Source organism: Artemia sp. Qi Xiang Cuo, chromosome 12 (genome assembly GCF_049724085.1).
Source record: "Artemia sp. Qi Xiang Cuo chromosome 12, ASM4972408v1, whole genome shotgun sequence".
In the NCBI taxonomy this organism is placed as follows: Eukaryota; Metazoa; Arthropoda; class Branchiopoda; order Anostraca; family Artemiidae; genus Artemia; species Artemia sp. Qi Xiang Cuo.
In genome coordinates, this window is record NC_142805.1 from 8,167,803 (window position 1) to 8,295,302 (window position 127,500).

Here is a 127,500-nt window from a genome sequence, read left to right on the forward strand (position 1 = left end):
GAAATCCAGCTCAGAAAAGTCAAAAGTAGCAATCCACCCATCCCAAATCATAGGTTTCATAGAACATACGCCTATGAAAGACTAAGAAATCCAGCTCAGAAAAGTAAAAAATAGCAAACTACATATCCCAAATCATCGGTTTCAGTCAACACACACCAACGAAAGACTAAGAAACCAAGCTCAGAAAAGTCAAAAATAGCAAACTATTCATCCCAAACTATTGGTTTCAGACAACATTCACCTACGAAATACTAGAAAACCTTAGCTCAGAAAAGCCTGAAATAGCAAACTATACATCCCAAATCATAATTTTCTGACAACGCATACCTATGAAAGGCTAAGAAATCCATCTCAGAAAAGTCGAAAATAGCAAACTACACATACCAAATCATAGGTTTCAGACACCACACACCTATGAAAGACTAAGAAATCCAACTCAGAAAAGTCAAAAACAACAAACTACATATCCCAAATCATAAGTTTCACTCAACACACACCAACGAAAGGCTAAGAAACCTAGCTCATAAAAGCCTGAAATAGCAAACTACTCATCCCAAACTATTGGTTTCAGACAACATTCACCTAGGAAATACTAGGAAACCTTAGCTCAGAAAAGCCTGAAGTAGCAAACTACACATCCCAAATCATAGGTTTCAGACAGCACACATCAACGAAAGACGGGTGCTGGGGGAGAGCCTTTGAGGGGCTGTGGGTCCCTTGTGGGTGGGGGGTCCTTTGGGAGCTCGGGGGGACCTTTGGGGACCGGGGGATGGGCTTTGGGGTCCGGGGATGGCATTTGGGGGTCTGGGTGGGTCTTTGGGGCGCCGGGAGGGCCTTTGGGTGCCTGGGGGACATTTGGGGACCGGTGGAGGGCCTTTGGGACCCCGTTGGTCCTTTGGGAGCTCGATGTGCCTTTGGGGGGCCCGGGGATGGCATTTGGGGGTCTGGGTGGGCCTTTGGGGCGCCGGTGGCCCTTTGGGAGCTTGGGGGCCTTTGAGTGTCCGGGGGACAGTTGGGAGCCTGGGGGACATTTGGGGCCTGGGGATGGCCTTTGGTGGTATGGGTGGGCCTTTGGGGGACCGGTGGCCCTTTGGGAGTTTGGGGGGCTTTGAGGACCGGGGGCTTCCTTCGGGGTTGGGGTAGGAGGATTGGAACCCTTTGGGGTTGGGTTAGAGGACCTCACAACACTGTTCAAATGAAACTTGTGTATTATAACGACCACACTCAAATTCTCTTCTAAAATCTCTTCAAAAATCTTCTTTTAAAATGTCTCTATCTGTTTCGCCGAAATAGTTCCATAACCTGTCTAAAACGGTTTCGCCCAAATAATCCCTAAACGTAAATTCAGCGTGTTCCTTTGTTATTGGCATCTCTGCGCTAACGCATTTCAAATTAATATGAAACCTTTTCGCGCACTAAAACAATTCATCGCTAAGATGTTTCTTGCCTAATTGTTTCCATGGCCTTTGGTTATTAACATCCTTTGGAGTTCGACCAGTAGAACTGTTCCCGAGGCAAAGACATTAATGATTTGGATCTATTCCTGGAGAAATGATTCTAGGCGAAAATTTTAAAGTCTGACAGATGATGTCATTGATTGATTGATCTGTCAAGAAAGGGGAAATTAATTTGTTGTTTCTAAGGGGAATTATTGATTCACGATAGGTGAATTGAGGTCGACAGCACAGGTGTTCTGACTCGTGACAGCACCACGTGGTTTATGGTTTTCTCAGTGAGAAATTTCCTGTTTTTTCAAATTCTCACTGACAAAAACCATAAAAACATACAAAAATGTGAGAAAGTTCCTGTTTTTCAAATTCTCACTGACAAAAACCATAAAAACAGACATAAATGTGACAAAATTCCTGTTTTTTCAAATTCTCACTGACAAAAACAATAAATCATCCATAACCAACCATGAAAACATACATAAATGTGACAAAATTCCTGTTTTTCAAATTCTCACTGACAAAAACCATAAATCACGTGGTTCTCGTGCCAATATATGGTGTTAAAAAAAGTTATAGGTGGCAGCAGGGGTGAGGGGTGGTCAACTTGGTACTCTAAGCCGTTCCTAAGATAATGCTGATACACTCTTTTGATAACTTGTATGCCCATAGTGTGTTTTAGTTCATTTAAACTTCCCCGTCAGCATTCTGAACATTTTCACATTAATACAAATTCACAATAAAGTTTTAGATATAGTTGTAGCATTAGTAGTAGTAGTAGTAGTAGTAGTAGTAGTAGCAGTAGTAGCATGGACATATGGCCTTTTTGTTCAATTGATCATAGCCATTGTCATTCCCTGAAAGTTCCATCTTAATACCAAAAGCCATTCCTGAGATACGCCCTTTTGGCAACCTGTTTGCAAAGAGTGTGATTTGGTTTAATTCAGCTGTTCCCTCAATGTTTTCTAAAATTTTCATGATTTCATTATTCTTAGCAGTTGTAGGAGTATCATGTCAAACAGACGTCACCTAGTATAATATCATTAGGCTTAATAAGGAAGTGTAGGCACCACAAAATTAGTTTCTTGTGAAAAAATGGCATTCTACTATTAAAATGTAAAAAAAAGAATCCATATAATTATATAAATAAAAGAATTGGCTTCAAAATAAAGCCTGAACCCCCTTTTTGCGATATAAAAATTTCCTGCTAGCCCTGGTCGCAAATAAAAATATAAATGAGACCTACCATTGTATTTTAGTGCTAACCAAGCTAAAATGGAATTCTCTTAAATTTTGAAGTCAAGTTTAAGTTGCAAGAGAATTTATTTCAAAAATTAATGATTTAATTGTCGGTTAAATATAAGCAAGGCTCTATCTTTACTATGTGTGCGATGCCGCACATAATATGATATTTATGTGTATAATAGCCAAACTTAATTTATTTTGTGCCAAACTTAATTTATTTTGTGCTAAACTTAATTTATTTTGTCCCAAACTTAATTTATTTTGTGCCAAACTTAATTTATTTTGTGCCAAACTTTATTTATTTTGTCCCAAACTTAATTTATTTTGTGCCAAACTTAATTTATTTTGTGCCAAATTTAATTTATTTTGTGCCCAGCTTAATTTATTTTTTTGCCAAACTTAATTTATTTTGTGCCAAACTTAATTTATTTTGTGCCAAACTTAATTTTTTTTTGTGCCAAACATAATTTATTTTGTGCCAAACTTAATTTATTTTGTGCCAAATTTAATTTATTTTGTGTCAAACTTAATTTATTTTTGGCCAAACTTAATTTATTTTGTGCCAAGCTTAATTTATTTTGTGCCAAACTTAATTTATTTTGTGCTAAACTTAATTTATTTTGTGCCCAGCTTAATTTATTTTTTGCCAAACATAATTTATTTTTGACTCTGATTTGGTAATCAGAGTGGCTGCTGTGTAGCACGGAGCCATTGCTCAGGCATTTCAATATCCCAAAAGTAGCAAAGAGCTTATAAATTGTTGTTATGAAAGCTACATTGTGGCTAACCGAAAAATCACCAGGGACTCACTGGCTGTTACCCACCCCGTTTTTTGTGGATATGATAATAGGCTTAACTAGTAGCTACATTTTGATTTCCCTTTTCTAGCCAAAACCCTTAGTTGATTTTCAGGTGGTCTTCGTTGACACCTTGGGTCAAATCAGTGGTGGGACTTTCCTAGAATTTAGTGGAATTACTTTTTTGACATTATTATCTAGTTATGCTTACCGTATCAAACTGCATGAGTTTGCCTTTGCTGCCATCGAAAGGGATTTTGATTAGTTTTCTAAATATTATTTTGCGTTTAGATTAACTGGAGGATCTTGCGTATGACCCTGGTCCACGTAAAATTAGGCCAGGTAATTACGAACTATCTGGGTAAAGAACTCTTTTGGGTAAAGGTTTCTTCTGAGTAAGAAAACTCTTCTCCTGGGTAAGAAATCAGCTTTGCCAATAGTAACCAAACTTTTGTGAAAAGGCTTTAATAACATACAGAATAACATCAAAAGAACTTTCTTTTTTAATTGGAATGAATTATATAAAATTAATTTAATTGAAGATTACCCGTAAGTTATAAGTTTGTTAAAATGTCTGTAATTTCAGAAAAAAGCAATAAACATGGTGCAAAACCTTGTACAAATATGATGCAAAAACTAAAAGGGGTGCAGCCTTGATCAAAGTCTTATCGATATATTTAGTCAAACGTCAAATTTTTTATTTGTTCTGGAGATAAGGTAACTAATTTGTGTTTATGTGTGCTTTCCCCAAGGGTGACCACATCGATATGGTGGTCCTAGTATATTAAATGAGGGCTCATTCAAATGAATTTGAAAGTTCTAGTGTCCTTTTTGGGTAGCTAAAGGAATTGTGCCTCATGAAAGTGCTGTGTTCTGTAACCTTGTGAAGCAATTTCGTCCGAAACAGGGTCAAAATACTATCGATTGAAAATTCCAACCTAGCCAATTGGTTAAAAAATATTGACATGTTGTAAACATAGCCTGGAAGTCTCAGATCTTGTTATTACAAAGTTCTACTTCCCCCTAATTCTTTTGCTCAAAATATTATCGAGTAAAAATTCTAAGATTTCAATCGGGTCAGAAGCATTGAAAAGCTGTATTTGCATCCTGCCAATTTGGAAGTCACTTCTGGCAGCCACTCCAATACCACTCTGGACAGTCTATCCTTCACAGTACCGATGACTTGTTCCAAGTAGCACCGTCTTCGGGGGTGTATGACACCTGTTGCTGGGGGCTGACGTAAAACAGAGCAAACTGTTTAGTTGGTAAAGTGTTTTCTCCAAGGACTATTTAATATCCTGTGAAAACAGCTAGTCTTTGAAGCTGCTGTTTTTCTACTGATGGTTTAGTTTTGAGCATTTAGAGCTGTTTACAGGGGATGGAGAGGGTATCACTGCTGAACAATCTCATTTTTAGTTTCAAAGATTATTTTTTTTCAAAATCCAAGCTGGCTTGAGTTGGTTAAAAACTTTGAGTTAGTCACGGCTGGCTCCATCATATTAACAATAAAATAATCTGTGGCCTGTTCCCATGAAGGACTATTGCAAGGCAACTCTTAAACAATATGATAGCTATAAAAAAATTAGTTTGAACAGTTTTACGTTATCTTAGGAGAGATTATATTAACAGGAAAATAGCTGAAAGTAGCAAAAACGTGAGGAAAATATGGAAGGTTGTTAACTCCCTACTGCGTCCTCGCAGCTCGCCACCTAAGCTTCCTTCGAGATTAGCTGAAGATGGGAAGCCTGTAACAGGAGCAGAGGAGGTTGTAATCGCACTGGAAGCTTTTTTGCAGAGGTTGGGAGCATATTATGCACGAAATTAAACTATAAGTTTTAAAGATTACCTTGGTCTTGCTTACTCTATGTCAAAGGCATTCCATTTGAAATTCTGTTTCATCTGAAAACCTGTTTCTTCATCTTAAATTCTACTGGTCGAGGTAATTTGGATTCTGATTACAACTGAACACACACTAAAGTGTTAAAAGCAGCTGCCCCGTCGATCATCAAGCCGCTTACTTTCTTGGTAAATGTGTCCTTCCAAAAGGGCACGTTCCAACTACAGCTAAGGAAAGCTAGAATAACTTAACTGCACTAAGGAGATTCCAGAGTTGATCCAGTCACTTACTGACTTATCTTTATCCTTTCAGTTTACCAAACTCTTATTAAAAAACTTTGCATCAGCAGCTAGTCCTGTTTCTGAAGAATAAAAAGTATTTTAATAGTCGCCAATTTAGGCTCAGACCAGGGCCCTCCTTCCAAGATGCACTAACAGCGTTGAGCTTATTGAAAAAGTAGGCTCTGGATCCAGGCCTACTACCTCCAGCCGTTCTACTTGGTATCATAAGAGTATTAGATAGTTTGCATCATTTAACTCTTCTTAAAATAATCGGAACATATATTGATAAGAGGCGAGCTCTAGAATAGTTCAGGTCATTTATGATGGGCCGCGATAGTTATTTGGAAGACAATTTCTGACCCCGTGTTAATGATCTGTATCGAGTACTGAATACGCCACCCACAAACCTTTATTTTTGAAACCTATGCAATGATAAGGACTCTTTTCAGCACGAATATTACGATAATGAACATATACCTGTAACCGATGGTAGTACACCTGGCTGCTGTTAAAAGGATAAGACAACGCTCTTGTCTAAATTAAAGAATGTCCAGGAGGAGGCATATCTTTGGGTAGATGCTAGGCGACTTGTTATTAATGCTGAAAAGTTTTACATTTTACAGTTTTCCCAGCTCAGAGTTATTCATCCAAATATATGTGATATAGCCTCCAGAGGTCTTATTAGTAAATCAGAGAAGCATTTCGTAAAGTACCTGGGAGTTCTCCTTAAGGGAAACCTGTAATACCTGCATCACATTTAAGCAATAGAACTGAAGGCATCCCAGAATCTTGGAAGAATAAAAAACTGTAAGACAACTCACAGCAGGAGAATCTGGTCCTCCTATTCAACGATCTTATAAAGTCGTATTCACAGTATTTTGCATTGATCTCGTAATAGACCTTTGATTCTCACCTGTGGAAACTGAATTCGATTCCCAAAAGATGTCTGATATTAACTGAGAAAAATGAAGAGTATTTGCCACTGGAGTCGCTCCATCATCTGTCTTGCCCGACTTTTGTCTTTAAGTTTTGACTGAATAGCTGCCATCCAGTGGCGTAATTTCGTCAAAGTCCTGGGAGGGGGCAAAGTTGGAGCCAATTTTCTCAATTCAATTAAAAATTACAGTAAAAATTGAAAAATGAGGCATTTGGTACCATAAAGTTACTATTTAGTAGGCGACTATGAAAGTAAATAAATACTAAAAAACTGATCTTTTTTCTCTTGATACTTGAATTATAAAAGTTTATCTTAGTCTTAAAATTAAATTTCTGCTGTTGGGGGGACAAACTAGGGTCTGGGGGTGGTGCAAACCGAGGTCTGGGAGCGGCAGTTGCCCCCCTGCCCCGTGGCAAGTTATGCGCCTCCTGACAGCCTCTGTAACACAATATTTCCACTAATCTCGGATCACAATAATTCGCATACTTGATCATCAGAAAACTTATACATACCCATTACATCAGCTGAACAGTCAGATTTTCATTCAAATACAAAATTTGCGATTATATGGAACCCGATCCTAAAAGAGCTGATGTGTAGGAGCTCCCTTGTGCCATCTATGAAAAGAGTAAAAAAAGTTTTTTAGAATTCAGAAAGAATTGGTAAATTAAGGTATAGTAAATGAAGGACTTAAGAGTAAACCAAGAATAGTTGAATTAAGTTATAAATACAAGACTTGTAAAAATGTGAAATTGGATTGAATTAGTTTATACTTTTTTCTCTTGAAACGATTGTTTCCCCTGGGGCTAGGAACAGCAAAGTCATTTATTTTCAAACAGTTCGTGGTAACGAACTGTAAGTAAGGAGCAACCCGGCTCAATAGTAACCGAAACTCTAAAAACCGGAATTTTAATACCAATAGATACATCAATAAAATAAGATTTTAATGCTGATTTCAAATATATAAATCTCATTGAGTTTAGTTTTACCCATCAAAAGTTACGCGCCTGAGAAAATTTGTCTCATTTTCGAAAAAAGGGGGAAACAACCCTTAAAAGTCATAGAACTTTAATGAAAATCACACTATCAGATTCAGCGTAACAGAGTACCCTACCAAAGAAATTTCAAGCTCCTATCTTCAAAAATGTGAAATTTTGTATTTTTTGCCAGAAGAAAGATCATGGATGCGTGTTTATTTGTTTGTTTTTTTGTTTTGTTTTTCCCAGGGGTGATCGTATCGATCCAGTAGTCCTAGAATATCGTGAGAGGGCTCATTCGAACGGAAATTAAAAGTTCCAGTGCCCTTTTTGAATGACCAAAATTTGAAGGGGAACTTGGCCCCCTCCCACACTCACTTTTTTCTCAAAGTCACCCAATCAAAATTTTGAGAAAGCAATTTTGTTCAGCATAGTCGAAAATTTAATAAATATGTCTTTGAGGATGACTTAATCCCCCACAGTTCCCGGGGGAACTGTGTTTCCCCATCGTTTAGATATTATTGGTTAATGGGAAGTATATAGACCTTTCAAGAGGGATTTTTTTCTGGCGGGGGGTCGGAGGAGGGGTTATGGGGGAGAATCTTTCCATGGAGGATGTTTCCTTGGGGGAAGGAACATTTCTATGAAAGGGGTGCTGGATTTCCCAGCATTATTTAAAAAACGATCAGAAATTAAATAAGAAAAAACAAATTTTTTCAACTGATAGTAAGGTGCGACATTAAAACTTAAAACAAACAGATGTTACTCCGTATATAAAAGGGGCTTTCCCTTCCTCAACGCCTCGCTCTTTACGCTAAAGTTTTTATTGTTTTAAAAAATAAAATTGTGAGACAGAGTCAAACTTTAGCGTAAAGAGCGAAACGTTGAGGAGGCGACAGCCCCTTTTATATACGGAATAATTTTTGTTCGTTTTAAGTTTTAATGTCGCTCCTTACTTTCAGTTGAAAAAACTTGTTTTTTTAATTTATTGGAAGTAAGAGCAGTGACCACTCTCTGCATAATGTTTAAAACGTATATATTGTGTTTTTCGACCTTCAGAAATGGACTAAGTATTTTCACAATGTAAAATGTTTTTTTTTTTTTAATTTTTTTTATTTCTCTGCAGCCCGTCCCCCCCCCCCCTGGTAGGAAGTTAATCTTGAAGAAAATCCTGCCTGTAGAATTTGCCTCGTGAAAAATTCCCACATGGAGAATTTCTCCTGAAAGACCCCCCTCAAAAGAAAAATCCTCTAGACAATTCAAACCTGCGAAAAATTTACCCCTGACAGTTCCTCAAAACATCTTCGCGTGTAAAATTCATTCGGAAGAGAGAAAATAAAACAAGTTAGGGTATTTCCTATGGGAATTTTGGCAAATTCTCCCAGTGTAAAATTTTCCCTGGAAAGTCAATCTTCGGAAAACATCCCTCCCTACAGAATATTCTCAGTTTGGGAATTCTCTCCAGCAGAAAACTCACGCCTGCCCTCCTTCTGATAAATGTCTGCTTGCACCTCAATAACAAATACTACACGTAAACAATGGTCAGATTTCATTAATTACTTACCCTTTTCAAGGGTCTGTGGGCAAGGCCGTACCCAGTTTTTTTTTGTTTTTTTGGGGGGAAGGGGGGGTACACAAAAACCTCAAAAACGCATAAAAAAATTTTTATATCCATTTTCGTTACGTTTTCACGAGTCAGACAAACATTTCGGTGCGGGAGGGGGGTCCAAACCCCCTAACCCCCTCCCCTGGGTGTGCCCTTGGCTGTGGGTTTTGTTTTCCAAAACGACATGGTTATTTAACCTTTTTGAGAACTAGAATAAACTTGGTAAGGAACATCACCTATTTAGGATAAGGCTATTTGTCATTCTCTTATACTGGTAAACAATGGCTAGAGGCTTTAAATTAAAGCCTAATAATTTTGAATAGTTTGTAGAAAAGGAATGTAAGTAAAGGAGTCACTCAGACGAATAGTAACTAAAGCTCTAAAAAAGGGGTTTTGACAACATTTGTTACATCAAATAAACAGGATTTTTATGCTGATTCTTAATATATAAAATTCATTTAGTGTAACATAATCCATCAAAAGAAATGACCCCTAAAAAATTTTCTGGTTTCCGAATAAGAGGGGAAATACCTCCAAAAGAACGTAATATTAAAGAAAATCGTACCATTAGATTCAGTATATTAGAAAACCCTAATGTAACAGCTGCAAGCTCGTATCAACAAAAAAGTTGCTAACAATTTAAATTGAGAAATTGAAAATTGATTTAAAAGTATAAGTGCTATTCATTGAGCTTACCAGTTGCAGAGAAAATAATGCCACGCCGTGGCTCCTCTGTTTCTGAAAAGTCAGCTAGCTTATAGATGTTTAATATTGACCTTTATCCTGATGCTAAATTTAACTAGATTTTTTTGTGAAATTATTTTGGAAAACAATTTTCCTACAAAAGAAGCTTTTCAATACAAAAAGAGAGGAACCAACTACAGCCGACTCCCCTTTCCTCCAATTGGAAGGAAAGAAGACATTCAACTATTACACAAAGAAGGAAATAAAAATATTTCCCCTTTAATTCTCGATAAACACAAAGTGCCCTGTGTTTTCGAATACCCCCTCCCTAAGGGGGTATTCTACCTATTTTCAACAACTGTTTTCTTTTTCGATCTATCACTTTCAGATGTATTAAAAATACATCTGAAATGGTGAATGTGCTAATTTGGATGGAAGCATCTTAATCCACATGGGAATTTCTCGCTTCGATGTTTATATTTTTGATATAGGCACTTCAGGCGGTTAAAATCTATTTCCAAGTCTGATCATGGTGAAATATAACTTTAAAAACATTTTATAAAAAATCAGAAATATTCAAAAAAAAGGTTTTTAATTGATTAAATCTAACTGAAATTATGATCAGCAATATATTATTTGATTTAAATAATTTAAAACCTAGTTTTATAAATATTGTTATGCATTTTTAAATTTTCAAACCCAATTTTGTACAATAAATTAATATTATTGAAAAACTCCTAAACAGAGATCGGTTAAAGCATGTGTTGGCAGGTTGAGCTATTTCCCGCCAATTGGGCTATAGAATTTTCACATTCATGGGACAAGTGACTAAAAACCCTCGAGGCGGGTTTCTGGGCTATAACTATAATGTTTCAAATATCGCTACTTTGGGGCTAGAAATTTAATTCGCTGGCCCCCCCCCCCCCAAAAAAAAAAAAATTATGTTTGTAATATCTGTTTGGTCATTAAGCTTCTCTAGAGTCTTGGACCGCAATATAATTATAATGTGTCTTGGACTGTGGTTACCTCCTTCTAACTTTTGGGTTACCCGCCCCTGAAAATTTGTTGAGAGCCTTAATTTCAGAAAAAATATTAATCTTAGTGACGTCATATTTATGAATTCATTTGAAGAGCATACTTGCGTCATATTGGCATCAGCAGTGATTTTATCGTTCTTAGTGTCTATGATACAAGCAAAATTACACAAGAAACAAATAATTGACAAGAAAAATCATATGATTAGCATCGTATTTATGATTACATTTCAAAATCTTAAATTTCATCATTCTTCCCCCCCCTCCAAGAGTGAACGTATCGATTTTATATCTATGACGCATGCGATATTACAAAAGGGATATAGCTAAGTATAAAATATCAAGTTTAATTAGCCTATTTAGAATAGGAATTTAAAGTAGTTGCATCGTGCCTAGAGGATAATTGAACAACCTAGACCCTCAAACGTTACAAGACCAATCCGAGCAGCTAATGTAAAAGGTATTTAAAAATGTCTAAAGTAATGAAACGAAAATGAAGAACAAGTATATACAGTTAGAATAATTCCAGCAGCAAAATTTACACTGAGTCAAAAATAAAAGTAAAGAACATAGAAACGTACGTTTCGAAGATCAGCGGCAGCAAGAATAAAAACTACTCAAAAACATACGTGAAGATCAAAGAAATATGCTGCTAAAAGATATGCCACAGCGAGAGCAAGCGACAATGAGAGGTACCGGCAATTGTGAGAAAGCGAGCATCATAACGTGTAAAAATTGAAGGGGAAAACAAAGAATTATGCTGTTAGATCACAAAACCCTTCAAATTTTTATGTTTCCCTTGGGAGTGCTCCATTTCCCTAGTACCTGAACAAAGCTGACTCAATTTGAGGTTGCTACTTACAAAGAAAATCAATAAAGTCATGCCTACCATACCACTTGCCGAGTACCAGGGACTGGCTTCGAAATCAACTTCATAGTTCTTTTTTCTCAACCGGCATATTGACATTTCTGGCCACTAAAACGATCTAAAAAGGTTAAGGTTTCAAACTCCCTTCTGAAAAAATTTGGATTGTATTTAATGCTAGAAGAAAGATCGCAAGTGCGCGTTTATTTGTTTATATTTTACCAAGAGTAATGGTATCGAACCAATGGTTCTAGCAGATCGGAGAAGGGCTCATGCGAACACGAATTGAAATTTCTATTGTTCTTTTTAAGTAATAAAAAAGAATGGAGGGCAACCACCCTTTTTTTCCCAATATTTTACAATAAAAATTTTGAAATGGCTATTTTGTTTGGCATAGTCGAATGGTCCAGTAACCATACCTTTGGGGATGTCATGACCCCCCACACTCCCCTGTGGGGAAAAGACAGTAAGTTATGGAATTTGCCACATGATCCCGCGGGGAAAAGACAGTAAGTTATGAAATTTGCCCATTGTTTACATTTAATATTTTTTATTGGGAAGTATAGAGATATTTTTCAGGTGGAATTGACTAGCAATTTCCTGAAAGCAAAAAAATGAAGTAAAGGTTGTTCTCTCACTGCTAGAAAAAATACAGCCACTTAGTGGGCAGTACCTATTATCAATTATCGCCCCTGAGCATATTTATCCGGTAAATTTGCCACTGATATGCTAAAAGCTTGGAACAAAACAGTGCAGAGGTGATTTTTCTGTTTGTTACTTATTCCTTTAAGCTTACATAGCACTGTTTTTCAATAAGAATAAACCGAGTGCCTAAGGAACAAATATCCTTTTTACTTTTATATAATATTTGGTCTCAGTGAAGCAATAGTCAATTTTACAACGGCATACGTGGAGAGGGTTGTTATTTTTGTTCGTTCAAAGAGCTCTATTTTGTTTTTAACCTATACTTATGTGTAGGTAATCTGATATGCCGATTGTATTTCCCACTCGCTTTACCCATAACAGCGCTATAATAGAGTATAATAGGTTTATAATAGCTTTCGCTGTTTTTATGCTATTTTTGGGCTAGTGACTACAACAGTTTGGGCTATATGTTCTGCCGAAAACCTGGCAACTGTTGTTAACGCCGGTTTCTAATATTGGAGCTCCAATTTTTGTAAAGGTTCAACATAAGGAAACGATACACTTGTATTGTCGGCAACCTTAACAACTTTATCGCAACTGTAAAGAGTCCGACATTCTCTAGGATATGTTTAGATTTTTTTCTCCAGGTAACATATTGGTTGTATTAGCGTTGTATTAGGGTTGCATTAGGGTTGTATTTAGGTTGTATTTAAGGGGAGGATATTTGGGGATTTAAATAAATCCTTGAACTGATTTATTATTCGTTTACAATTATTATTGACATCAACACATTTACTATTCATGTACATTTAAAAAATTGACGTAAAAACCTAAATACAATTGACAAAACCTTGCGCGCGTCGCGGTGAAAGGTGCAATATGTGTAATTTTTTTTACTGTACCACTCTAGGAAATGTCTGTGGTGGCAACCTTGATTTCTACCCTATTTCTGAACAAGAGTCCTGGCTAGAACCTTGGTAACATATGCTCGTTTTCCACTATTGACTTTTTAAGCCAACTCCAGTAGTCAAATAGTTGTTGACAGTGGATACTCACAAAAAATGAATGCAAGGAATGATTTGAATCTCCCTCTCCCTCTAAATTGTTGTCCAACTCGTCAAAACTTAACAAAACTGTTATAGACACATTTATGATGTTTCTTTTTAATTGTAACCCCACCCCACCCCACCCCTCGAACACAACTTGTAAGTTATACACGTTTGCATATTGCTTGACTTCGTAAGCCATCCGGTAATCAGATAGTCGCAGACAGCAGGTTGTCATAAAAAATGGATTCGGAAAATCAAGAAAAAAATTAGTCCTCAAATTCATCAGCTGTAGCTCATGCTTTGGTTTCTTTATTCTTTTTCTTGAGGATGACCTTTGTCAAAAAACAAGCTTCCAGTCCCACAAAACACAAAACATTTGACAAGCAAGAAAAACGAAAAGTACCAGTTGCTGTTTCCGTGTCAGCTACTAGGAACCAGCACTTAACTATCTAAATTTTTGGAAAATCATTTCAAGCATTGTTCGCCAATCATCAGCAAAATTTCTTGAGTCCCATCCTGGTAGTTTTTGCACTTTCTAGAACCTTAGTAGTAAAAAAATAGATGAGGAAACGAAAAAGAAAAATCATTACCGGTCTACTTTATTAAAGAACTAAACCGGTCTACTGGTCTTTATTAAGATTACCGGTCGTTGTTAAGATTTTAAACCGGTCCACATTTAAACCGGTCTTTATTAAGATTAAATAAAAAAAAACAAGTTTTTTTAACTGAGAGTAAGGAGCAACATTAAAACTTAAAACGAACAGAAATTATTCCGTATATGAAAGGGGCTGTCCCCTCCTCAATGCCTCGCTCTTTACGCTAAAGTTCTTCATTGTTTGAAAAAAATAGAGTTGTGAGAAAGTCAAACTTTAGCGTAAAGAGCAAGGCGTTGAGAAAGGGACAGCCCCTTTCATATACGGAATAATTTCTGTTCGTTTTAAGTTTTAATGTCGCTCCTTACTTTCAGTTAAAAAACTTGTTTTTTTTTATTTATTTTTTGAACGTTTTTGAATAAATGCAGGTTTTGATCTTGGCTCACAGTACCTGAATAATTAAAACAAAATTTTGATACTAATTTACTTTTATTTGGTTAAATGGCTTTCTCGAAACTTGTTTCATTTTATTTACGAACGTTTTTATTAGTAATAAATATACGTAACTTACGAATTAACTTACGTAACGAACTTCTATATTCATATATTTTTAATACGTATATTAGGGGGTTCGCCCTCTAGTCAATACCTTGCTCTTTAAGCGAAAGTTCGAATTTTGTTCCAGTTATTTAAAAATGACTGCTTAATCACAAAGGCCGTTAATTAGAATAAATAGCTCTTAAGAAAGTACTAAAAAATGTCTGGCTTAAAGAGTGAGGTATTGACTAGGGGGTGAACCCAATCAGATATGTAATATTTTCTGTTCGTTTAAAGTTTTGATGTTGCTGCTGTTGCAGTTGAGAAACTTGTTTTTTTATATTTAATTTCTGATCTTTTTTTAAATAATGCTGGGAAATCCGGCGTCCCCTTCATAGCAATGTCCCTTCCCCCATGAAAACTTCCTTCATGGACAGATCCTCCTACCTAACCCCAGGCCCCCCCCCCCCCCACTACCAGGAAAAATCTCCCCTGAAAACGTCTGTACTGTATACTTCCCAATAACCAATACTATATGTTAACATTGGGTAAAGTTCATAACTTTGAGCCCTCCTCCCGAGAACTTCGGGGGATTAAGTCTTCCTAAAAGACATACTTATAATATTTTTGAACATGCTGAAAAAATAGCGACTTTGGGAAAAAGATGAGCGTGGGAGGAGGCCTAGTTGCCCTCCATTTTTTTGGTCACTTAAAAAGGGCACTAGAACTTTTAATTTCCATTCCAATGAGCCCTCCCACGATATTGTAGGACCACTGGGTCGATACGATCACCCCTGGGGGAAAAAAACAAATACACACACACCCGTGATTTTTCTTCTGGCAAAAAAATGCAGAATTCCACATTTTTGTAGATAGGAGCTTAAAACCTCTACATTAGGGTTCTCTGATATGCGCACTATCATGGTGTGAATTTCATTCAGTTTCTATAGCTGTTAGAGGTTCTTTCCACCTTTTTTGGAAAATCAGCCAAATTTTCTCAGGTAGGGTCACTTTTGATAGGTAGCATCAAATTTGATGAAACTTACATATTTTAAATCAGCATTAAAATTCAATTCTTTTGGTGTATCTATTTGTTTCAAAATACCGGTTTCTAGAGTTTCGGTTACCATTGAGCCGGGTCCCAATAACCAATACTGTTCGTGGTGTTCTGCCACCACATATTATGGGGGAGTACCGCTGGCATCACTTACTGGAGTCTAAGTGTACCGCTGGCACCACTTATTGGAGGTTTAATATGCGGGGGTCAACACTTTTAAAGGCAAAAATGGCGCAAAGAGTTTCTATGCCACTTACTGGAGGGGGAGATCTCTCGTCGGCCCCAAATTAGTGGGATTTCCGCGGTTACTCCATCGGTTCCGTATACTAACGTGATCGGATGTTCTATGGCCACATTTAAAGCCAAAGTTTACCGATAAGGTTTTCTAACTATCTCTTTAGTTTCGACCTAAGCTGAAAAGTTAAAAGAGTACATAAAAAACCTTACTGTATTCACAACACGTTGCATAAAAGAACTGAACTAGAAAGGCCTCTTTCTCCCAGCCCGCGAGCCGCCGGCTTTGACAGGAGTGATGAGGGTGGTAAATGAATCTTTCCAGCCAATCCTAGGACTTACTAATTTTCTGGTCAACCTCCTTAACTGTGCAATTCCTTACCTCGGGGTCTTTTGAACACGTACACAATTAAGAAGCCCTAAAATGGCGTCACAAAAATAAAAGGAAAATTAATATTTATTACTCGGGGAAGGAAAATAATTAAGGGGCCAAAAGAAATGAATCTGGGAGGGACATTTATCGGAACAAACTGGGACCAAGGGTTCCAACACCTCCCTCCTAAGATAAATGGCCCGCATCTCCGGTGGATTGGCTGAAAACTCAGACATAAAATACATAACAGTAAACTCAAAATCACTAAACTTGTATCTTCTCTCTATTCACCGCTTGGCTCTGGATCGGTCGTCCTCGACACGTCTCCATTGTAGAAACCACCATGGTCTAGATCGTCTAACATCCGCATTTGGTCTCGAAAATCGAAGTCCCCAAGATTCGTAGGAATTCATTGTGCACAGCACAATCAAAAACAAAAATTTTCTTGCTCTCACGAATTTACATTTTAGAGGAGCAGAGAATCAGTTTCTGGCACATATGATGATGCCAGCCATCGTGAAAAATTTGGCTGCGCTAGCCTCTTAATTTCCATCTGTGGAAACAACCCCACATCTCATTCAAAAAGTAAATTGCCCCTTGACATAATTTCAAATAGTCTAAGGCCGAAAATACAAAGGCTTGTGAAAACGATAAGGGTTCAGGAAAAGGAAGTAAAAATCTGAACGAACCATGAATCACTTTTTTCTGGTTCCCATCCCCTAAAATAATCGAATGAATAATACTCGGCGATGAGGGATGAAAATAATATTGAGGACTGGAAAGACAAGGCTTCAGTAAAGGGATCACAACTGGTCCGCCAGTTGTGCATTTAGGAAAAGAGCTATCTTTCGCGTCTTCCCGCAGGGGATCTTCCCCAAGGGAATCGTCCCCCTCATAAAGGAACAAACCCTCTTTTGAGCTGATCAGACCAATATCAGATTCCTTTCCAAGTTTTTTCAATCCGAATCGACATTCAATATTTCCCAACTTTCCCCCAACCCGTTGTAGGTCATTCATCTCTCTTTTTTAACCATCTTCTTTTATTCCCCATGGGTCTTTGACCTCTTTTTCCCCCTTATTATCTATGTTTTCAAGGCACAGCCCATCCAACATCTTATTTTTGTTTCTTCTTTGTATTTTGTAAATTTTGTCTCTTCTTTGCATTCCTCTTTTCGTCTCTACTTTTCTCAATTCTGTCATTCGCGCAAATTAATAAATCACCGTTATATCTAATTTGGACTTCAGTATCCACTATCTTTGACTGAATAATTTCATTGTAGCTCCGTTTAATATCTCTTTTCTATCTCTTAGTTCTTTTTATTCTTACCGTAGAAAAATATATTTCATCATCAAATGGGAATTGAACTCTGACATTTGGTTTTTCATATTCTACTAGAATTTCTCAAATTTTCCGAGGAAAAGCACGTACAATAAATTTCGTCTCATTTTTCTTTGGTACAATCAGTGTTTCATTTTGGCCTGTACTTGTTAGCGTCCCATATTCATTAAAAGTGTTTTCAAGTTTTCCGTTTTCTGGAAATTCTCCCGAAAAATCATTCTCGCCCGTCTTGTTTTCAATATTTTGTGGTCTTTTTACTTCCGCATCCCATTTTTGTGGATTATAAATATTTTGAACACGCGTATCAAGTATTTCATTTTTCCGACAGGGGGTTACAACCTTCCAATTTGTTTTATGGGCCGGTCCACCTCCCCGCCTTGTCAACGAAGTATTATGTTTTCCCGTAAAAGTCTTTAATGTCTGGTAATTTTTTTTTTCTTGCGATTGATTCTTAGACAAATTATTATGGCTATCTGACAGCCTAGAAGTTAGTTGTAATAAAACCTTACTTTCTAGAATTCTCCAGCGGGCTTCGATTAGGCCTATCATGGTTCTTTTAAACACTTCCTTTTTTTCTCTAGTTATTCTTCCTTCCTCCATGAAATTTAATATTCGTTGTGCCATATCTATTCGAGTGCTTTTTCACGAGCCCCTGCTGAACCTCTATTTAACACTGCTTCTTCTACTCAGACTACTTTGATTCCGTCTGTCATTATTTCTTCTTAATTCATTTTCTGAATCTGTTCGTTCTTTATCCGTATTGTCTCTTTCTTTATAGGCTACTCTAGCTCTTTCGTCCTGTTTTCTATTCTGTCTAATTTCATCTTTCTCAGCTTGCATTTTTCCCTTATATTCTTGGTGCTCTCTTTCAAAGGCCTCTATATTTGCCTTTCTTTCTATTTTCCTACTTTTTCTATGGGCTTCGCTCGCCCTTCTCGGTCTTGAGTTCATCTTATCTCTGTCCGACATTATTTCAAAATTCCATGTGTCATTATTTCTTTTTAATTCCTTTTTTGAATTCATCTGTTCTATATCTGTCCTATCTTTATCCCGCAACTCCCCTTCATTTGGCACAGCCTCTGAGGGATGAGTTCGTCTTGTTTTTTCACATATTATTTCTTCCTTGTTTATTTTGTACCAACTCATTTTACCGCGTATACTTCTCTCTGATTATATTATCTCTTATTCAATTAGTCAATCTTGGTAAGTTCAAAAACTGTCACGCAAAAATTATGGTACGCAATAACTATTGTCAATTATCAGCTCCGTGTAATAATATTCAACAAATTTTCAAATAACCGAAATATCTTGACTTCATTAGTGATTAACGACTTCTTTCACAACAAGCAGTTGTACGCGAGTGAAATATACCTTCGAAAAACGAATTAACAGGGGTTGGACGAGAAAACAATTAGAAAAACCACGCGAATATTCCACTAGTGAAATAGCTGGACTAAACTCAAACAGGGAACTACCCTCTAAGACAAATCACGTATCCCTCCTGGATACTCGTATTCCAAATATAATCTCCTCCTGGGCAGATTACTCAATAGGACAGGTGCCTCCCACCTTCCTTGTCCAATATGCGCACAAACTGACAAATTCTTCCAATTTGCCGTCCTCAATACTCTTATAACATTCGTCACTGAAGATTATATCCAAGTCCGCCAATTCATTCAAATCATAACCCAACTTTCAACGTCTTCTGATCTGTCCTTAAACCCTGTAATACTTTTAAATACGGAGACTCCCCCACTGTCAACTCAACTCACTAATTTCACGATATTCTTTTTTATTTTTGTCTAACAAGGCACACAGCAATTTTAGCCTTATATTTTTGAATACTAATTAGTTGTGCAGTATATTGATTCTTAAATTTTCCAATTATGATCTCACAACGCCTAGCCCATAATAGATCTTCATAATTGCATTAATTGATTGCGTATATTTGTCTTTTTATATTTTACCACAATAGGCTACTTTCTAGGCGAAATTAACCCATCTCTTCGAAAAAGCAAAATTCTTTTGCTATCAGTGCTGTTGATAGGTCCTTTTGTAGCTGCCACCACTTATTGGGGGGAGTGGAATCGCTGGCACCACTTACTGGAGTCTAAGTGTACCGCTGGCACCACTTTTTAGAGGTTTAATATGTGGGGGTCACCACTTTTAATGGCATAAATGGCGCAAAAAGTTGCTATGCCATTTACTGGAGGGGGATATCCTTCGTAGGTCCCAAATGAGAGGGATTTCCGCGGTTACTCCGACGGTTCCGTATACTAATGTGATCGGATGGTCTATGGCCACATTTAAAGCCAAAGTTTACCGATAAGGTTTTCTAACTATCTCTTCAGTTTCGACCTAAGCTGAAAAGTTAAAAGAGTACATAAAAAAAACCTTACTGTATTCACAACACGTTGTATCAAAGAACTGATCTAAAAATGACTCTTTCTCCCAGCCCGCTAGCCACGTGCTGCGACAGGGGTTACGAGGGTGGTAAATGAACCTTTCCAGCCAATCCTAGGACTTACTAATTTACTGGTCAATCTTCCTAACTGCGCAATTTCTTACCTTGTGGTCTATTAAGCACGTACGCAATTAAGAAGACCCAAAATGGCGTCACAAAAATAAAAGGAAAATTAATATTTAATACTCGGGGAAGGAAAATAATCAAAGGAACAAAAGAAATGAATCTGGGAGGGACATTTATCTGAACAAACTGGGACCAAGGGTTCCAACAAATACTATATGTTAACATTGGGTAAAGTTCATAACTTTCAGCCCTCCTCCTGGGGCTTCGAGGGATTAAGTCATCCTAAAAGACATAGTTACAATATTTTCGACCATGCTGAACAAAATGGCTATCTCAAAATTTTGATCGGGTGACTTTGGGAAAAAAATGAGCGTTTGAGGGGGCCTAGTATCCCTCCATATTTTTTGGTCACTTAAAAAGGGCACTAGAACTTTTAATTTCCGTTCCAGTGAGCCCTCCCACGATATTCTAGGACCACTGGGTTAATATGATCACCCCTGGGGAAAAGAAACAAAAAAACAAAAAAACAAACAAACACGCATCCATAATCTTTCTTCTGGCAAAAAATGAAAAATTCCACATTTTGTAGATAGGAGCTTGAAACCTCTACAGTAGGGTTTTCTGATACGCTGTAAATGATTGTATGATTTTTATTAAGGTTCTATAACTTTTAGGGGGTCTTTCCCCCTAAAAGTTTAGGGTTGTCTCATACGCTGAATATGATGGTGTGATTTTCTTTAAGGTTCTATAACTTTTAGGGGGTCTTTCCCCCTTTTTTCGAAAATCAGCCAAATTTTCTCAGGCGAATAACTTTTGATAAGTAAGATTAAACTCGATGAAACTCATATATTTCAAATCAGCATTAAAATATGATTCTTTTTATGTATTTATTGGTATCAAAATTCCGTTTTTTAGAGTTTCGGTTACCATTGAGCCGGGCCGCTCCTTACTTACAGTTCGTTACCACGAACTGTTTGATTATTCCGTATATTAAAGGGGCTGTCCCTTCCTCAACGCCTTGCTCTTTACGCTAAAGTTTTTTATTGTTTGAAAAAAATAGAGTTGTGAGAAAGTCAAACTTTAGCGTAAAGAGCAAGGCGTTGAGGAGGGGACAGCCCCTTTAATATACAGAATAATTTCTGTTCGTTTTAAGCTTTAATGTCACTCCTTACTTTCAGTTAAAAAAACTTGTTTTTTTTATTTAATTTTTGAACGTTTTTGAATAAATGCAGGTTTTGATCTTGGCTCACAGTGCATGAATAATTAAAATAAAATTTTCATATTAATTTACTTTTATTTGGTTAAATGGCTTTCTCGAAACTTGTTTCATTTTATTTACGAACGTTTTTATTAGTAATAAATATACGTAAATTACGAATTAACTTACGTAACGAACTTTTATATTCATATATTTTTAATACGTATATTAGGGGTTTCGCCCCCTAGTCAATACCTTGCTCTTTAAGCGAACGTTCGAATTTTGTTCCAATTTTTTTAAAACTGACCGCTTAATCACAAAGGCCGTTAATTAGAATAAATAACTCTTATGAAAGTACTAAAAAATCTCTGGCTTAAAGAGTGAGATATTGACTAGGAGGTGAACCCAATCATATATGTAATATTTTCTGTTCGTTTTAAGTTTCGATGTTGCAGTTTTTTTTATATTTAATTTCTGATCTTTTTTTAAATAATGCTGGGAAGTCCGGCGTCCCCTTCATAGCAATGTCCCTTCCCCCATGAAAACTTCCTTCGTGGAAAGATCCTCCAACATAACCCCCGACCCCTCCCCCACAACCAGGAAAAATATCCCCTGAAAACGTCTGTACTGTGTACTTCCCAATAACCAATACTATATGTTAACATTGGGTAAAGTTCAAAACTTCCAGCCCTCCTCCCGGGAATTTCGGGGGATTAAGTCATCCTAAAAGACATACTTATAATATTTTCGAACATGCTGAACAAAATGGCTATCTCAAAATTTTGATCAAGTCACTTTGGGAAAAAAATGAGCGTGGGAGGGGGCCTAGTTGCCCTCCGTGTTTTTTGGTCATTGGTCACTTAAAAAGGGCACTATAACTTTTAATTTCCATTCTAATGAGCCCTCCCATTATATTATAGGACCACTGGGTCGATACGATCACCCCTGGGAAAAAAAAATAAATAAATAAACACGCACCCGCGATCTTTCTTCTGGCAAAAAATGCAAAATTCCACATTTTTGTAGATAGGAGATTCAAATCTCTACAGTAGGGTTCTCCCATAATCAGAATCTGGTGGTGTTATTTTTGATAAGGGTGCTATAATTCTTAGGGAGCCTTACCCCCCTTTATCGAAAATCATCCAAGTTTTCCCAGGCACGTAACGTATTATGGGTAGAAAGAAACTTGATGAAACTTATATATTTGAAATCAGTGTTACAATCCGATTCTTTTGATGTATCTATTTGTATCAAAATTTTGTTTTCTAGAATTTCGGTTACCATTGAGTCGGGTCCCAATAACCAATACTATATGTTGATTTTGAATCCGTTGATTTTGAATTGAAGTTATCAAGTATTTTTCAATAGGTTGCATAGGTTGCATCAAGACTGGGCTGGGTAATTGTAGACAGAGAAAAGCCAAGACAGATAGTTCAAGTAATTGAGAGGCAAATGTTTAAAGGGCTGGGGCACGGATAAATGGCAGGAGTATGAATGACTCTCTTATTGGACACATACTTGTCAGGTTTAATTTTTGGGTTTAACATTGGGTAAAGTTCATAACTTTCAGCCCTCCCCTTTGGGGGCTTTGAGGGATTAAGTCATCCTAAAAGACATAGTTAATATATTTTCGACCATGCTGAACGAAATGATTATCTCAAAATTTTGATCGGCTGAGTTTGGGAAAAAAATTAGCGTGGGAGGGGGCCTAGTTGCCCTCCATTTTTTGGTCACTTAAAAAGAGCACTAGAACTTTTGATTTCTGTTCCAATGAGCCCTCCCACGATATTCTATGACAACTGGGTCAATACGATCACCCCTGGGTAAAAAAAAAAAAAAAAAAAACAAAAAAAAAACAAATACACATCCGTGATCTTTCTTCTGGCAAAAAATGGAAAATTCCACATTTTTGTAGATAGGAGCTTGAAACCTATACAGTAGGGTTCTCTGATGCGCTGAATATGATGGTGTTATTTTCATAAATGTTTTATAGCTGTTAGGTGGTGTTTCCCCCTTTTTTCAAAAATCAGGCAAATTTTCTCTGGCGCGTAAATTTTGATAGGTAGGACTAAACTTGATGAAACTTGTATATTTGAGATCAGCATTAAAATCTGATTCTTTTGATGTATCTATTGGTATCAAAATTCCGTCTTTTAGAGTTTCGGTTACCATTGAGCCGGGTCGCTCCTTACTTACAGTTCGTTACCACGAACTGTTTGATTACCCGTCTTTCTTAAGATTTTAAACTAGTATATATTTAAACCGGTCTTTATTAAGATTACGCGTCTTTATTAAGATTTTAAACCGGTCTATATTTAAACCGGTTTTTATTAACATTACCGGTCTAGTAAACTTAAGGAAAATATTTTACGGTTGGCCTCTTCTAAAGGTAACGCTTAACAAACAATGGTAAAAATCTCATTTTTAGTTTTAATGAAAATTGTTTCAAACACCAAACTGATCTTAGTCGGTTAAAAGTTCAAAGCCACTGACTAGCCCTTTTCATGCTAGTCATGGTCTGCTCCATTATATTAAGAAGAAGAAAAAACTGTGGCTTAGTCACATAGGCGGCCATTGAAAGGTGACCCCTGAGCAATATGAGAGTTATGAAAAATATATTCAAAACGTTTTACGTAAATTTAAGAGAGATTATATTAACAGAGAAAAAGCTGAAGATAGGAAAAACTCTAGAAAAATATGGAAGGTATCTAAGTTCTTACCGCGTCGTTGCAGCTCCATACCTGAGTTACGTCAAAATTCTGCTGAAAAAGAGTACAGAAATATTTACTAAAATTACGAAAGAATTGATAAATTAAGCTGTGGTAAATGAGAGATTTAAGAACCCACAAACCCTTGAATTAATTTATAAATACAAGAATTATAAGAAATTTGGAATTGGATTGAATTAGTTTATATTTTTCACTCTTTATAGGTTTGGTTTTCCCCTGAGGCTCTAAGTGGGGAAATCTTTTTGTCAGTCTTTCATTATTGAAAGGTAAGATTTCTTTTTGAAGGTAGGAGTATTGACCACTCTATACTTTATGTTTAAAAAGTAAATATTGGGGTTTTGGCCACCAGAAATATACTGAGTATTTTTAATATTGAAAAATATGTTTTATTTGGTAATAAATACATTGAACTTAAGAAACACTTGAGCTAGTTTATTGGATTTTATTTTAAAGAATACCGCAAAAACTGAAAATTTTCCATTGAAATTTCTGGTATATTGAGTCGATGGCTTTCAAGAAAATTTGCATAAAATGTATATCTTTCACTTCCAATGTTTTTACTCCTTGATAAAAGTACATAGGGAATGCAAAATTCGGAGAAGATGTAGAATGTAGGAAAGCCTTGTTTTCCGTGTTGCCGGTAATCACAAGGGCTGTCTGGACTTGCCGGTTGATTATTTGTGGGAATAATTTTCTGGAGATGAAAAAGACTGATTCGCTTGCTGCAACAATTCGATGCATCTCTTTTTTTTTAAACTGCGTGAGTGTGCTTTTTCTCCATTCTTTTGGATTTTTGTCTTATTTCTAAATACACACAAAAAAATGTAATCCTCACAGCTATTCAGGTTTCAAAAGATTTTTGAATCATTTCTGCTCAGGCATACCCTCTCTTCAGACTTTTTTGAATATAGGCCCCAGCTTCATATACTTTCCAGGGACCTGTGACAGTCTCTTTATTTCTGTCCTTGACTTGGCTGTCTACTTTGCAACATTTCTCGATTTTAAAGTTGGTTTTCTTATAGGTGGCTCTTAAGTCACCTTTCTCGGCTGCTTACGCCATAGCTGTCTTCATTTCTAGAAAGTTTCTCCTATTATTTGCTTCGCTGTTTTTCACTAGCTTGTCTTGACATCGATACAGCTGCTTTCTTAAAACTGTTTCACACTTACCTCCATCATTCACAATACATTTTATTAGTTTAAGTCAATTCTTGGTATGAGCCTGCATATGATCGGATTTAATCGTCTTGGGATCTTTGATATACACACATTTCACATAAACATACACAAAGTCTATAGAAAATGACTTTGCCACTTTTATAGAAAGAACATGCAGTACAGAGAAGACTTTGACTTTGCCACTTTTATAGTGGCAAATGACTTTGCCACTTTTATAGAAAGAACATGCAGTACAGAGAAGATTTTGACTTTGCCACTTTTATAGTGGGAAATGATTTTGCCACTTTTAAAGAAAGAACATGCAGTACAGAGAAGAATTTGACTTTGCCACTTTTATAGTGGCAAATGACTTTGCCACTTTTATAGAAAGAACATGCAGTACAGAGAAGATTTTGACTTTGCCACTTTTATAGTGGCAAATGACTTTGCCACTTTTATAGAAAGAACATGCAGTACAGAGAAGACTTTGACTTTGCCACTTTTATAGTGGCAAATGACTTTGCCACTTTTATAGAAAGAACATGCAGTACAGAGAAGAATTTGACTTTGCCACTTTTATAGTGGCAAATGACTTTGCCACTTTTATAGAAAGAACATGCAGTACAGAGAAGACTTTGACTTTGCCACTTTTATAGTGGCAAATGACTTTGCCACTTTTATAGAAAGAACATGCAGTACAGAGAAGACTTTGCCTTTGCCACTTTTATAGTGGCAAATGACTTTGCCACTTTTTTAGAAAGAACATGCAGTACAGAGAAGACTTTGCCTTTGCCACTTTTATAGTAGCAAATGACTTTGCCACTTTTATAAAAAGAACATGCAGTAAAGAGAAGATTATACAATTATTGTTCATCAGCTATTAAAGAAGGAAAAAAGAGGAATTGCTTTCCTTGCTAGGTCGGATCAAGGATTTTCTTAGGGGGGGGGGGTGCATAAATAGGTTAATCTGATAAACTTGCGTTAGGAGCAAGCTTAATTAACAAAAACTTGCGTTAATTAAGTAAATTACGCTATTTTAGAATACGCTAGGGTGGGTGGGGGGTGCGTCCCTTTGCCCCCTAGATCCGGCACTGTTTCCTTGTATGACGAGAGAGTGTCTAAGTCCTCAAGAAGCTCACTTTAAGGGCAGAATCTTGCAACTTTTTGTAAGAGGTACTTGTAGTTAATGTAGAGAAGATATTTGACACTTTAGTAACACCAAAATTGGAAGATTTTATTTAGACAAGTTGCATGGAATAAGTTTGGAACAGAGATCCCTCTGGGTTAGCATAAACAGGTTAAAAACTGCAGGGTTTGTAGGCAAGCACATATGCTGGATTTATTTTTCCTTTTTGGGTCGGAGTGTCAATGCAAAAAAAAATCATAATTTGAAGAGAAAGCACCCAGAAAGAAGGGAAAATTTAGGGCTTAGGATATAATATTCAACTTTAAAGAGTATTATACACCTAATTTCAGGCAAATCTGTACATTTAACTTAGTTTGATATTTTATGTACGCTCTAAGACTGAACAAGCGAGACATATTATATGGGAAACAAAAACTGTTAAGGAAAAAACGTTAAGTTTTTATAATAAACGTTTTTAAATAAAAGTCTTTAATAAAAGTTTTTATAAAACGTTAAAATAAAGGAAAATACAGAATAGCAAAGCCTAAAATCTAGATAATGTAGCTCAAAACCCAATAAAACAAAATCTCAAAAGGCCAAATGTAACAACGTTTTGTTTATTAATTTTTTTTTAATTAAATGACCATTTTAACAGCTATGTTTAAAAAATACTTCATTTAATATCATTCAAAAAGTGATGAAACAGACAATTCTTCATTTCGAGAGCCATGTCAGTTTTTTAGGATATAACATTCAGAACCGTCAGTGAAATAATAAACACCCTTCTCACAATCATTTCACTAAAAAAATATATATATGGCAAGGAAGCTGCTTGGTTATCCCTGAAACTCACTAACCATATAAAATCCATTAGGGGATTTATGTTTTTTTTTAATTGGCTTGAAGTTTAAAAATTATATTTTAAAGCTTTACTATAATTGCTGAAGGTGATAAACGGGAACAACCCATTTAACCTAACCGATTAGGTTTACATTTTCTTTTCTTTGTCAATTTTATCCTAATTTAAGCAGATATAGATGGCACAGCGGTAGATAACTTAGAAATCATTGTCTTAGGCTTGATCAAAAACAAAAATTGGACGAAGGAAAGAAAATACAAGTTAATACAAAATACAAGAAAATACAAGTTAGGTACTTACGTGGATAAATAAGAAGTACTTTTTCCGGTAAGAATATTCTAATTTTTTATTTACTGGTTTGTGATGACGAGGAATAAGCGTAAACGTAAAACAGAGGACCAATTTGGATCGGTTTCGCAAGACGAATCTGGGCATTCATCTTCAACGCAAAAGTCAATAAATCGTGCTTCGATCCAGTCATTAGCGGACGATTTCTCGAAAATTCTTGAAATCGTAACGGAGTCTCAAAGTACATTAAAATCGATTGACACGAGATTGGCTAATCTAGAAAATCGAGTAATTTCTGTGGAAAATGCTCAAGCTATCTTACAATCCAATGTTGCTAAAGTTGGTAAAAATTGCGATGCAGTAAATGAAGAAGTAATTTCACTAAAAACGCAAATGGATATTGTATCCACTGAAGCAAAATATTACCGTGAAATGAGGTCTTCGTTGTCGGCAAGATTAATGTCAGTGGAATATTTATCTACAGAAAATAAAATTATTGTGTGGAATACGGTTTGTGATGATATAGCTACTGCTAAAATTTTATTTCAAGAAATATTTACCAATGGTTTAGAATTAACAAAGGTTCCAGAATTTACAATTGTTACGAATAGAAAAGAGCAAAAGTTTTTCAAAGTGAATGTTAAATCACGCGAGGCGAAGCTTATGATCTTACGTAATGGGAAAAAACTTAAGAATAAGACTTTTGGTTCAAATACAGCTATGAAAAGTGTTTACGTCAGCGATGATGCTCCATTGTGTGTTCGTGAAGCGCGGAAGAGACTTTACGAGACTAAATCTAAATTGAGTAGAAAGAGTATTCCAGCTTGGGTATCTAATACTGTTCCTCCCTTCATTCAGATTGAGAGAGAAGGTGTTGGAAAAGTGAAATATATGTATAATGAGCCAATACCAGAGCTAATTGATTGTTGATTCTAGCATTTCATTTGTTTTGTTTTGAAGTTAAGAGTCACTTTTTTGCTATTACTAGATGAATTTTGTATTCATGGTTAGTGGCACTAGCACAAGTATGTGCCTGATGAAGAAAACCAATTATATTTTTCCTCGATTGCATTATCCTGTATTTTTTAATTTGAGTGAGATTTTTCCCTTTTTATTTTCTATGATTTTTTTTTTTATGTTGTATGGGCAGTGGGTGGAGCGGCGGGGAGGTTTTTTTGTACGAGACGGTGGAACGTGTTCTACTGTCTTGTATGGAGGGTTCCATGTTGTTATACTTATTGTTTATGATGAAATGGCTGGGTGGTCTTCGTCGCTATTTATGTTATGTTGTATCTTTTTATTTTGTAATTTATTTATGATAAATTTTATTTTTAATTTATTTTCTCTTTTTTTCAGTTTTTTTTTCTTTTGTTATTGATTGCTGCCCTCCTGGATACTGGAGATCACTTGTGGTTGTTGTAAGTAGAGTTAATTTTTCTGAGTTTCCTCCTTTACCTCCTAAGCATCTGTCTTGAAAAAAAGAGTTGGATTGTGACAATAATAGATTGAAAAAACTTAAGAGAAATTTGTTGAGTTGGGATGTTCTGGGGAATGGGGTTTTAAATCCGGATTATGATGAAGGAACGATGGAGGATTTTCCATTGGTTAAATATAAATTTCCAGTTGATATTGGAAATAAATCTACTATGGGTCAGCAAAGTTTGAGCATTTTCCATTTGAATTATCATGGTCTTTCTAGTTCATTTAAGTTTTTAACCGAATTATGTAAGTTTTCTGAGTTGGATGGGCTTGCATTGAATGAAACGTGGCTTTGTAATCATACAATTAGTCTACTTGAAATTGATAGTTATGACTGTGTGACGCAGAATAGGGAATCACGATTACATGGTGGATTGGCTTTATATTGCAGGAAGAATATTACAATGAAAATACGGAATGCTCTACGTGTGAATAAAGAGATGGTTTTTGAAGCAATGGTGGTTGAATTTATGGAAATTGCAAGAGTAGTTCCGCTTTTTAAGGGCGGAGAAAAAAATTTGCCGAATGATTACAGGCCTATTTCATTGCTGCCAGTTTTACCGTGAGTTTTTGAAAAAATGATTAGTGGCAGGATGGTTGATTTTCTTGAGAATAAAATGTATTTTAGTAAAACTCAGTTTGGATTCCGTAAAACAATGTCGACAGATCAAGCTCTTCTTTTTCTCACGACTTTGTGAACGATGCTCTGGACCAAGGGCGGAAAGTTGCATCTGTTTTTTCGGACATTGTGAAAGCCTTTGATGCAGTGGACCATGGAATTCTTCTGGTGAAGCTGAGGAATTGTGGTTTTCGAGGTGTGTTTTATCGTCTATTGGAATCTTTTCTCCAGGATAGAAAGCAGTTTGTCAGTGCTGGTGAAATTAAATCGCAAGTTAAAAGTGTTGAATTCGGTGTCCCTCAAGGGTCTGTTTTGGGGTCCCTACCTTTTCTTATATACATTGATGACCTGCGAAATGCTATCAATGGACTGTCTTTTGATTTAAAATGTAGTGATACTGGAGCATCAAAATCTATTTTGCCTTATTTTGCTGATGACACGCATCTAACTGTTGCTGCAAAAACCGGGGAAATGCTTATACACAATCTTCAGACTGGCATGTTAAACATTGAAAAATGGATGAGGGTTAACAGACTTCAGCTAAACCATACAAAATCCAATTTTGTAATGTATGGGAAATGTAGCAATTACTACCCTTGGATTGACAAAATACAGTTCGGTGAAATTATTCTGCCTCGGGAAGTTTCGACAAAGTGTCTAGGGGTGATTGTTGATGAGTGCCTTAACTTCAAAGAGCACGTTTCATGTGTTAGTGGCAAGGTTTCAAGAAATGTTGGGATGATGGGGAAACTGAAGCACTTTTTTCCAAAAGACATTATGAGATTGCTTTATTTTTCTTTTGTTCACCCATACCTTCTATATGGTTGTCTTGTGTGGTCAAGCACGTTTTTAATGCACCTTCGTCCCCTTAGAAGTTTACAAAATAATGCCCTACGTGTTTTAACTGGAGATAATCATAATATGTCTGTTAGACATAGATATAATCAAGTAAATATATTACCAATGGCTGGATTATTCCGTTTTTATAATGCTCTTTTTGTGTTTAAATATACACACGCGTTATTACCTGAGTGTTTTAGGGAAATGTTTACAAGTGGGGTTAATTTTCATAATTACTCGACTAGAACATCAAAACTAGTTCGGCGACCTCAGGTTATTACAAAGTGATCCGTTTTTTCCATAAGACATGTTGGCCCTCGGGTGTGGGAACCATTAACGCATTCAATTTCAACAATTGATGAGCTAAATGAATTTCGTAGTAAATTAAAAGGACAGTGTTTGTCTACATATGAGTTTTAATCCTTGCTGGGCTAATTTTCTCTCAAGTGATTGTGACACTTTTTTGGTGGGGGAGGGCGACGAGGAGGTAGAATAGAATGAATGATTCTTAGTTTTGTGTCTTCGGTATCCAATTAGGTCGTGAAATTTTTAGAAATTAATTTATTTCGTTTATTTTTATTTATTTATTTTCTTATTACTATTTTTTTCCCTTTTTTTGGGTGGGGGGGTCTAAGGCTGGCTGGTAGTAATTGTGTATGTAGGGTTTTGTAAAGGGTGATGTATGCCCATACAAGTTTAATATACTTCGGGTTTTGTTGTTAATGTGCTATATTTTTTTTTAATAAAGCCTTTTTCTCTCAAAATGCGATGTTTTATTTATTACCTTATGAAGCAAAGAAATAACTAAACAACCGTCTTCCTATAAACGTCCGTATAATATTATCCTAATAGTAAAGCAAAATTAATGTATGAAAGGTCTACTTTAATACAGTGACATGCGTTTTTCTTTTAAAGTATTTCCACCTCAGGTGTGTTTCAACTTTTGCAATGAAAATATTACCTAGCGTCAGATTTTCTAAGAAAATCCAAAAAATAATTAGTTGATCAGAGACATTTTTAGTAAAATATCTGGGAAGCCTCTTGAAACAAAACCAGTCATTCATGGATGAGGTCTAAGCAGTAGAGCTGAAGCTATCCCTGAATCTTGGAATAATAAAAAACTGTAAGACACCTCACAGCAGAAGACTATGGCCCTCCTGTTTAACGATCTTATAAATCTTTAATTACAGTTTTGTATACTGATCTGATAATTGACCTTCAATTCTCACCTGCAGAAACTGAACTCGGTTCACAAAATATATCTGATATTAATCGCAGAAAGTTTTGATTATTTGTTACTGGAGTCACCCCATCAACTGTCTCCCCAATTCATCTAAATATATGTGATATAGCATCGAGATGTCTCATTAGTAGACTAGAGATGCGTTTCACATAATACCTAGGAGTCCTCTTTAAAAAAAAAAAACTTCATTATGGATCACACTTAGGCAGTAGAACTGAAGCCATCCCAGAATATTGAAATAATAGAAAACTGTTGGAAAACTCGCAGAAGAAGACTCTGGTCCTCCTGCAGTGGCGGATCCAGAGAAAGGTGAGGGGGCACCCCCCTAACATAGTGTAAAGTATAGTAATTTACTTAATTAACGCATATTTGCGTTAATTAGACTTGCTCCTAATGCAATTTTATCGGATTAACCTATTTTAAACGCCCCCCCCTAACATAGTGTAAAGTGGTGTAATTTACTTAATTAACGCATATTTGCATTAATTGAACTTGCTCCTAACGCAAGTTGATCGGATCAACCTATTTTGCCCCCCCCCTCCCTAACATGGTGTAAAGTAGTGTAATTTACTTAATTAACGCACATTTGTGTTAATGAAACTTGCTCTTAACGCAAGTTTATCGAATCAACCTATTTTGTGCCCCCCCCCCCTAACGTAGTGTAAAGTAGTCTAATTTACCTAATTAATGCACATTTGTGTTAATTAAACTTGCTCCTAACGCAAGTTTATCGAATAAACTTTTTTTGCCTCCCCCCCCCCCCCTAAAAAATCCTGTATCCAAACTTGTCCTCCTGCTCAACAATTTTATAAGGCCGCATTTACAGTATTGTGCATTGATCTGGAAATCGACCATTAATTCTCACCCGTGGAAACTGAACTAGATTCACAAAAGATATTTAACTAAAAAAAAATAAAGAGTATTCAGCTTTGGAATTGCTCTTTCAACTGACTGCCTTACATTTGTCTAAATTTTTAAATGAATAGCTGCCAGCCTCTGTCACACATTATTTCCACCTCTCTTGTACCAGCATAATTTACACACCTGATCATGAACAGGCTTGCGCATACCCATTACATCAACTGAACAATCAACTGAATTTTGCTGCAAATAGAACAACTGAATATCAACTGAACATCAACGGTAGCTGTTCAGCTGAACATCAACTGAATTTTGCTGTAAATAGAACAATTGCCAATACATGGAAACCGATTCTAAGAGACCTGAAAGGTAGGAGCTCCCTTGTGTCATTTAATAAAAGAGTAAATAAAAAAAATTATTAGAATTATGGAACAATTGATAAATTAAGTTGCGGTAAATGAATGATTTAAGAATGACTCAGAAATAATTGAATTAAGTTATAAATACAAGAGTTATAAGATATTGGAATGAACTAGTTCATACTTTTCTCTCTTAATGGGGTGGTTCCCCCTGGGGCTAGGAGCGGGACTGTCTTTTGTTAATTTTTCAAAACTGAAAGATTAGGTTTGTTTTTGAAAGTAGAAACAGTGACAACTCTGCGCATTATGTTTAAAATGTAAATATTGCGGTTTTCGGCGTCCAGAAATGGACTGAGTATTTTTACTATATGAAATTTGTGTTTTTTTTTTCTGTCAATAAACACATTGAGCTTGAAAAATTCTCAATCCCTATTGGACTCTACTTTCGACAATTGCGTAAAAACTATTTTTTTACAGGATATTTTTAGCGATTGAGACAAAGGCTTTCGAGAAATTTCCTAAGACAATACGTATCTTTTACTTCCATTCTTTGCATTCCTTGATGAAAGTACAAAGGGCATAAGAAATTAAGAGAAGATGTAAAATTTAGGAAAGCCATGTTTTTCGTGTCCCAGGTACCGACCAGGGTCGTCTGGATTCATCGGATTACTATCTCTGAGAATATTTTTCTGGAGATAGAAAAGAGACCGACTCGCTTATAGTCAGACTTCGTTGCATGTTTAAAAAAAAAATTGGTAAGTTTGCTTTTTCTCCAATCTTCGGAATTTTTTTCTGAAATCCAGATACACAAAAGAAATGCAATCTACCCAGCTAATCAGGGTTCCAGCGATGTTTGGATGGTTTCCGCAGGGAAATATCCTCTCTTCAGAATTTACCGAGGATAAACCCTAACCTAAGATAATTCCCCAAGATCTGCAACAGCCTCTTCGTCTCTGTCATTGACTCGGCTGTCTACCTTGCAACCTTTCTCGATTATGTCGTTTGTTGTTTTATAGATGACTCTTGAATCACGTTACTCGGCTTCGCTGTTTATCTGATTCGCTGTTTTTCACTAGCTTGTCTTGGAATCAATACAGCAGCTGTCTCAAGACTGTTTTGCTCTTATCTCCATCATTCACAACACATTTTATAAGTTTGTGTCACTCCTTGGTAAGGGCCTTTATATGATCACATAGAAATCTTCGTTTTGATCTTTTAAATATACACATTTCATATAAACATGCACAATGTTTATAAAAAATGAACACCTATTGTACAACTATTGATTAGGTATATGCCTCTAATTTTACTCTTGCTCTGAATTTTGCTCTTACTTTGCATCCATTGGGAAATTAATTTCAGAAGATATTTTGGTTAGTGCTTCTTCTAGCAGTGACTTTAGAAAGTACCTCAGTCCTTCATGTCAAAAATCGATGGCTTTGAATCCGGTTTCCGACTTTGAAGTCAAGAAAATCATCTCTTTGCTTATAGGATCTTCCTCATGTGGACCTGACCAAATTCCTGCTAAGGCTTTAAAGTTTATTCTACTCTCTATTCTATCTCCTCTCACCATTCTTGTTAACTTATAATTTTCGAATGAAACTTTTCCTAGTGCCCTAAAATCTGAGATTAGTTGTTCTCCATAAGCGTGGTCCTAGAGATGATCCTTCTAATTGTTGACCAATATCTCTTTTATCAATCTTTAGTAAAATTTTTGAAAAATGTATATACTCTAGACTTCTGTCGTTTCTTGATAAAAAAAAAATCAAACAATTTTTCCATTACAATCAGTTTGGTTTTCACCCTAACCACTCAACAGAACATGCTTGCATAGCCATGCTGAAGTTCATTCACGAGGCAATTGATGAGGGTAGAATTCAATCTGCAATTTTCCTTGATGTCAGAAAAGTGTTTGACAGCATATCACATACTATCCTACTCTCCAAAATGGAGCACATAGGGATACGGGGAATCAGTTATCATTGGTTTGAAACTTATTTATCTGGAAGGTCTATCAGTATTGACCCTAGGCTTCAAGATCAATTCCGTGTTGATTTTGGTTTCCCTCAAGGGTCTATCCTAGGATCTGTTTTATGCCTTATATTCATCAAAGATTTTTTTATTGCTGTATCCAAACAAACTAGACAAAGTTGTTGCAGTATTTGTGATCACAATTTGGTTCGACCTGGTAACGTATCTCAAGATCTTGTTCTATTTGTATTACCAGATAATACTACCCTTGGGTGTTCAGAAATTAAAGATTCTTCCCTTATCAGAAAAGTGTATTCTGTTCTAGAAAGAACCTTTGCTTGGTTTGATACAAATTTCCTTGCCCTGAATCTAGCTAAATCTAGTCTACTTATTTTTCTGAATCAGGTACTTCTTGTCCTTTGGTTCAAACCATTTCTACCACTCATGGTGATATAACTCGTCCCTCTGATAGACATGTTCGATTCCTGGGTATTTTATTGGACGAAATTCCTTCTTTCAAACATCACTGTGCTCTGGTTCAATAATAAAGATCCTCTTCCACTCTCTCATTCAACTTTATATGTACTACTCTTCAACAGTATGGCTATCAACATTCTCTTCTTTTACGTTTCCTGTTTTCTAAATATATAACAAAGCAATTAAATTGGTGTCTGAGGTGGCAGACCAGCTCAGTATAAATTTATTGGATGGCCAATCCACATACATCTTTCTTTCCTCTTGTTTCATTTTTAAGTATTTTCATGGACTCCTCCCTAATTTCTTCAGGCAGTTATATCTTTTAAATTCTGAATTACACATTGAATCTTGTGTTTCTTTTTCTCTCAGAAATTATATGGATATTTTCATTCATAAAACCAAAACCATAAGATCAGATTTCAATCCAGTTTTATGTGGTGTTTATCTGGAATTCCCTACCAGTTAAAATTCGGCTATGTCATTCTTATGGACAATTTAAAAAACGGCTAACCAACCGTCTTTTATGCCTAGACAGTTAGTTTTTCCCTCCCTTTTTTCCCTCTATCTTTGATTTTCAATTTGTTTATTTCATTTATTTTGATTGGCATGGTTGTTTTTGGTGTTGTTTATGATTTTTTTTTCTTCATAGATGTTTCATGGGGATATAATTAACCGACAGGTCCCCTCCCCCGTCTGCTCCTCCTCCTTTCTCAACGCGGGCTTGGAACCGGCTATGGCGGAGTTAATGGCTTGGTCATGTCCTTAGAAGACCCAATGACCGCATCACAAAGCAAGTGCTTCTAGCTGTTCCATTGCCAGACTGGCGCAGGCGACCTGGCGGTCACTTTAAGAATTGGTGGACAGTTGCCAAAAACGACCTCGACCCCCGGGGTAGATATCGAAAGTTTGGCACAAGGTGGGTGAAATGCTGTCTTCGGTTTGCTGAAGAGCTGGCCCAAGGTCATGAGACATAGGAGTCAATCTTACGTAGTCAACTAGATGCTAGATGAGGCGTCCGCGTCTGGTCCCGCGGCAAGTACAAGTAAAAGTAAGTGTTTAGGATTTTTTTTCTTTTTTCTTCTTGTCATTCCGCTCTATGTTAGTGCTATCATGTTTTGTAACGTTCAGTCTTCCAGTGTCACGAGACATAGAGCCCTTGTGGGGGTCGAATGTTTCAAAATTTCTTCTGTACTCACTTTGAACAAATTTATTGATTTATTGATTGATTGATTAATCAAAACACACCGACCGGTCAAAGCTTTTCTGTTTAACAGCTCAGAAGAGGTTTTTTTTCCAGCCTACCAAGCAGAATACTTGTGATCGTCTTTGTAAAAACCGTCTCCTAACATTTATGCCTACGTAAAAATCCCTTCTTGTAACCATCAGAAAACCCCTCTAAAATACAGCAGCTAGAAATTTGTTCTTTACTCATTTCTCAAAAAGTTCATTTTTAGGGCAGGATTTTGCAAATTTTTTTAAGAGGTGCTTCTAATTAATATTAAGAAGGAATTTTACCTCTAGTATCGCCTTAATTAAAAGAATGGATTTAGATAAGTTTCATGGTATAAGTGTGGCAGAGAGATCCGTCTGGGTAAGTACGAACATTTTGGAAATTCTAGGGCTTTTAGGCAAGCACATACACTGTACTTGTTTTTTTCTTTTTCGGTTAAAAAAAATTGATAATTCGAAAAGAACGCACCCAGATATACAGGAAAATGTAGGGTTTAGGTTTATATGGATGTAATATACGTTCTAAGCACTTTAAAAAGTATTTTACACCTTTCTTCCACTGCCTTAGCCTAAATTGAGAAGAAGTAAAACATTATGATAATTCAAGCATAAATCAACAGGACTTGCTATGAATGAACATATAAAACCTTAAACTTTTTTGTCTTCAAATGTATATAAACTACGTTTTATATATCTTTAAAGGTATACTAACCTTTGGTACCTTATATAATTTTTTTCTGCGGGATTAACCACAGAAAATTAAGTTTTTGGGGGTCTTAATGCTGGAATGCTGACCTTTAAGTTTAGAGTCAGACAAGTCAATAGATCTAAGTTAAGCCGATCTCTTATGTATGCTCTAAGACAGAACAAGCAACAGATAACAGATGAAAGACAAAAACTATTAAAGACTAAACCAAAAAAATAAATGTTTTACAAGTGAAATGAAGGAAAATACGGAAAGGTGGATAAAACAAACCCTAAAAACCAGATAATCGAGCACAAAAATAAATTAAAATAAAACTAAAATCTCAATAGGCTAAATAAAATGCCAAAGAGCCACCCCAACAACAACAAAATCAAAAGGGTAACTGAAAACGAAGAAAAAAAGAAATTCCAAGACGGTTTACGTTTTGCGACGTTTGGCCATACGACGTTTAGCAAATCATCTTTTGAAATTAAAACACCATTTAACAGTTATGTGTTAAAAAATGTTTATATAAGATTATTCACAAAGTGCAGCAAAAGTCGATTTTTCATTTCGAAAGCCAATTAATCTTTTTAGGATATAAACATTGAGAACCGTCAGTGAAATAATAGGCACCACTCTCACAAGTATTTCACTTTAAAAAAAATATATGCCACGGAATCTGCTTGGTTACCCCTTAAACTCGCTAACCATATAAAATCCATTAGGTGATTCATGCTTTTTTTTAATTGCCTTGAAGTTTAATATCATATTTCAAAGCAGGAGCGTAATTTTTTATGGAGCAGGAGGGGCAACTGCCCATTTCAGAAATCAGTTTGCTCCCCCCTCTCCCCCCCCCGAACTGAAATTCCATTTCTTCCAAAATCTTGTCAAAACTAAGATAAACCTGCATACTTCAAGCATCAAGTGAAACAGATCATATATTTTTTTATTTACCTTTATAGTACTATAAATTACCATAATATAGTGCACTAAAGTACATTTATAGTACTTTTAAGCACTAAATAGTACCTTTATGGTACTAAACGGCTTATTTTTTTAATTATTGCTCTCATTTTCACTGTATTTGGGAAATTTGACTCTAGCTTTACGCCCTCCCCCCTCAGAATTTTGAAGAAATTACGCCCTGTTTCAAGGCTTTACAATTATTGCTAAAGATGATAAAGCGGGTGAGAAAGCGGATGGTAAGCGGATATTAGCGTTACCTTTCTTCTTTGTCAATTCTGTCACAAATCAGCCGGAGATAGATGGCGCGGCAGTACAAAATTTAAATATCACTGTTTTAGGCTTAATCAAAGACGATAATTTGACGAAGGAAACAAGTTCACGCAACGCTTTATTTATCATCTTATGAAGCAAAGAAATAATCGAACGTCTATTTTCCTAAAAATGTCCGTATAACATTATTCAAATAATAAAGCAAAATGTATGAGTGATAAAGTCTACTTTGCTTAAAATCAAATGTGCTTTTCTTTTAAAGTATTTCCACCTCGACCTTGATACAAATTTTGAAATGAAAATACTTCTCAAAATCAGATTTTCCAATTATATCCATAAAATATTGTCCAAGCAGTGAAGCAATATAAAATTAAGATATAATAAAATTTTGCAACAACACAAAATCTGTTTCTTCTCGATGATTTCCACTACGAATTAGTGTCACCCGATGTTTCAGATGATGTGAGGCGGTTAGTGCAACGGAACCGCTTTTGAAAGATATTTCTCACTTCGGGGCTACACAGTATGTACAAATAGAAATTAGACGCGAAATTGCAAACTTCCAGAACATTTGTAACATTTTTGAAAACTAAAAACGAAAAATATTTTTCAAGATCCTCAGAATAAATTATTGCCATAATGGCAGATGGTAAAGTAGTTACCAAAAAGATGGCAACAACACCACTAAGCATAAGAAAATATCTTCTTTCTCTCTGATAGTCAGATGAAGCCATTGCGCTGGTTGAGCCTTTCAAGCCGATTCTTCGTTTCGAGAGCTTTGTAAATTTTCTCAAAATACATACATTGAGAACCGTCAGTAAAATTATAGGTATCACTCTCACAAGTATTTCACTTGAAAATACAAATATATGCCAAGGCAGCTGGTTGGTTACAGCTCTTCGCTCACTGATTATATAGAAACCATCTGGTGATTCATGGAATTTCTTCAACAGACAGAGTGGTGCACTCAGTAGCGCTGATAGAGTTGTAGCAATTATGACAGATCGAAGAGCATTTTTTCTGGTGTGTACAATCTTAAAATAATGCGGACGGCAGGCTGATATATACCTATAAAATATATATATACCTATAAATATATACCTATATATACCTGTAATACCTATACCTATATAACTATAATATATATACCTATAAAAAAGACAGAAAAATAGTTTGCTTTTGGTATTTTTATCTGAATAAGGAGAATGGGGTACAAGGGGCTGAATAGGGGCCAAAAAGCTTTACTCTAAAATAGAAATCACTCTTGATTCATTTTTCAGTATTAAATTTACATTTTATTTTTTGGGAATACATCCTTGTAGCAAGACTTTTATAAACATTTTTCACCTGGTTACTAGTCTTGTCACCAAGCCTCACTATAGCTAAAAAAATCAAAGCAATAAAGGACAATTTTATTATTTTTGCAATTCAGAAATATAAAGTTATAAAAAGAATAGAAGATCGAGTCAGAAAGTAGCTGGCGCGCTATCTCATTGGCTCTCTTTTAAGTGTGGTCGTCAAATACCAAAAGTTATAATAATAATTTTTTTATGAATCTCAGATGAATATACTCACGAGGATAGGCTGAATATTAAAGATTGGAGTTATTTTGGTGCTGTGAGATGTTTTGGGTTCTCCGCTCCGTCCTAATCTCCTTTCTCCGCTCCAATTCCTGACAGAGATATCCTGCTTGTGCTGTCTCATAGGGGTATCAGGGTGGACCTTTCACTAGTTTTTCTAACCAAAATTGTGACTTCTAACAGTGCTGCAGGGTGAACTTAAGGAGTGGGACCCTCCGAGTAAATTATAGCCTAGTAAACAAAACAGCATTTGCACTGGATGTTGACTAGTGGATAATTCTTCAGGGTTTGGTCACTTTTGGCAGGTTTTCTTTTGTGGGGAGGGGGCTGAAAAACACTTTCCTAACTAAATTATCTTTTATGGGTTGCCTCTTTGTAGAAGTAGGTATGAATATATAATGAGCCGGAGGTCGTGATTGCCTGTGCAGAATTTTGTCTCTAACTGATAGAAGAGTAGCTTCAAATGCTAAAAAATACTTGGCGACTAAGATGGGCTCATAATTGAAATATGAATGAAGGAAGTGTGAACTTAAGACAATGAATAAAATTGTTGAAGACCCGGAAGATGCCACTAGAAAACATAGTAGCAAAATATTGTACTGGTATGTTAATAAATTTAAAGGGAATAGTCAACCTGGACTTATCCCCGTTAAAGGTAGGAACGGGGCCACATATAGTAACAAGTAAAGAGGTAATGAAAAATGGGAATACCACTTTGAAAATTTGGAAAACCGTCATAGAGAATATATAATAAAACCGCGATAGAAAATATGTAGAAAAGAACGAAAAAACTTGTGACACTTTGGATGTGAAGGATGATTTATTCTGTAACGAAGAAGTAGTGAGAGTATTAAAAAAAATAAAAAATAATAAGGCCCCAGATACCGATAGTATGGTAAATACGTTTTTTTTATATATGATGTTTAGGAAGTTAAATATAGAATACTGAAGATTGTGAATACGATTTTTGAAAAGAGGGAAGTACCTATCGATTGTAGAAATACTCTAATAAAATCCCTGTATAAGAAAGGTGATAAGAGTGAATTTGGTATGCTAATAACAGAGGCATTAGTTTGGATTCTATAGGAAACGAATTACTTAGTAAGATGATACTTTTTAGACTTAGATATGCTTTATATAGAGTTTTAAGGAAAGAGTAGTGTGGTGTTAGGAAGGGACGAGGATGCGTCGACCAAAATTTCACTCTTAGATGCAGAATATGAGAAGCACCTGAGTCATCAAGCCCCTTTAGTCCTCGATTTTATCGATTTTTAGCAAGCGTTCTATTCATCTAATAGAAGAGCCTTAGTGAAGGCACTATCCTTGAATGATATACCAGATAAATTCATTAAAGTGTTTACTGCAATTTACGAGCATAACATTGCTGCAGTTAGAGGATAAATAAAATTAGTAGCTGGTTTAATATTGAAAAGCTAGTTCAGCGGGTTTACGTATTACCCTCATTTGTTTGGATCATTTTGATTGACTTTGTTCTAAGGAGATGGGAGAACACGGAATTAATGAGATGGGAGGTAAAATTCTCCTATACTTTGGTTATGTTTATGATTTAGTTATGCTAGTAGAGTATGTTAGCAAAACAAACGAATTTTTAGAGGCTTTGATAGTTCACAGAGCTTTGATACTAAGTCACCAATACTAAAGAAATGAAGGGGAAGAGGTAGTGTTAAGCAACAAGAAGATCAATCAAGTGGACAGCTTCACTTACCTAGGAAGCAGTATTAGCAAAGACTGTGGATGCAGTGTAGATGTTAAAAGTACAATGACCAAGGTCTAGAATGTTTTTTCAAAGTTGAAAGAAGTTTGAAAAATACGAAGATAAGTCTGCGAACCAAGATTAGAGTATTGGAAACTACAGTGATGACAGCGGTCAAAAATGGCTCGGAAGTATGGGTGCTCTACAAGACGAAGGATGATTTGCTAGATATTTCCCAGAAAAAGTACGTGTTGATTATTTGGGGTACCCAGATGACTAACCGTATTTGAAACAGTAAGCTGCACGAAAAAAAGGAAAAGTTTTGATCCCGCTTTATAGGGCTTTCAAGGCGAGAAAGGTTTAGCTGGCTAGGATAAGTTTTACAGATGAAGGATGACAAATTATGAAAGAGAGTCCTTGTCGGGAGACTGTCTAGTAAAAACAAGTCGTCCCCGAACGGGATGTCGTAAGGAAATATTTTAGGGAGATAGGAATTTCCTGGGAGGGTGTACAGAAGAGGTTTTAAACAGATACGGATGAAGGTGGAGCGTTGAGGTGGAGCTAAGTTGGTCTCAGGTGGTTTGGTGCTGCAGTGTGTTGTTAGTTGTAGTAGTACTAGTGGTATGATCAATGACGAGGTCATGAACAAAGCAAAATCGACAAATCGAGGAGCATTTGCTCTCATTTGTAACTATGGCTTTGACAAGTCTATGAGGAAAAAAAAAAAATCAAAAATGGTATTTTTTTCACTCTTCAAGCAAGGAAGTGTTGCTTGAGTTTTTTATACATCTACAAACGAATGAAAATTTTTAGCTTAATTTTCTATAATTTTTAACAAGCAAAAATATTTTAACATGAGGACATTTTTCTTTAGAATTTGAATAAAAAAAAATGCTTGTAATTTACCTGTGTGGCCTAATTTCAGCGGTCTGAAGCGAGGTTGAAAAGCTTTCCAACCTTAAATAGAAGATGACAGCACTCTTCAATAAAACAGGAAATGTAATTGTACTACTTATGATAGTTACTCGTTAAAATTTCAGTCATTATTAGATACACCCCTGAGATTTTGTATGGCTGAATTGCCTCAGCGGGGTGATAAGGGGATAAGTGACACCGAATAGTAAATTAGGATGCATGGACTGTTCAGGTAAGATTCTAACGACGGAAGAAAGTCTGTATTTCTTCGGTTTCCATAGGGGGATAATTTCGAACTATGTTTTTGAAACCATAATTCATCTCTATTTTCAGAATGGAACATACCCTTACCAACTTGGGAGCTGTGCCAAAAACGTTCAAGACGCCCTAAAACTACAATCAATTACAGTAAAATCTCCAGTTCCCCATGGGGGGCTAAGAGATTGTCAAATAAAGGTGAAAGAGATTTTAGAGCCTGGGAGGATCAGAAGAGTTAAGATGAAGGACTAGCAAAAAAACTTATAACACAAAAATTATAGGTAATGGATAAGCAAAATAAAACGGACATTCAAAAGAAAATTAAGGTAAATGAGGACAAGGAAATGAAATAAATACCTATCAATGGTCAATGCAACGACAATAAATATGCTTGTCCCCATAGCTGAATTTAGAAGGGGGATCTCAAGGTGTGCATAATAAATTGCCAAAAAGATACTTCCTGTAACGTTGTCAAAGACGCCAATCATTCTAATAAACAGGGGTATCCAGAGCAGTATTACAATAAGGTCTGCTGTTGCCAATTTTGAAAAGTAGTAGCCAAGCAAACTTCGAAACTGAAAATAGAAAAAAAGAGAAAAAGCAAAATTGGAACAAGTTTTCCCTGTGTTAATTTAGCTTTAAAAGGAACTCAAAATCTAAGGAACTAAAACAAGCTTGGTAGGCAACAGCACCTTCTTATCAGGATAAGGCTATGACTTATTCTAGGCTGTTGGTAAGACAATGGCTAGGGGTTTTACGTCAAAGCATAATGGGTTTCAAACAGTTTGTGGTAACAAAGTGTAAGCAAGGAATGACTTGGACCAATAATAACCGAAACTAAAAAAAAAAATATATTTTTGACAGCAGCTAATATATCAAAAGCATAGGCTTCATATGATGAATCCAAAAGTATGAAATTCATCCAGTATAATATTACACACCAAAAGCCGCGAGCCCGAAATAGTTTGCCAATTTTTAAAAAAAGTGAGAAACACCCTTAAAAAGGCAATACCCTCAAAAAGACTAGTAACCTGACGAAAATAATACCATTATATTCAGCATTCAGTGCTGAGCAGTGTTGATGACAGTAAGCTCTTATCAACAAAAATGTCGAATTTTGCATTTTTTTTTTCTTTTTACCACAAAAGAAAGATTGCGCATGCATTTTTACTTGTTTGTTTGCCCGTTCTTTTTCCTCAGGGGTTTGTCATACCGAGCCAATGGTCCTAGAAAATCTGGAGAATGCTCATTCAAAATGAAATTGACAGTTCTAGTGCTTTTTCAACTGATCAAAACGATTGTTCCACGTAAAAGTGGCCATTTTGTTGCCACTTTTGCCATTTTTGCCATTTTGTGGTGCCAACCCACGATGCTGCCCCACGGAGGACCAAAATTACTATGGATTTAAAGCATAAAAATAGCCAATTGATTTAAAAATGTCAAAGACTATGAATTGAGCTTTCAGTTTGCAGAGGACATATTACCAGACGGTAACGCATTCGTTTCAGAAAAGTCTCGTAGTCCGTACAAATCCGTAGTCCGGATCTTTAATATCGACACTTATCTTAATGCTTGATTTAACTAAATTGATCCATTTGATTTTTTGTGAAATTAATTTTTAAAATATTTTCCTCAAAAGAATTTATTCAAGGAAAACTGCAGAGTTATATTAAACCAAACATGAGCATAAATAAGTTCAAATAGTTTTTCAAGCGTAAAACTTCTATAAAACCACCATCAATAAATAAATAAGGCTCAAAACGAACAGAAATTACAATCAATAATCAAGTAAAACTCAAAATGAGCAGCAATTACCACATAATATAGTAGGGCTCCCCCCCCTGTGCCTTCTGAAGACCAGAACACAATTTTTACTTTACTGAACACGATCTTTATTTCGAGTTATGTGTTTTACTTCTCACAACACCAATAAAAAAGAGAGAAAATCACCATCATAACGAAGATTACAAAAAAGCAAAAAAAACCGAAGATTACAAAAAAAAAATGAATGTGGATTGATAGTTTAGTATATATGATTTTATTCTTTCTGGAAAGTCAAAAGAATTTTGATTTATTAAAGTTAATCTATGAAAACATTTAAAATGTTCTTAGGTTCTGTATATAGCTTCAGTGAGTTCTTAACTTTAATATTAGTAAGACAAGTAGCTGTATGCACATTATACATTTTGCTTAGATCAACACCCCCCTTTAGAATGCCCTGAAATATTCAATTTTATACCCTAAGTAGTTCCAGGAATATTGTTGATACGTTTATTTGAAAACCCGTGTTCATCTGTACCCTTACCCTCTACTGGTCTTATTACTAGTGTGAGTACGCAGTACACGTAGTGGTAGTCTTAGTAGAAGTAGCAACAGTAGAAATAGTACCCGTGTGCAAAAACTGCCTTTTCGTTAGTTCAACATTCCTATCAATATGCCCTGGCAGTTTCAGGTTAATGCTCTAAGCCGTTCGTGAAAAACTGCTGGTACACTCTCTCGGTAACCTCCAGGCACATAGTATGTTTTGATTTCGTTCAGCATCCCCCTAAGGATTCCTTTAAAGTTCCAATTTAATACCCCTAGACCTAGTGGTAGTCGCAGCAGAAGTAGTAGTTGCGGTTGCAATAGTAATAGCAGTTATAGTAGAAGTAGTGGTGTTTATAAAGTGCCTCTCTGTCAATTGATCATCCCCTTCATCAATCTCTGAAAGTTTCAACTTAATTACCTAAGCGATTCCTGAGATACGTACTTTTGAAAACCTGCATGCGCATAGTGTCTTTTGCTTTATTTCAGAATCCCCCAAACATTCCCTGGAGGCTTAACCTGAATACCCTTAGCCTCAGTAATAGTAGTAGTAGTCGTAACGGGAGTAGTAGTTGCAATAGTTTTGGCTTGCATATAGTGCCTTTTGGCTAGTTAAACATTGCACTCAACATTCCCTGAAAGTCTCAATTTAATACTCTAAGCCGTTCCTAAGACTTTGCTTATATGCCCATTTGACAAACTACATGTATGTAGTGTGTCTTGATTTAGTTCAAACTCTCTCTAATGATTCGTGAAAGTTTTACCGTAATACCTATAGCCTCAGTAGTGATAATAGTCGTAGTAGTAGTAGCAGGCACTAGTAGTAGCTACCTTGTCTAATTCATTTGTAAATTTCTCTCAACAAAAGCAATTATTTAAGGATTGACATATATTACCAATAAAATTTCGCCAAGCTGATTACCATTTGCCATAAAAATAACAGTCAGACATAACAGTGCTAAATTACGTATTTTTTCAAATAGTTTCTAAACACGTCATCTCTTGGCGTGGTTTTAGTAGAAAAATTGAGAGAAATAATCTACAAACTAAATTTTATCGCTTTACTCATAAAAAAAATATTTCCAATGATTTTCCAAAAAGGACGTCACTAGTTATCTAGTCTGGTGGAAAAATATTGTCAAATTTAAGTCTTTCATTTAGTCTCTGTAAATTAAATACTACATTAAGTTTATATATTCAAATGAAATAATCGAATTTGATAAATACGAAATTAAATTCAATAAATAAATCTAATAGAAATCCATATTAAGTATTTCAATTTAACTTTGTACCCTATATCATTTGATGATATAGAAGCAGTTGTCTGGCCCTTAGAGGATTTGAACATTTTTTTTCGAGGGTTACAATTCCCAAAAGTTCACTTATGTAATCGTATTAGTTTCTTGTCGGGAAAGTTTTATCCTTTTCCCTTGTTTCAGTGTGTTTGCTTATTACACAGTTTAGTTTATATAACACCACATGTTTGAAAAATTTAAAATATTGTCAATAGAGGGGGCTAATTGGAAGTGTCACCTATAATTGAAAGTCTGAATATTACAATTATAACAACCAATTATTATACTACAACCTTAAATATCATTTTATTATATTATACACACAAAACAGTAAAAATTAGTAACAGTTTAATAATCGCAATTTGAAGTTATTACATTGCAAAGGACAAATACCTATTTTCTTATGTTTTGGCAATATAAATTAGAGACAATGCTCTAGCATTAATTTTTTTTTATTTACATATTCATTCATAGTGATATCTGTCAATTAAAAGTTTGAAAAATTTCAGGACTTTTTTTTGCTCGAATTAGGGCTCTTGGTGTGGCTCTTTATTTTTGTTTGAGAAAGTTCTTTTTTAGAATACTTTTTGTTTAATTTTAAGGACTTGTTAAATTGTTTTAAATTTCAGGACTTTTTTTGCTGAAATTAGGTTTTGGTATGGCTCTTTATTTTTGGTATGGCTCTTTAATTATATTGGTATGGCTGTTTACTTATATTTTTTTTAAATTTCAGGACTTTTTTTTGCTCAAATTAGGTTTTGGTATGGTTTTTTTTTGTGTTTGAGAAAATTCTTTTTTAGAATACCTTTTTTTAATTTTCAGGACTTGTTAATTTTGTTTTAATTTCAGGCCTTTTTTTTTGCTCAAATTATATTTTGGCATGGCTGTTTATTTTTGGTAAGGCTCTTTATTTATATTGTAATGCCTCTTTGCTTATATTTTTTTTTAAATTTCAGGACTTTATTTCTGCTCAAATTAGGTTTTGGTATGGCTCTTTATTTTTGTTTGAGAAACCACTTTTTTAGATTGCCTTTTTTAATTAATACATAAAATAACACTGAATTTTTTTGCATATTTTTTTTTATTTTCTTTTTTGTTTGTTTTGTTCGTTTGTTAAGCATTTGTTATATAATTCATGTGGTCACCCAGTATCAAGGGCTTTCATGTCTTTTTTTGGCAGCAGCTTGGATTAATGTTAAATGTGTATCATTTTGTAATATAACGAATTCATTTGTTTGATTATTAAATAAAAAAAACCAAGTTTTTTTTTAACTGAAAGTAAGGAGCGACATTAAAACTTAGAAACGAACAGACATTATTCCGTATATGAAAGGGGCTGTCCCCTCCTCAACGCCTCGCTCTTTACGCTAAAGTTTGACTCTGTCTCACAACTTTATTTTTTTTAAAAATAAACGAGAGCAAGTTTAATTATCGCAGTCTTGCGTTAATTAAACAAATTACACTACTTTAGACTACGTTAGGAGGGCACTCCTCGCCCCCTGGATCCGCCACTGATTTGTTTTTAAAGTTGAGCATTGCTTACCATTTCCCAAAAAGGGAAGGCTTGAAGTTTTGCAGTTGGTAAAATATCACTGAGAAAATGAAAAATTATGCCTTTTTTTCTTTTGGCTAATATGCTGTCGAAATTGCTAATAAAATCAAAAATGGATTGAATTCATAATGGGTGACGTCTGAGGCTCGGAACGGCCCAATCAGCGTGGATGTACATATATATATATATATATATATATATATATATATATATATATATATATATATATATATATATATATATATATATATATATATATATATATATATATATATATATATATATATATATATATATATATATATATATATATATATATATATATATATATATATATATATATATATTAGTAGAATGCTAATAATGAATTTGCGTAGACATATAGCAATTTGAAATATCATATGGATTTTGAGTAGACATATAGCAATTTGAAATATCATATGGAATTTGCGTAGACATATAGCAATTTGAAATATCATATGGATTTTGTGTAGACATATAGCAATTTGAAATATCATATGGATTTTGCGTAGACATATAGCAATTTGAAATATCATATGGATTTTGCGTAGACATATAGCAATTTGAAATATCATATGGATTTTGCGTAGACATATAGCAATTTGAAATATCATATGGATTTTGCGTAGACATATAGCAATTTGAAATATCATATGGATTTTGAGTAGACATATAGCAATTTGAAATATCATATGGATTTTGGGTGAAGCTATATACTTTGCGTAGGCCCCCGTACCAAACAGGTTTTTTTCCGATAGATATTCTATTCTACTGGTCATTACACTCTTTCTTTGCCAAGAGATTTACGCAATTTCAAAGTTCAATGTCTCTTTTTTAGTGATAAACCAAAACCAGCATGTCTTGTTTCGCTGGTATGCACTTATTTTTTTGTATATTTTCAGGTTTCAAATTAAATTCTTCATCAGTTTTGAATAGTTTATTCAACTTAACACTACTGACATTTTTTGTAAACATTTACATAGAAAGTGGATAATTATAAGCAATTTCTGGTGAGTAAAAATTTTCTCATTATTACAATAAAGAAATTGTCTTGTCATTAAGTCAAGGAAGAAATTCTTTCCTTACACTGTGTGCTTACCTCTTTTAAAAAGTTTTGACTACTTAAGACAGACACTAGAACTAAGGGTACTTATGCACTTAGAAGCCTATTGTTTAGGAGCTGAAACCTCTACACAGTTCTCTTATAGGCTGAAATTTAAGGTGCGATTTTTATCAAGATCAGTGGGCCTTTTTAGAGTTTCAGTTACTATTAACCTGATTTGTTCCTTACTTATAGTTCGTTACCATGTACTGTTGGAAAATGTATTTCAGTGATATTTTAGATCATAGTAATCTAATGGCTCTTTTAGTCTTTAGAAGAAGAATTAGAAAAATTTATAATCCTCGCTGCTTAAATTAGCTTAAGAGCTTAAAATAATAAAAAAAAACATAAATTTTTAAAAATTATTATATAAGGTTTACAATAAAATAAAATATAAATGTTTATTTCATTGAAAAAAAAAAAAATTTCCACCTAAAAAAATTTTAAAAACAGTTTTTTAATGCAAAAAAATAGGCACATATTGCACCCTGTTTATCCGTCGATTCTTAATCTTTATGACCCAAGGACCAAAATGGTCCCATTCCCCCTGCCAGCTTTTTAGCAGAAAGATAATTATCTTGCAACTTTTTTGAAGCAGAAGGCTTAGCTTTCGATCGGTAATTTGGGGTTAGAATAAAATGTTGATTCTTTTAATGTATTAATTGTTACAAAAGCTTCCTTTTTAGAGTTTCGGTTACTATTAACCTGATTTGTTCCTTACTTATAGTTCGTTACCATGTACTGCTGGAAAATGTATTTCAGTGATATTTTAGATCATAGTAGCCTAATGGTGCTTTTAGTCTTTAGAAGAAGAACCAAAACAATTTAGAATCTATGCTGCTGCTTACCTTAGTTTAAGAGCTGAAAATCATTCTAAAAAATCTAAATTTGTAACAATGAGTATTTTATTTTGATTATAAAGGAAAATATAAATATTTATTTAATTGAAAAAAAAAATTTCCAGCTCCCCCTATTTTAACACCAGTTTTTTAATGCAAAAAATAGGCACATATTGCACCCTGTTAATTCGTGGATTCTTAATCTTTACGACCCAAGGACCAAAATGGTCCCATTCCCCCTGCTAGCTTTTTAGAATAAAGATAAGCATCTTGCAAATTTTTCTAAGAAGAAAAAAAAACAAAAAAAAACTCAAGTAAGGTTTTTTACAATTTAGTATTAATCACGGTTTTGTCGAATTAATATTATATTGCACAAAAAATTAGATGGAATAACTTGATTCCTAAATCAAGATGTTTTTTACAATAATATAGTCGCCAGGCATACACTTACGTCTTTTACAAACTCAAAATACATTTTTTTTTCTCGCTAAATTTTGCCTTTTTTTTCAAGGAAGATGATACGTGCAATAACCCCCCTTCTGAAAAGAAAGCAAGATATAGCGAAGGTGTATTAATGCAAGCTGCAAGACCATCAATTATCAAATACGCCGGTAGAATTACACACGATCTGGACCATCCAACGAGCACCCAAATTATAGTGACAGTGCCCTCTAACCCCAGTGTTAGCTGCACCCAAGCTGGAAGGAAGTTGAAGAGAGAATGGACTGCTTCTCATAATGCCTCAGCTCAGCCTACTGAAGATCGTGAGCTTGACCCCCTTCATGTTTTGCCAAGGAGTTCAGATATAGAAGCCCAGTCAGAATTTGTAAGTATATACATAATTTTTTCTATCCCTATTTTCAAAAATAAGGTAAATTTTCTCAGGCGCATAGCTTTTGATGATTAAAAATTAAAATTTTTTTCTAAACTATTTAATTTTATTTCATTAACCAAATTAGTGGTATATAAAGTAATGATTATAACGAATTTCTATAAAAAAAAAAATTACCTTTTAAATTATAACAAACACGAATTATAATGAAATAATACAAAATTGCATTTAAAACAAAAACTAAATATTTGAAAAAAAAAAAAAAAAAAACGATTTGATATTTAAAAGTTGGCAAGCATGATTTAAAAGGGTATTATTGCGCTAAGCCATTTGCGCGCATCCGCTCCTTATCAGATCTCCCATCGCTAAATTTGAATTTTAATCCGCTCGATAGCTATAATTTGAATTCTAAGTGGGCTTCTTGTGACAGGATGTGTATTTCCGATAAGATATATTAACACATAGGAAGAAGGTTTTTAGTAATCTCCAATTATGTCTTCACAGTGTTGTCAAGAAACATTATTTGGGGCGAAGTCAGGTCAGCGAAACCCTGATATGTTTTTAATATATAATTTGAGGATTTATTGCTCGAACCGGATGGTGAGGTTTAGGACCCCCAACTTGAATGGGCATAAATATTCCTAGAACAAAGGACGCCCCTAATTCAGAAGGGGTCCCCTCTAGAAGGGTGTGGGGGTTGGGTTGGGGGGTTGGGGGGGGGGTTGTGGGGGGTTGGGGGGCTCTAAAAAGGACCATCCAACATTTTAATTGCACTTTAATTGTTGATATGGATGGAGAAAAAAAAGTTCTTCACTCTAATAATCATTTATTTAGCCCAGGTCAACTACATGTAAAATAAAAACTTTTTTTTCTACAGATTAAAAATATAGCACCACCAGCGACACCATTGAGTGATGAAGCAAGTGTATTTACAGAACCAATTCTGTCACCACCAGCAGAGTTCAGGGATGAACCTACACTGGTTCTAGAGAATTTGGAGTGGCATAGAGGGTTCCTTAATGATGTTTTTGGGGAAATTGCCAGCCTGGAGGATTTATCTTGCGATATTAATATGCTTGAGGACCCAGAGTGGGCAGATAGTTCTTTATATGATCATTTAAATGATGCTACTAGTAAATTTGAGCTGGGTCATAGTAGTAAAAGTCCTTTAGAAGAAAGCACAGGTTTGCTCAATCAACAGTCCCAAAAAACCAAGGAGCATGTGCTAGGGGCTCTCATGCCACAACCCTGCAATGTGGTTGAACAGACTGGGGGTGGTGCTCTTAACAATTCCATGTCACCCTCCTCCACCATTCCACTTAATAGTATAGATAGTAGTAGTAATACAACAGCAGCTCATTTTTCCGGGGACATTTTTAACAGCAACTTTACTATTAGTGGATTGAGTCCTGAACAAACAGGGACAGAACATGAAAATAGTACTACGTCCCTGGAATTACCTGATTTTTATCTGTTAGAATCTGCTCTAAGCCATTTGCAAACATACAGGGTAGATTTTAGCCTTCCAGAGGAAAACGCAAGCATTATTTTAAATGACCCCGTGAAAGTTCTCCATAGCTATATCGACAGAATTCGAGCACTTATTGAGATTCAGATCCAGAATTGGGGAGGTCGGGGGGGAATTAAAGCATCGGTGAATCAAAAAGTTTATTTACAAAAGGGGACATCCGCAGACGTTTTTTATTTTCATTTTTCGACAGGCAACCAAACTTTCTACCCAGGTCTAAACGATTTTGAAGACAACTTTTTCAACTGGGTGAATAAAGTAATTTCAACTTTGGATACATTTAATGAGAGGGGGAGTGGGGCCACAATTTTATAAATTGAACACATGGATCTGAATCTCAGTAAATTAAAAAAAAACGTCATTTTAAGGGAAGGGCGAGGTAAAAGAATAAAATGCCACCCAGATTTGTCGGCTACAGGAAGGGTTCAGGGTTTCTATTTTGACACAGGACTGCAATGCTTTAAGTATGCATTTTTAGCAGCAGCCCATAAAACATTAAACAAAGATTCAACAATGAAAAATCTCGACAGACTTGAGCGTAACGGTGGGAAAAATTTTCCTAAAGTAAATTTTGATTGTTTGGAGGTAAGGAATCCGATTTCATTTAAATAAATAAGAATTTTCGAGAAAGAAATCTAAATTGTGGCGGGGGGGTTGGTTGGTTTCCGGGACAACAGAGAATTCATCAGTGGGGGAAAAAACCAAATGAAAAAGGAGTTTTGTATTCAGTCAGGACACCGATGGTGGAAAATGTTAAAAATTGGGTATGGATTATTTACGAGCCTCCCAAAGATGTAAATTCTTATGGTCATTTTTTCCCGTTACTGCAATAAGTCGACTCCTCTCTCAAGGCAAGAAGAAAGGAGAACGTTTCTATTGCCCCATGTGCCTTTACCCATTTAGACCTGAGCGGACACTCTCAGATCACACGGGACATTGTACACTTCACGGGAATCAAGGAATTGAAATGCCGGCAGAAGGCAAAGACATTTTACAATTTAAAAATTTTCAAAATTCTCTCCTGCAGTCTGATAAAATGTCTTTAGATTGTGAAACAAGACTGCTTGAGGTATCGGACCCATCAAGGCCAAATATAGTCAAGGAACACAAACTAGTTGCGTGTTCCTCCGCGCACGCTAGTCGCGACACCAACAATAAAATGCAATTGGAAGAGTTTTTTTTTACTATGGATAATGAGAACAGCTTGGAAAAGTTATTGGTTTAATTAAAAAAAACGTCAAACAAGGCAAGTTCACAATTACGTCATACCAATTATCCAATGGCATTGTCAAATAAAGAACAACTGGTGCTGGAAAAGGGGACAATTTTCTGGGTGTGTAGGGGTGCCCTTGCCCCAAAAGACGCGGTGAATGACAAAAATCAACTTATTGACCCCAATTCAACGGGAAAAAGTAACTTTCGAGGGTGGGCTAAAAATTCGTGTAATTTAAAAATTAAACAACAACTTTTTCTTCATGTTTTTATACATAACTCTAACTACGATCTGAAGTATGTGCTACCTGCATTGGCGCATCTTCAAAGAAATGGAACAGTAGATGATGCATGGGTAATAGACAGCTTTACGTACAAAATCATATCTAAGTCAGCGGAAAAGGTGCTTGTTTTGGAATTTATGTGGAACTTTGTTGAATCCGGCGTTGAGTACACGAATAAAATTCGTTTTTTAGATTCCTACAGTTTTTCTCCAAATGATTGAGCAAATTAATTCAGGTACAGAAAAACGATGACGGCTGCAACGCTTTCCCCCTTCTCAAGCAACAATTTCCAAATGATTTATATGATTTGTTAACGGTCAAGGGCCTCTATCCTTATGATTATTATTGTTCCATGTCGAGATTCGCCGAGGAGACTATTCCTTGTATTGAATCGTTTTACGACAGTCTTCACGATCGTAGGTGCACCCTCGAGGAATACAGTTTTGCTAAACAAGTTTGGGTAGAGGGAGGGTGTAAAAACGGTTTTGACTACTGCAAGCTGTATTTGTCGAGTGACGTCTTAACTCTGTTAGACATTATATATAAAAATACGGATAAAATCAATGAGGAGTTTAATCTTGATTTGGACTATTATTTTCTTCGCCTCATCTAGTGATGGATCTCATCCGGAAAATTAGTGTGGAAATAATTGGGCTAATAACTGACATTGATCAGCATCTGTTCATCGAGAGGTCAATGAGGGGGGTTTTGTTTTTCACGGGGACCGTATCTTGGAAACTGATCCAACAGGAGAGAAGACGGGGACAAAATCGGATGCAGTTTTCCTTGATATGAATTCTCTTTACCCCTTGGCCATGTCCCATTATGCGCTACCTTGCAGTGACTATAAATGGCTCCATGACCCTCAAGCTCCCCATTTCCCCAACATTAACAGTGTTGAGGATAATGGACCGGTTGGATGGTTTTTTGAAATTGATGGAGAGATACCAGTCGAGCTTCACGATTCAGTAAAGGATTTTGTTTTCCCATGTATCAATAGACCTGTGACTAAGGACTCTTTGAGTCCTCGCAATAAGCGTTTAGTCTAGGTGGACGGATTGCATTGGTCACCTTCAAAACAAAAACTTATTGCTGACTTTCTGCCGAAAAAAAACATAGTTGTACATAAATTATCTTTAAAATGGATGTGTAACAATGGTTTCAACATCACAAAGGTTCACCGAGCACTCGAGTTTAGTCAAAAACCCTATTTGAAAACATTTGTTGACACTTTTGTCGGCAAAATTTCTGTAGCACAGACGAAGGCCGAAAAAGAAATTTATAAACTCATTTTAAATTCAGCTTTTGGCGAAATGTGTGAGAGTATTCGCGATAGGAATTGTTTTGACATTGTGACCAATCCAGAACAATGTGCTCGAATTATTGTCGATCCCAATTACACTTCCTTTACAATCATTGGCCCGGACATGGTACTTTTGAATAGGAAAAAAAGACGCATTGTCTTGAATAAAAATATTGCTGCAGGCAGTGCTATCTTGGAGATCTCAAAAAAGCTCATGTTGGAATTCTACTACAATGTGGCTAGGGTACAGTGGCCGGAAAAGGGGCAAGTAGAGGTCTGCTATGGTGACACGGATTCTCTACTGCTCAAAGTAAAAACACCAAATCTAATTGATGATTTGGCGCATGGTGAAATTATCAGCTCACGGATGGACCACACCATTTGGAGTAGTGGTCTTTACCATGAGATTGTTAAACGTCGGGCACCAAATCTGATTTAATTTTTTAAATATTAAACCGCACGCGACTTGATTTCCTGTGGTATGTTTGTGGGTCCAAAGGTTTAATTTATACAGACATACGACGAGGAAATCAAGAAACGTTGCAAAGGAGTACCCACGCGCTATGTGGACAAGAATTTCGACATGAACATTTATAGGAATTGTATTGTTGAAAATGCAATTCCACGAGCCCAATTGTTGGCAATTCGTTCATTGAACTACAGGAACTTTACAGTAAATGTAGAAAAAATAGCCATGAGTACCATTTCCGACAAGGTCTATGTTTGTCAAGATGGTGTGACCACCCTCCCCCTTGGACACTATTTAACTTCAGACCGGATCGAATGTATTGCCCACAGGGAAAGTCTCGGTTTAAATAAAGTCCTGTAAATTATTTCCTAAAAACCTTTTTTTTTTGGGGGGGGGGCCTCGCGGCCTTTGGGGGGGGGGGGGCCTCGCAGCCCGGGGGGGGGGTGGCCACCGCCAGCGCGGGGGGCGCTCCGTCACCAAAGTTATCTTTTTTTGGACTTAGAGCAGATTTTTTTTCAAGTGCTCTCTCTCTAATTTAATGTTGTTTTCTCTATAAATAAAAAAAAAAGTGTTTTTTCTCTCTGTGTGTACCTATGTAAATGTTGTATTTTTTTATTATAAATAAATTTAAAAAAGTTTATTTTTTTTTTCAAGTGCTCTCTCTCTCTATCTTAATTTTTTATTTTTTTTTCTCTATAAATGAACAAAAAAAAGTGTTTTTTATCTGAATCCCCATGTAAACGTTGTATTTTTTATTATGAATAAATTTAAAAAATTGTATTTTTTTTTTCAAATTATTTTTAATTTTTTATGTTCATATAATAAAATAAAAAATATGATTCTTTATTCTTCTTTTTCTTTGTCTTCTTCTTCTTCTTCTTCTTGAAGAACAGAGTAGTAGTAGTAGGGAAAACTTATTTAGTCATTAGACAATTAGGGTCTACAGTTAGTTGTCCAGGTGAACTGTCGAAGGGAATATGTATCAATTTAAAACACCATTTAGATCATTTCTGTATGGGTCCTAATTGTAGGGCAAACCAACGCTCTTAACTAAAATAATAGAATATTGCGATGAAATTCTTGTGGAAAAGCCGAAAAAAATATTCTAGTGTTTCAGTATTTGACACTAAGCAGACGATAAAACAAAAACAATTGCTGCTGCCATGGGATTGGTGCAGATACAATTCATACAGGGACTCGATGTTTTCAACATTATTGAACAAAACTCTTGGCTGATCATTGACGATCTGGCTGAATCTTTTGAACAATGGTCCCAGCGAATGCTGCAATTGTTCACTGTTCGCTTTCATCATGAACAGATTTCCGTTACTTTGGTTCTACACAATCTCTTTCGTCAGAGCAAATATACGCGTACACTTGCATTGAACTGCACCTGCTATATCATCTACAGAGTTGTTTGTCATTCGACCTCGCTAATAACCCTCAATGAAAAAATTTACACAGGAGCTCTCAAATTTCCAATTTCAGCATACAATCAGGCAAGTAATAACCACTACTGTTACATCCTCGTGGATCTTTACCATAGGACCCCCGAGGCTCTACGTTTAGTCATAGATATTTTCGGCAATGATATTAGTGTATTTCTCCCGGTACACACCAAAAAAACCTAGTAGTTACTATTATGACACTGAAGAAACTACATGAAAATAGACATTTGTTTTCAGTTCTAAGCACTTCAAAACCTTAGCTTAGGAAAGCCATACTCGAACATGGTATTGACAATGATTTCATTAATCTAATATCTTAACTTTGTTCAAATTTGACCGAGGGCAATGTTCAACTGCCAGAAGTAGTTAAGCAACAGGCAAAGCAGCATCGTTCCATTGTACGTATATTTGCCTCCAAAAAGGAAGGAAAGAATTTTAAAAGGAAACAACTTCTTCAAGCGGGCGGTAGCTTTTTCACACTTTTACTGCCAATAATGACAGGACTTGTAAATAGTTTTCTCTAGTGAAAATGGCAAAACACTCTAAATTGACTCCAATAGAACTCGCTCTCTCACCCGTCGAACACTTTGAGGACAATCTGAGTAAATTCCTCGACAATGAAACTATTGATGATGGATAAAAAACTGATTTTACTTCAAGATGCACTTCGCCGAGTGGACAAACACTATCGATCAAAGCCCACTGCTGCTGCTGCTGATCTAAAAAAAGAATCATCTTCTAAATAATCTACTGCTGCTGGTGGTGATGCTGTAACGAAATAAACTAAGTTGTATTTTTTTTCATTTGTTTTGAAAATTGGAAATAAAAGGCCCATAAATTTTGTTGAACAACGAAAACGACTCCTAACCTATCTCTTGGAAAGTGGTCAAATTCAAGTTGAGAGCAATGGGGAAAGGATTATAATTCAGGGCAAGAGCTATAATCTACTTGATTTAATGTATGACATGGTTACAAATCGTAAAGGACTTTTATCATTTGACACTCATATATACAAATTTATAAATAATATAAACGTCCCCAAAATTATTATTTGCAATAGACAAGTTCTAAAAAAATTAAATGACTGTGCATTATCATCATCATCATCAACATTAAAATATGAACTTGAAGAAGAAGAAGAAGATTTTAAATAAATTTCGGAAAATACTAGCACACCACTGGTGGCTAAACAAAAGCGAAGACGTATCAAGTCAACGTCACCACCACCAGCAGCCAGTTTACAAAAGGGTAGTGAACGTTACACAACGTGTTTACGTTCAAAATGGCTGAAGTTCTGAAAGGTGTTTATGAAAATATTGGCGAGGCGGGGAGTTTAAGGTCCCCCAACACTCTTTCCAAAGTCACAGGTGTTTGCCCTAAAAGTGTACAAGACTATCTACAAAATGAATCAAGTTACACTCTGCATAGAAATCATAGACTTCGTGCCAATCAATATCAAAAAACTAAAGCCTTTTACCCATTGGATATAATGCAAGCAGATCTCCTGAATCTAGATGAGCTTCAAAGACGTCACAATACACCGTACAAGTACATTCTACTTGCAATCAGTGTTTTTAGTCGCTATGCATATGCAATTCCATTGCGATCAAAAAGAGGTGTTGAAGTTGCTCAGGCCATTGAAAGTATTCTCGAACAGTATTCATATAAAAAAATTCTAACGGATCAGGGAAGTGAATTTGTTAATCCTCATGTTGCAAAAGTACTAGAGAAATATAGTACACTGCTCTATCATAGTCACAGTCCTATAAAGGCTGCATTGGCCGAACGATAGATAAGAACTATTTGACTTTTAATTTCTAAATATTGTACATTGAAAAATACGCCGGCTTTTATTCATGATCTAGATAAAATCATGTTGATTTATAATCAACGACCTCATCGATCATTGTCCAACTCTACACCAACGGAAGTTCATCATTCGGATCATAATACAATTGACACCTTTCATAAACAATATTCCAATGAATCAAAAGTCAAGAAGAAGAAAAATAAATTCAATGTTGGTGATACTGTTTGAATTAATAGAACAACTAATGTCTTTGAAAAGGGGAATTACTTGTGGTCCACTGACTTGACTTGACTTGACTTGCTTTATTTACTACTAATTACAAAATAAACTATATACAAGCAACCGCCCGGATAAGGCTCAAAAAGCCTGATGAAAGACGGCTGCAATCCTCTAATTCTCAACCTCTCAAAATTCTAATTCTAAAAAAAAAGACCTGAAAAAAGACCTGAACACTCTCTGTCAATTTAAACAATAATACCAAAAACTATGAAGAAAATAAAAAAAAAATTAATACATTAATTATTAAAATAATAATAAATTACCTCCCCTCTCCAAATAAATTTTTTTTTATTTTTAATTTAAACGACCGAATGTGTTCAGCTTCCCGAACGCCAACTGGGATATCATTCCAAATAGCCGGAGCCAAATACCGAATCCCGAAACCTGCACGTGTGGTGTATCGATACTCAACCTTAAAATTTTCCGCCTCTCTAGTCGCATACCTGTGGAGTGCACTATTTACGCGAAAAAAATTTGTAAAAACTGGAGGACTGAACTTTTTAAAGTGGCAAAAATCCTAGACACTAAACCCATAACTTATCGCCTGCATGATACCAAGGATGAAGAGATTCTCGGCGGCTTTTATGACTATGAATTGCAAAAAGTTAAAAATGCTAGTGAAATCTATCAAATTGAAAAGATATTAAAGACACGTACTCGCAGGGGTAAGAAACAGTTATTTGTTCGATGGCTAGGATACAACTCTGATTTTGATTCTTTGATTGGTGTTGAAGATATTGACAATGCCCAATGATTTCTATATAACTTTCATGTCTAACGTTTCCGATCCTCTCTACAATGACTTGAATACGACAAGTGATTTTTGGACAACACTCTCCCCCGCCGTCAAATTTGACGGTGCATATGAAGTGGCTCTTGTCGACTGTATTATCAAAAATACCTATGACATCTTGAGAAAGGATCGTAAATATGAAATAAAAATTAAACCCTATGATTGGCCGCCACCACCAGGTGATCAAGAACGAATTCAAAAAATCAGTTGGATGGATTATCCATATATTGAATTACCCTACGAGGAACTCACCTGTATGAATGATTTATGTCTTGCTATCAATAAAAGAATTTCTGCTCGTAAAAAAGGAGCTTTTCATTTCAACTATTCACAGGAGGAGGGCAAGATCTATATTAGTTCACCTATTGCCAATGAAAAGATTATTCTCAATGAAAACTTCAAGGACGTTCTTGGCTTTAAGCTCAATATAATCAATGGTAGAAGTGCTGGAAACACTAATTTCATTTTTGCTGACTACCCACCTGCCTTCTCCATGGACACTTGTATATTTCTCTACGCTTCATTTGCGGAAACATCTCGGGTTGGTAATTCAAATGTTCCCCTCCTACGAGTTCTTGAACGAAAAACCAGTCAAGAACATGTTCATCATTACAATATAAAGCATCTTCAGTATAGTCCCGTAAGAACTTCCTATTTGAATCTCTGTCAGTTAACACTAAGAACTGAATTAGGTGATTCTCTAGGAATTTCAAAAGGCTTAGCCGTGATTATATGTCATTTTCAACCCATTGTCAACGACAACGGTACAATAACCTAAAAAATTAACAATAGAAGAATTCCATTTGTCTGTCCCAATATCGATTGTTATGTGGGTGCTCTGAGTCCACGTCAAATAGGCAATGGATTGGACTACTACAAGGGGAGTACTACAATGTCTGGCTATGGTCTTGGTAGCTGGTTTCCTCGGCTATTTCGGTCTGTACTACCCCTTGCCAGAAAATATCTTGTACCTGCTGCATCAAATTTTAATGCCTCAACACTACAGGACTGGGGGTCGGGCAAGAATTTCAAGGAGAGTGTTAAGGAAAATATTAGATCTTCAGCAAGAGCTGTTGGTGAACAATTAAAATCTCGAAAAAATGGGTAGGGATTGAAAAGGATGCGTTCGCGTCATTCACTCATCACTCTCCTCCCAGGCAGGAAGCAAAGGACATCAACAAGGACTTTGAAAAATAAAACAACGAAGGCCAATAAGCAGCAGAAGAAGAAAAAGAAAAAGATTGTTAGATCAAAGAAGGATTTCTTCTCTTAAGATGACTTATCTCCCCCACAAAGAATCATATCCATCAATCAGTTTCTCATTAAATCTATTCAATGCTGAAAATGTTGATGTCAGTGTCAAGTATGGCTACTCTGAACATTTTCACCCCCAACAACACCTCTCGGAAAATATACACTTTCAAATATTTTCCAATAAAGACTATTTCATTGATTTGTCGTCAACATTTATTGATTTAAATGTTGTGGTGAAGAAATAGTCAGATAATACAACTCCAAATGCCGGCGATGGTCTCTCGTATGACAACTGTATTCTACACAACCTATTCAAACAAATTAATGTATTTATTAATGGAACATTGGTGAGCACTAGCAATAATTTATCAAACTATGCAAGCTATATACAATTTATGATGATGACGCCAAAGGCGTACAAAGAGTTGAAAGGACAATCATTGGGCTATGAATATCAATCAGGTGTTGATACTGACGGTGAGTTGACTACCGCAGTGACCCAGGAGTATCATCTGGTTGGAAAATTAAACAATGAGATATTCAATATATCCCAATGGTTCCCCCCCAATGTAAAGATTGACATAAATTTACAGATGGCCCCATCGAATTTCATTTTGATAAAAACACTTCCTGCAGCACCAGATTCAAATTTCATTATCACATCGTCAATTCTCCACGTCCGAAAAAACAAAGTTATGAGCTCTGTTGCATTGGCAGTGGAGAAGCTAAGAGCCAATGGTAACAACATTAAACTTCTTGTCCCCCATACAATCACCAATCAAAGTCACATTGCCACCGGCTCTCGTAGCTATAGCGGTTCATCATTTATCAATGGAGAAATCCCATCAAAATTGGCATTGGCCTTTGTGAAGAGTGGCAGTGCCATTGGATCCTGGACTGAATCCCCCCACGATTTTAATTTTTTTGGTCTATCTAGCCTCGTGTGCAAAGTGAATGGTATTCCACTGTACACTCTATCATTTGACAAAAAATACTATAGAACTCTGTACGAGTTGACCATGCAATCCCTAGATCATGACTCTCAACTATTTGAAAATGGAATAACCGATTCAATGTTTTCAAAAAATCATGGGGTTATTGATTTGGATTTGTCAGGCATGCAAGATATGACCATAGTACGAACAGGGAATGTACGTTTAGAGTGTACATTTGCCAACACTCTGACTGAGAGTATCACGCTAATATCACTGAGTCAATTTGAAACCTATTGGGAAATCACACCCGACGGCAGTGTTCTACCAGACCTAGCACCATGAACACAAACCAAATAATCAACGTATTTAGTATGGATCCATACATGTCCCAGTACAAGTCCTATTGCATACCCTCGGACTTCATTGAAAAAATTCCAAGTGTTAACAATACCCTAATCATTGTTAATAGCAGTCCATCGACTTTGAAGACCGGTCATTGGCTATGCATCTTTCAAACAGCAAAGAACATTGAATTTTTTGATCCTCTTGGACTATCGTATAAAATCTATGCTCCATACATCAGCAACTTTATTGAAAGCAGGGGGAAAACCATTATTCAAAATCAACGAAGAGTACAGGATTTCACGACTAAGACATGTGGCTTTCATGCACTACTCTTTTTCATGTTCAGATGTCGTGGCTACACCTACAAGCAGTTTCTCAACATCTACGTTGACTTACCTCAATTGAATGACTTTATAGTTGAGAATATACTTACAATTGTATTTAATATTGATTTTAGTGCCATGAGCATAAAATGTTCTAAAGATGTATGTGAAATTGTTTATTAATAAAAAAAAAATTTATATACATGATAAAACGACTTTTCTACTCTTTAGATTTCATCCACTGCTAGGTTTTTGTCGACAACAACTAGTGCAGGTAGATTATCTTAATTCACAGTGTACTGATCCTGATGTAGTGCAATGTCAGGGTCACATTTTCTACAGTAGAGTGTGACTTCACTCTTGTCATATCTCTTTGTGTAGTCAATGATACTATTCTCATTCATTCTATATAATTCAACTGATTAAATTTGTTTATTTGAAGCAATATTACAAACATTGTTTTAATGCTTTAATTAGCCGCCCGTTACTGCCCCATAAAAAAAAACGGATGTATATTAATAAAACCCATTGTCTTCACAGTAATAAGGTATAAACCATATTCTTTGGTGTTCACAACAGTTGAATTGATGACCCGGCTTCTCCTCCCAGAACAATCTAAAACCACGACAATACCAATCTCGTACGAATAAACTAAAATCACGGTTAGGATTCTTTCCAATCATACCGGGAAATGTATTCTCCCACTGATTACATTTATTATACTGACAATTGGAGCATAGATGACCTATAGGATGAGAGTCAGACGTTTCCTCAAGACAGAAAGTACAATTTCTTATATTAACAGCATACACTCTAAGTACTTTACACAGAGTACATAATCCATATATTTAATCATACTCCTCAATCATTTTGCAATTCTCACATGATGATCAGATGTACAGTGAGTATATAAATACCGGACATGTATGGAACATTTTTTCATGTGTTGACACTCTCACAGACACAATGAAACGCAGTTAATAAAAAAACAAATTTTCTGTGAGAGAGAGAGACGAGTAAATCATCCTTGAGCACCATCTTTCTTATGAAAAAAAGTCCTAAATTTCTAAACTAATGTTTAAAAGCATATCCACAATATCATTTTGTCGTGTCGTAATCAATATATCAATAAATTGTTTAAATGCATTTGGACCACGATGTAGAAGCTTCATACAATAGTCTAATGATGGAGAATCAGTTTTCATTGTATCGACAAGCATTCCTCGAGAAAATATCTTCCTTTGAATAAACAACTCTAGAAAATCATCGTCTAGAATTAAATGTTTTTCCATAAGAACTAGATTCCTCATGATTCGATCTTTCTCGAATCTATCCATTTTTTTTTAGTCCTAACTCTCTCAAGATCAACTTGAGACTAAACAGAATTTCTTTTTTCTACTCTAGAAAATATACGCTTGTCTACTATAGAAAAAGAAAAAATACCATTGATTTAGAAACAGTTTTATTGATCATAATTACAATAACAATATTCACTGATGCATTTTGTTTGATGGAGACATAGTCTACAACCAGCAGTTATTTCCACAGCTATAATAGGTACTCGTATATCGTTGCTGCTGCTGCTGTCGGTTTCATCATTAATTTCCAATAATGTATATGCACCAGTAATTTTTTTTCTCCACTAACATCTCTGCAAATAAAAACTATTCTCCCTAAATTCACTTCTCTGATTAAGCAGACTTTTAAAGCATTCTATTCCGTTTATCCAAATAACACTCGCCACTCGAGTTGTACTCATTCATCTCTGCACTGGTGTGCTCTCCTGTAGAAATGTTTACCTATAGGACTGGTAGCATACTGTACCTATCAGAAAAACCCTGTTTGGTACGGAGGGGCGTACGCAAAGTATATAGCTTAAAGCAAATTCCATATGATATTTCAAATTTCTATAGCTTCACCCAAAATCCATATGATATTTCAAATTGCTATATGTCTACGCAAAATCCATATGATATTTCAAATTGCTATATGTCTACGCAAAATCCATATGATATTTCAAATTGCTATATGTATACTCAAAATCCATATGATATTTCAAATTGCTATATGTCTACGCAAAATCCATATGATATTTCAAATTGCTATATGTCTACGCAAAATCCATATGATATTTCAAATTGCTATATGTCTACGCAAATTCATTATTAGCATTCTACTTATATATATATATATATATATATATATATATATATATATATATATATATATATATATATATATATATATATATATATATATATATATATATATATATATATATATATATATATATATATATATATATATATATATATATATATATATATATATATATATTTATTCGCTAGTTCCGTATATTAGTCAAACTTCAATAAATTATATCAGTATATAACTGATAAGTAGCAATATTTTTTAAAAATAGAACAGGTATGGGTGTCAAAAATCAAAACAATTTTTTTAGACAAAATCTTATGTCTGAAGAAATACAGTCTGAAGCTAATATATTGCAATTTGAGGTTATGAATTAGGACAAACGTAAAATGAAATATTTTGTGATTTTTCAGGTGTCACTAATCGATTCAATAGGGCTGAAAGCTATAATATTTATAAATTGACGCATACTTATTCAGTAAAAGGTCTTCAGTTTTGAACGACCAGATGTTATACAATTTATCCCATTCGATTCTCTTGGTTAAATTAAAGATAATATAAAAACAGCTGCCAACGAAAATGGATCCTCAAAAAATAGGAACATTTCCAAATTAATTACTCACAATAACGAAAACAAAAGCATATACAGTCAGGTTAATGGGGAGGACTTTATTCTGAATTGATGAAGGAGATGAAAAAGCATGAAAAATAGAAAAAAATAGTGAGTTTTTTAAAAATATGAAATATTAGAGGCAAAAGTTTAAGCTTTAGGGAACAAATGAGACCTGAGAATGTACTTGACGTAAGAACTTGCATGAAGAGTTCAAAAACTTTACAGTTGATGTTGTCTTTCCATTTATAACCCATAACATGTGCAAGTAACAGATTTTGCTCATAACTAACATTGCGCTTGATGTAAAATGAATATATTCCTGTGTTAAAAGAAAAGCAAAAGATTGGAGAAGAGCAAGTAGTACAGGGGCGAAATTTTCTATGGAACAGGGGGCAACTGCCCCTACCAGACCTTAATTTGCCCCTCCCCCCATATTCCAGTCCCCCCAAACAAAATTTAGTTCCTTCAAAAATTTTGTCAGAACTAAGATAAGTCTGCATAATTCAGTTTGCTCTTGCATATCTTTAACTTTATGGTACTATATGGCTCGTTTTTCTGTCTTTACTGTCATTTTAACTTGATTTGGAAAAATTGGCTCCAACTTTGCCCCCCCCCCCCCCAGGATTTTAACGAAGTTACGCCACTGAAGTAGTAAGATATGAACCTTAACTATGGAGATTTTGGCAGGCCATAATCAAAGCAGATTAAATCCAATTATAATTCGAAAGAAAAAAAACTAATACTTTAGGCTTTGATAAAACAAATTTCTGATTAGAAAAATTCCAGTACTAACAATACAATTACAAGGAACAATACAATTATTGGAGCAATACAATTCCAAATCTTAGGTTTTGCGTTTTTTATAGGCCAATGAATTAAAGATTGATAACTTATAGCCCTTTGTGACATGATTATAAGCTTTATATCCTGGATCTGGATCCTGGATATATCCTGGATCTGGAGCAGGAAATGTTTTTTTTTTCTTTTATTCTTTATTTGCAGCCGAATTTCATATTACCTTCTTAGGAAGTGCTGTCTATCTGGATGAAGATTCGGTTTTGCTTTTGTTCCGAACTAATCCGACTCTCATTTTACAATTGGAAAAATTTTTTCATTTTTATATTCGACCTTTTTGGCCTCGCAGTTTTTTTTGGAGGAAGGACGGACAATGTTTTAAAGCTAAATAGTCATACTAGGACATTTTCGAGGAAGACTTCAGCGTGCTTTGCTTTTATGAGACTTCAAATAGAATTAAATTTGCGACGTTGCTTGGTCGTTTTCACTTAACTAGATATGCAGTTTTCTTGGTAAATTTTCTTTTTAATAATAATCTTATTCATGTTTGTCTGATCAGTTGTTAGTTCATGCTAATATAAATGAAAAAGAAAATTCTTCAATTTTCTCTGATGCTATTAATTGGAAAATATTCAAGTATTCTTTTTCCTCTTTTCTTTTTACTCCATCCACCTTATCCTTTATCTTTAATTTCTATTAAAAGAAAAGAGCCGTGTCTTTAAATTAATTAAATAGAAAAAACAAGTTTTTTCAACTGAAAGTAAGGAGCAACATTAAAGCTTAAAACGAACAGAAATTATTAGGTACCGTTTATGAGGAGGTGGCCCACTCCTCAATACCTCACTCTTTACGCTAAAGTTTGACCTTTTATTCAAATTATTTTAGAATAACAAATAGAATTAATACGATTTTTAAAATCTCTAAATAATACTTTTGTAAAGAGTGAGGTATTGAGGAGGGGCCAACCCCCTCATATACGTAATAATTTAAGTTCGTTATAAGTTTAAATGTTGCTCCTTACTTTGAGTTGAAAAAACTTGTTTTTTTAATATAATCTTTGATCTTTTTTAAATAATGCCGGGAAATCACCCCATGGAAAACTCCCTTCCCCAACAAAAATACCTCAATAGAAAGGGCCTCCCACGTGTCCCCCCCCCCCCCACCGGAAAAATTTACCCTCCTTGAAAAGTATCTTTATACTTCCCAATAACCGCAATTATATGTAAGCAATGGGCAAAGTTCATAGTTTGCAGCCCTTCCTTGGGGACTGCGGGAGGTCACGTCATCCTCAAATATATAGTTACTACATCTTTAGACAATGCTGAACAAAACGGCTGAACAAATCTTAAAATTTTTATCAGGCGAGTTTGGCCAAATTTTCAGAGGCTCTTAACTTTTGATGGGAACATTAAACTTGATAAATATTGTATATTTTGAATGAGCATCAAAATTCGAATTTTTTGGTGTATTTATTTTTATCAAGACTCTATTTTTTAGAGTTTCGGTTACTACTGAGACGCATCACTCCTTACTAGTTCGTTGCCACGAACTGTTTGATGTATAAAAGTTCATCCTTTTCGGAATAAAAATCCGGCCACCGGCCACCCATCCGGCCACCGGCCATTAACTTCGGAATCCTTTTCGGCCCATTCAATTATTAGTAATGCATTCTCTTCTTCGGCTCTCAGAGCATTTTGTTTTCTGTGGCATCGTGCCAGACACTTGAAATAGCCGTCGCAAATTTAGGATTGCCATCGGAAAGCTCTTCGTCGCAAATCAGGAATGAAAGGCTTTCGGAGATGGCGCATATTAACAAAACAACTTTGTGTTTGCCATCCACAAAGACCTAATTTCCAGAGCTTTAAACTATGTTGAACAAAATGGTTACTTCAAAATTTTGATTGGATATGTTTGTGGAAATGGTGGGTGTGAGAGGGGGGTTAGTTGCTCTTCAGTCACCTTCGACTAATTAAAAAGAGCGGAAGCTCTCTCAAGTTCAAATTGGATAAGCCCTTTTTTAAGTTTTTACAATTCCAACTTGTGTAAGCCCCTTATAAGCCCCCAGAGCATAATCTGTAGGTTTTACCCTAGGGGCTGTGAGGGGGCTTGTCTTCCTTAAAGACCTAATTTCTTTAACTCTCAACTACATTGAAAAAAATGGCTATCTCGAAATTTTGTGTCTGGGGAAATGCCAACAAATTTTTCTCCACTAAAATGGTCGCATAATGATTGACCAGAGACTGAATTAATACTGAGAAGTTGACAGCAGCAATTTAAAATTAGTATTCAGGGGGTTAAATTTGGGGTGAAGATTTTAATGGAAGAGAGAGAATATTTGCTAATAATTATAAAAAATGAGGATCTATCTAAATAATACTGAGAACTATAGTAAAAATTTGAAATTAAAGGGTGGCTGACTTAAAAACGAAGATTCACAGTTGAGTGAAAATAACCAAAAACATGTATCCAAAACAGCGTACCCTCCCCAGCTCCTCCTGTGTATATACTTACCAAGATCGAAATAACTTAAAGTAGTGTTTATATATATTACATTTATTTTAAATTATTTTACTTATTATTTTACATTTTACGCCGACAACAACCAATCGGTGGAATATATCAATCGGCACTATTGTATATTATAGTAAGAATATAAATATGGAGTTATATATTTCTCCATCAGGGGGGGGGGGGGGTAAAGTGCAGCTATTTACTTTTTTGAGTGAGATAAGTAATTATCTGTGGTTGCGTTTAAGGTGATTGCCAGAATATTCCATTTCTTATTTCAAGCGTGCCCTCTCCTTAACCTTTACTTAACCTTAGTCAAGATAAATAGCCTTTCTTGCCAAATTGTTTGGTTAATGTATTTCCTAAAACAAAATTTGTATACAAAAAGGAGAATGACTAATGAGGGGTCACAATCGTTAAACAGCCAATTTTAGGAAGCCAATACGTTAAAGTTTGGCAAGCAAAAAATGTTATATGTTAAATAAATTAATTGAATGTATCTCCCGAATAAATCAAACACTTTTTATGATAAGAAAAAGAAAAAATGAAAACGGAAAAAGAGAAAATTTTTACCTGTCCATTTTATCATAAAGTTAACATGGTGAATTTGTCTCTTCTATTGGGACTCGACTAAAAAACATCAAAAAACAAAATTTCTGTAAGTAAAAAAAGAGTTGTCACTCCAATAGCTGCAATTCTCGCTTCAGATATAAATTTCTGTGCCCAGTCCTATTCTCAGAAGCAGTAGGATGACCTGGTTTAGCAACTCTTCCAGATACTACTGCTAAAAGAAGTAGTAAGACAAAACAAAATCACCAGAGCTACAACCCCCCCCCCCCTCGCCCCCCCCCCACTCTAGTCAAAATTTTACTCTTTACTTCTTTCCCTAACAGAAACAACTTCTCTTAAATTTATTCTCCTCATCGCTATCTACTCGACTCTTCGACATCGTGTTTTCCGTCTGGCTCCATAACACAGTATAAATATTATAGCAGTAGCGAAAAGTCCTATAATCCCCATTAAAAACTTTGTGAACGCATCAGTCAACATCTCTCTTCATGACTCTGTCTTCGCACACGCGCAATGACAAAGACTACTAATACTACTACCAACTCACCGCAGCACCAAGCAGCCTGAGGCCAACACAGCTATCCCAATCAATTCAAAACCCCCCTCTTTACACCCTCCCAGGAAGTTGCTATTTCCCTTGAATCTTTCTTTATGACATCTTCTCACCCCAAACCGCGGACGACCTGCTTTCCGTTTAGCCCTAGACGGTTGGCCTAAAATGACAATCTTCGGCAATCTGTCACCCTTCATTTGAAAAACGTGCCCTAACTACCTCAACCTATCTCTCATTAACGCCTTAGAAAGCAGGATTGAACCACAATTTTCGTTCAGCTTACTGTTTGAAATGCGGTCAGTCGACCAGGATCTAGGCGTTTACCCCCCCCCCCCGGAAAATACCCCCCGTGGAAAAATACCGCCCACTTGAAAATATCCCCCCAGAAAATACTCCCCCGGGGAAAATACCCCGCATGGAAAATACCCCCCCCCGGAAAATACCACCTGCAGAAAATACCCCCCCTCCGCGGAAAATACCTCCAGTAAATACCCCCCGGAAAACACACCTCGTGGAAAATAAGGCTTTCCAAATTTGAGAATTTTATTTGAGTCTTATTTGTTAATTTCCTTAGGGGGAAGGAATTTTTGAACTTTTGTATTATGCGCCACTCACTCAAATTTACGCTGTGTAAAATTCGAGAACACGCTGTTTTTTTTGTTAGTTTCTTCGTTACTTTAGAAATAAATTTGGGCTATAGATATGCACATTAGGGGGGGGGGGGAGTAAAGTATAGCGGGTCTGCATGCAAAATGTGTTTGGTACAACTATTCTACATGTTCGATAGATAGATAAATAAGTGTATTTTAAAGCCAAATATACGGCCATGAACACAGTAAAATAACATAAATGAATATACTGAATAGGGGTGGGGTGTTTAACCCCCATAAAATGTCTCCCCATATGAAAAATACCCCCCCCCCACTGAAAGTATCCCCCACAAAAAATACCCCTTGCTTGAAAAATACCCTCGCGGAGAATAGCCTCCCCCCTGAGGCAGATAAGGTTTCTAAATTTGAAACTTTTATTTGAGTTTTTTTTTAGTTTTGTTAAAAAGTGCTAAAAAACGAGAAAAGAGGAATTTACACACCAGGAGTATCTTAAAAACTTAGAAAAAAAAAACACAGACCCATTTGTTTCGAAAAGACTTCCATATGAACTTCTGCAATTTTTGGCAGTAGCGGGTGCCAAATTAAAAAAAAAACAGAAATTGTGGATGAAAAAAAAAAAATATAGGCGAACAATCATCAAAATGAAGCTAAAACGTATGGCACCAAAAAGTTAAAGAAGGTTTGGCTATCCTATTAAAGGATAGTTGGCTTTGGGAACCAACAAATTCTAAATTGTTTAAGTTTTTTTACGGGTGAAAGCGTTGTCAAATTCTACGAATTTGTTCTTCCTATCTTCCAAGTGTAAAACTACCAAAAATCACTATTAATAAATAAATGAAACCCAAAACTAACAGAAATTACAATAGATAGCCTAGTCAAACTCAAAACGAGTAAAAAATAAAAGGAGTATGGCTGACAAAACCCATGTCTTCTTATGGCCAGAAAATAATTTGCACTTTACTAAAAAAAAAAAAAAATAACCGTGTATTGTCAGTTCGATATATATATTCTGATATTTATTCCTTATAGTCTTAATACTTCTTTATTTGATAAAGTCAAAAAAGTGAAAACATTTAAAATGTATTTTGTTTTTAGTAAAGTGTAAATTGTGTTCTGGTCTTGAGGAGGTGTGGGGTTGTCAGCCCTACCCATGCTAATTGTTGCTATTTTGAGTTTGAATAGGCTATTTATTGTCATTTCAACGTTTTGGGTTTAATTCATTTATTTATGGTGATTTGAGGCTGTTTACTATTCTATGACAAATTTGTTTTGTGGAAAAAGTTTTTGTATATTAATTTCCGTTCATTTTTTATTCACATAGTCTTTTTCATATAAAAGAATATTTTATATCTTTTGAATTTTTTTTCTTTTATACTCCATAGTTTTTATTTGAAGATCATATGACTTTATTTCTGCTCATTTTTGGTTTAATGAGGCTCTTTACTTTTCTTTAAAAAGCTTATGTTTCCCAATAACAAATACTATCTGTAAGTAGTTCAACTGAAAGTGAAGTTTTTCAACTGAAAGTGAGGAGCAACATCAAACCTTAAAAAGAAACTAAGCTTATTTCATATATGAAAGGGGTTGCCTCCTCCTCCTCCAGATCTCGCTCTTTACGTAAAAGTTCTCTCTCCATGAAAAAATTCGATACTTGTGTGTTATACGCCACTGACTCAAGAATATGATGTGTAAAACTCGAGAACAAACAGGTTTCTTCGTTACCTTAGAAACAAATTTGGGCTATATATTTGCACATTAGGGGGGGGGGGAGGGGTAGTGTATAGCTGGTCTGCATCCGAAATGTGTTTTGTACAATTATTCTGCTTATTAGATAGAGAGATAAATAAGTGTATTTTAAAGCCAAATATATGGCCATGATCACAGTAAAATAACAAATGAAAGGGACAAATAACATAAACTTTGATCAGCAATCATCATAAAACACTTAAATGAAGCACTACATTAACCTAATAATAGTATTTAATACTTGGAAAAACGGTCATTGAAAAAAAAAACACTTAACTCTTGGAAAAAAAACTGTCCAAATACTTTACCCCCCGGTAAATATCCCCGGAAAATCAAACCCCCACCCCTGGAAAAGAAGGCTTTCCAAATTTGAGAATTTTTAATTTCCTTAGGGGGAAGAAGTTTTGTTACTTGTGTATTATGGGCAAATTACTCAAGTTGGGCTATATATTTGCACATTGGGGGGGGGGGGGATAAAGTATTTGGATAGTTTGAAGTCAGAAAACAATTCTTTCTAGATATATGGCCACTTAAAAATTACAGAAGAATAGCAAGGTATCTGGAAATTTTGTTAATTAAAAAAAAAAAAAATAAAAAAAAAAAATAAAATCCCAGTATAAAGCAAATGTAATGTTTCAATTAAGTGTTTTTTCCAAGTGTTAATTGTTCTATTTCAATGACCGTTTTTCCAAGTATTAAATACTATTATTAGGTTAATGTAGTGTTTCATTTAAGTGTTTTATGATGATCGCTGATCAAAGTTTATGTTATTTATGCCTTTTATTCATGTTATTTTACTGTGGTCATGGCCGTATATTTGGCTTTAAATACACTTATTTATCATTTTTCTTGAAGGGGGGGGTGTTTTCCAGGGGTAATCACCGGTGGGGGGGGGGGGTAAACACCGGCTACCAGTCAGTTGGGTACCCATAACAATCTGTAGGCAATTTGTCTAGAAAACATCTAGCAAATCTTCATCCGCATTTCGGAGCGCCCATGCTTGAGAATCATATTTGACCACTGTCAGCATTGTAACTTCCAGTATTATAATCTTGCGCAATAAGACGGGGTATGGGAAACCTGTGTTTGGTGTTTTCTACACACAACTTAATTAGTAAACATACAATTAAACTCTATTGAACAAAAATTATAAAAATGCATAAGGGAGAACTTCTCTCTCTTTTATATACGAATAAAAATTAATAAAGGAACTTCTACGATTCCTTCTTTCCAGGGGGGAGGGAAGTAAAGTAAATGACGAACTATTCAGACGAGTAGCTAATATGTATAAATTTATTAAATCATGCCAGCTAACAACAAATAGACAAGTAAGATAATTAGTTGTTTATTGACAGATAGATATTTATTATATTTATAGATATAGATATTATAGATATTTATGTAGATATTATAGATATTTATAAAACTTTCACATTAAAAAATTAGTTTCAAAAGTTTCAGCTGTAAGTAAAGATAGCGACGAAGACCAAACTATCTTTCCACAACAATCAACCAAAGCACGAAGAACATTAGGGAAATCTTTTTGCAAGACAGTGGAGACAATTTGAATGAATATTTCGGCCCTATGTCCAAGGGCCGTCCTCAGCAAGACAAAACATATATAAAAGAAAAAATACTCACAACAACATCGGTTAGTATGGTAAGGTACGGGTGTCACCACTTATTGGTGCAAAAATGGGGCTAGAAAACTTACTGGAAGGAAAAGCCCCTGGCGGCGCCAAATATTCATTAATAAAAAAACAGAAAAAAATTCCTCTTTGCGATGTTTTTTAAATGTAACCACAATAGGCTACTATGTAGGCTGACTCAACTTGTCCCTTCGAAAACGCGGAATTCTTTTACTACCACGTTTACTGATAGGCCCTTTTCTTGCTGCTACCAGTGCTGGTATGGTAACGTACGGGTTTCACCACATATTGGTGCAAAATGGGTGCTACACCACTTACTGGAGGGAAAACCCTCGGCGGCGCCAAATATTATAATGGGATGCCCGCGCCTACCACACCGGTTCTGTAAATATTGGATTTGGTAATACCCAATTTACAGTATACCCTGCCCCAGGGTATGATAACGTGATCGAGCGATAGTAATGGTATCTCGTAACTCTGTTCCTACCCTGTCTGGGTTCTTGGAAAATTAGTACATATTTGTAGAAAATATCTAACTTGCAATCACCAAAGGTCACATATAACAAAAAGAATAGGCTTCCCCAAACGGGGTCTCAAAGTAAACTAACTGAAAAATTCATTCTGTACAGCAAATTTTCATAGGGGTGAACCTTCCCTTGGCCTAGCCAATCCTCTCGATCCCCATTCAAAACCGTTCTACTTTTTCTTAACTTTACCTTTCAATGGCTCAGACCAGGAGGTCCAAAATAGAATTTACTTCAAAGCTTACTTATTGCGAAAGAATCTAACTTAGCAACCAGAATTCAACTTAGGATTAAAAATTATCTTATAGGCAAATATAATTACAGAAAAAAATGGGTCATTTATCCGAGAAGAAAAGAAACAGGGGTGGAACCCCAACACATCCCCCCTTAAGATAAATGGCCACCCACGCGCCATGCTGGTCCACGCTTACAAAAATATAACACTTAAATACAAAATCACCAGACTTGTCTATCTTCTGTTCTCCCACGTTTTGTACATCTCCACTGCAGCCAACCGTTGGCTTATGGCTTCACGACTATACCATCCCCTTGGCTTTGTTTCATTGCCATTCCGTATTTCTGTCCAACCAATCAAAGCTATTGTCTGTACAGCTCTATTCATCAAGCTTGGGATTTCAAAGAAGGAAGAATCCACGATATTTGTATAAATTTATCTTGCACAGCAAACTAAAAAATTACTCGCTCTCACGAAATTTACATTTGAGAGGAGCAGAGAATCATTTTCTAGGAAATTCGATGATGCCAGCCATTCTGAAAAATTGGCTGTACTAGCCTCTCAATTTCCATCTGTGGAAACAATCCCACATCTCAATAAAAAAGTAAATTGCCCCTTGGCATAATTTCAAATAATCTAAGGCCGAAAATGCAAAGGCCTGTGGAAACGATAAGAGTATAGGGAAATCAGCTAAAAGTTTGCGCGAATCACTAATCAGTTCGCTCTGGGCTCCCTCCCCTGGGATAATCAAATGAAGAATATGTGTTGATACTAACTGAAAATGAAATTTGGATACATCTCCCACTGAATACGATTTGCCGGAAGTGATTGTCGGTTGCCACGAAGAATAAAAACTAAAAGTAGGTCTATTGGACAGAGTTTTTTATTAATTGTGAAGTGAATTTTAGATAGGATCCCCCTAGGGCTCTAGATTGGAAAGATCCAATTTTGGTAAAGGGACCACAGTTTGTCTACCAGTTTTGCATTCAGAGAAAGAGCTCCCATTCGCAACTTTCCGCAGGGGGCCTTACTAAAGAGGTTCCTCCCCCTCATAAAGGATAAAAATCTCTTTTTAGTTGAGAGGACTAATCTCAGATTCCTTCCCAAGTTTTTCCAATCCAACCTGACATTCAATATCTCCCAAATTTTCCCCAATCCGGTGTAGGTCGTTCAACTCTCTTTTGTAATCATCTTGTTTTATTCCCTATGGGTCTTGGACCTCTTTATCCCCTCTATTATTTATGTTATCAAGGCACAGCCCATTCAACTTTTTATTTCTCGCCACTTCAGGCTGAATCTTCAAATTTTGTCTCTTTTTTGCATTTCTCTTTTCATCTCTACTTTTCTCAATTTTGTCATTCGCGCAAAATAATAAATAATCATTAAATCCGATTTGGACTCAAGTGTCCACCATCTTTGACTGCATTTCTTTATTATAGTTCCGTTTCGCATTTTTTCTCTCTCTTTTAGTCTTCTTTACTCTTACCGCAGAAGCAAATATTTCGTCAGCAAATGGGAACTGAACTCCGACATTTGGCTTTTCATATTGTACTGAAATTTCTCGAATTTTACGAGGAAAAGCGCGCACAATAAATTTTGTCTCCATTTTCTCTAGTACAATCAGTGCTACATTTTGGCAAACATTTTTCGGCGTCTCACACCTGTTAAAAGTATTCTCAAGTTTTCAATTTTCTGCAAAATTTCCCAAAAAATCATTTTCGCACGTCTTATTTTCACTTTTATGTGGTCTTTTTACTTTTGCATCCCATTTTTGTGGATTATCAACATTTTGAACACTAGTATCTAGCATTTCGTTTTTCCAACAGAGCGACGCAGTCTCCCAATTTGTTGTATGGGCCGGTCCACCTCCCCCCGTAGTCAACGAAGTTGTATATTTTTCTGTCTTAGTGTAGTTTTGTAATTTTCCCACTGTTAAAGAAGTTGCTTTTAACGATAGGAGATTTCCAATATCCCCAAAGTCTCCTCCTACGAAAACGTCCACTGATAGAGTAGGTACTAAGCCTACTTTTATCGTTTTTCTCTGGACCATACCGTCCTTCTTTGCAATTTCTATTCTTACCCAAGCAGACAGGCATGGGTGCTTGTCTTCATAATAACATATCAGTTCGCATAGGTTTGGTCACTGCAAGAATCAGTTGCCATTTCAATTAATTCCCCATTCAATTTTCCGTATATTTTATGTGACTCTGCAACTGCGTAATTTTTTTCCTTATTATGGGTCATGACCCAGGCTGTCGTTTTAAGTGTTTTTTGGTCATGTTAACTGGGACAGTTTCTTGCAAAAGGCCCCGTAGTACCACAGTTATAGCAAGTTAATTCTCCTTGTGCTGTGTTATGGTGCTTATTACTTACTTACTTGTACTTGTGGCGGGAATCAGGCGTTTCCACCTCGCCCGGCATCGATGATCTTGGAGACCTTCTTGGACCATGTTGAGCGATCTTCTGCCAGCTGCTCTGCAAAAGTAAGCCACTGAGTTGACCATCTGTGTCCGAACTTTCTGAATCCCCCGATAGGTTCAAGGTCTGATTTGGCCAGGTTCCACCAGTTTTTCCTCTGTCCTCCTTGGCGTCTCTTCCAGGAGCTAATAGGCTCGACTAGAAGTATTTGGCGAGGCAAGTATTCTGGCGGCTTCCGTAAAACATGGCCCAACCATTTCAAACGTCGTTCTTTAATAGTGAGCGCAACATCTCTCTGAATATTGCACATTCGACGTAGATCCGTGCTGGAGATACGGTCACGCAGCTGTATTCTGAGAATTCTTCGCAGACAGGTATGCTCAAACACCTTCAGCGTATTCTCATGCTGTAGTTTTACCGACCATGTTTCACATCCGTAAAGGAGAACGGTGCGGACTAGTGCCATGTAGATTCGCACTTTCGTTCGGACACTGACTTCGCGGCGATTCCATAAGGGTTTCCGAAGGGAGGCAAAGACTGTCTGCGCTTTCTGTATTCTCTGTTGGATATCAGCGTCGGAAGATCCGTCAATACATATTTGGGAGCCTAAGTATGTGAAACAGTTGACTTTTTCCAGTTGAACTTGATTGACAGTTAGTGTGAATGGTCCTGTGTCGTGGTTAATAGCCATGAATTTCGTTTTCTCTGTGCTGACTTTCAAGCCGATCAGGTCTGCCCAGGCCACCACGTTTTCAAGCATGTTTTGAGCTTCTACGGGTTCTGACAGGAGGCCAACATCATCCGCATAATCGAGGTCAGTCAGTGAGAGATTCTGTCCGATCTGAACTCCTGGATAGGACGACAGTGCATTTTCAAGCACCCAATCGACGCACTAATTGAACAGAGTCGGAGAGAGGATACACCCTTGTTTTACTCCGAACTCAACCAGGAATTCTTCAGTTTCTTCACCATAGACTCGAACTCGGCTCACTGACGCGTCATAGTATGCCTTCATCAGTTCAACAAACTTCAGTGGCATTCCGTCATTCTCTAGGATCTTCCAAAGTTTCTGGCGAGTGACAGAGTCGAAGGCGGCAATGAAGTCCAGGAACATCAAGATCAGGGGTAGATTGTACCTTTCAAACTGCTGGATAATGAGGCGAAAAACGAAGATCTTATCAGTACAGCCTCTACCTGGCCGAAAGCCGGCTTGATTTTCTCGGGTTCTTTCCTCCCTTGCCCCTTTGAAGCGGTTCAAGAGTATAATCCCGAATATTTTGACCGCAATGTCTATAAGACTTCTTCCGCGGTAATTTTTGCATTCGGTTTTATCTCCTTTCTTATAGAAGGGGAGAATGACTGATGTCCTCCAATCTTTTGGGAAAGAATTGGTCCTCCACACTTCTTCGAGAATGCCATGGAGCTGTTCAGCAGTGACCTCAGGGCATTGTTTGTACACTTCCGGGGGAGGCCGTCTTCACCTGGGGCTTTGTGGTTCTTCAGGGTCTTGATCGCTTTTAGTATTTCGGCTCTGGTCGGTGTATCCAGCTCGACGTCGTAGGGTTCTTTAGAAACGGCAGGTGGGAAAGCATCAGGGGCCGATGATGGGGATGGGTTTAGGAGCATCTGAAAGTGATCCTTCCATCTTGCTAAGCGCTCCTTCTGACAACTGATGATTTTTCCTGATCTGTCTTTGACTATTTCTGAGACAGCAGCTTTCTTACCAACGGACTCTTTCAGGATCTGGTAATGCTTGCGGGTATCATGTGAGCGTGCTGCTTTCTCTAACGACACGGTAGCATCTTCCCACATTTGGTGGCGGTCCAGATAAACAGAGCGTTTTACCTGTCTGCGCAGCTCTTTTGTTTCTTCTTTAGGGCCGCTCATCTTTTGTCTTCGCTCACCGACTATTGACAGGGTCCTAGCGGTAATCCAGTGCTGTCGTGTGATTTTTGCTCGGCCAAGGATCTCATCAGCAGTCTCTGTCATCACTGTTTTAAAGGTCTCCCATCTCGTATCGGGGGTTGGGTTTTAATCAGAACTGAGGGCGTCAAATCGGTTAGTCAGTTCCAAATTGAGGGCCTGCCGAACTTCTTTGTCTTGGAGCTTACCAATGTCGAATCCGGCCTTGGGTTGGTTTTTCCTCCGAGTTGCAAGACGTAGCAAAATTTTTGCAGCAACAATCCTGTGGTCAGACCCAGACTGCGAGCCTGTGTCCGCGCCGTTGTAAGAGCGAGAGTCCTGTACGGAGCTTCTCCAGCGCTGGCGTACGAGAATGAAGTCTATTTGAGCCTTAGTGACACCGTCATTTGAATGCCAAGTTAAAAGGTGGCTAGGTTTGTGCTGAAATATGGTATTGGTGACAACAAGGTGGTTCATCAAGGCGTAGTTTAACAACCTTCGCCCATTCTCGCATCTGTGACCTTGTCCAAATTTTCCCAGGACTTGTCTTGTGGTTTGGTCAGACGGACCAACTCTTGCGTTGAAGTCTCCAGCAACAATCAAGTAATCACGTGAGGCAACAGAAGAAGACAGCTGCTGTAGCTCGCCATAGAAACCATCCTTGGTCGTATCAGCAGCGTCACGGGTGGGGGCATAGGTAGAAATTATCGACACATCTGCGGGGTTTCCTTTTAGTCTGATTCTGGCAAGTCTACAGGAGACTGGTTCCCATTCTAGGAGAGAATTTCTGGTTCTTTGGTTCATGATGAAACCAACTCCGTGGAGTCCCGAATTATCCTCTTCTCCGGAGTAGAAAAAATGGAATTGATGTAGCGTTTCAGGAGCTGTAATAACTATGGAGCCAGAACATGAAATTCTGGTCTCGGATATGCAAAGTATGTCTATGTTGTACTTCTTCATCTCATGGACAAGAAAAACTTGCGTGGCTTCTTGTTTGACGGATCTTACATTCCAGCATCCCACATTTATGCTAGATTGTGCCTGTTTAATGACTGTAGTTGGTTTTCATAGATTCATGGCATGAAAAGGATTTTTCGACTTCGCCGCCGTATTCGAAGTCGCGTTGCCTGCCGGGAACGCCGTAGTATGGTTGGCTTGTTTACTTCTCGACACCCGCGCCAATACAGGGGCCGCGTCACTTGCCGAGGACGCCGTAGCCGTTACAACTTTTCTTCTAGGTCTCAGATCCATCGATGTTTCTTCGGAATAGAGTTGACCGCAAGGTCCCCAGTCTTGCGGGTCACCCGGAGCGCGTTGGCCACCAAATCGCTCGGCGTGGAGCTCAGTGGTGTTTACACCCTTCCACCGCTTTGAGGTGCGCTGATGGATTTCCTCTGCTGCCCAGGGACGGAAGATCGAGCCTCATTGCCTGTAACTACCATCACTGCCATGGAGGTATACAAGCTTAGCTTGACCTTTAATTCCCACCTGGAATCAGCAAGGGCTTCAGGAAAGGGCCCTTTCCTGTTTATTGCCACCTATTTGCAATTTTCACCATTTCTTCACTTGTTTTTGGGTTCTTTTCTTTCAAATATATTTTCAATTATCTGTGGGTGTTTTCTAAAAATTGTTCCATTACTGTTTTATCTATCACTTCTGTCAATTTTTCCTTTATCTCCTCTGGGTCTTCTAACATTCTAAGCTTTCCAACTTTAGCCATTTTAAAGACATATCTTCCAATTTGCACCGGTATTCTTTGTAAGTTTCGTTGTCTCGTTTTCTTTCGCTTCTAAACTTTCTTTGGAAGTGCTCGGGAGATAGTTGAAACTCTATAAAAATGACTTGTTTTAGTCTTTCAAAATCTTTTGAGTAGTGCATCGGTAATGCTTTATATGCCATTTGTGCTTTGTAGTTAAGGAGCGGCTGTATTCTTGTCACCCAATTTTCTTTCGGTAATCCATGTAATTCCGTGTTTTTTTCTAAGTTGTAGTTGTACAAATGTACATCTTCATTCTCTTTCATTGGTTGAAAGTTAACTGCATGCATTAAATTTACTGTGGACAATTCCTGATACTCCTGGGAATTCTTCCCTGCAATTATTTGCATTAGTTCTCATCTATCCTCTCTATTTACCTCTTCCTTTAGTTCTCTGGCTATTCTATCAGCCTCTTCCTTTTGTTCTTTGGCTATTCTATCAGCCTCTTCCTTTTTTGCTCTAGCTATTCTGATGTTCTCTCTTTCTTCTCTATCTTCCTTATCTTTTCGTTCTCTTGCTATTTTATCAGCCTCTTCCTTCTTTTATCTGGTTATTCTATCAGTCTCTCCCTATCGTTCTCTGGCTATTTTCTCTTCCTTCATAACATTTGATGTTTGTTGTGTCGTATCTATTTGAGTACTTTTCCGCGCGCCCCTGCTGGAAATTGAGCTTCTACTACTCCTGACACTTGGCCTACTATGGTCTCTCTGTCTTTATATCCTCTTAATTCGTTTTCTGAGTTTGTCCGTTCTATAATTATATTTTCTCTTACCCGCAGCTCCCCTACATTTTGTACCTCATCTGAAGGGTGGGTTTGTTTTGTTTTACCCGTATTTTCATATAATTATTTTTCTTCATGTATTATCGCCACTGTTTCTTTTGTCTGGGTTTCTCTCTCTGGGAATAATTCTGTTTGAATCTGCCTTAAACTCTTTTCTTCCTCCACGGTTTGTACCAGAGATCACTCTAGTACTGATTTTTTTTTAATATTTCCCCTTCACACGTGTCAGAAATGTCTATTTCACCCCCTGAGTGATATATGGTTCTATCTGATGGTGTTTTTCTTTGGGTCTTTCCAGCGGGAGTAGCATCCAATTATGTGTCTGAACACGATTTTTGTTTTACCGCGTTTTTTTCGAATTCGTATCCGATTCTTCCAACTGTCCCTTTCCTGCTCTTGTCTGAATTCTCCGTTTGCCCGCCATGACTTCAAGGTTTACTTAACGTCTTCCCTGCAAATGAAGATCCTTTTAACAATGTCTCTTTTTATCTTTTCGTGAAAAATTGTTCCGTTTTAATTTGCCGATTCTACGTGGGCGGTGCTGCCTCCCTTGTCTCACAAGTTAATTATTCGCGAGCTATATTTATTCTTAAATTTTATTACTTATTATTATCTAACTAGGCACAGCCCAGATAAAAAAAATTCTCTTTGCGATTTTTTTTATATGTAACCACAATAGGCTACTATGTATGCTAACTCAACTTGTCTCTTCGAAAACGCGGAATTCTTTTACTATCAGATTTATTGATAGGATCTTTCTTGCTGCCACAAGTATTCGTATGGTAAGGCACGGGTGTCACCACTTATTGGTGCAAAAATGGTGCTACACCACTGACTGGAGGGAAAAGCCCCCCGGCGGTGCCAAGTATTATAATGGGATGCCAGTGCCTACCACACCGGTTCTGTAAATATCGGGTTTGGTAATACCCAATTTATAGTATACCCTGCCCCAGGGTATGATAACGTGATCAAGTGATCAAATGACCAAATTCTAAGGCCAAGTGTATACCCAACCTGGGTCACCACTAAAAGTCTCTAACTATCTCCTTGGAGGCAACGAGCCCCCCTGTCGATATAATAATGACGGTATCTCGTTAACTCTGTTCTTAACCTGTCTGGGTTCCTGAAAGATTAGTACACAGTTGTAGAAAATATCTTACTTGTAATCTTCCAAAGGTCACATATGACAAAAAGAATAGGCTTCCCCAAACGGGGTCTAAATGTAAACTAACTGAAAAATTCGTTCTGTACAGCAACTTTTCATAGGGGTGGACCTTCGCTTGGCCTAGCGAATCCTCTCGATCACCATTCAAAATCCATTCTACTTTTTCTTAACTTTACCTTTCAATGGCTCAGACCAGGAAGTCCAAAATATAATTTAGTTCAAAGCTTACTTATTGCGAAAGAATCTAGCTTAGCAACGAGTGTTCAATTTAGGATTAAAAATTATCTTATAGGCAAATATAATTACAGAAATGAAAATGGGTCATTTATCTGAAAAGAAAAGAAACAGGGGTGGAACCCCAACAACATTCGACTAATCAAAACCAAAAATTAAATTTTTTTCAAAACATTTGTTAAATTATTTTTCTTTAATCTCATTGAATCGCCTTGTTTTACCTCACTTTTTATCAGTCCTGGTTGAACTTCGCTGAAGTAAGCATGCTTGGACTGCTTCGAAAACATTTTTATTTTTTGTTTTGATTGGTCGCATGTTGTTGCGAGTCTTTTTTCTTTTATATATTTTCTTTATTGCTGAGGACGGCCCTTGGACAGAGGGCCAAAATATTCATTCAAATTATCTTCCACTGTCTTCCAAAAAGATTTCTCTATTGTTCTTCGTGCTTTTGTTGTTTGCAACTGTAATCACCTAGTCTATTTGATTTCTAGTATGCTTCCAGCTAAAGAATTTTACCTTATAATAAAGAGGTTATAATATTTATACTTTGCTCCCGATGGATCACTACAAATCAATTAAAAGTGCGTCTGTATACCATGATCTTTTAACTTTCGTTAAATTATGTTAATGGTTGGACACAGAGCCCTCCCATCAGTCTTGAAAGCTTTGGTCCGTATCTCCAACCTTACATCAAGCTGCAACCTTATATGGTTTCTAAAGAGTTTTTGAAACCATGAACTTACCTGACTTTGTGGCTTGTAAAAAATAATTAATGTAATAATATTGCCTGCTAGTCCAGCAACAAGTATAAAGGGGATGATGGTAAGCGTGACATATGTAAGTATATCAGCGCGGCCATCTACGTCATACTCATACTGAACTGTGTGATTGTGCAGAGTAGGCAGGTCTGAATTTAATCCATTCGATAAGTTCGTAGTGCTCAGTGTTTTGGAAAAAAACCGTATCTTCCTAAAAATAAATATTATTTAAATAGTAAAACATAAAAATATAACCACACAGTAGGAAAAATTACGTAATAATAAGTAAAAGTAAAAACATATTGAGCAGGAGAAGGTAGGTATGTAGAAATTTGGCCTAACCCTATATCTGGCCCAAGTAGGAGAGGGATTATCTACCAGGGGATGTCAATGCTACGGCTCTTGCTATTGTATCACAATAAAACACAATAAAACTACTTTTATCTGTTAAAATTTGTTTTTGGTTACTTTCGAATTCCAGAGATGAAACATTTTCAATGAAAGGAATAATCTGGAAAAGCGAGAAAAATGTCTATATTCCTCTGAAGTAAAATATCAGCAATGAGAGAAGAAGAAAAGGAAATGAACAAAAAAAACGAACAAAGAAAAGAAAAAGAAAAACAACAAACAAACTGATGACCGTGGATTGTCAGTTTAATTGACATATATTGACTAGTCTTCCTTAAAGTTTTGATAATTTCTCATTTATGAGTTATGTTCTGGTCTTGATATAGCATTGGGGTTATTAGCCCTACTCATGTTAATTTTTGCTCGTTTTGAGTTTGACTCGGCTATTTATTATAATTTCTGTTCGCTTTGAGTTTTATTTATTTATTGATAGTGATTTTTGGTAGTTTTACGCTTGGAGGATTATTTGATATATATTTTTTTTTGCTCATTTTAGGCTTAATGGAGCTCTTTACATTTCTTTGAAAAACTTGTCTTGTGGAAAAAGTTTTTAAAATTAATTTCTTTTTGTTTTTTATTTACATGGTCTTTTTCATGGAAAAAAAAACTATATACCTTTTCAGGTTTCTTCTGTAAGAACCCATAGTATGGGTTTACAATTCATGCTGGAGAAGCTTTTTCAGCAATTTTTAATCCTGACACAAAAGTATTTTTAAATTTAATTTTATAGCTTCTGAAGTTGACCTGAAGAATAAAACTTAATATAACTCCCAAAAGATTCTATCTAGGCCCTTTGACAACCTGGATACACTTACACTCTTTTTATTCATTTAAATTGTAAGAGCAGAAGTAGTAATAGCAGTATCTCCAAAAGTGTTTAAATAATACCCCCAATCGTTCTCAATATTTTGCTGAGACGTCTTATTGGCAACAATAAACACAATGCCTTTTGATTTATTTTAAAGAAACATTTAGGTTTAGGGTATAATGTGCCAATTGCACAATTGTGGGTGGTTGTCATGCCTAATATCTCTAAAAACATAGTTGCTGGACCGTTTTACTATGCTGAACAAAATGGATGTCTTAAAGTTTTGACTCGATGCGTTAAGAAAATGAATGGGCTTTAAAGAAGTGCTGCTTGCCATCCAATCTCTTGTAAACTCTTAAAAAGGGCAACAGACACTCGCGCTGTGATTGGAGTGAATGGGGAGGACTTTCCACTTCATATATCTAGTAAAAACATTTTAAACAAGTAAAAACAAAGTGACAAATTTTTTCAAAGTATTTTGTTTTCTGTTAAGTGCAAATTATGTTCTGGTCTTGAGAACCATGGGGTTTTTCGGCCCTACTCATGTTAATTTTTGCTCATTTTGAGTTTGACTTGGTTATTTATTGAATGATTTAAATAAAAAAAACGTTTGAAACTTTTTAAATTTTTACACTTTCATAAATTAAAAATTACCGAAACTTTAAAGAATATACATCAGTATGTGTACAATCCACAACCATTTTTGTTCAGTAGAGTGCAAGTTATGTTCTGGTCTTGAGAAGGTATGGGGGCTGTCAAAGACATAATTTCCATATCTTTCAACTACTGTGAACAAAATGGCTATCTCAAAATTTAGGTTAGACTTTTTTTTGTAAACGCTTGTTGCACTCCAATCACTTTTGACTAATAGTTAATTAAAAAACCTTTTTGCACAAAATAAGTTTTTCAAAAACAGTAAAGAACTCCATTAAACCAAAATGAACAAAAACAGAACCAAATAATCTACCAAGCATACAAATACCACTCAATCAGTATCAATAAATAAATGAAACACACAAAAAAATGAAATTAAAATAAATAAGAGAGTCAAACTCAAAACGAGCAGCAATTAACATGAATAGGGTTCTAAACCCCTATGCTTTCTAAAAGCCAGAGTATAATTTGCACTTCACTGAAAAAAACAAATGAATATATTGAAACAACAATGTAAATTTTCAGTTTAATGTACATATGCTGATATTTATTCCTTAAAATCTTAATTAATTTTCGATTTCTTAAAGTTATAAAAATGAAAATATTTAAAAGAATTTTTTCAGTAAAGTACAAGTTATATTGAAATTTCTGGCTACGTTGAACAAAATGGCTATCTCAAAATTTTGATTGGATATGTTTAGGGAAATGGTGGGCGTGAGAGGAGGGTAAGTTGCCCTCCAATCACTTTTGACTATAAAAAAAGGGCACTAGCCTGTGAATTTTCATTCGAATGAGCCATTTTTGAAGTTTTTACTACATTGCTTTCTATCAAAACCTTATATTCCCACAGGGCGTAACTTACAACCCGTGCCCTTAGGGCTCTGGGGAGAGTGTCCTCCTCAAAGACATAATTTCCAAATCTTTCAACTACGTTGAACAAAATGGCTATCTCAAAATTTTGATCGGATTTGCTTGCGGAAAGGGGGGACGTGGAAGGGGTTTTAGTCGCCTTCCAATCACTTTCGGGTATTAAAAAGGACACAAGCCCTTGTAATTTCCCATAAAATGAGCTCTTTTCGAAGTTTCTACGACAACTTGTACGATACGAACAAAAAAAATATAAATAAAACATCGTGCCAACATCGTTGTTTACTTAGGCTGCGCTATTGCGCTGCCTATGAAAAGATCCCTAATCGTTTCAACTTCCAATCAAATCAGCCTTTTTTGAAGTTTCTACGACAACAAATGGCCATCTCAAAAATTTCTAGTAATTGAATTTCGGGAAAATACGAGGTTTGGAGAGGGAGTTATCCAGCCTCCGATCACTCTGAATCTTAAAAAGGGCACTAGAACTTCTGATTATTAATTCAATAAGCCCCCCTCCGAAATTTAGACGATCGCCCTTTCTATATATATACCTTATATTGCACCAAGGCATAACTTACAACCCTTGCCCTTAGGTCTCTGGGGGGGGGGGGAGGGGTAGTCATTCTCAAAGACATAATTTCATTTACTTTGAACAACATGGACATCTCAATATTTGGATTGGATGTGTTCGGGGAAATGGTGGGCACGGGAGGGGAGGGATTAGTTGCCCTCCATTCATTTCGACTATTAAAAAGGGCACTGACCCTTTCAATTTGTAATCGAATGAGCTGTTTTCAAAGTTTCTATGACAAAAAAATGGCCCTTTCAAATTTTCTATCAGGTGTATTTCGGAAAAATACAAAGTGCGGGGGGGGGGGGGGAGGTATCCAACCTCCGTTCACTCTGAATCTTAAAAAGGGCAGTAAAACTTCTGATTACAAATCCAGATCAGTATCTGTAAGTATGTCAAAATTTAATTTCGATATACCCTTTGGGAGAGAAATGCTTACGTTCTGAAGATCCAAAATATGGTTGACCCAATTAAGATTCGCCATTATCCGATCAAAGTACCAAGAAAAGAGCGTTCTAATCATTGTGCAGGTTTCAACAATTACACTTTATCTACGAGTGCGATTGAAGAAGCTATTGTTAATCTAAGTGTTTTTTTGTTGTTTGAGTTTTATTTTTCTTTTTCTTGTTTTGTACTACTCCGCTTTTTCTTTTTGTTCGTACCAGTGGGAAATAATTAAATAAATTAACTAATTATATTTTCCCAGCTTCGTAAAACAGCAGAGCAATTAGAAAATAGAAAAATTGTACATTAAATAATTATTATGATGGTAAATAAGACAAGACAAAATTCGCAATTATTATAATGAATTTTGTAGGCTATGTAAATTTTGTAGAATACTGTAAATCATTAAGTTTTGTTGAAGGGTCAATATTTATTCAAAATATATTTTCAGGCCAAAAACTATGTAAACACTTGTTTACTTTGAAAATATTTCAATTTTTTTATAGAATATAGGCTACAGGTATAAGGACCTCATCATGTTGTGGCTTTGGATAGTAGAGTGCTAACTTATACTTCTATAGCACTATGTTCCTTCCTGTGCTATTCTGGGCCTTTATGTTCCTTGGCACCTTTCCAAGGCAGATTACCAGACTGGTTATTGCTATTGATATCAATTGCACATGGAATTATACAAGAACGTGTTTGGGGAGATTACGTTTCTTGGCACCTTTTCAGAGCATGTACTTATGGATACCTTTCCAAGCAACGTGATTAAACACGCTTTTACAATCGGAAATGTTTGATTGACATTTGCAAAAAGGGATAAGGAATTCGCAAATTGGACACTATGAACGATAATTAATGTTTGAAGAATAGGAGTGTGATTGATTCTAATTAGTGATTGGATAATTTTTTAACAAGAAATCTCTGAATAAAATATTTTTGGAGGGATGGGAGAGAGTTTTGCTTGCCTTTCATTGGTACCTTTCAAAGTGAGCGGTTCCTAAACATTTAGGCTTTGGATAGTAGAGTGCTAACTTATACTTCTATAGCACTATGTTCCTTCCTGTGCTATTCTGGGCCTTTATGTTCCTTGGCACCTTTCCAAGGCAGATTACCAGACTGGTTATTGCTATTGATATCAATTGCACATGAAATTATACAAGAACGTGTTTGGGGAGATTACGTTCCTTGGCACCTTTTCAGAGCATGTACTTATGGATACCTTTCCAAGCAACGTGATTAAACACGCTTTTACAATCGGAAATGTTTGATTGACATTTGCAAAAAGGGATAAGGAATTCGCAAATTGGACACTATGAACGATATTAATTAATGTTTGAACAATAGGAGTGTGATTGATTCTAATTAGTGATTGGATAATTTTTTAACAAGAAATCTCTGAATAAAATATTTTTAGGAGGGAGGGGAGAGAGTTTTGCTTGCCTTTCATTGGTACATTTCCAAGCGAGCGGGGATTCCCCTCCGGTTCCTAAACATTGCAAAAAAGATAACAGTATGAGCGGGGATCCCCCACACAAGTTTATTTCAACTCCAAGTTTTTCAACCAGACTGTTTTTTTTAGCTAACATACGTTTCTTAGGAGCCAATCAGAGACATCGGGGCTTGGAAGATGGAGAAAAAAAGGGTTAAAGTGACTAACAGTTAAGGTAACCCTGAAGAGCATGTTAATTCATACCTTATTTATTATAATTTTGGAACAATATCAATCTATGAAAATGGTTAACGATGATAAAATGGTCTTATGACTTGACCTAGCTTTACTTCTTTGATGTGTTCTGTATAATACACAAGTGGCGTTTGAACAGTGTTGTCAGTTTAAAATAGGGTCCAATGTTATAGTATACTAAAAAGTTGATACTAAGAGAGATTTAGATGGCAAGAAAATAATTTTAATAAAGAAATTCAGAACAAACCATAGAAATCCTTGCAAATCAAGTAGTAAGGTGTCTGTGAGTACGAACAATCAAGGATCATAAGCACCAATGACCCCTAACCAGCATAGACATCAACCCTCCATAGGTCCCCTATCCCCAAACTTGAAGGGAGCCCCCTCCCTCCAACTTCTTGGGCCCCCTCCCCCCATTTTTTTTCTTTTTTTTTGGCAAATGACATTTGATCTGATAACAAGTATCATTCATTACGATCGTAGCTTTCAAATGTGAAACTTAAGTCCATTTTTGGATCGAAAAATAAACTATTTCTGTAAAATCTAAGTTAATAAGGGTTTTTGACTGTAAACTGTAGTTTTTTGTAAGAAAATTATGGAAAATACAATTCTCTGATTCAAATGTGAATCTTAAGTCCATTTTTGGATCAAAAAAATAAATTATTTCTCTAAAATCTGAGCTAATAAGGGTTTTTGACCGTAAACTCTAGTTTTTTTAAGAAAATTATGGAAAATACAATTCTCTGGTTCAAATGTTAAACTTAAGTCCCTTTTTGGATCGAAAAATAAAACTATTTCCGTAAAATCTGGGCTAATGAGGGTTTTTGACCGTAAACAGTAGTTTCCTGTAAGAAAATTATGGAAAATACAATTCTCTCGTTCAAATGTGAAACTTAGGTTCTCTGGTTCATATGTTAAACTTAAGTCCCTTTTTGGATCGAAAAATAAAACTATTTCCGTAAAATCTAAGCTAATAAGGGTTTTTGACCGTAAACTCTAGTTTTTTGTAAGAAAATTATGGAAAATACAATTCTCTCGTTAAAATTTGAAACTTAAGTCCATTTTTGGATCGAAAAAATAAACTATTTCCGTAAAATCTGAGCTAATAAGGGTTTTTGACCTTAAACTCTAGTTTTTTTGTAAGAAAATTATGGAAAATACAATTCTCTGATTCAAATGTGAAACTTAAGGCCTTTTTTGGATCGAAAAATAAAACTATTTCTGTAAAATCTGAGTTAATAAGGGTTTTGACCGTAAACTCTAGTTTTTTGTAAGAAAATTATGGAAAATATAATTCTGTGATTCAAATGTGAATCTTAAGTCCATTTTTTGGATCAAAAAATTAAACTATTTCTTTAAAATCTGAGCTAATAAGGGTTTTTGACCGTAAACTCTAGTTTTTTGTAAGAAAATTATGGAAAATACAATTCTCTGGTTCAAATGTTAAACTTAAGTCCCTTTTTAGATCGAAAAATAAAACTATTTCCTTAAAATTTGGGCTAATGAGGGTTTTTGACATTAAACTCTAGTTTCCTGAAAGAAAATTATGGAAAATACAATTCTCTCGTTCAAATGTGAAACTTATGTCCATTCTCTGGTTCAAATGTGAACCTTAAGTCCATTTATGGATCGAAAAATAAAATAATTACTGTAAAATCTGAGCTAATTAGGGTGTTTGACCGTAAACAATAGTTTTTTGTAAGAACATTATTGAAAATACAATTCGCTTGTTCAAATGTGAAGCTTAAGTCAATTTTTGGATAAAAAAAATTAATTATTTCTTTAAAATCTTAGCTTAAAAGGGGTTTTGACCATAAACTCCAGTTTTTGTAATAAAATGACTGAAAATACAATTCTCTGTTTCAAATATTAATATTGAATCGATTTTATTGTCGAAAAATAAAACTATTTATTTGAAATCTGCGCTAATTAGGTTTTTTACCGTAATCTATAGTTTTTTGTAAGAAAATTATTGAAAATAGAATTCGCGGATTCAAATGTGAATAGTAAGTCTATTTTTTGGATCGGAAACATAAATTATTTCTTTAAAATCTGAGCTAATAAGGGTTTTTGACCTTAAACTCTAGTTTTTTGTAAGAAAATTATGGAAAATACAATTCTCTGGTTCAAATGTTAAACTTAAGTCCATTTTTGGATGGAAAAATAAAACTAGTTCCTTAAAATTAGGGCTAATGAGGGTTTTTGACCTTAAACTCTAGTTTCCTGTAAGAAAATTATGGAAAATAGAATTCTCTCGTTCAAATGTGAAACTTAGGTCCATTCTCTGGTTCAAATGTGGTACTGAAGTCCAGTTATGAATCGAAAAATAAAACTATTTCCGTAAAATCTAAGCTAATAAGGGTTTTTTGACCTTAAACTCTAGTTTTTTGTAAGAAAATTATGGAAAATACAATTCGCTGGTTCAAATGTGAAACTTAAGTCCATTTTTGGATCAAAAAAAAAAACTATTTCTGTAAAATCTGAGCTGATAAGGGTTTTTGACCGTAAACTCTAGTTTTTTGTAAGAAAATTATGGAAAACGCAATTCACTGTTTCAAACGTGAAACCTAAGTCCATCTTAGGATCGAAAAATAAAACTATTACTGTAAAATCCGAGTTAATAAGGGTCTTTGACCGTAAACTCTAGCCTTTCGTAAAAAAATCATGGACAATACAATTCTCTGCTTCAAATGTGAAACTTATTTCCCTTTTTGGATCGAAAAATAAACTATTTCTGTAGAATCTGAGCTAATAAGGGTTTTTGACCATAAACTCTAGTTTCCTGTAAGAAAATTATGGAAAATACAATTCTCTCGTTCAAATATGAAACTTAGGTCCATTCTCTGGTTCAAATGTGAAACTTTAGTCCTTTTATGGAATGAAAAATAAAACTATTTTCGTAAAATTTAAGCTAATAAGGGTTTTTGACCGTAAACTCTAGTTTTTTGTAAGAAAATTATGGAAAATACAATTCTCTAGTTCAAATGTGAAACTTAAGTCCCTTTTTTAGATTGAAAAATAAACTATTTCTGTAGAATCTGAGCTAATAAGGGTTTTTGACCATAAACTCTAGTTTCCTGTAAGAACATTATGGAAAATACAATTCTCTTGTTCAAATGTGAAACATAGGGCCATTCTCTGGTTTAAATGTGAAACTTAAGTCCATTTATGGATCAAAAATAAAACCATTTCCGTAAAATCTGAGCTAATAAGGGTTTTTGACCGTAAACTCTAGTTTTTTGTAAGAAAATTATGGAAAATAAAATTCTCTGGTTCAAATGTGAAACTTTAGTCCCATTTTGGATCGAAAAATAAACAATTTCTGTAGAATCTGAGCTAATAAGAGTTTTTGACCATAAACTCTAGTTTCCTGTAAGAAAATTATGGAAAGTACAATTCTCTCGTTCAAATGTGAAACTTAGGTCCATTCTCTGGTTCAAATGTGAAACTTAAGTCCATTTTTGGATCCAAAAAATAAACTATTTCTGTAAAATCTAAGCTAATAAGGGTTTTTGACCTTAAACTCTAGTTTTTTTAAGAAAAGTATGGAAAATACAATTCTCTGGTTCAAATGTGAAACTTAAGTCCTTTTTTGGATCGAAAAATAAAACTATTTCTGTAAAATCTGAGTTAATAAGGTTTTTGACCGTAAACTCTAGTTTTTTGTAAGAAAATTATGGAAAATAGAATTCTCTGATTCAAATGTGAATCTTAAGTCCATTTTTTGGATCGAAAAAATAAATTATTTCTTTAAAATCTGAGCTAATAAGGGTTTTTGACCGTAAACTCTAGTTTTTTGTAAGAAAATTATGGGAAATACAATTCTCTGGTTCAAATGTGAAACTTAAGTCCCTTTTTGGATCGAAAAATAAAACTATTTCCTTAAAATTTGGGCTAATGAGAGTTTTTGACATTAAACTCTAGTTTCCTGTAATAAAATTATGGAAAATACAATTCTCTCGTTCAAATGTGAAACTTCGGTCCATTCTCTGGTTCAAATGTGAAACTTCAAGTCCATTTATGGATCGAAAAATAAAACTAGTTCCGTAAAATCTGAGCTAATAAGGGTTTTTGACAGTAAACTCTATTTTATTGTAATAACATTATTTACAATACAATTTTCTTTTTCAAATGAGAAGATTAGGTCAATTTTAGGATAGAAAAATTAAATTATTTCTTTAAAATCTAAGCTGATAAGGGGTTTTGACCATAAACTATAGTTTTTGTAAGAAAATGATAGAAAATACAATTCTCGGGTTCAAATATGAAACTTAAGTCGTTTTTAGGGTCAAAAAATAAAACTATTTCTGTAAAATCTGAGTTAATAAGGTTTTTGACCGTAAACTCTAGTTTTTTGTAAGAAAATTATGGAAAATAGAATTCTCGGATTCAAATGTGAATCTTAAGTTCTTTTTTTGGATCGGAAAAATAAATTATTTCTTTAAAATCTGAGCTAATAAGGATTTTTGACCGTAAACTCTAGTTTTTTGTAAGAAAATTATGGAAAATACAATTATCTGGCTCAAATATGAAAATTAAGTCCCTTTTTAGATCGAAAAATAAAACTAGTTCCTTAAAATTAGGGCTAATGAGGGTTTTTGACCATAAACTCTAGTTTCCTGTAAGAAAATTATGGAAAATACAATTCTCTCGTTCAAATGTGAAACTTAGGTCCATTCTCTGGTTCAAATGTGAAACTTAAGTCCATTTATGAATAAAAAAATAAAAATATTTCCGTAAAATCTGAGCTAATTAGGGTTTTTGACCGTAAACTCTAGTTTTTTGTAAGAAAATTATGGAAAATACAATTCTCTGGTTCATAGCTGAAACTTAAGTCCTTTTTTGGATCGAAAAAATAAACTATTTCTGTAAAATCTGAGCTTATAAGGGTTTTTGACCGTAAACTCTAGTTTTTTGTAAGAAAATTATGGAAAATACAATTCCCTGTTTCAAATGTGAAACTTAAGTCCTTTTTAGGATCGAAAAATAAAACTATTTCTGTAAAATCTGAGTTAATAAGGGTTTTTGACCGTAAACTCTAGTTTTTTGTAAGAAAATTATGGAAAATACAATTCTCTGGTTAAAATGTGAATCTTATTTCCATTTTTGGATCGAAAAATAAACTATTTCTGTAGAATCTGAGCTAATAAGGGTTTTTGACCATAAACTCTAGTTTCCTGTAAGAAAAATATGGAAAATACAATTCTCTTGTTCAAATATGAAACTCAGGTCCATTCTCTGGTTCAAATGTGAAACTTTAGTCCTTTTATGGAATGAAAAATAAAACTATTTTCGTAAAATTTAAGCTAATAAGGGTTTTTGACCGTAAACTCTAGTTTTTTGTAAGAAAATTATGGAAAATACAATTCTCTAGTTCAAATGTGAAACTTAAGTCCCTTTTTAGATCGAAAAATAAACTATTTCTATAGAATCTGAGCTAATAAGGGTTTTTGACCATAAACTCTAGTTTCCTGTAAGAAAATTATGAAAAATACAATTCTCTCGTTCAAATGTGAAACTTAGGGCCATTCTCTGGTTCAAATGTGAAACTTCAGTCCATTTATGGATCGAAAAATAAAACTATTTCCGTAAAATGTAAGCTAATAAGGGTTTTTGACCGTAAACTCTAGTTTTTTGTAAGCAAATTATGGAAAATACAATTCTCTGGTTCAAATGTGAAACTTAAGTCCCTTTTTAGATCGAAAAATAAACTATTTCTGTAGAATCTGAGCTAATAAGGGTTTTTGACCATAAACTCTAGTTTCCTGTAAGAAAGTTATGGAAAGTACAATTCTCTCGTTCAAATGTGAAACTTAGGTCCATTCTCTGGTTCAAATGTGAAACTTAAGTCCAGTTTTGGATACTCATAATAATGAGGACTGATGGTTCTAATTCAATTTTTTTTCATAAAAACAAACTATTTTTTTTAACTTCGAAATTATTCAACTTTATTTATTTTTTTTCATAAAGACCAACTATTTTTTTTAAACTTCGAAATTATTCAACTTTATTTATTGATTTTCGACCAGAGAAATTTTTGAGATTTTTCATTGGTCAGAGATGCAACAATGGTACACTTTTTTAATAGCTTTGAAAAGAACGACTATTGAATGCCTTGTTGTTTAAGTTAAGAGGTGAAATCAAGACCAGAGGAATTTTTGATATTTTTCATTGGTCAGAGAGGGTTTATGTTTTTGTGTGTGTGTGTGTAAGTTTTTGTGTGTTTGTAAGTTTTTTTTTGTGTGTGTATTATTTTGTGTTTATGTGTAATTTTGTGTTTGTGTGTAAGTTTTTTTTTGTGTGTGTAAGTTTTTTTTTTTGTTTTTAATTTTTTGTGTGTGTTTAAGTTTTTATGTGTGTTTAATTTTTTGTGTGCGTGCAAATTTTTGTGTGTTGGTGTAAGTTTTTGTGTGTGTGTAAGTTTTTGTGTGTGTAAGTTTTTGTGTGTGTGTTTCAGTTTTTATGTGTGTTTAAGTTTTTGTGTGTGTGTAAGTTGTTGTGTGTGTGTAAGTTTTTGTGTGTGTGTAAGTTTTTTTGTGTGTGTGTAAGTTTTTTGTGTGTGTGCGTGTGTGTAAGTTTTTGTGTGTGTGTAAGTTTTTGTTTGTGTGTAAGTATTTTTTTGTGTGTGTGTAAGTTTTTGTGCGTGTATGTGTTATTTTGTTTTTGTGTGTGTATTTTTTGTTGTATATTTTTGTTTTTGTTTAAAGTTTTTGTGTATGTATGTACGTTTTTGTGGGTGTGTAAATTTTTGTGCTTCTTTAAGTTTTTGTGTGTGTGTAAGTTTTTGTGTGTTTGTAAGTTTTCGTGTGTGTGTAAGTTCTTATGTGTGTGTAAGTTTTTGTGTGTGTGTGTAAGTTTTTTTGTTTGTGTTAGTTTTTGTGTTTGTTTGTGTAAGTTTTTTTTTGTGTGTGTGTAAGTTTTTGTGTGTGTGTAAGTTTCTTTGTGTGTGTTAGTTTTTTTGTTTGTTTTTTTTTTTGTGTGTGTGTATGTTTTTTTTTGTGTGTTTGTTTGTGTGTGTTTGTGTAAGTTTTTTTGTGTGTGCAAGATTTTGTGTGTGTGTGTGTGTAAGTTTTTGTGTGTGTGTAAGTTTTTTTTTTGTGTGTGTAAGTTTTTTATGTTTGTGTGTAGGTTTTTGTGTGTGTGTAAGTTTTTGCGTGTGTGTAACTTTTTGTGTGTATGTAAGTTTTTGTGTGTGTGTAAGTTTTTTTTGTGTGTGTGTAAGTTTTTGTGTGCGTGTAGTTTTGTGTGTATGTAAGTTTTTATGTGTGTGTAAGTTTTTGTGTGTAAGTTTTTTTGTGTGTGTGTAAGTTTTTGTGTGTGTGTGTGTGTGTAAGTTTTGTGTGTGTGTAGTTTTGTGTGTGTGAAAGTTTTTGTGTGTGTGTAAGTTTTTTGTTTCTTATGTTTTAAGTGTGTTTCATGACATTCTAAGAGATGTAAAAAAAAAGTTGAAAAAAAAGTTAAAAAAAAAGTTAAAAAAAAACAAAATCTTTCATGAATTCACCTCTTGGATACACAATACAGAAATTTAATTCAGGAAATTATGAAAAAAAAATTAGACGTCTAAATTTTTTTTTCATAATTTCCTGAATTAAATTTCTGTATTGTGTATCCGAGAGCTTAATTCAAGAGTTTGCTTTTTTTTTACTTTTTTTTAACCTTTTTTTCAACTTTTTTTTTACATCTCTTAGAATGTCATGACACACACTTAAAACATAAGAAATTCACATTTAATATTTTCCAATTTAAAAATGGGCACACACACAAAAACTTACACACACAAACAAACTAATACACACACACACACACACACACACACACACACACACACACAAAAAAACTTAAACACACACAAAAAAACTTACACACACACACAAAAACTTACACACACACAAAAACTTACACACACACAAAAAAACTTACACACACAAAAACTTACATAGACACAGAAACTTACACACGCACAAAAACTTACACGCACAAACACAAAAACTTACACACACACACAAAAACTTGCACACACACAAAAACTTAAACACACACACACACACAAAATCTTACACACACACAAAAACTTACACACACACACACACAAACAAAAACTTTCACACACACAAAAATTTAGACACACACAAAAATTTACACACACACAAAAACTTATACACACAAACACAAAAAAAAACTTACACACACACAAAAACTCACACAAACAAAGAAACTTAAACACACACACAAAAACTTACACATACACAAAAACTTACACACACACAAAAACTTACACGCATACAAAATCTTACACAAACAACAAAAAACTAACGAAAACAACAACACTAACACAAAAATAGGCAAATACACACACACACAAAATTAACAACACAAAGAAACTTACACACACACAAAAAAAACTTACACACACACAGACAATTACACATATACACACACAAAAACTTACAAACACACAAAAACTAAAACAAACACGCAGAAACTAACAAACAAACAAAAACTTACACACATACAAAAAAAATTTAAAAACACAAAAAAACTTACACAAAAAAACAATAATATACACCCACACACACAAAAACTAACAAACACACACACACACAAAAACTTACACACACACAAAAACTTACACACACACAAAAACTTCGATCACAAAAAATTTAGACGTCTAAATTTTTTTTTTCATAAATTTCTGAATTAAATTTCTGTATTGTGTATCCAAGAGGGGAATTCAAGAAAGAGTTTGTTTTTTTTAACTTTTTTTTTTAACTTTTTTTTAAACTTTTTTTTTACATCTCTTAGAATGTCATGAAACACATTTAAAACATAAGAAATTCCCATTTAATATTTTCCAATTTCAAAATGGGCACAAACACAAAAAATTACACACACACACAAACTTACACACACACACACACACAAAAAAAACTTACACACACACAAAAACTTACACAGACACACAAAAACTTACACACACACAAAAACTTACACACACACAAAAAAACTTACACACACAAAACCTTACATACACACAGAAACTTACACACTCACAAAAACTTACACACACACGCACACAAAAACTTACACACAAACACAAAAACTTACACACACACAAAAAATTAGACACACACACACAAAAAATAACAATCAAAAAAAAACTAAAACACACACAAAAAAAAACAAACACAAAAAAAATTAGACACACACAAAAATTTACACACACACAAAACTTACACACACTGACAAAAAAAATATTACAAACACACAAAAACTTACACACACACAAAAAATAACAAAAAAAAAAAAAAAAACTTACACAAACACAGAAACTTACACACACACACACACAAAAACTAAAACACACACAAAAAATTACACAAACACAAAAACAAATTCAGACACACACAAAAACTTACACACACACAAAAACTTACACACACACACAAACATAAACACACACAAAAACTTACACACACACAAAAATTAACACGCAAACAAAAACTTACACACACAAAAAAACTTACTCACACACAAAAAAACTGACACACACACAAAAAATTACATACAAACAAAAAATTACAAAAACAAAAAAACTTACACAACCACAAAAACTTACACACACACAAAAAAAAAACTTACACACACACAGAAACTTACACACATACACACACAAAAACTTACACACACAAAAACTTACACACACATGCAAATACTTACACACACAAAAAAATTCACACACACACAAAAAAAACTTACACACACAAAAAAAAACTTACACACACACATAAACTTACACACTCACACACACACACACAAAATCTTAAACACACACACAAAAACTTACACACACAAAAGAAAACTTACATACACACAAAAACTTACACAAACACACAAACTTACACACACACAAAAACTTAAACAGACACAAAAACTTACACACACACATAAACATAAACACATACACAAAAACTTACACAAACACACAAAAAAAAACTTACACATACACACACAAAAATTTACACACACAAAAATAAAATTAAACAGACACACACAAAACTCAAACACACATAATAACTTACACACACACAGAAACTGACACCCACACGAAAACTTACATATACAGAAAAACTTGAACACACACAAAAAATTAAACAAGCACAAAAACTAAAACACACGAAAAAAAATACACATACACATAAAATTACACACACACAAAAATCTAAAAAAAAAATTACACACACAAAAAAAAACTTACACATACAAAAAAAAAAAAATACACACACACAAAAAAAAACTTACACACACACAAAAACTTGAACACCCATAAAAACTTACAAGCAAATACAAACTTACAAACACTCAAACACAAAAAAACTTACAGACAAAAACAAAAACTAACACAAACAAAAAAACTTATACACACACAAAAACTTACACACACACAAAAACTTACACACACAAAATAAAACTTACACACACACACACAAAATATAACACACACACAAAAAATTAAACACACACAAAAACTTACACACACACACACAAAAATATACAAGCACACAAAAACTTACACACACAAAAACTTAGACAAACACAAAAACTTACACACAAAAAAAAAAAAAAACACACACAAAAAAAACTTACACACACACAAAAACTCAAACATAAACAATAAAACACACACACACACAAAAACAATTACAAAACAAAAAAAACTTAAACAAACACACACAAAAACAAAAACCCTCTCTGACCAATGAAAAATATCAAAAATTCCTCTGGTCTTGATTTCACCTCTTAACTTAAACAACGAGGCATTCAGTAGTATTTCTTTTCAAAGCTATTACAAAAGCGCATCATTTTTGCATCTCTCTGACCAATGAAAAATCTCAAAAATTCCTTTGGTCTTGATTTTACCTCTTAACTTAAACAACGAGGCATTCAATACTCGTTCTTTTCCATGCTATTAAAAACTGTACCATTGTTGTATCTCTGACCAATGAAAAATCTCAAAAATTCCTCTGGTCGAAAATAAATAAATAAAGCTTAATAATTTCGAAGTTAAAAAAAATAGTTTGTTTTTATGAAAAAATAAATAAATAAAGTTTAATAATTTCGAAGTTTAAAAAAAATAGTTTGTTTTTATGAAAAAAAAAATTGAATTAGAACCATCAGTCCTCATTATTATAAGTATCCAAAACTGGACTGGAGTTTCACATTTGAACGAGAGAATTGTATTTTCCATAATGTTCTTACGGGAAACTAGAGCTTACTGCCAAAAACCCTTTTTAGATCAGATTCCACAGAACTAGCTTATTTTCTAATCCAAAAAGGGACACGAGTTTTACAATTAAGCCAGATAATTTATTTTTCAATGATGTCCTTGCAAAAAAACTAGAGTTTACTTTGAAAAACCCGTATTAGCTTAGATTTTATGGAAATAGTTTTGTTTTTTGATACATAAATTGACTTAAGTGTCACATTTGAACCTGAGAATGGACCTAAGTTTCACATTTGAACGAGAGAATTGTATTTTCCATAATTTTCTTACAAAAAACTAGAGTTTACGGTCAAAAACACTTATTAACTCAGATTTTATGGAAATAATTAATTTTTTCAATCCAAAAATGGACTTAAGATTCACATTTGAATCAGAGAATTTTATTTTCCATCATATACCTAAAAAAAACTATAGTTTACGGTCAAAAACACTTAATAATTCAGATTTTACAGAAATAGTCTATTTTTTCGATCCAAAAATGGACTTAAGTTTCACATTTGAACCAGATAATTGTATTTTCCATAACTTTCTTACAAAAAACTATAGTTTATGGTCAAAACCCCTTATTAGCTTAGATTTTACCGAAATAGTTTTATTTTCGATCCATAAATGGACTTAAGTTTCACATTTGAACCAGAGAATGGACCTAAGTTTCACATTTGAACGAGAGAATTGTATTTTCAATAATTTTCTTACAGGAAACTAGAGTTTAAGGTCAAAAACCCTCATTAGCCCAGATTTTACGGAAATAGATTTATTTTTCGATCCAAAAGGGGACTTAAGTTTAACATTTGAACCATAGAATTGTATTTTCCATAATTTTCTTACAAAAAACTAGAGTTTACTGTCCAAAACCCTTATTAGCTCAGATTTTACGGAAATAGTTTTATTTTTCGATCCATAAATGGACTTAAGTTTCACATTTGAACCAGAGAATGGACCTAAGTTTCATATTTGAACGAGAGAATTGTACCGAAAAAAACTTTTTTTTTACCGAAAAAAAACACTTATTAATTCAGATTTTACAGAAATAGTCTATTTTTTCGATCCAAAAATGGACTTAAGTTTCACATTTGAACCAGAGAATTGTATTTTCCATAACTTTCTTACAAAAAACTAGAGTTTACGGTCAAAAACCCTTATTAGCTTAGATTTTACGGAAATAGTTTTATTCTTCGATCCATAAATGGACTTAAGTTTCACATTTGAACCAGAGAATGGACCTAAGTTTCACATTTGAACGAGAGAATTGTATTTTCAATAATTTTCTTACAGGAAACTAGAGTTTAAGGTCAAAAACCCTCATTAGCCCAGATTTTACGGAAATAGATTTATTTTTCGATCCAAAAGGGGACTTAAGTTTAACATTTGAAGCAGAGAATTGTATTTTCCATAATTTTCTTACAAAAAACTAGAGTTTACGGTCAAAAACCCTTATTAGCTCAGATTTTAAAGAAATAATTTATTTTTTCGATCCAAAAAATGGACTTAAGATTCACATTTGAATCAGCGAATTGTATTTTCCATAAATCTCTTACAAAAAACTAGAGTTTACGGTCAAAAACCTTATTAACTCATATTTTACAGAAACAGTTTTATTTTTCGATCCAAAAAAGGACTTAGGTTTCACATTTGAACCAGAGAATTGTGTTTTCTATACTTTTCTTACAAACAAATAGACTTTACGGTCAAAAACCCTTATTAGCTCAGATTTTACAGAAAAAGTTAATTTTTTCGATCCTAAAAGTGTCCTAGGTCTCAAAATTGAAACAGCGAATTGTATTTTCCATAATCTTCTTACAAAAAACTAGTGTTTACGGTCAAAAACCCTTATTAGATCATAGTTTACGGAAAGAGTTTTATTTTTCGATTCAAAAATGTACTCAAGTATAACATTTGAACCAGGGAATGGACCTAAATTTCACATTTGAACGAGAGAATTATATTTTCCATAATTTTTTTACAGGAAACTAGAGTTTACGGTCAAAAACCCTCATTAGCCCAGATTTTACGGAAATAGTTTTATTTTTCAATCCAAAAAGGGACTTAAGTATCACATTTGAACCAGAGAATGGACCTAAGTTTCATATTTGAACGAGAGAATTGCATTTTCCATAATTTTCTTACAGGAAACTAGAGTTTACGGTCAAAAACCCTCATTAGCCCAGATTTTACAGAAATAGTTTTATTTTTCGATCCAAAAAGGGACTTAAGTTTAATATTTGAGCCAGAGAATTGTATTTTCCATAATTTTCTTACAAAAAACTAGAGTTTACGGTCAAAAACCCTTATTAGCTCAGATTTTAAAGAAATGAGTTGTTTTTTCGATCCAAAAAATGGACTTATGTTTAAAATTTAAACCAGGGAATTGCATTCTCCATAATTTTCTTACAATAAACTATAGTTTAAAGTCAAAAACACTTATTAACTCGGATTTCACAGAAATAGTTTATTTTTTGATCCGAAAATGGAATTAAGTTTCCAATTTGAAAGCTACGATCGTAATGAATGATACTTGTTATCAGAAAAAATGTCAATTGCCAAAAAAAAAATAAAAAAAAAATAAAAAAAGAATAGGGGGGCCAAAAAGTTGGAGGGAGGGGGTGCCCTTCGAGTTTGGGGATAGGGAACCTATGGAGGGTTGATGTCTCTGCTGGTTAGGGGTCATTGGTGCTTATGATCCTTGATGGTTCGTACTCACATACACCTTACTACTTGATTTGCAAGGATTTCTATGGTTTGTTCTGAATTTCTTTATCAAAACTATTTTCTTGCCATCTAAATCTCTCTTAGTATCAACTTTTTAGTATACTATAACGTTGGACCCTATTTTAAACTGACAACACTGTTCAAACGCTACTTGTGTATTATACAGAACACATCAAAGAAGTAAAGCTAGGTCAAGTCATAAGACCATTTTATCATCGTTAACCATTTTCATAGATTGATATTGTTCCAAATTTATAATGAATAAGGTATGAATTAACATGCTCTTCAGGGTTACCTTAACTGCTAATCACTTTAACCCTTTTTTTTCTCCGTCTTCCAAGCTTCGATGTCTCTGATTGGCTCCTAAAAAACGGATGTTAGCTCAAAAAAACAGTCTGGTTGAAAAACTTGAAGTTGAAACAAACTTGTGTGGGGGATCCCCGCTCATACTGTTATCTTTTTTGCAATGTTTAGGAACCGGAGGGGAATCCCCGCTCGCTTGAAAAGGTACCAATGAAAGGCAAGCAAAACTCTCTCCCATCCCTCCAAAAATATTTTATTCAGAGATTTCTTGTTAAAAAATTATACAATCACTAATTAGAATCAATCACACTCCTATTGTTCAAACATTAATTAATATCGTTCATAGTATCCAATTTGCGAATTCCTTATCCCTTTTTGCAAATTTCAATCAAACAATTCCGATTGTAAAAGTGTGTTTAATCACGCTGCTTGGAAAGGTATCCGTAAGTACATGCTCTGAAAAGGTGCCAAGGAACGTAATCTCTCCAAACACGTTTTGTTCATGTGCAATTGATATCAATAGCAATAACCAGTCTGGTAATCTCCCTTGGAAAGGTGCCATGGAATATAAAGGCCCAGAATAGCACAGGAAGGAACATAGTGCTATAGAAGTATAAGTTAGCACTCTACTCTGGATGCAACCTGGTAAATAGCGAAGCAGGGCCAATAATAATCGGAAGTTTGAAAACGCATTTTTAGAAAAATCTTGTGAAAATAGTCTTTTGTGCGATGCTAATTCAGGAATTATACTATAATTTTGGTTCATTTTAAATAACAAAAAAACAAGTCATAAAGAGTCCTACTTTCACAGTTTTGGTTACTACTACTCCGTGTTGCTCCTTATTTACTGTTCGTTAAGATTAACTGTTTTACAAATAATGAAGTACCTAACTCCTGTGAAGCTACCTTGTTTACATATATGCTTCTTTTAATCATTTTTATCGCATTTAATACATAGGGGCACTTTTTTTTGTTGGAAAATTTTCGTATATTTAGAGAGCTTATTAAGTTTAGACATGCATACAGTTGAAGTGTGGACCGCATTTCAACAGACTCACTTCGTAACCAAGTTAAAAGTAGGTAAATTACCGCAATAAATTTGTTTTGTCGAACTAACAGGGAAAACATGAAAATATGTATATAAGGGATTAATGTTCCTTTACTCACTTTCAGCTACAACCCTAGGCCGCTGTTGAAATATTTAAAATATATTGATGGACAGGTCAGTATTTGGGGCATCCTCTGGCCCGCTCATCCTTTCCAAGCAATATAAAGATATATGCAATTTTCCAATTTACTTAATTTTCCATGGAATTCACCTGTTTTACATTCTGTTAATCTGAAGGAGCGCACTACTCCGCTCACAGAATTTCAGTGTTTTAAAATCTGAAATGCAACACCACATTGGCAAGTTTATGAGGGGGAGGATTTTTGGCCCATTCAAACTTTCGACAAAGTGTGTGACTTTAATATCATTTGTTTTAGAACGGTTTCCCCATTCTCCCTTTTTTAAATGTGTCTCTTCCAATTTAATGCTAGCGTTTGAGCCTGCTTTTACATATTTTTTGTCCGTTTTTAAGTTCTGAACAATGGACACTCTGACGTACCAGCTGCACACTCACAATTCGTCATAATTTTCTAACCTTTTGGAAAGACAAATCAATATAAAAACTGATATATATATATATATATATATATATATATATATATATATATATATATATATATATATATATATATATATATATATATATATATATATATATATATATATATATATATATATATATATATATAAATTGATAATGAAATATAAACTTGATGTAACTCGTCCGTTAATAGAGAGATAGATAGATAGATAGATAGATAGATCGTGCATTTCCAAAGCCCAAGAGCCATATACACACAAAAATTTATGAAAAATAAAGAAATCAGAGCAGAAGAAACTACGAAACACACTATATGAAAGCAGACAAGTTGTAAAAACATATGATTTCATCAACTCGAGTAGCTTCACATTTGAACGAGAGAATTGTTTTCCATAATTTTCCATAATTTTCTTACAGGAAACTAGAGTTTACGGTCAAAAACCCTTATTAGCTCAGATTTTACAGAAATAGTTTATTTTTTCGATCCAAAAAGGGACTTAAGTTTCACATTTGAACCAGAGAATTGTACTTTCCATAATTTTCTTACGAAAAAAAACTAGAGTTTACGGTCAAAAACCCTTATTAGCTCTGATTTTAAAGAAATAATATGCAAGGGCCAAAGAACCAAGCAGAAAACTAAATCAGGAGGGCCGTTGACAGGTTTTCCGGTCGATAGGGTAGTCAAAGCATTGCCATGTTGACAGGGCTCTTGACTATAGTATGCCTTTTTTATGCCTCTATATGCCTGTTGTCCGACAAGCTTTGCTGAGCGTTATCATAATTAATCACAGAATTTGCGTTCAAAATTCAAATTTAAAAATATTACCATTGTTCAAAAATATGTTTATCCCAAAAATGAGTCATTGTAAAATTGAAAATCACTTGAACCAAATCATAACACTATTTTGCACAAGAAAGATCACGGATACTTTTTTACTTAAAAGGCGTCATCATTCATAAAACAGAAGTAATAAAAAAAACCGTTTCAGATTTATGTAAGAGGTTCTTTAATGACAGTTGAATGTCCTTTTTGCCAGGAAGAGCTCTAAATTCCAAATGTGTCAAGATTAGATTTCGGCGTTTCACACAGCCACTTTATCGTGTGTTTACAATATGGCATCTCCCATTATAATACAATTTTAGATATTTATCTTTAATAAATATCTATTTTTTATATTTATAATATAAAACTTAATATTTATTTTTTATATTTACTATATTTAGTTTTGTAAGGACGATAACAGGAATTCATGACGAAACCAACATTTTTAAGGATAGCTGAATATTCTGAATTTAGCTTTTAAGGTGAGTAACACTAAGAAAACAACAAACAGAAAACACCAATGAAAACAAAACAAAGATAAACAAAATAAAACTCACAAACACTCATTAGGGACCTATGAAAACACAACCCCACTCTAGGCACGTAACCTGGAGTATAGAAGTTTTTTTAAAATTTAATAAGAAGGAAAATGCATGATCCTCCTTTACGTCGGAGGATCTTTTCATGGAGGAAGTTTTCATGGGGGAAGGGAAATTGCTATGAAGGAAGCGCCGGATTTCCAAGCATTATTTAAAAAACAATCAGAAATTAAATAAAAAAACAATTTTTTCAGCTGAAAGTAAAGAGCAACATTAAAACTTAAAGTGAACAGAAATTTCAAACAGTTCGTGGTAACGAACTGTAAGTAAGGAGCGACCCGGCTCAATAAACAACAAAAGTACGAAGAACAAAAGGGAAATCATTTTGTAAGACAGTGGAGATAGTTTGAATGAATATTTCGGCCCTATGTCCAAGGGCCGTCCTCAGCAAGACAAAATATATAAAAGAAAAAAGACTCACAACAACATGCGACCAATAAAATCAAAAAAGTGAAAAAAAATTTCAAAGCAGTCCTAGCAATATCATTAACCAGCAAAAATTCTTGGAATCTTGCAAAATTGAAAATCTTATTCCCAAGTCTTTAAGATTCAGATTACACTTAAATACCCGGAAAGAAGAGCGTATTGCTCGCACACCACAATTTAAAACATTAACACACATCATTAAAGACAAAAAACAAAAAAGATATACTATTTCTTCTGAAAGAAAATCCTTAGAAAATTTTTTATTTGAAAATTTGTCCTCTGTTGATTTTAGCCAGGTTGCTTAGGTTGGAAAGAAATTTGTTTAGTCATGATTTCCGCTTATCAAGGGAACGACTTATTAAGAAATTGGAAAACCTCAGATATGAATTTTGGAGCAATAGATCAACTTACACCCCAAAATTCCCTTCTGGACCGACTGTTCTTAATCTATCCTCTAGAACGCTTGAACAAAAGGAAATTCAAATTCTCGAAAAATGTCCAAAATTCTATTTTCTTCCAAGACATGTCCCTGTGGCAGATTTAATTTCCTCTCTAGAATCCTCTGTGCACAAATTTTATACATCTATACCCAACCCAGATGAAGTTAGAGCTAGTCTTATAGATACCCTTTACAACAATCAAAAAAAGATTAATTTTCCCACCAATAAAAAACCATTAAAAAAAAAAAAAAAAAAAAAAAAAAAAAAAAGTCCTGGTTGAACTTCGCTGAAGTAAGGATGCCAGGACTGCTTTGAAAAAATTTTTCATTTTAGTTTTGTTGGTCGCATGTTGTTGCGAGTCTTTTTTTCTTTTATATATATTTGTTTTTCTGAGGACGGCAATAGGAAATAGGGCCGAAATATTCATTCAAACTATATCCTCTTTCTTGAAAAAATATTTACCTATTGTTATTCGTACTTTTGTTGTTTGTTATGGAAAGGCAGTGTGGTCTTCGTCGCCATTTTACCCGGCTCAATGGTAACCGAAACTCTAAAAAACGGAATTTTGGTACCAATAGATACATCAAAAGAATCAGATTTTAATTCTGATTTTCAAATATATAAGTTTCATCAAGTTTAATCTTACCCATCAAAAGTTACGTGCCTGAGAAAATTTGCCTGATTTTCGAAAAAAGGGGGAAAAACCCCCTAAAAGTTGTAGAACCATAATGAAATTCACACCATTATATTCAGCGTATCAGAGAACCCTACTGTAGAGGTTTCAAGCTCCTATCTACAAAAATGTGGAATTTTGCATTTTTTGCCAGAAGAAAGATCAAGGGTGCGTGTTTATTTGTTTTTTTGTTTTTGTTTTTTTCTTTTCCCCATGGGTAATCGTATTAACCAAATGGTCCTAAAATATCGTAAGAGGGCTCATTGGAACGGAAATTAAAAGTTCTAGTGCCCTTTTTAAGTGACCAAACAAAAATGGAGGGCAACTAAGCCCCCCATGCTCATTTTTTTCTCAAAGTCACCCAATTAAAATTTTGAGATAGCCATTTTGTTTAGCATAGTCGAAAATCTAATAAATATGTCTTTTACGATGACTTAATCCCCCACAGTCCCCAGGGGAAGGGCTGCAAGTTATGAACTTTGCCCATTGCTTACATATTGTATTGGTTATTGGGAAGTATGCAGACAATTTCAGGAATAATTTTTTTCTGGTGGGGGGGAGGGGGCTTGAGGAGGGGGTTACTCGGGAGAATCTTTCCGTGGAGTATGTTTTTTTGGGGTAAGGGATATTTCTATGAAGGGGGTGCCGGATTTCCAAGCATTATCTAAAAAACGATCAGAAATTAAATTAAAAAAAAACAAGTTTTTTCAACTGAAAGTAAGAAGCAACATTAGAACTTAAAACAAATAGAAATTATTACTTATATGAGGGGGTTCTCCCCCAAGTCAATACCTCGCTCTTTGCGCTACAGTTTTTTTTAGTGCTTTCAAAAGAGCTATCTATTCTAATTAAACGGCCTTTGTGATTCAGGGGTGTGTGAATTAAAATTTTTTTTTAACTTTTAACGTAAAGAGCTTGGTATTGACTAAGGGGAGAACCCCATCATATACGTAATAATATATACGTAATAAAAAAAAAAAAAAAAAAAAAACAAGCGATACGGCTCAATAGTAAGCCAAACTTTTAAAAACGGAACTTTGATGTCAATAAATGTATCAAAAGAATGGGCTTATAATGCTGATTCTAAATATATGAATTTTATTAAGTTTAGTATTACTCATCAAAGGCTACGAGCCAGAGAAAACTTACCTGATTTTTTAAAGAGGGGGGAAACCTCCCCTAAAAGTGAAAAATTTTTAATGAAAATCACACCGTCAGATTCAGCGTATCAGAAAACCCAATAACATAGGTTTCAAGCTCATATCTACAAAAATCTGCACCTTTGTATTTTTTGCCAGAAGAAAAATATACGAATATAGAAGTTCGTTACGTAAGTTAATTTTTATATTACGTCAGAACCAAATTTAGAGACAGCCATTTAGCAAAAGAAAATTAAAATTTTTATGCAAATTTTGCTTACTTATTCAATGACGGCGAGCCAAAATAAAAGCTGCATTAATTCAAAAACGTTCAGAAATTAAATTAAAAAAACAAGTTTTTTTAAAGGAAAGTAAGGAGTGACATTAAAACTCAAAACGAACAGAAATTATGCCACATATGAAATGGGCTGTCCCCTCCTCCACGCCTTGCTCTTTGCGCTGAAGTTTGACTCTTTCTCACAAGTTTATTTTTTAAAGCAATAAAAAACTTTAGCGTAAAGAGCGAGGTGTTGGGGAGAGGACAACCCCTTTCATATACGGAATAATTTCTGTTCGTTTTAAGTTTTATTGTCGCTCCTTACTTTCAGTTTAAAAAACATGTTTTTTTATTTTTTAAGTATATGAGCGGGTTCACCCCCTTGTCAATACCTCAATCTTTACGCTTAAAGTTTTCTTAGTACCTTCATAAGAGCTATTTATTCTAATTAAACGGCCTTCGGGATCAAGGAGTCATTCCTAGAGAATTGGAACAAAATTCGAACTTTAGCGTAAAGAGGGAGAATTTAGGAATTCAGAAGCTTCCCAGCCCTAATGCGTTTCTCCTGGTCTACGTCCCTGCCCAACCTTATCAGGACTGCTGCAATTTTGGTAGAAAAACAAAATAGAACAACGAAAAAAATGAATTAAATCACAGCCAGTTTCTCAAATCACGGTCAATATTGTATCTGTATTCTTCTTTTTTTTCAAAAATTAATTTAAAGTGTTTCTGTATACCTGGTCAAGCGTTATATACGCTCAGCAAAGAATACCAATCTAAAGAGGTACGCTCAGCAAAGAAATATCTATCAAGAGGTACGCTCAGCAAAAAATACCAATCTAAACAGGTACGCTCAGCAAAGAAATACCAATCAAAGAGGTACGCTCAGCAAAGAATGCCAATCTAAAGAGGTACGCTTAGCAAAGAAATACCAATCTAAAGAGGTACGCTCAGCAAAGACATACCAATCAAAGAGGTACGCTCAGCAAGTAATACCAATCTAAAGAGGTAAGCTCAGCAGAGAAATACCTATCAAAGAGGTACGCTCAGCAAAGAATACCGATCTAAAGAGGTATGCTCAGCAAAGAAATACGAATCAAAGAGGTACACCAATGGCCTAAATTTACTGGCCAAAATCATTGGAATGTTTTTTTTTTTTATAATATGTTCCTGAAGTTCTGGAATAAACTAAATTGTGTTACATTTTATGGCTTTCTTAGTCTATTCAAATCTTGCTTGTTTGACGTAACGAATAAATTAAAATGATACCCTAAATTGGCTAATACCCTAAAATGATACCCTAAATTGGCTAAGTAATAAGCCTCCCCTGTAAATCTGAGACACGCTTGGAATTTCTGATGAGACACCCACTGTAGGAATTTCTAGAACGCATAGTATGGGATTACTTACTTCATTTTTTTGGTCGCTTTTGAATGAGCGAGTTTCATAGCTACTGATTTAAATTGTTGGTGAAACAAAATATCAACCAATAATGACCCTATATCTAGGACCGCCCCAGATTTTCCAGAATTTATGATATAGAGTAGCTTATCTAAATAATTCCGCGCCTTTACTATGCAATGCCAATGCAATGATAGTGAAGTTGCATGGAAGTCCTTCAAAGAGAACACTCTTGCGGCAGCAACTGACGTTGTTGGAATGACGCAACGGAAGAAAAAGGACTGGATCAGTAATCACTCCCTTACCATCATAGAGCTCAGGCGAGAAGCACGTCTTGGCGGGGACATGGCTACATACAGATTGCTAAACAAAGAGCGCAATTCCATGTTGCATAAAGACCGCAAGGCTTTTATTGACAGCAAGGCATCCGAACTGCAAGAGGCCTCCAAGAAAAAGGACAGTGGAGCCACCTACAAGATTCTTTGTGAGCTGTCAGGTCACCACACTCAAACTACGCCATACCTTCGAAGCGCTAGCGGTGAGAATATCTACGACCAATCACAATGCCTCTGCCAGTGGGAGGACCACTTTGAGAAACTGCTCAACTCAGATCCACCAGACCAGACAGACCATGAGCTAGCGGCTGCTGCGGCTACTACCATATTTGCTCCTGATGGTCCTGAATTTACAGCGGAGGAGATAAAAGCTGCCACCCGTAAGGTAAAGAATAACAAAGCGACCAGGAATATGTGGCCTAACATCGGAATTCCTTAAAAATGGGGGTCCGGCCATGATCCTCTGGCTACAAATGCTGTTTAACCTTCTGTGGCACTCTGAAAAAATCCCCTCAGACTAGAAGAAGGGCCTACTTGTGCCAATCTACAAGAGAAAGGGGAGCAAAGCAGAATGTAGCAATTATCGTGGCATAACTTTACTCTCAGTTCCTGGAAAGTTCTTCGCTATTCTGGTTCTCAAACGGGCAACAAGATACCTCCATGCCCTGCGTCACCCCCAGCAAGCTGGCTTCATGCCAGGCAGGTCCACCACCGAGCAAATCCATACGATTAGACAGTTAGTAGAGAAAACTCTTGAATATAAGAGGAAAGCGTTGCCTTTGTCGATTTCCGATCTGCCTTCGACACTGTCGATAGGCAGTCACTATGGCTAATCCTCCAGTCTGCTGGTGTACCCACGAAAATCGTCCGTCTCCTCAAAGAGATGTATAATAGCACTGAAAGTGCGGTGATCGTAAATGGATGGCCTTCTGGATATTTCAAAATTAAAAATGGTGTCCGGCAACGATGTGCCGCTGCACCTGAGCTCTTTAACTGTGTAATAGACCACATCCTGAATAAAACACAGCAGGTGCAGCCGTTTGGCATAGGCTTTGCTGGAAGAGTTCTTTCAGACGTCGATTTTGCCAACGACGTGGCGCTAATATGCGAAAACATTAGTGACTTCAAAACTACACTGGAAACACTGGCCTCTGCCGCTGAGAAACTCGGTCTGAAAATAAATTGGTCGAAGACCAAGATAATGCCCGTTGAGAAAACGCCGTCCAACCCTGTGTCATCTGTGGAAATTTGTGGCCAGACTGTAGAGGTAGTCAAGCAGTTTACCTACCTTGGTTGAATTGTCTGCTCAAATGGAAGCCTAGATGCCAAAATATCAGCAAGAGCGGCAAAAGCAAACTCTGTCTTCGGTCGCCTTCTAAAAACAGTCTTCAATAAACCCCAGATCAGCCGTCTCACCAAAGCACGAATATATTCTGCTTCGGTTGCCAGCGTTATGCTCTATTCTGCTGAGACTTGGTCGCTGACTCAGACACAGACGCTGAAGGTAGATGCCATCCAGACGAAACACCTCCGAAAAATCAAACGCTCCCGATGGCCCGACAGGGTACGAAATTTGGAAATCCTCAGGTCCTTCAAACTCCCACCCCTGTCCGAGCAGCTTGAGTCTCGCACGCTGCGTTGGTATGGTCATCTGCTCCGTCTGCCTGCCCAAACACCCACCCGGCTCATCTTCGATTTCAACCCAGCTGCAAACGGCTGGAGGCGTCCAAGAGGAAAACCACGCACCAGATGGGCGGACGTCATCCGTGATCGGCTCGCCTCCAGAAACATCAACCCGGCTGAAGCAGCAACCCTCGCCCTGAACCGACCACTCTGGAGAAGACTAACGGCACTGACGACTGGTTCCCTCTACGCTGGCGATGCTCCCGAGCAAGAGCTTTAAGTAAGTAAGTAAGTTTACTATACAGAACGTGCATTCCTGTAGTGGCATATAAATTACTAGTTTACGAGAAAAACTGGCTTGTTTACAACAAGAAAGCTCGGGCAAGAGCCTAAATAACACTTTGAAGAAAATTCTTATTTGAAACTATTAAATAAACTTGTATAAATAAAACATAATTGCAGCAAAAATAGAAGTATCTCATATTGTATGATTTCAAGTAAGAATTTGCAAATTGGGAAAGAGTTTCATCCAAGTAAAATTGAAAAAAAAAGTATTTAGCATCAAATTATTTTATGTCTCGTCTGAGTTAAGGGGATCTTATTTGTGTATTTGTTGCCCTCTTTCAGAAATTTTACTTAATTTTGCTGCAGTCTAGCTTGGAATAGACCAAGCACTTTATTTCAAGTCTGCCGCATTATTGTAAGTAGTTTTAGAGTTAAGAAGGTCTTTGTATTTAAGAGTTTAAACTTATAGCCTCCGCAAATATGCTACATCTGCCACCTCTGCCTCCACATCTTATGCTCCACATCTGCCCAAGCTCCACTTAAAGTCTACCAACAGTAAAATAGAACAATCTTAATCAAATTTAGCAGTTGTCAATGCTCGAATGTTGGCTTGGTTCTGCTGACAACTAATCAATTTAAAAAAAAAAATCATGGAATCTGACAATTTGTATGAAATGTTCTAAGAGGCAACTTTGTGATCAAAGTTGTTAGAAGATAACACTTCTCTCGAATTGTCTCGTCTATAAATCAAGAAGTGCACCAGCTTTTAAAAAAGGTATGGTATGAAGCAGCTTACTATAGACTTGAGTGGAAATAACATCTTCAAGTTTAATTTAACTACTGCTACCTAGCTAACCTAATTCTATTATTTTAGAATAAATAATTTTAAGCTTATTAAGCTTATTTCATCATTTTGTAGTTGTTTCTCTATCAAACACTTTTTGGTAACGAACTGTAAGAAAGCAGTGACACGACTCAATGGTAACCAAAACTCTAAAAAACGGAAATTTGATTTCAATAGATAAATCAAAAGAATTGGCTTATAATACTGATTCAAAATATATAATATTCATTAAGTTCAGTGTTACCCCTCCATGGCTGCGAGGGTGAGAAAAGCTGCCGGATTTTTGAGAAAGAGGAAGACACCCCCCTAAAAGTCATAGAATCATAATGAAAATCACAACATTAGATTCAGCTTATCAGAGAACCCTACTGTAAATGTTCCACGATCCTATCTGCAGAGATGTGGAACTTTGTATTTTTTACCAGCAGAGAGATCACGGATGCGTGTTTATTTTTTTATTTTTTTTCCGGGACGCTCGTATAGAACAAATGGTGCTAGAATATCACGAGACGGCCCACTCGACCAAAAATTAAGTGTTTTAGAGCCCCTTTTTAAGTTCCCCAAGAAATTGGAGGGCAACTAGCACCCATCCAAGGCCTTTTTTCAAGAGTCGTTTGACAAAAATCTTGTGATAACCATTTTGTTCAGTATGCTTGAAACGTACAATAACTATGCCTTTGAAGATGACATGAACCCCCCCCCCCCCGAAAAGAAACCCCAGAGGAAGGACCACAAGTTATGCTGTTTACCCATTGTTTAAATATAATATTTATTATAGGGAAGTGTACCGATAATTTTCGTGGGGGGGGGGATTTCTTGGGATGAATTTTCTAAGGGGAAAATTTCCCATTTGGATGGAAATTTTTGGGGGTGAACTTTTCAGGAGAAATTTTACACTGGGGGAATTTGCCAGAGTTCATACACGAAATTCGTTGTATTTGTCTTACTTTGACACTGGAATTCTTTGGAAGATTTTTACCTTGGGGGAGGAGGGAAGGGGAATTTCCCACGAGATAAATCCTCTATTGGGTAATTATAATCAGGAGTAATTCTCCATGGGAAACCTGGAAAATTTCTGCAGGAAACTTTTCCATTTGGGGGAGATATCAAGGAAAAATGTTCCACAGAAGGGGAATCCCCGCTGACTTTAAAAGAAGGATCAGATATTAAATAAAAACAAGTTTTTTCTTCTAATGAAAGTATGCTAAGGAGTATTCTTCAGGTGGAATCCTGAGCAAGAAATTTTCGGGGGGGGGAATTCGCAAGGGGGATGGAATTGTTTGGGGCAATTTCCCGGTGGAAGAATTTTGCATGGGAGGAATTTTCTGTGGTGAAATTTCTCGTGGGGAGGGCTTTCCTCAAAAGGGGATAGATTTCGTGGAATTATTTGAAAAACGGTCAGAAACTAAATAAAAAAATATGTTTTTTATACTGAAAGTAAGGAGCAACATCGAAACTTATAATGAACAGAAATTATTCCGTATATGAGAGGGACTGCCCCCTCCTCAATACTCTGTTCTTTGCCCTTAGATTCGTCCTTTTGTCTCAATTCTTTAAGAGCAATTCCTGAAACACAACGGCCGTATTATTAGAATCAAATTTTTTTTTTAAGTTCTTAAAAAGCTTTAGCGCAAAGAGAGGGGCATTGAAGAGGGGGCAGTCCCACTCATATACGCAATGATTTCTGTTGTTCTTTTTAATGTTGCTCCCTACTTTCAGTAGAAAAACATGTTTTTCATTGATATAGATATATATATATATATATATATATATATATATATATATATATATATATATATATATATATATATATATATATATATATATATATATATATATATATATATATATATATATATATATATATATATATATATATATATATATATATATATATATATATATATATATATATATATATATATATAACTAGCAAGCACATTAAAAATTACAACTTTAAAACCTACGGAAAAACTGGCTCCATATTCCGACGCTGGTTTATCCCGTAAGAAAACTGACCAGTGAGAGCGAACATTTCAAAAACTGAATTTTGTTTATTTATCAAAGTGCCGGGAAAAATCTCTTCTCAGTTTATTTAATTTAAGACGTTCACTAATAGATTTTTGAGCAAACTGTGACGTGCTTTGATAAAAGGTTAAAACAGTTATCAAACCGCTCATAGCACTGAACAGTGAAAAAAGAACGGCGCTTGTCCATAGCATCCAAAACTCTAAAAACTGGTAATCTAAAACCCTTACAACATATGAAAATGAAGGAGGAGGAATTTCTACTGAGGGGATTTACACAGGGGAGGATTTTCCTTGGATAGGGATGTTTCAGTCCATGGATTAACATTCCAGGGTAAATTCTACACTGGGGGAATTTACCAGAACTATAGGAATTTGTTTGTCTTACTTTCTCTCTGCCGACTTTATTTTACATGTGGAGATGTTAAGGGAAATTTTCTCGGGTAAAATTTTTTAAAGGCTTGGAATTGGCTGGGGTATCTTTCCGGAGGAGTAGGGGATTTCCCACGGGAGAAATTTTCCAGAGGGAATTTCCTGCGAGAAAACTTTCTAGTAGGGGACAGGGAGGCGGTATTTGCAAGTAAAATTTTCTACGGAGGAGGAGATTTCCGGTTTGATTTTAAAAACACACAGAAATTAAAGGGTTTTTTTCAAATGAAAGAGTGCTAAGAAAATTTTTCACTCATCTTCCTGGTGGGGGGGGGGGTATTTTACGTGAGAAGAAATTTCCATGGAGGTATTTTTCGAGGAGGGAAGGAGTTTTCCGTGGAGAGGGAGATGGATTTCCAGGCATTGTTTAATAAAGACCAGAAATTAATTAAAAATAAGTTTCTGTCGATCAAACAGTTCGTGGTAACAGGAGCGACAAGAATCAATCGTAACCGAAACTCTTAAAAAACGGAAATTTTATATCAATAGATACATCAAAAGAATCAGATTCTTATGTTTATTTCAAATAACTAAAATTCATCAAGTTTAGTCTTATCCATCAAAAGTTGTGCGCCTGAGAATACTTGCCTTATTTTCAAAAAAGGGGTATGCCCCCTAAAAGTCATAGAACTTTAATGAAAATCACACCATTAGATTCAGCATATCAGAGAACTCTACTATAGAACTTTCAAGCTCCTATCTGTGAAAATGTGGAATTTTGTATTCTTTGCCAGAAGAAAGATCCCGGATGCGTGTTTATTTGTTGTTTTTTTTTCCAGGGGTGATCGTATTGAACCAGTTGTCCTAGAATATCGCGGGAGTGCTCATTCGAACGGAAATTAAAAGTTAAATATAAGAGGGGGTCTCCCACTCCTCAATGCCTCGCATTTTTTGCTGAAGTTTGACTTTTTGAGTAGTGTAGCTATAACAGTTACGAGCGGGGTCCTATCCTTTTTTAATATATTAATATCTCCGAGCGGACAGTACCCCTTATTGTGTCAATTAAAGGAAGCGGACAATACTCCCTTACTACGTCAATGAAAGAGAGCGGGCAGGTGGGACATTATTGTGTCAATGATAGGAAGAGGGCAGGTAGGACATTACTGTATCAATTAAAGAGACAATACAGGTATATGGGTGTTTTATGTTCATGGATTTTTATTGTTCATTGTATTGGTGTTATATTTGATGTTTTATTGTATCGGAGTCTGATTGTTATTACAGAGTTGGTTTTTGATATATGGTTGAATATGTGTGTTACTTTATGATTGATTATACGTATTGTTATATGGTTGGTGTTTTATTTAATGTGTTTTTTGTATGGATGTTTTATTGTATGGATATATGGATTTTATAGTTTTTCAGGCTGTTATAGATGTTTTAATGTTAGACATGATTCATCATTGTAGCATGATTATAGGCGTTGACGCTTTTACTCTGACATTGAGCGTGGACATAAAAAGCCCGATACTGAGTTAGTATCTAAGTCAATAAGTTGAATTTGATTAGTTTACATTGTTTCAAATTGGAGTAATAATCGTTCAAATATCGTAGAAATGAGTAGTTTCACACTATTACACCTCGAGGGAGCTGACAGTGATGTTGTGATGACAAGGGCTCCCAATGTAGCAGTTGAAATTGGAAGGGATTCCCGACTACCATTTGAGTGGGATGAGATGTTTGGTAGATACGTTATATCATTGGGTAAATTTAAGTCAGACGAACAATTATACTTTGCCGCAAAAGTGAATATAATGTATTTATCACGACTACAGCATGGGTCGAATGCTATTATGAAGCAAATTGAGGAAAATGGATTGACTCACCTAACGCGAAGAGAGTGAAAATATATTCTTTTATTACATTTCTGTCAATAAAAATCTTTTTCTTTTTTATAATGCTTTTTTTATTAGACACACTAGATGATCGTTTACTCCACTTTCTCTCTCTCTCTATATATATAGTGGGGGATGACCAATAGGTATTGAAAGTGTGCACAAAGTAGAAACTTGCAATTGTTATTTTAGTCTATAGTTGGTAGTGGGAGTATCAAGAAAGAAAATGATTGGATTTGAGAAACAGAAGATCTTACGGAATCTAGTCAAATTGGAAAAATGTTTAGTGTTAGATGATTACTTTCTGGAATTATCTCTTTAACGGAAAATATTTTCTCTAGAAATGTTTAACAGTATAATGGGAACTGATTCCCCATCTTTGGACTGTTGTATGAAGCTTATGCGGTGTAAATCAAATGCATTTACTCAATTTATTGATATATTAATTGAAAAGAAGCAAAATGACATTGTGATTCTGCTTTTAACCACTACCTAGAAATTCATTCTTTAAGACAATAGGAACTAAGTTTTTGTGACAATATTCGATTAATTCTCCTCCTCCTTCTCCTGGAAGACAATGTTTTTTTATTTTGAGTAAGTTTCTTTTTGGCAGTGAGACGGACAACATCGAAAAAAATGTATCATACATGTTAACTATGTTTTTATACATTTGGCAGTTGGTCATAATGTGAGAACTGTACTACAGTTGATGACTATAATAAAAAGTGTAGATAATGCAATCCATGTAAATTGCATAAAGGATATTCTGTACAAATTAAGGACTGTAACTCCTGTCTTGAAGAGGCTTGTGACTCTCATCCTAATGCATATCTATCCACCAATTGTCATTTTGATAAGTGTGACCAATGGGAAAATACTTACCCCGGCACAATTGGAAAAAACCCTAAACATGACTTCAGTTTGTTTCTAAGGGATTGGTATCGTCGTGGATTTAAATTGTATTGGGAAGAAGAATTTGGAGCACGTTTCAATTCTAAAAACATCAAGAGAGTATGGTTCTTGCGTCATCGTTGTGAGGACAATGCTAGTCATGATTATAAATCTAGTGATTTTTATTTGGTTGTGACAGAAAGTGATTCTTCATATGAGAATATTGTGTGCGAGATTACTTCAAATAATCAGATAGAAACAGGTGAATTTTACAATATGAATCGTAATAGTATCATTGACTTCACAAGCAGATTTAATAAATTATATTGTGGAAAATGTGACCCTGACTTTGCACGCCAGGATCAGCACAAGTTGAATCCCAATGATCTGCCACCACTAATCGTTGTCGACGATGACTACGATGACAATCAAAATGACTATGAACAAGAAAAAGAAGAAATCTAAACAATGAAGACAAAAGACTTTTTTTTATAGTGCATATATATTTTATTAATAAACAAATTCACTAACATTTTAAAAATCCTTTATTCTTAGGGCACTGAAATCAATATTATACAAGTCTGAGAGGGTATTTTCTACTCGAAAGTAATTCAAACGTGGACTGTGTCACAGAAAGTCAATGTGTACATATAATTGTTTAGAAATTCACTGAAAGTATAGTCACGACATCGAAAAATGAAATAAAGTAATGCATGAAAACCACTGATAAATCTTTTGGTTGATAAATCTTGTACTTGCAAGTTTTAATAAATCTAGTTTTTGATGTGTGAAGTGTAGAATGCATATGGTAGACCAAGAGGATCAAAAAATTCTATATTCTTTGCTGTTTGAAAAATGTATAGCCAATGACCCGTCTGCTCAGTCGATTGACTACTATTAACAGTGATAATGGTTTTGTTAACAGTATAAATATAATCAAGGAAATCTGAGGGTATACAATAGGATTTGTATTTGAACATAAAAGGATCCATGTTAAATACATCGATTATTTGATTGGTGTTCATGGTGCCTAGTCTAATAGAACACTACCATCGGGGGTAATTTCCCAATAGGTTTCAAATTGGTTGAGTGAAATTAATGTTACACTCTCTGTCAATGGTCTGTCAAAGGTACACTCTAAACGTACAGTACCCGTTCGGACAATACTCATATCTTGAGTACCAGACAAGTCCAGAACAATGATACCATGACTTTTTGCGAACATTGAATCGGTTATACCATTTTCATATAGTTGAGAATCTCGATCTAGGGATTGCATTGTCAATTCATGTAGGGTCCTATAGGATTTATCGAAGAACAAATTGTAGAGAGGAATTCCATTTACTTTCCATACAAGAGAGGAAAGTCCAAATAATTCAAATTCTTGTGGCGAACTTGTCCACGATCCTATGGCACTTGCAAATTTTACAAAAGCCAAGGCAAGTTTCAAAGGAATTTCACCATTGATAAATGAAGAATCGGTGTAGGTACTTGATCCAGTGGCAATATGACGTTGATTGGCGATTGTGTGAAGAACAAGCAGTTTGATATTATTCCCAGAGGCTCTTAATTTTTCAATTGTCAAAGCAATAGAACTCATAATCTGTTGTTTTCGTACATGAAGTATTGCCGAGGTGAGATTGAGATTTGCATCGGGTGCTGCATCAAGTGTTTTTCTCAATAGGAAATTGGACGGTGCAAGTTGTAACTTTATATCAATTTTAACATTGGGGGGCATCCATTGAGATATATTAAATATTTCATGATTGAGTCTACCAACTAAATGAACTCCTTGCTCACAGCCCAAGTGAGTTCACCGTCAGTATCAACATTGGATCTATAGTCATAGCCCATTGGCAGACCCCTCAATTTCTTATAGGCCATTGGAGCCATCAACATGAATTGTATGTAACTAGCATAGTTTGATAGATTATTGCTAGTGCTCAACAATTTTCCATTTATGTAGACACATATTTGTTTAAATAAATTGTGTAGTATACCATTTTCATAGGACAATCCATCGACGTTGGAGGGAGGTAAATTTTCAGGCTTTTTCCTCACCACAACTTTTAAATCGATAAATTTGGATGATAAATCTATGAAGTAGTCTTCATTGGAATAAATTTGAAAATGTATGTTAGCAGAGAGGGGTTGCTGTGAATAGAATTGTTCATAGTACCCATGTTTTACACTGACATCCACAGTTTCTGCATTGAAAAGATCTAGAGATGTGGTGACAGTGGGATGAGATTCCTTGTGGGGTAGATACGCCATTTCAGTCTAGGCAAAGAAATCCCTTTTCGATCTAACAATTTTTCTTCTTGGTTTCTTTTTGTTATTCTTACTTTTCTTTAACAATAGTGATGATGTCTTTCGCTTCTGACCTGAGTAGAGACTGATGAGTGACGAGATGTTTCTCCTACTTTTAAAACCTTTTCCACTTTGTCGTGAGTTCAATCGCTCGCCAAGGGATCGTCCGCTGGACCTGAGATTTTGTGAAACACTTTCTTTAAAATCATTACCATCCCCCTAATCGTGTAGCGTAGAGGATGCAAAATCTGCGGCAACTGGTGCATCGGTATTGCAGAGCAAAACAGCTTAGCAAACCAGCTGCCAAGACCGTAGCCTGACATTGACGAACGGCCTTTATAATAGTCCATTCCATGACCCAATTGTCGTGGTTGGAGAGCAGTAACATAGCAATCAATATCAGGACATACAAATATATTTTTCCTATTAGCCATTTTATTGTTGGTGAATGGGTCGAAAATGACGTAATCACGGCCAAACCTTTTGTTATTGCTAGGGGATCACCTAATTCACTTCTTAGTGTTAACTGACAGAGTTCCAAATACGAAGTGTTTACAGGAACATACTGAAGATGTTTTATATTATAATGATGAACATGTTCATGGGTGGTTTTTTGTTCAAGAACACATGGGAGGGGAACATTTGAATTACCAACTCTCGATGTTTCCACAAAGAACGCATAAAGAAATACACAAGAGTCCGAGGCTAAACCGGGTTGATAATCAGCAAAAATAACACGATTCCTCTCACTGGCAGTTCCAGCGTTTTTACCACTGATCATATTCCGTTTGAAGCCAAGAAAATCTCTCAGATTATCATTGAGATGAATCATTTCATTGTCAACGGGTGAGGTAATGTAAATCCTATCATGTTCCATTGAAGAATTAAATTGAGATGTACCATTCTTACGAACAGAGATTTTTCTATTGGTTGTACGACACAAATCGTTCATACTACCAAATTCCTGGTATTTCAGTGTGACATGGGGATATTCAATAGATTTAAGTGCTTCAACCCATTCATGCTGGACAAAGAGTGCCCAATCGAATGGTACAACTTTTATCTCATACACGTGATCTTTTCTCAGAATATCATATGTATTTTTGAGAATACAATCGAAAAGAGCAAATTCATATTTTCCATCATCGAATTTGATGGTGGGGGAGAGTTTCGTCCAAATATCCACTTGTTTTATTCAAATCATTGTAGAAAGGGTTGGAGACGTTGGACATAAACGTTACATAAAAATCATTGGGCATTGTGTGTGTCCTCGGCGGATATCCACGAATCAAAATCACAGTTGTATCCTAGCAAACGAACAAGCAACTGTTTCATGCCCCTGTGAGTACGAGTCTTTAATATCTTTTCAATCTGAAAGATTCCGAAGTTTTTAACTTTTTGTAATTCATAATCATAAAAGCCGCCAAGAATTTTATCATCTTTCATGTCACGTAGACGATACGTTATGGGTGTAATTTCGAAGAGTTTGGAGTCTTTAAAAAGTTCAGTGGACCATAAGTAATTACCCTTTTCAAAAACATTAGTAGTTCGATTGATTCGAACAGTATCACCAACATTGAATTTCTTCTTTTGCTTCTCATTACCACCACCACCATTGGAGTAATTGTGAGAAAACTGTCAAGTGTATTGACATCATGATGAACTTCTGTTTGGGTTGAGCTGGACAGAGATCGATCTGGACGTTGATTATAAATCAACATGATTTTATCCAAATCATGAATAAAAGCAGCATTGTTTTTCAAAGTGCAATATCTAGAAATTAAAAGTCGAATAGTTCTTATCAGCCGTTCGGCTAGTGCTGACTTTATTGGACTATGACTATGATATAAGATTGTATTATATTTCAGTAGAACCTTTTTTACATGGGGATTAACAAATTCATTACCCCGATCCGTTTGAATCTTCTTATAGCAATCTTTTTCAAGGATGATTTCAAGAGCTTTACCAACTTCATCTCCACTCTTTGACCGCAGTGGAATGGCATATGCATAGCGACTAAAAACACTGATTGCAAGTAAAATGTACTTGTATGGGTGATTGCGGTGCCGTTGAATCTCATCCAGAGTCAAAAGATCTGCTTGTAATATTTGTAATTGGAAAAAGGCTTTAGTTTTTCGATAGTGATTACCACGAACTCTACGATTACGATGTACAGTGTAACTTGATTCATTCTTTGGATACTCTGCCGCCCGATTCTTTTCAAGTCTAGTGACTTGAGCAAGTGTCGTGGATGAAGTTTAACTTCTCACTGCTCCAATATTCTTATAAACATGTTTTAATGTTTCAACCATTTTGAACGTAAACAAGTAGTGATATGTCCACTGCCCATTTGCATGCTAACAGGTGATGGTGAGGGAGATGCAGTGATATTAAGACGTTTTCGCTTGACTCCCCCACTCATAACTCTTGTTAAATCATTTCCACTTGGCGTGCTAGTATTTTCCGAAAATGATTAAAAACGTCTTTTGACATTTGACTAAATTCCTTTAATCGTTTTAAAACATGTTGATTGCAATAAGGCTTTTCGGAAAGTTTGATGAGTTTAAAAATGTATGCAGATGACTGTCAAATGATACAAATCTTTTACGATTCGTGACCAAATCTGATAATAAATCAAGTAGAATATAGGTCTTGGATTATACCTGATTCCCATTGGCATCAATTTGAACATGTTCACTTTCATTGAGATATGTCAAGAGTCTTTAACACTGTTCACGATACGAATGTGGCATTAGATCTGCAACACTTGCCATAACTTTAGACAAATCTTTTTCTTCTTTTGGTATTATTGTTGCTGTTGTTGATGATGATAATGATGATGATGGAGTCATTTCCTTATTGTTATCAATGACATTTACTTTGAGTGGTCTCTCACGATAGGGTTTATGTTTGTCGACTCGGCGAAGTGCATTTTGAAGCAGAATTAATTTTTCATCGTGGTGAATTGTCTCATTGTTAATGAATTTATTGATATTGTCCTCGAAATGTTCCTTTGCCGAAAGGGCGAGTTCAATTGGAGTCACTTTATAGGGTTTGGCCATTCTCTCTAGAGAAAACTGTTTACAAGTCCTGCAATGATTGGCAGTAAAAGTGTAAAGAAGTTACCACCCGCTTTAAGAAGTCGTTTTCGTTTAAGAATCGTTTTCTTTAATTTTGCTTGCTGCTGATACTAGGGAGCGTACAAGGGAACGATGTTGCTTTGTCTGTTGCTTAAAACCTTCTGGCAGTTGAGCATTACCTTCAGTTAGATTCAAATAAAGTTCAGATATGAGATTAATGAATTCTCTGTCGACACCATGTTTGAGTATGGCCTTCCTAAGTGGTGGTTTTGAATTACCTAGGATGTTGAATAAATGTCGATTTTCATGTAGTTTCTTCAGTGTCAAGATTACAACTAACGACCTTTTTTACTATTCACCGGCAGATATACAGTAATTTCATTGTCAAAAATATCGGTGACTACACGTAAGTCCTCGGGTGAGTTCTGATGCAGGTCCAATAGAATATATCCGTGGGTTTTGTTGGTAGCCTGATTGTAGGCCGAGAGTAGAAATTTCGGTTCACCTGGATACACCTGTCTGTTTAACGTTATGAGGGAACTGGAATCACGAACAACCCTGTAGATGATATAGCAGGTGCAATTCAAAGCAGGTGTTCTCATACACTTGCTCTGCTGAAAGAGACTGTGTAAAACTAGGGTTGTGGAGATCCATTGATGATGAGATCGGACAGTGATGATGAGATCATCTCCTGAGACCATTCTTCAATGGACTCAGCCAGATCGTCACTATTCAACCAAGAGTTTGATTCAATACTGTTGAAAATGTCAAGTCCAGGTATGAATTTTGTGTCTGGGTAATAGTTTATATTCTATCATAGGATTCTTACCAAAAATTGTAGCAATAGTAAATTTTTGTTGGATTTTCTGAAAACATTTTATCACGATTTTGAATTTTTTTTAAAGTGTCGTTTTGCCGGACATTGATGATCCGCAAAGAAACGATCTAAATGGAGTTTTAAACTGATATACAGTCCCCCTTGCATCAATGTCAAAACACAACTGACTGTATATTGCATCATTCCCTTCAATAATTAATAATAGTAATTTCCCTAATCAGATTCGAGAACAAGAAGAAGAAAATAAAACATTTTTAAGAATGATACATGTTTTTTATTTACAAATAAAAACATCACTACAAAAAAAAATACTACATGTTTTATTAATACACACACACACACACACAAAACACATGAAAAAGGCACTATTACGTAATAAATTCAAAACAATTTGTTTTTATTTATTCAATAAAAACACACTAAAAAAAGCACTTATCACAATTGGAAAGCCCCACCCCACCCTCCAGAAGGGTGCGGTAACCACTGGTGGCGGCCGGCCAAAGGCTAGTCCCACCCCCCCCCCGCTGGGTGGGCTGCGGGCACGGAGTACAAAAAAAATGATTTTTTAACACATTTTTTTTACAGAAAAAAGAAAAAAACATGACTCTACCTTGCTATAAATAAAAAGAAACTGCTGAGTTGGGGGAAAAAACCGCTGAGTTGGGGTAAAAACATCTATTAAAAAGAATCCCACCATCCAACCATTTACTATTGAATTTTTTTCCGACCGAGGCGATGTCTATAATCTCGAAATACACTTCGGTCAGAAGTTAGATAATGTCCGTGGCGTAGCACCGTCACACTATCCGCACACACATAAACTTTATCCGACACGGGAGACATGGCTATTTTATCAACTACAACTGTGTGGTATTTAAATTTTAAAGAGTGAATCGCCCTGACTTTCGCCCTTGGAACTATACTATTTTCCACACAGTTTCTATATACATTCATGTCAAAATTCTTATTCACGTAGTGTCTAGGCACCCCCTTGCAGACTTTTTGATTACCTCGTTGTGTGTTTGCCTACAGTACACCTTCGGACCTGCAAGCACACCACAGGAAATCAATTCACTTCCCGTCTCTGATTTTATCATTAATAACTAATTTGAAGCCTGGCCCTTTACTAGCTCCGGGTAAATGGACTCGTCCCAATTGGTAAAGTCCATTCGAGACCTAATTTGCGCGCCTTCTTCCAAATCTTCCAATAAATTTGCGGTTCCAACTTTTAGCTAAAGTGAATCGGTATCCCCGTAATATACTTGAACTTCTCCCTTCCCCGGCCATTGGCGCCTACACACATCGTAAAAGACTGAGAACATGATTTTTGGGATATATCTGTTATTGCGCTGCACCTGCAATATTTTTATTTAGAATTAAATTTCTTTTTTTTTCTATTTAAGAGGACCATATTCGAGTCTATGATGGTGAATGATGTGAAGTTTGGATCGGCAACGATTCAAGTACATTCTTTTGGGTCAGTCACAACGTTACAACGACTTCGATTACGTACACTCTCACACATTTTACCGAAGGCTGAGTTCAAAATGAGTTTAAAGATTTCCTTTTCAAACTTCATTTTCGATTCGGAACGTTTACCGAAAAAAGGGTCAATAAACGTTTTCAAATCGGGTTTTGGTCAAATTGGAGGGCTCTATGTATCCTTGTGACGTTGAAACCGTTGGCTACCATCCACCGCAAACGAACGTTATGTACAACGAAATTATCTTTCGGATAAAGGTCGGCGATAAGTTTTTGTTTTGAAGATGTCCAGTGCAAAAACCATAGAAATATTGTATGAATTCAAAGAGTCCCTAGTCACCGCTCTGTTTATGCACGGGAAAACAAAATCCTTCACCGAGTCATGATGCTCCACCGGTATTTCACCATCGATTTAAAAAAACCGTCCTTGCGGTCCATTCTCCTTAACATTGGCAATGTTGGGGAAATTTGAAGCACGAGGATCGTTAAGCCATTAATAAATACCACACGGCAAAGAGTAGTGAGACATTGCTGACGGATAGAGGTAGTTCATATCTAAGAAAACTGCA

General features: G+C 35.3%; 1 protein-coding gene across 1 annotated transcript; it reads right to left on the reverse strand.

Moving 5' to 3' along the window:
- Positions 1-38,081: 38,081 nt before the first annotated feature.
- LOC148945735 (putative G protein-coupled receptor B0563.6) lies at positions 38,082-106,137 on the reverse strand. Its single transcript, XM_089097717.1, has 4 exons — positions 106,001-106,137; positions 83,776-84,001; positions 43,251-43,468; positions 38,082-39,494 (listed from the first exon to the last, which is right to left on the reverse strand). The coding sequence occupies exons 1-4, from the start codon at positions 106,036-106,038 to the stop codon at positions 38,855-38,857; spliced, it is 1,122 nt and encodes a 373-aa protein (XP_088953843.1). The 5' UTR covers positions 106,039-106,137; the 3' UTR covers positions 38,082-38,854.
- Positions 106,138-127,500: the final 21,363 nt, after the last annotated feature.

Coding starts and splice junctions, on each gene's coding strand:
- LOC148945735 (XM_089097717.1), bottom strand. CDS start 106,038: ATGACTCATTTTTGGGATAAACATATTTTTGAACAATG. Junction 84,002..106,000: donor AAACATATTTTTGAACAATG/GTAATATTTTTA, acceptor ATTTATTTTTAG/GAAGATACGGTTTTTTTCCA. Junction 39,495..43,250: donor GTTGCATTGACCATTGATAG/GTATTTATTTCA, acceptor TATATTTTATAG/GTATATATCAGCCTGCCGTC.